Source organism: Nelusetta ayraudi, unplaced genomic scaffold, assembly GCF_046127955.1.
Source record: "Nelusetta ayraudi isolate G7.1 ecotype Tasmania unplaced genomic scaffold, CSIRO-AGI_Nayr_v1 ptg000034l, whole genome shotgun sequence".
NCBI lineage: Eukaryota > Metazoa > Chordata > Actinopteri > Tetraodontiformes > Monacanthidae > Nelusetta > Nelusetta ayraudi.
Window position 1 is genome coordinate 2101695 of NW_027466084.1, and position 102073 is coordinate 2203767.

General features: G+C 42.9%; 9 protein-coding genes across 22 annotated transcripts; 2 read left to right on the top strand and 7 right to left on the bottom strand.

The window, feature by feature from the left end:
* Positions 1 to 495: 495 nt before the first annotated feature.
* On the bottom strand, positions 496 to 22607 carry carhsp1 (calcium regulated heat stable protein 1). Its single transcript, XM_076032369.1, has 5 exons — positions 22425 to 22607; positions 6628 to 6765; positions 6035 to 6143; positions 4050 to 4172; positions 496 to 1510 (listed from the first exon to the last, which is right to left on the bottom strand). Exons 2-5 carry the CDS (start codon positions 6689 to 6691, stop codon positions 1348 to 1350), a joined length of 459 nt encoding a protein of 152 aa, XP_075888484.1. The 5' UTR covers positions 6692 to 6765; positions 22425 to 22607; the 3' UTR covers positions 496 to 1347.
* Positions 22608 to 25703: 3096 nt separating this feature from the next.
* Positions 25704 to 35383, bottom strand: naa60 (N-alpha-acetyltransferase 60, NatF catalytic subunit). 3 transcript variants are annotated; one of them, XR_012927406.1, is made up of 8 exons: positions 35175 to 35383; positions 33768 to 33883; positions 33432 to 33561; positions 32183 to 32279; positions 31281 to 31515; positions 29518 to 29688; positions 29094 to 29325; positions 25704 to 29005 (listed from the first exon to the last, which is right to left on the bottom strand). XR_012927406.1 is itself a non-coding variant. In XM_076032371.1 (7 exons), the coding sequence occupies exons 2-6, from the start codon at positions 33875 to 33877 to the stop codon at positions 29532 to 29534; spliced, it is 729 nt and encodes a 242-aa protein (XP_075888486.1). In that variant the 5' UTR covers positions 33878 to 33883; positions 35175 to 35383; the 3' UTR covers positions 25704 to 29325; positions 29518 to 29531. The 3 variants fall into 3 exon arrangements, 1 of the variants encoding a protein (XP_075888486.1); XR_012927405.1 differs by having other exon boundaries at positions 25704 to 27622; positions 27655 to 29325; XM_076032371.1 differs by having other exon boundaries at positions 25704 to 29325.
* A 2435-nt stretch (positions 35384 to 37818) lies between these two features.
* dnase1 (deoxyribonuclease I) lies at positions 37819 to 43598 on the top strand. The gene is made up of 8 exons (XM_076032370.1): positions 37819 to 38220; positions 39496 to 39584; positions 39719 to 39799; positions 40787 to 40902; positions 42291 to 42403; positions 42496 to 42650; positions 42746 to 42839; positions 43424 to 43598. The coding sequence occupies exons 1-8, from the start codon at positions 38083 to 38085 to the stop codon at positions 43472 to 43474; spliced, it is 837 nt and encodes a 278-aa protein (XP_075888485.1). The 5' UTR covers positions 37819 to 38082; the 3' UTR covers positions 43475 to 43598.
* Positions 43599 to 44134: 536 nt separating this feature from the next.
* On the bottom strand, positions 44135 to 48890 carry eci1 (enoyl-CoA delta isomerase 1). Its single transcript, XM_076032372.1, has 7 exons — positions 48782 to 48890; positions 47267 to 47395; positions 46986 to 47113; positions 46749 to 46895; positions 45403 to 45524; positions 45147 to 45325; positions 44135 to 44998 (listed from the first exon to the last, which is right to left on the bottom strand). Exons 1-7 carry the CDS (start codon positions 48825 to 48827, stop codon positions 44832 to 44834), a joined length of 918 nt encoding a protein of 305 aa, XP_075888487.1. The 5' UTR covers positions 48828 to 48890; the 3' UTR covers positions 44135 to 44831.
* Positions 48891 to 49421: 531 nt separating this feature from the next.
* On the bottom strand, positions 49422 to 53014 carry LOC142892322 (macrophage mannose receptor 1-like). 4 transcript variants are annotated; one of them, XM_076032374.1, is made up of 6 exons: positions 52522 to 53014; positions 52261 to 52400; positions 51631 to 52020; positions 51022 to 51357; positions 50845 to 50933; positions 49422 to 50258 (listed from the first exon to the last, which is right to left on the bottom strand). In XM_076032374.1, the coding sequence occupies exons 2-6, from the start codon at positions 52295 to 52297 to the stop codon at positions 50115 to 50117; spliced, it is 996 nt and encodes a 331-aa protein (XP_075888489.1). In that variant the 5' UTR covers positions 52298 to 52400; positions 52522 to 53014; the 3' UTR covers positions 49422 to 50114. The 4 variants fall into 4 exon arrangements, with proteins under 4 accessions (XP_075888489.1, XP_075888491.1, XP_075888488.1 ...); XM_076032376.1 differs by lacking the exon at positions 52522 to 53014 and having other exon boundaries at positions 51631 to 51954; positions 52261 to 52468; XM_076032373.1 differs by lacking the exon at positions 52522 to 53014 and having other exon boundaries at positions 52261 to 52468.
* Positions 53015 to 54884: 1870 nt separating this feature from the next.
* Positions 54885 to 66547, bottom strand: cog1 (component of oligomeric golgi complex 1). Of its 5 annotated transcripts, none has more exons than XM_076032387.1 (16): positions 66033 to 66545; positions 64714 to 64961; positions 64406 to 64587; positions 63782 to 63958; positions 63407 to 63563; positions 62901 to 63111; positions 61636 to 61981; positions 60406 to 60842; positions 59472 to 59618; positions 59214 to 59375; positions 58353 to 58477; positions 58154 to 58262; positions 57933 to 58042; positions 56985 to 57066; positions 56828 to 56851; positions 54976 to 55131 (listed from the first exon to the last, which is right to left on the bottom strand). In XM_076032387.1, the coding sequence occupies exons 1-15, from the start codon at positions 66336 to 66338 to the stop codon at positions 56843 to 56845; spliced, it is 2808 nt and encodes a 935-aa protein (XP_075888502.1). In that variant the 5' UTR covers positions 66339 to 66545; the 3' UTR covers positions 54976 to 55131; positions 56828 to 56842. The 5 variants fall into 5 exon arrangements, 4 of the variants coding, with proteins under 4 accessions (XP_075888499.1, XP_075888501.1, XP_075888500.1 ...); XR_012927407.1 differs by lacking the exon at positions 54976 to 55131 and adding an exon at positions 56137 to 56714 and having other exon boundaries at positions 56785 to 56851; XM_076032384.1 differs by lacking the exon at positions 56828 to 56851 and having other exon boundaries at positions 54885 to 55131; positions 56961 to 57066; positions 66033 to 66547.
* A 547-nt stretch (positions 66548 to 67094) lies between these two features.
* Positions 67095 to 69878, top strand: smim22 (small integral membrane protein 22). The gene is made up of 5 exons (XM_076032424.1): positions 67095 to 67227; positions 67334 to 67401; positions 67960 to 68102; positions 69238 to 69308; positions 69508 to 69878. The coding sequence occupies exons 3-5, from the start codon at positions 67973 to 67975 to the stop codon at positions 69553 to 69555; spliced, it is 249 nt and encodes an 82-aa protein (XP_075888539.1). The 5' UTR covers positions 67095 to 67227; positions 67334 to 67401; positions 67960 to 67972; the 3' UTR covers positions 69556 to 69878.
* A 3130-nt stretch (positions 69879 to 73008) lies between these two features.
* rogdi (rogdi atypical leucine zipper) lies at positions 73009 to 82565 on the bottom strand. Its single transcript, XM_076032425.1, has 11 exons — positions 82377 to 82565; positions 81016 to 81087; positions 79906 to 79988; positions 78683 to 78737; positions 78488 to 78568; positions 77009 to 77104; positions 76810 to 76908; positions 74723 to 74836; positions 74585 to 74634; positions 74358 to 74484; positions 73009 to 73174 (listed from the first exon to the last, which is right to left on the bottom strand). The coding sequence occupies exons 1-11, from the start codon at positions 82449 to 82451 to the stop codon at positions 73133 to 73135; spliced, it is 894 nt and encodes a 297-aa protein (XP_075888540.1). The 5' UTR covers positions 82452 to 82565; the 3' UTR covers positions 73009 to 73132.
* An 822-nt stretch (positions 82566 to 83387) lies between these two features.
* glyr1 (glyoxylate reductase 1 homolog (Arabidopsis)) lies at positions 83388 to 96665 on the bottom strand. Of its 5 annotated transcripts, none has more exons than XM_076032428.1 (16): positions 96548 to 96665; positions 95257 to 95293; positions 95072 to 95151; positions 94848 to 94986; positions 93429 to 93539; positions 92657 to 92743; positions 90923 to 90976; positions 90531 to 90581; positions 90225 to 90298; positions 89722 to 89821; positions 89486 to 89596; positions 89299 to 89400; positions 88350 to 88512; positions 87316 to 87495; positions 87053 to 87177; positions 83388 to 85839 (listed from the first exon to the last, which is right to left on the bottom strand). In XM_076032428.1, the coding sequence occupies exons 1-16, from the start codon at positions 96583 to 96585 to the stop codon at positions 85765 to 85767; spliced, it is 1527 nt and encodes a 508-aa protein (XP_075888543.1). In that variant the 5' UTR covers positions 96586 to 96665; the 3' UTR covers positions 83388 to 85764. The 5 variants fall into 5 exon arrangements, with proteins under 5 accessions (XP_075888543.1, XP_075888542.1, XP_075888544.1 ...); XM_076032427.1 differs by having other exon boundaries at positions 89486 to 89620; XM_076032429.1 differs by lacking the exon at positions 92657 to 92743 and having other exon boundaries at positions 89486 to 89620.
* Between the last annotated feature and the right edge of the window lie 5408 nt (positions 96666 to 102073).

A 102073-nucleotide genomic window follows, 5' to 3' on the forward strand; every position in this document is an offset into this window, starting at 1 on the left:
TTTGGCAACAACTGCGTAGGAAGTTCCCAAATTGTCCATAAACCTGGAGTGTTCAACGATGTGCTTTGTACACGAATGTGTTACGACAGTTAAGGGTGAGGTAAGGAAACTACCATGCATGCCCATTAAATTAATATTATTCTGGAGGGTGAGCATTTCCGTGTTCTACTGAGACGCATTATCCACCGGAAAATCTGTTTTTTTCCACCTTGACACTAGATGGCGCTGACAGCTGAACTGACCGTTGGGGTTCAACGTCCTTTGCCGACAATGGAGAACTGGAGAACGCCACTCAAATGCTTGTACATCTCTGTATTAATGTGGGGATAGGGTAGTTACGTGAGCCCGTGGATTCAATCCTGTGTACAACTGCATCGGCACACAATGATTCAACTTTTACACATCGTGTTTGAGACCCCTTTGGGCAGACTTTGTGCTGACGGGAGAGGTAAGACATAAGGAACTGCGACACAAATGAGTCCCCGCAGCTTGTGCTGAAGAATCACAATTGGTCTTTATTTTCCCGCGACAAACAAATCAGCACAGTCATCACTGCAGTTATTCGCCAAATTCACCAAAGTAATCTCTCAAATGAAAAGACAACAAACTAAAAAAAAAAAAAAAAACTAAAAAAAACCCCAGCAAAAACAGAAAACAACAGCATGTTGAAATTCCTTTAATTCAACCACACGATGGAAATGCAGGCGGTAGCTTGGTATTAATTGCGTAGGCACAAACAGAGCTGTCAGTTCTAATGAGATAAAGGTGGCACACGTTAATAATACCTGGAGAGAGGGAGAGAGAGAGAGAGAGAGAGAGAAGAAAAAAAAACAAGGTGCTGGACACAGTGACACAGAGTGCCAACGCAACACAACATCACCGGCGTCTGGCATCTTGCTCTTCATCTCTCTCAGCCAATGAGGTTTGGTTTTTTTTCCCCCATTTCATCAGAAAAATAAAACATTGCACCATTTTAATTCCAACACAGAAGGCGGTCATTGAACGTCTAAGCGAGAAACCTAAAGTCTCTCTACGATAAACCCCCCCTTTCACTGTAATCATCAAAAATACCGGGCATTTCCACCCCCCCCAAATTATATGTTTTGTGATTCCCACGCAGGGAGAGCTCAAGATGAAGTAAACTGTGAGATTGTTGAGATTTGACTCCAACTATGCGGACACCGCTCTGTTCTCCTGTGGCCCTGTATTCCAGCGGCAGGCTGACAGAGAAGAACCGAGAACATTGCCCGCTTGAATGCCCCTCATTGAGAACCCCACGCCCCGCCCCCCCACCCCCACCGACCCCGCCTCTTCCCATCCATCTCATCCCCAATGCAACTTCATCATTCAGCTGGTGATGACGTGCCCCGACCAGGTCTCATGTTTTGTGCCCGGCTTGAGGTGGGTGATGTTGACCTCCACCGCCTGGACCTTCTCGTATTTGGGAGGGATGGAGCAGACTTTGTAGCTCAGCTCGTCTCCTTCCACCGGCACGTACTCGCCCTCGATGCTGCAAGCGGGTTGGAAAAAGGCTTTAGGATGCGTCAAAAGTAATTGGAGGCGAAGTTCAGTTTCGCTTCTGCTTTGGGCCCTTCTGCCTGAAGGCGCAAAGCGGCTCGCCAGGATCAGGATGGCACACATTTAACCCAATGTTGAAGAAAGACAACCAACAGGATGTCCTACTGTCTGAAGTCAGTGTTATACAGTGAGCTTTTATCTGCTTTCCAAACACTCTGATAGGCCTTGGAAGGTTAAAAAAAACAAAAAAACTTCAAATCCAATGAAATTTTACAATGCAACTTGTTATTTAGATTTTTGCTTTAGTACTTAACTCATGTAATGTCAATCTAGTGATGGTGGAAAGTGTCTAGCATATACTTAGGATGTACTTAGGAGTTAAATTAAAATTAAGTCCAATTGAATTCTTTAATAAAAAAAACTACTTGACATTAATAACTAAGTCAAATGTATTATTATTAGTGGACCATTTATATGTAAAAAGTTATATCAACTTGTTCCTGTTTTTCCTCAGCATATCTGACAGTTCTATTGATCTCGACCAATGCCGACGTATAATCTATATATTATTTATGTTTTACACTATTGTTAACGGTAGATTTGTGTTAATATTCCTGTTTAACATACATTATGACTTGTTGTATGAGGACAGATGACCCCTCCTCCTTTCTCAGAATAAATGTGAACACTCACTCGCACAGCCTAATTTGATGTGGCAAAGAGATTCAACGCTGAACCCACAAGCTGATGTGACGGGAAGAGTCTGAACATTCTCGTTCCCTCTGCAGTTCGCTTATTTTTCTGCTCTGCTCCTCAGCCGCATTTTAAGCCCGTGGCTGATGACAATGGCACAGTGGCGAAGGTCATTAGATATTCTGCCGTCCTCCTACACAAAGCTTGAGCTCCTTTCACAGTGCGTTTGACACTCCGCTCTTATGCAGGTGGAATCTGATTACGGTTATTGTGAAAGGGGAAAAAAAAATTAAATAACTCAAAGCTGCTCGATTGCTCATCACTTCAGAAGCAACCGCGGGACCGTGTTCGTATTTATAAAGGGAAGACAAATACACATTAAAGGTTCAGTGTGTAAAATTTGGCTTGATTTATCATTTTTATACTGGCCAAAGCTAAATATACTGCCCATAGGTACATTAACAAAAGTATATACTTGCAATACAATAAAAGTAACTTTGTTTTCCTTCCCTGAGAACGGTTTCTTTTTACATAAATGAATAAATTGTACAGAGAGCAAGCTGTATCGCGACGTGGCCGACGTGTCATGGTTTGTGTGCGCAGGCCACCGTAGTTCACTGGCAAGGTCAGGAGGCGGAAGGAAAAGTGAGGGGAATGAAAAAGCGCTGAAATTTAAAATGTAACCACTTGATGTCCCCGTTTCGTCTCAAAATCTCCAACCATTACACACTTAACCTTTGAGAAGAGAGCAGACAAGATCTGTTGAATTGTAGACCATTACAGACCATACAGCTCGTTTGACGTCGTCCACATGTTGGCGCACAGATGGTGCAGTCCAAACAAACTCAACCACCATTGCTTTTAACTACTGCAGCCTCAGAGCCAAGAGAGATGTTTGTATGAGCGCAATGTGACACAGCTGCCTATGCATTTACACAGCCCCGGACAGTTGAAGGTTTAAAGGTCCAGTGTGTAAAGTTTAGCCTGATTTACAATTTTTTATATTGGTAAAAGCTTAATATACAGCCCATATATATATATATATATATATATATATATATATATATATATATATACATATATATATATATATACATATATACATATATATATATATATACATATATACATATATATGTATTATTATTATTATTTTTTTTTTTAATAAAAGTGTATACTCACAGTACAATAAAATTAATTTGATTTTCCTAGCCATAAAATGCTTGTTATATATACATACATATACACAAGAATTTACATTGATGGATTGTGTGCACAATCCAGCTGCATTTCGTATTCAAATAAACCAACTAAGAAGAAGAAAGTGGACAAGGTCGCCAAGTTTGTGTGTGAAAGCCACCGTAGTTCACTGGCAAGCTCGGGAGGGGTAGGGTAAGAGGGCGAGCACTGCAATCTAAAATGTCACCACTTGATGTCGCTGTTTGTCGACATCAAATCCCCAAATATTACACGCTTGACGTTTAAGGCTCTTTCAAAGGAGCCGCAGCATCCTTAAGGCCTCTTCCTTTTTTAAAAAAAAAAAAAAAAAAAAGCCTTGTGAAAGAGTAAATTAAACTAATTGGAAAAATTGCTCTGGATTTGGAGAACAGCACACAATGATTCCCTTTGTGTGACGCTAGGGTTCAGTTTTAAGGACGCATGCATTTTCAAAAACAAACTTTGTGCATTCGCAGCATATTTCTGAATACAAGAGATCATCAAGCGTTTCAGTCATTGTGTCTGTGGAGCTCTCAGGTGAAACATAAACGCATTTAAACAAAAAAAAAAAAGAATGCAAAGGAGAGCTTGCGCACCCACACGTGCACGCACACACTTACTCTGAGATGTGGACAAAGATGTCCTTGCCTCCGTCGGATGGCGTGATGAAGCCATGGCCTTTGGAGCGGGAAAAACATTTACACACGCCAACAAACACCGGGCCCTCGGAAGCACGAGCCGTCCTGCACACACACGCGCACACGCACACACACCAAGTTAACTGATAAACTGATATGCACGTATTTACACATTCGTCAAACATCATCGACAAACAGCATCGGGTGTGCTTCCAGCAGAGCAGTATTTGTACTTCAAACAGCAGTCGCGTGCAGCCATCTGAACAGAACAAATACACTTAACGCACGTATAGCACCAGTACTTCACCAGTCCTGTTTTTTTTTGTTGTTGTTTTTTTGCTGTAGTGGTTGGCAGGGCAGCGGGTCACAGATCTGAAGCGTAACCCCTCGGATGTGGAAACAGAATTTTGTTCTATTTTGTTTTCTTTTGAACGAACACACAGATGTTTTAATGTTTACTTAGATACTTTTATATATATATATGTATATATATATATATGTATATATATATATATATATATATATATATATATATATATATATATATATATATATATATATATATATATATATATATATATATATATATATATATATATATATATATATATATATATATATACATATGTCATGTCTTTTTTTATTTTACGTCACTCTTTGCACTATTTGTACTCTCTGCACTGTATATGTTGCTTTAACTGTGCAAATATCCACAACGTTCTTATTGTTATTCATATTCTTAACCTCAATTATTTTTTTCCCCCAGGTTCCAGAAAGTAATGACTCTCCCAAAGGGAAGCTTCCAGCAGTGGATGGAAATTCTCCTGGGTTGGGAGCACAGCGCCGCCAATGAGTACACTTCCACAATAACCTGCTGCCCGCAGCTTTTTTGTTCCTGTATGCGTGCGGCTGCGTGACAAAAAAGCGAATGAGCCTCTTGCAGAGTCCGGTCGCTGCGAGCAGAGGAACTGCCGGGACTTCAGCCGACGCAGGATTCCACGGGATTCCTGCGTCAAGTGTTTGCGCATACACAGCTCTCGAAAAGAACAGTGTTCACAGCAAACAGAGCGCCGAAAGCAAAAAATAAAAAATGGTATCGTGTGACGGGTATCCACAGGGAAAGACATTACCAGACAGCAAGTAAATGTATTGTCTTTCCTTTGACCGAGCGAACGCTCTTGTTTCACATCACATCTGTGTTTTTACAATCTCAGTGTCAGGACACGCAAGATAATCAGAGGTGGGAAGTAAAAGAGCACAAATACTTTGTTCCTGTACTGTGCTTGTACCGTATCTGTACTTTACTTGAGTATTTTGTTTCTGACTAATTTTTACTTTTACTCCGTATATTTGTACACATATATCTGTACTTTCTGCTCCTTGCATTGGAAAAACCTGCTTGTTACTTTTGTGTTTAAAAGACTGTCAAAGACGCAAATTATTATTCAAAGTAATTCACTTCCTATTTATTGTAGGTGCTGTTGCATGACGTGGACCACACTGTTGTGTACCTTGTTATAGTTGTGTTTATTAATCAAAGTATTATTTAATTCATTAAAATGTATATATATATATGTTTACTTTCTACTTAAGTACATTTCAGATCCTGTACTTTCTTACTTCCACTTGAGTAAAGGAGTTCAATCAGATCAGAGTAATTTTTTACTAAGGCATTTAGATTCAGATTCAGTTTCAGATATGTATGTTTAGAAAATATAGGAACTATCCAGCCCTCTGTTTATAGCCTCCTGTTTATATCCTGCTTCAAAGCTCTGTAGTTTGAGGTAAATTTTTGTTGCATTTTTATTTTGGGGTGAGGACAGTGAGGACAGTACTGCATTTTCTCATTTGTCAACAATACATTCGCTTTGATGGGTCGTCAGCCTGATTCATCACGTGTGATTCCCGTCTGTTTGTGTGTGTGTGTGTGTGTGTGTGTGTTTGTGTGTGTGTGTGTATCTCCTTACGCAGAGCAGGTCCTGTTCCTCCGTGTGGGCAGAGGGCTGGGAATGAGGTAGCTTCTCATGGGGGAGGGCGAGCGGTCTCTGTGTCGGCAGGCTGGGGGCTTCAGGGACTCTGGAGGGACCAACACACACACACACACACACACACACACACAAAACAAAATTCAACTAAGAATCAAAGTCTTGACTTCATGTCTACAAGTTCATTTTCTTTCAGTGCAGTCGCCACATTTAGCTCTCTTATGTTGTCAGTCAGCAACAAAATAATTTCCATTCACTTGAGTGTCTCTGATGGGGCCAAAACCTTTTAACACACAATGACTCAACATTCAACAACACAACATTCCCGGTATAGAAAGAGCAGCAGGAACCATCTAGAACAGGGGTGGGCCAAGCTTTTGACAGGTGGGCCACAATGGGTTAGAATATGATTTCTTCAAGTTCGGCATACGGCATATGGCCCCCGGGCCGTAGTTTGCCCATGACTGATCGAAAATAGCACTCACAAAGCGCTCTATTTTATTTTATTGACCTTTATTTATGCAGATAAAAAAACCTAATTGAAGAAATCTCTCTCTCGCTCTCTCTCTCCTTACCTGACTTTGAAGAACCTGTGGAGCCCTCGGGGGGAGGGGTCTCCGGTCTGGCCTGAGAGGACATCCTGACGAAGCAACGGGGTCGGAGAGAGAGGGGCTGGCGGTCAGAAGGTCAGGCAGCAGGCAGGAGTTGATCACCTAGAGAGACCAGAGGACGGGAGAAGACATTTCAGAAACTTTGATGCTACGACCACAACACACTTCACCTCGGGGAAAACAACGCAAACAGAAACGAAAAGATTATGTTTTCACGTTAAAAACGTGAATCTATCACGTTATTTCGTGAAAGTTACACATTTTCACGTGAAAATTTTCACGTTATGACCTGAAACTATCACGTTATTTCAGGATAATTTTTGCTGTTAAAACGTGAAACTATCACGTTATTTTGTGAAAGCTAGCATGTAAAAACGTTAAAGTTTCATGAAGTAAAAGAAAAAAAACTACGAGCTACTTTAATTATAATGACCATTCTGAGTGAGACTCAAAAAAAAAAAAAAAACCTAAAGCACCGGCGTTGCCACGGTGACACTGAATTGAGGACAGGAGCGGCTGACCCCACTGCAAGAAGCAAGGGATTTTGGGAACTGGGGGGCGGCGGTGGGAAGCGGGGAGGGCGGCTCCATTGATTTCAAACTTTCCATCGCCGGGTTTAGCATTCGGAAAAAGAAAGGAGGCAGAAGATGGGGACGGGGGAGGGGAGGGAGGTTTTCTCTGTCGCACAACAAAAGGGAAACAATGAGAGGCGCCAGAAGCAGGTCAGTCGGCTCACGTCACCGTTTCTGCAGCCTGTTGACACAAGTGGTGGGGGTGGGGGAATTGGGGAGGTGGAGGTGGAGGTGGGAAGGGGGAGGGCGGCAGCTTCAGGTTGCCAGAAACAGGATTAAAGTCAATAAGAGCTAACAGGCGCTGACGGAAAGATGAGTTTTGTTCTCAAAGGAAATAAACGGCCCAAAATCGTTCATTCAGCGCAGCAGAGAGTGATCGGAAAGCACAGAATTATCATTATGCACCTTTTCCCCCCCTTTTAAGAGAGATATAATTTTATCAAGGTAAAAACAAAAACTATGCTGCTTTGCCACTGTTATAAATGACTTACTCACTATGGTTCGTCCTGACGACTGTCTCTTTCCCAGAGCCTCGTCATGGCTTCATTCATTCATCACCAGCGTGTCCAAAATCACACACTTTCATACTCACTGCTGAATAATATCAGAATTTGATCAATAAAAAACAGCTTGTCACCGTCAGAAGCAGAGGAGGAGGAGGAAGAGGAGCGGCGCTCTGAAAATTCTCGCAGATTGTCAGTGATGGGCGAGCAAAACGTCTGATCGATCTAACTCAATAGACGAGGGGTTAATATGATCACAGCCTCTCGGGGGCCGGGAGCTTCCGGCCCGAGGAAAACACATTCACGTCACGTGCTTGATCCGCGAGCGACAAGCAATCCTGCCTTTCTCGCGCAAACCAAATCCCCGTTTCTCTGACGGGAAAATATAGAAAGAGAGAGAGAGGGAGCGAGAGAGAGAGGGAGCGAGAGAGAGACAGAGAGAGACAGAGACAGACAGAGACAGACAGAGAGAGAGAGAAGATGTTGTTAAAGATAATAATGGCTCAGAGTTGGCTGGAAAAAAAATAAACTGCCAGTTCAGATTTGGTGTGCGAGGTTGTGTCGTACTGCAACCACAGCCACGTCATAATGATCCACAACACTGTTGATCAATTTCCATCAATATTCAGGGGGAGGGGCGGGGGCAGGTGGGGTCGCTACTCAATACCAATCTGAATTTCCTTAAATTGCAGGAGGCCTATAAAAACCTGACAATATGTCATGGATGCAGGCCGTCGGACACCCTTGTATTTCGCACGCCGACTTTCTGGGGAATTTAAGGAGCTGTCGCTTCCGTTTTGTCTCGACAGCTCCTCCGCCTTGCCTACAATGAATGAAGAAGAGCATTTCTTTCATTTTATTTTTTTTTCTTGATCACGTTAAAAAAATGTAACCGACTCGGTCATGACCAACGCTGGAAATAAATGATCTGGAATGCTCAGAGGACGAAGAAAACCAGGGCTGTGGCTTCAGAGATTCAATGCAGATCTTGCAGCAGCTTCACGGAGGTCGAGAATAGAATTCATTACAGTGTCAAGTGTAACAAAAGGAGATCTTCAACTTAAAACAAAAAAAAAGATAAGATTGGATGTAACTACCCCAGTGGGGGAAAAAAAAAAAACACAAAAAAAAACACAAAATGAAAGTGAAATGACGACCAAAAGGATGATTATTTCTCACAGTGCAAAAATATAATAGTGGTATTAAAGCACAGGGGCAGCAAAATAGATGAATAATAACACTCATTTTGGGGGGATTCAGAGGATACTTCTTTCTTCTTTTTTTTCTCCAACGCCAACAGAAACAGCCATAAATATGCAGACTGGGAAGAGGCGAGCTGAGTCAGTGGCGGCGCGAAGCTGGAGGATAAACGTGTGAAGGCTGGCGGATGAGGGCACCGGGAGAGAAAAACCAGTCAGAAATGATCATCCGTCCACATACAGCCACATGTACGTAGCCACATAAACAACCGCGCACACACGAGACTGCATCAGGACGCATCAGCGAATCAGAACAAGCAAAGACATGAACGTTAGGTCATGTTATAAGAAAAATGTGAAAATTGTCACTTGAAAGTGCGACGCTGTGACATCACGTTGGGATCACGTTAAGTCTTTTGTGGCCTTTACAACATTTTTTGAAAGACCATGGCTGTAAAATATGCAATAGAAAGACCTCATTTCAGGTCCTCCTGTCTGCCGTCTTAGAGGCGATTCTTTTTTTTTTTATTGCGGTCTATGGGGAAAATGCCTTTTGGGCCCATGGGATTTTCTTGTTGCAGTACCTCGAATGGCCACTTAAAAAAAAAAAAAAGTCAGCCTAGCGCTCACTTTGCGACATTTCACAAAGATGAACCGAGGAGAAAATACAACGCGCATTGCCATTCACTTCATAACGGAGTCTTGATTGCACCTCCAACAGGTGATGCTAATGTGAAATCAATGAGTGGCATCCCGGGTCAGACCAGAAAAACGATGCATGATGATGTTCAGTCTCTCGAGGCAGCGGTGGCTGATTAGATCGTAAACACCGGCACGTCCCCTTGTCTTCATTATGTCTCTCAGTCACACAGCACTGAGCTCGACCTGCGGACCTATGGAATTTTCCATGGCCCCCCTCACAAGCCCCCCAGAGAGCCTGCTGATGCAGCAAATACCTTCGCACGTGCACAAATGCATGCGTTCACGACTACACGCACTTCGTCACTGACACCTATGCATACCTATACCTACACACCGAGTGGCTGAGTGAAACACTACCCACGCGATGAGGCTGCTGTTGTGCATTAGCACACGTCTGGTGGACGCAGACTCCCCCCACCTCCCAAATCCCCTGCCCCCAACGCCCCCTCGCCGCTCTGCGTTACTCAAGTATTAGTTTGCAGTTTCACTCAAGAGTCGGAATACTTGGAACACATACAGTATGATTCAATAGCTTTCCATCTGTGCAATGGAAAAGGGAGTTGGTTGCACTCCACACTGTTGTTAGCAACAAGAAGAGGTGTCAAAAGTATTTAAATTCTGTACTTAAGTAAAAGATACTCCGGTGAAAGTAATAGAATGAAACTCCTTTACTCAAGTAAAAGTAAGAAAGTACAGGATCTGAAAAGTACTTAAGTGAAAAAAAAAAGTGGTAGTAATAGTCAGTCAGCCATTATTGGATGTTTACAACAATGACCAATGTCATTTTCAACATTTTTATTTTTCTCTGTGCTGAAAACGTACTGAGCGGTGAGCCCAAAGCCGAGGTAAAAATAATCTCTTTAAAGTATGAAATATGTCTCAAACACAGAAGTAATGAGTATGTTTTCCCAATGCAAGGATAAAAAGTGCATATATATGTGTACAAATATAAAAAGTAAAAGTAAAAAGCCTTCAGAAAAAGAAACACTCAAGTAAAGTACAGATACTTGAAAAATCGACTTAAGTACAAAAACTAAAGCACTTGTACGGCGCTAATTTCCATGTCTGGGAACAAGTATGAGGAAAAAAAGTGCAAAAAACAACACCTGATAGAGGTCGACGCTGCACAATACTGTCCGCAAAACCTTTAAAGCGAGGCTAAAATTGGACCAAGTGGCTAATAAATAGCGCAATGAACTACATTCGCTCACTGGGAGAAGAGAGGAAGATTAAATTGGATCGCTCACTCCGGACTCTACCAGGTTCTTACCAACTTTACCGCCAAAAATTCTAATACAATGTTTAGCCTTGAAAAGAAAATCGCACAATTGTCATGTGACAGCCCATGTGCGCTCATGTGATTCAAACTAAAGCTTCAATAATCAGTAAACAGACTTACAAGTTCTTCAAACTAGCGGCGGAGATGATCAGCACTTGCCGACCACTTTATGAGGTTCAACGTTCAAGTGCTTGCAGACAGTTTGTCAACCAATGACATTGCAGTGAGTTAGCAGTCATCTTCCCCGCTAGCTAGCGAGCTAGCTAGCTAGCGCTAGCCTCCAGAACTCAATATGGCGGCCCATTCATTTCAATGGAGTTGCTCACTCCGCTCCCTGCGCCACAAAAAAGTTTTCGGCTTCCGGGTTCCTTCGGCATTATGTGGCCAACAGAGCCAGCGTGTAGCACAGTAGTGTCACTTCCCATCATGCCTCGGTAACACACGCGATGCACGGGGACGCATTGGCCAATCAGAAGGAGCCGAGATAAAGTACAATGCCATGACATCAGGCTGGGAATAAACTGTGGCCTTTGTCATTTTTTTTTAGAAAGATTAAAAGTCAATATAGCTAAAGATCTGCAATAGAAAAATTTTGTTAGGAACGTCAATTCAGGTCACAGTCGTCTTGTTAGCCGCTTTACAGGCGGTTCTTTTTGGATTGTGGTTGGGAATCCAAATTACTTGTACTGCAATTATACACTTTTATTGATGTATTCATGGGCTTTTATCAATGGAAAAATCATAAATCAAGCCAAATATTACACACTGGACCTTTAAATCTCGGAATGGCCATAACAGGGCCCCTTTAATATCATGAAGAATTAGCTACTTGCTTACAGTCAGTCGGGAGGCAATTTCACAACGTTACAAACCAACTAAGACGCGACGTGTCGTGGTCTTGACTCTGTGGAAGGCCTTCGCGACTCATCATCTCTCCCTCGGACCCACGTCACGCGTTAATGAGAAAGGAAAAAAGACGGGACGAATCCTAAAGGACTCATCCTGGCAGGTGCGAGCGGTACGGAAAAACAAACAAACAACCAACTGGGACGGAACAGGACGACCCTGTGAGGAAGTGAAACTGTGACACCTTCACATGTTCACACGAGGCCGGTCTCCCTGCCCCCGTACGGACTGGCGGCTCCACGGGGACGAGGTGACGCGCTGGCAATGTACGGAAAGAGAGCCGAGAGACATTGAATGTTGAAGGAGGTTTGTTTTGTTGTTTATTTTTAATGAAGCGGAAATTCCTGCATGCAAACACAGGCTGACTGATGACTACATTCTGCTTAAACTACAGAAAAGAGTTGTTGGAATAATAATTAAAGTTCCCTGTTGTGTAACTACAAGTAAATTATTCATAGAGTCAAATATCTTAAAATTCACAGCTATAATGTACTTGAAAAAAAAACATTTGAAATACTATTTCGAGTAAAGAATATAAATCTTCATCAGTACTCAGTATTTTTTAATTGTGAGAAAATAAATATATGTTTAGAGGGTCGAGGGTCTGAATTGTGTCAGGTGAGAACCAATGTTAAATATAAATGTGTTTTTTCTTTGGGAGTTCAATTTTGGAATGGGATCAATGACAAATTGAAAATGCGTTGACCTTTGTTGAGTTATTTAAAAAAATATATATATATTGATAGACAAAATATTTCATGAGTATAAGGATAAATAAATGATTGAATTGTGACTCAATTATGAAGAATGATGCAAAGCTTTTTCTCTTTTTTGGTCTTTTGGAATAAAAACAAGCGGTAAATCCACATCAAAAAAAAAACTTTTTTGAACAGAACTCTGGCCAAAACAAGCAGAAACACAAAACAGGAAGCCAAAACTAATGTTGAAAATCAGCTAAATAGCATAAAATGTAAGACACATCATACACAAATTTACCGATAAAAAACAGCCAATGAGAGACCAGCTCGCTGGGGCCTCATACGGTAGTGGCCAGTTTATTAGGTACACCCCACTAGTGCTGGGTATCTCTCTCTGCAGAATTGCATCTACTGTCCAGCCAAGTGGTTAACTGAGCCGCAGCTGCCTCTGCGGTCTCCGAGCAGTCGTCTGCCCATTCTGACCTCTGACCCCTGACGTCAACAATTTCCCACCGCACGACTGCTGCCGCTCGCTGGACGTTTCCTCTTTTTCGGGGGGGCCGTTTTCTGCGGCTGTGCCAGTGTGAAAATCCCAGGGAAGTTGTGACGATGCGCTCAGACCAGCACGCAGTCGCGTTGGGCGTCCCTCAAATCCACTTTCTTCCCCATTTTCTGCGCTCGCCTCCGAATTGAAGCGGCGGCTCGCCTTCAACCCGCCTGCCGGTCTGAGTGAGTTGCTGCCGTGCGATTGGCTGATTTTTCTCTTTGAGCCAACAAGCAAATCGAACGCTTTACCTAATAAGAGTGGCCGGGTTGAACTGCCGAGACCGTCTGCCCAACTCGCCCTTGTAAAAGCATCTCGGCTAAAGCCGCAACACAGACTGTCCATTATCTGCGACACAGCTGCCTGTCATCCATATGGAACAGCAATGTGAATTTACATGAAGGCCAAAAAGGCTTCGGCCTGTGACCATAGGCTTTTTAATCCGGCCCGCCCGACTTGAAGAAATTATATTAATAATAAGCAAGTCATAAAATAGCTGTATTTCATCCATTTTTTTCCCCAATGTTTTAAGAGTCATTTCAATAAAGAGCTAAATACTGCGGGGCTTCAAAGACACTGATTTTGTTCATTTTCAATTGACATTAAAGCACATGATTTCTACATATCCCATGATAGATATTATTTCCTCCTATGAGGAAACACTCCATCCATCTGCTCCTGCTCCTTCAGAACCCATTGTGGCCCAGCAGTCAAACAGTTTGCCCCCCCCCCCTTGTTTAAACAATCAGGGCCCCCCCCCCATCCCACGATTTGGTTTGCTGGACAAAATTATTTCCACCAATGAGTTTCCAAGCACACATTAGCAGCACTTGGACAGAGCTAAGATTTAAACAGAGCTCTGTTCGTGTCTGGGAACCGTGGTGTTTTTTGAGTCGTGCTCATTTTAAAAAAAAGTTGAAGGAGAACTTTGCTTGTCAGACGGGGGTCAGTGCTGTCTAACGGACAACCCCGGGCCAAAGTAGCGGCCATTTTGCTGAGGAGACGTCAGTAATTTGGTGAACCCCACGGTCGCGCGTGATAACGGCTCTCTGGGAATATGAGGGCCGTGGGCGTCGAACAGATGAAAGCGGGACTCGCGCGCGTATCCTCACAAAGAACGAGAGGCCGGGCATTACGCAGACATTGACGAGCGCTGAAGGCAGAAAGCATTAACCTTAAACACAGACAGACGGCCCTATTATCCCGAGCTCTGTGTGTGTCTGTGTGTGTGTGTGTGTGTGTGTGTGGCGAAAGTTGGTCCCGATCCTGCAATTTGATGACTCAACCTCTCATGTGCGTCAATGCAGCATCTCCAATATTTCGATCGCGCGCACGTTTAGCGAGGGCTGAATGGGCGCCGTGATTCATGCGGCCTGACCGTGCACTTTGGCACGGTTTGTGTTAAACAAACAAACAAAATGAATGAATAAATAAATAGCAAGCCTCCCCCCACACACACACACACACACACACACACACACACACACACACACACACACACACACACACACACACACACACACACACACACACACACACACACACACACACACGCACGCACAAAAAAAAAAGGTCCTCCTGCTTTCATTACACATCACCAAGGCACCTGAAAGCTGAGGTTTAAAAGTTCAACCGCCGGTCCAAAGGTACGGGCACAATTACAGACAACATGAGACTTGATTTGATAGCTTTTCTATGATTGGTGTTTTTTAGCCATTTGAACATTATGCACATTAATAATGAACATTGACTCATCATTACTATTATTATCATCATTATTATTATTATTATTATTATAATAATCATTATTATTTATAGAGCCCTTTACAGTGGATAAGAGCATTGAAAAATTAAAACCAGCTCATCTTAGGCCAAACTGACACTACGTTATACATACTGTATTTGTCTGACATATCATGGTAAGAACTAACGAAAATCAAGTTATTAATAATAACAATAATAATAATAATAATAATAATAATAATAATATTAATAATAATGAAGTAGTTAGGCTACATAGAGATGCACGCTCAGAACATTGTCAAAGACATTCACCATCCTGGTCAGCAGCCTGTTTGAGCTGCTGCCATGAGGCAGACGGGACGGAAACATCAAAGCTAAAACAAATAGGCTGAAAAACAGCTCCTGTCCCATTGCAGTGAATGTGCTCTACGCTGCTACCTGCATTTATTATGTGTTTTTTTTTTGTGACGAACGAACGAATTATACTGGCAAGGATAAAGAAAAAAAAACACGATAAAAAACATTCGGTTTCCGATTTTGATGCATGCAATACGTGGAGGGGGAAAAAAAACAATGTGAAATTTGCGTTATGCCAAAAATGGCGAGAGAAACACTTGCATCATCTGACCGGTCTCCCCCTGAGGAGCCGTCAGTCCATCACAAAGCCTGGGTGTTACACAAAGCATGCCGTTACGTAACGAGACGGCAGCTGAATAAATGCTACGAGAGCTAGCTAGCAAGCGCGTTATATTTACATGGAAGAAGCATATGAGAGAAAAAAAAAACACACCGGCCGGACTTTTACGGTCACTGCTGATTCATTAACACAGACACCGCGAGACGCTCATCTTCATCAAAGCGAATGATGACACACGTGTCACTTCCAAGGCCGTGAGTGGACACTCAGAGGCGGCGTGAGCCGTTAGCCGTTAGCTGAGCTATTCTTTACCTCCATTTAAACCAGATGAGTTGGTGTTTAATACCGCAAAGGAACAAGCAACCTGTAGCATGGCTACGTACTCGTGTCCGTACCCTCTTTGCTACACAACATATGCAAAGGGAAGGTCCGCAACGCAACCTCTTCACGAACTATGCGACAAACCCAAAGACAAACGCACGTGTCGGGCTCTGCTGCCGAGAGAAAGAAGAGCTGAGGCACTTTGACTTAATGGATGAGGGTGAGTCATTTTATTCATTAAAAAAATATATAAATAAATAAATAAATAAAATCAAAAGACGGCGTTCATTGAAAGAGACAATTTATTCCCAAAGACGTTCCTTTCGGGAGCCGAGGCCTCATCTTGATCAAACCGTCTTCCGTCACGAGGATATCTCAAAACCTTTTCAATTTGCTGGAACAAAAAGTGTGATAATTATTGCACTCAAGAGGAGCAGCGCCGAGAGCCTCGTTGAGCCGCCACTGTTAAAAACACTCAAATTCACGTCGTCGGTGTTCATGGGACGTGGGATGAGACTGGGAGTGCACTAAACGTTGAAAAGTTCCGAGTCACCGACTGATTTCCGCACTGAACTCCAGTTTAGCCAGTTTCATGAAATTATGATCTGGAGTGCTCTGCAACCATTAGGAATGCGCGAAAATCAGTCAAGATGTGCTGGAACATTTTAGTTTTGAACCAAAACCCATTTCCAAAGTCCGATTAAAAGTGATTGACGGACTTCCGAGCGTGGCAAATTCTGTGTGAACACACCAACAGTCGGCTGTCTTAAAGAGTCTAAAATATAAACCATGAAGCTTTGTTGACTCTTTTATGGTTTAACACAAACAACTGTGTGTGCTTTTAATACAAAGCTGTGTTTTAGAAAGTTTTAGTTTGCTTTTTTGTAGCAATTTTGAGGAATTCAACTCAATGATGGTCTCATATTGCACACTTGGTATTCATTCTCTAAAATCACAGTCAATTAGACATTCAATGCAACGAGTGCAGTGTCAAAACCATCCCATAATGTGTTCAGCACATCCTGACTGATTTCCCTGCGCTAATGTTCTTCCAGTAGATTATTCCGTGAAGCTGCTTATAATGGAGTTCGAGGCAGTAATGAGTCAGTGAGCCCAAACTTTTGAACGGTAGCGTGAGTAAAACCTGAAAGTCTCAATGGCCTCAGTTTTGATTCAGTTTGTCGGGTCACTGGCTCTGAAGGCAAAGATTAACTCCCCCCCCCCCTCCTTTTCCTCAGTCTGACAGCTCCGCCCAAACATCGTGTTCATCTCTTGGTGGTGCAACAGGAAAAAGGAAGCAGACGACTTCCCTCTCGTGCAGGGCCGAGGGCGTCGCTTCCCTTGGGAGGACTCTCTAGAACTGAGCCATCAGGAGGCTCCGTTCCATCCTTGGCTTTCGTGGCCCATCAGACGATCCGGACTTTCCGCTTCGCAGCGACGCTGCTGAACCGTCGCTGATTGATGCTAGTTTCACTATGTGCATCCCCCAACGACTGCGAGTTTGCCCAGAAACTGAGCCACTCTGAGCTTTATTACTTACACTGGTGGAAAGACACCCGCCTGAACGCAAAGTCACTCTCCAAAGACAGTTTTGTTCATGTCATGTTATATCCACTTTGTTGCGCTGCTTCCGTCATTGTGTATTACTATAGGGTTTTTCTGTCCAATCATATTTCAGCTAGTGTGCTAGCTTGTGTTGTCAGCTTCAGTAAAATCTGCCTGAGAAACGGCATTCCAGGCTCCTGTTCGCGGCAAGTTCGCTGCAAGTCAACGGACCACAGTCAGTTGCGATAGCCAATCAGATCTTGAGTCTGTAATACCTTACTCCTTACACTAAACTGTGATTGGATAAACACTTGCGAGAGCCGGACAAACTAAGCTAACCCAACTTATAATGTAAATAACTTGGCGCGTTATTGTTCAGTTATTTTGCCGTTGTATTTTCTCAAAAACAAATGCAAATAAACTTTATTTTCAATTTTAAATAGTTTCGTTGTAGTCTCACTGGTGTCTTATGTGAAACAGCAACTTATTCATCAGAGTATTATTGAAGTTTATTGGACAAGGTTGTTTTCGTGGGGTACTTTTGCTGGACTCGGTTGACTCATGCTTTAAAAATCACCATTTATTTTTGAGTTTTGACAGTAAAACTGTATTGATGTATTGATGGTCTGGTGAGGTGTATTCATTAATGTAGGACTCAGTACAGCGTCGCCGAAGGCCTAGACGTGAAACACATGGTCTGCCGCTGGGACCGCGAACGCCACGTCGTAAACGCACCTGCTCCGAAGCTCGAGGTCTGACTGGACCTCAGACTTCAAGCTCTTTGCTGGACCAACTTTGTGATCGCCTCTCGGACAACGAACAAAAAGAACTCGCGATGCTGCCGATCCCTTCAGCCGTCACTCGCCGGTGCCGTCCGTTTCACCGACGGCAGAGTTCCCCCAGCAGGCAGTGGGTTCAGCCGACCTCACGAGGGTCACAACAATGGGCCCTCTCTTCTCTTCTCTTCTCTCCTCTCAGTTCCCCTAATTGGACTGGAACAAGCAGCTTTCACAGCCTTTTGTCCTCTTTGAGGGGGGTCTAGGTGGTCTGGGTCGGAATGACCCAATACATTTGTCAGGGCCCCTGCCCCCTTGATCACGTAGAGCCGTCAGTGACGTTCAGCCACATTTTGTGTCAGTGCAGCCATAGGCAGGAACTCGGGTTGCTAGTAATCAAGTCCAACCGCAGGTTTTTGGATTTCACTTGGAAATCTCATTGGCAACATTTAGCAGATCACTTCTGCCTTGTTTCATTAGTTACTCACTTTGTGTAGCTGTACTAGCATACTTGTAATTTCACGTATTGTGAGAGGTCCGAAACTGTTGTTTTTCACATTGAAACAAACCCTCAAACAAAACAATCCCTGAAGGGAAAACGATTAAAAAAAAAAAAAAAAAAAATAGGTAGAAAAAAAACAAATGCCCACTTCAAATTCAAACGACACAACAAACTAAAAACGCAGACATACAGAAACTGCTGGCGTGTGCTCTGTGCACTGTGTACCTGGCTCTGAGCCACAAACAGGCTTTTTTTTTTTTTTTTTTTAACAGAAGAAGGCAACACTTTAAATGTGACACCTTGAAATGCCATAAAGGTTTGGTCGCTACGTGTGAGACAACAAAGCGGCAGCAGACAGGGCTAAGACCGTCTGTCTGTTTTATTCGACTCGTAACCGCAACGCGAGTCTTGGAGGCGAGGAGTCGAAAAAAGAAGTCTGTAGTTCAGGAGTGGGCAAACCTTTTGGACTGGTGGGGCCACAATGGCTTCTAAAGACCAGAGGGGGGCCGGAGCAGGACAAGATGGACGGAGTGTTTTTGTGACCCACCTCATAGGAGGAAAACGATATATTATGGGATGTGTCGAAAACTTTGTGCTTTAATGTCAATTAAAAATGAACAAACGGCAAAGTTGACACAAAATTTTACTTACTTATATATATTGTTATAATTTCTTCAAGTTCGGCAGGCCGGATTAAAAAAGCTTAACGAGCCGCACATGGCCCCCGGGCCATAGTTTGCCCGTGCCTTGCTTTTTGGCATCATTGCGGAAGGATTTAAAAAAAAAAAAAAAACTTTACTAAAATAAACCAACTTTCCTTTCTCCAATCTGTCAAAGACACTTTTCTGGTTCCCTTTAGCCGAGTGGTTCTCAACCGGGAGAATCTCAGGACCCACATTTTTTTTTTTCCCTTATCACAAAGTCACAAACCATATTCATTCCACAGCACTGAAAATGCTCGTCCACTTTCTATCACGTCGAGTAAATAAATCAATGAAATTATTGAATTGAGAGTTGTGTCCTAATCCTCTCTAAATACATGTTGAAATCCCCTTTTTAAAAAAAACACCAGTTGAGAAACGCCTGCTTTAGCCTCCAGCAGATCTACCTGCACACAAACACGACGCGCCCTGATTGCCTTATTGCCTTCAGCCGGCGATCACAGGAGGGCTGTTACTGGAGATCATGTTGCACAACAGCGTGCGAGACGTTCACAACAAGCCCGCCCCCATCTACTTATAGCCGTAGGGCCATAAAACACCTGAAGCGTTTTACGGCAACACGTCGGCATAGCGAGCGTTCCTTGCACAGGCATTAATCATGGATGAGGCCTCGCATCGATCTCAAACCTCTCCCGATTTTATTGCTGAGTCACGCATTGCCACCGAGGAAATCTGCAGCCCAAAATCAATCCGGTGCCAATTCCTTGTCTTACTCTTCACAGAAGAATGTACCAGAGCAATTGGTAACAACAGGCTACACAACAGGGGGAAAAGACTGAAAGAAAAAACAACAACAACAACAACAACAACAACAAAAATGGCGGACCTGAGAAGGTGCGAGAATGTTGCAGAGGGCCGACACAGGAACACCTGGTCGGCTCGTGCAGCTGGAATTCTTTGGAATGATGTTTTAAAAGGAGGAGGGGGCGGGGGGGTGGGGGTCCAATCCTCAACGAGCGAATGAAATCAGATCCCTTTGGAGAGTGTTGGCCATCCCTTCTAGCAAAAAAACAAAATAAGCAGACGCCTCGGCCTGTGTGCTTGTGCCTCCCTGGCACAGGCATTAAAGGGAAGTAAGCTTTTAAACCAGGCATGGGCAAACTATGGCCCGAGGGCCATTTGCAGCCCCATTAAGCTTTTTTTAATCCGACCTGTCGAACTAGAAGAAATGATAATAATAGTAAGCAAGTCGAAAAATAGTCTTTTAATCACCATTTCAATAAAGAGCTACATACCGTGGGGGTTCAAAGACACTGGTTTGTTGTAACTTTTGTAACCGCATGTTTTCTACTTATGCCACAATATATTTTTATTCACCTATTAGGTGGCTCACCAAAACACTCCCTCCATCTGCTCCCGCTCCGGCGCCCTCTTGTCAAATTTTTAGAAGCCACTGTGGCCCCACCGGTCAAACAGTTTGGCCGCCCCCCTGATTTAAACGCTACCTTGACCAAGGTCCCCTGCACGGATTCTGATGCTCTCAAACCCAAAACTCAAAAAAGCAGTGTTGATTCTCTGACCTAACTCACGCCTTCGTCAACAACACCGAGGCCTCTTGCTTCCTGATTCCATACATTCTGAGAGTCCTCGCAGGCAGGATTAGACAGGCGGATGGCGAATGTGTCGTTTATGCTGCGGTGCATCCAACCGCGGAATAGAAACTGTCTAAGTGCAAGTTTATGAGTTTTCACACTTGGGAACACTTTGCAGATGGGAACGTGCACTCGATGCACAAGGTATTATTCAAAACACCGGGGATTGGCGTGAAAGCTTCGTTCCTCCGAGTGGATTGTGTCTGAGTCTCACCGTCTTCCAACGGCGGTAAACTTTTGCCATTATATTCCACTACCATTACAACAACAATTTGTGCGACTGAGCCGTCAACAACAACAACAACAACAAGTTGGCCGAACACCCGAGGAGGTGCCATCTTCACTGGGGGGGGAGACGCACACCGTCGGCGGACCCCTCTTCCTGGCCTGCGCAGACACGCGGTGATGCGCATGCGGGTGGTGCCCCCGCTGCAGCCGGCAGCTTTCTAAAGAGTCTGTCAGAACAGGAGGCCTCCGGTCTTGTGGACAAAACAGAGCTGTAAATGCGGGGCCGAGTCCAACCTGCGGGCAGAGGTGGGGCGCTGGAGACGGCCACATCCTGACTACTGCACTCCAGCGGCATGATGCACGCCACTTCACTCGACCACACACACACACACACACACACACACACACACACACACACACACACACGTTGTGAATGGGGTGGGGGCTTTGTTTCAACCCACAGCAGGTCTGAAGCAGGAAAAAACAGACAGACATGGGCTTCTACTGTAAATGCTGCTACCCGTGTAAATATGCGGATGAACTCGTCGAAAAAGTGCTGTGTTTAAAAACGGTGCTGGTGTTTTTGGGGAAAACCCAAGACACGATTCTCTTTGGGTAAACGCCATGATTCAGTTTTAAGAGTGCATGCATTTCCAAAAGCTCCAAAAAAACAAACAAACAAAAAAAACGGTTTATCTCTTCACACCATGTTACTGAATACAACAGATCGCCCAGTTGTAAAGTCCATTAAAACCCGTAGAGCTCTCGCGTGAATCATTAAACGCATTAATTTAACAAAAAAAAAAAAAAAAAGTTTTGTGAAGTCTGTGAACTCGCACGCACGTCAAAAATCAACGTGAAACCAGTGAAAATCACAACTTGAGCACTATAAGTTAGCTTCCTTTATAGCTTCCCTGGAGTGAAGTGACGTTCTGTTAAGTCTGTGAACGACACACACACACACACACACACACACACACACACACACACACACACACACACACACACACACACACACACACACACACACACACACACACACACGTCAATAACCGTAAAACCGGCTAATCATCACAACTTTAGCAGTATTATATTTAACTTCCTGTGTCGCTTCCCTCCTTTCCGAGAGCTCAACAAACAACTCCGGGGCTTCTTTCTTTCTTTCCTTCCTTCCTTGCACCGACTAATTTTGGCGTTTGGAAACGCGGGCGCTCAAAGCCAAAACCAGTCAGACAATGAAGGTGACAGTCAGTTAGTTTGTCCGCGTACACACGTTCGAGCGCGACACTCACCTTTGGTTTTGTTCGCGCCGTCCAAGTGAAGCAAACCGCCTGTGCGCCCGCGGCGAGATAACGAGGGTCACTTTAGGAAGTGCGTTCAAGTGCAGTCGGAGCTGTCAGTTCCTGGCGGAGGTGAGGTGAGGTTTGGACAGCATCAGCGCAGCGTCGCCGTGGACTCTTCTCTGTCTACGCTCCTTACGGGTTTTATTTTCCGAGTGGGCGTGGTCGCTTTCCCCAGGCGACGTCCCCTCCCTCCTGTGATGCGCTTTACCGTAATGGACGAATACACACGACCTTCAAATATTATGTTTTCGGCGCACCGTAAAATTCCCTCCCCCGCCAAAGAGCGGCCCTCTCCTGTCGAGATGATTTTTAAGTCCTGTATTTTATTTTCCCTTTTTCGATCTGTTTTTTTTTTTTTTTTTTTTTTCATCCAGGACTGCCATGGGGCAGCTGACTTTGTTTTTCTAGATTTTTACTATCTGTATTTCACTTTTGAATTTCATTTTCTGGCGACTTTTATTTGTATACAAATATCTGTACTTTCACCTTCTTACATTGAAAAAACATCTTTGTTACTTTTGTGTTTGAAAGAGTTACAAATTCTGTTAAAAGTAATTAACTTATGATGATAGTTGTCGTTTGAAATGAAGCTCTGATGAACCCTGCTGTTGTGTATTTCAATATAAAATCACCAAATTCTCAAGGGAGATTATTTTTAGAGTACCTCGGTTTTGAGGTCACTCTTCAGTGCATGTTCAGTACAGAGAAACATAAAAAAAAATGTAGAGAACAACACTGATTATTGGTTTCAAAAGTTTAAATATCCAATCATGGCTCATCGGTCATAACTATTGTTGATTATGGTTTGGTAGTTCTTGAGAAAAAGAATATATTGCATCAAGACCATGCCAAAAATCTCAAAATTGATCCAGACATCTGGTCAGTTTACTCCAGGATATTTTCACACAAGTATCCGTACTCTTACTTAAGTCCAGAATGTGAACACTTCTGCCACCTCGGCTGGTGGCCTCTGGTGGAAACGTCTTATCTGTGGTCCCTTTGGTTGGGCCTCCCCTGGCAGGCTGCATTCTTCTCTGGGTTCCTCCTTGATTATTTCTGTGCTATGAGCTCTCTGGTTCTTTGTGTTCTTGGAGCTTATGGCAGCTCTTCTAACTTGGGGCCTGCACCTGCTGGACGGGAGGATGTTGCTGCCCCAGAAAAAAAAAAATTACATTTAATCGCACAACAGCATTTTGGATTTAGTTTTTGTTGAATGCTAATTGTTAATGTTTCAACTCACTCTTCCAATCCACACTGTCCAGTGGCCTTGCTAAGGATATGTCAATAAAGAATGCACCAAAGACACAAACACCTCTTTGTGAAGCTTAGACACTGTGTCGCTAATGTTACCATGCCATGCCTTCAGTATTTAAAAAAAGATGTGCAAAACAGAGAAGCTCCTTATAAAATTAAATTAATATTTTAAACTAATGCGCAGGCCAGAAACCTAACTATGTGATTTGCAACTCTCGAGACCTGCTAAATGTCAGACGTTTACATTCGAAAGTAATTGTGCAATATAAATATTTCAAACGATGTTCCAGCCACAAAAACAGCATCCGAACAGAGAGCAGTGATGTTGAGGGGCGGAGGAGGACGAGGAAAAGTCTAATTTCCAGGAAACCAGTTTTGAATGATAATAAAAAAAAAAATACCCCCGCTTGTTTGCTTTCCCAGCATATTATTAAAAGCATGTGATGTGCTTAAGGTTAATAAACAGAGATTGATGTCTTTGTGTTTTCTGAGAGCTTTGGGAGTTATGGGGAAGCTTTTCTCTTGGCAGGATCTTAACGTTGATATTATGCCTGAGAGGCATCACATTGCTAAGATTTAAACAAACAATCCGAGTTCTTTTTTTTTTAATTTATTTTTTTTGCCACGTAATCTCAGAGGCACTCTTACTGTTACTCACTTTTACAGAGACCAGTCTACTCAGCGAGCGGGGCGCAGCCCTTTTCTGTCACCCTGAAGTGAGGTCATTAGCGTGACGACGCCGTCTGAAAGTTATTCTTCCATGTCCTGCCGTTGAAGCATGTCAGTAAATGGTTGCAAAAAAAAAAGATGCAGTCAAATCAGTCAGATTCCATCAGGCTTACACAGGAAGTCAGAGCTTCACCGCCGTCCTGCTGGGTTTGATTCACTACATTATGATTATTTTACTGATGCTATTATGATTATTATTATTTTATTGTATATAGTGTCATATTTTTGCATTCCATTGTTTGCAACTTTTTATATATTACATTAAGGCTGCAGGGCCAGAATTGAGCTCACAACCTTTTCGCTGAGGGGAGGCAGCATTATCCACCCATATAATATTATATTATATTGTATAGTATTGCATAACACTTCAAACACCCTTACCGGTACTTGACACTTTGTAAATATTTGTAATTTGCTTCTTTTTTTTGTAAAACTTATATTAAGTGCCACTTGCCACTTTTTAAATTCTCTTTTTTTTACTCTTTATTCTTCATAAAGCACAATCACGTCAGGTTTTGCCACACCAACATCTCACTGCCGTGCAACGTGACGTGACAAATAAAAAAATCTACATTGTCATCGGTTCATTAGGATCTGTTTTAAATGAGTCTCCACGTGTTTTGAAATAAGTTGGTAAATTCTAGAGACCATCTAGTTTTGTCATATAGGACCCAAGTTCATAAACACACTCACTTCATTGACAGAGATTAAAGAGATTAACCTATGGAAAAGAAAACAGTCCCCAATGTCAGAGATAAGGGTTAGAATGATTGCAGGGTCATAAGAATTTATTATATTGTGACCCTCCACTCTAGAACTGCAGGAAGTCAGAATACAGAAATGGAATTGGTCCATCACGTCTTCTTACTTTTTCAAAGGATGCAATGTCATCACGGCACAACTTGTCTAGCAAAAGTTTTCACAAAAAGACTACGTTAGGGTATAGAGAACTACATCTCAATGCTTTTATTGTCTAATTAAATTGCTGTCATGAACAAAACAATTCCGTAAAACAAGGAAATGGGGAGTTTAAATCTCACTAACCTGTTGGCTTCCAACAACGCTCCAGTCCAGCCGCGCATATGCAGAGTGCGTGTGCCTACTTGGGTACTGTGGAGTTCCAATGCAATTTGTTTTTCTGTATTTCTCTTCCATGCAGTCCCCTCCCATTACCAAGCAACTTTAATCACCACATATTTCATTGCTGCTTGACTTTCCTAAACATGAAACTTTGACTCCATGACATAAGACAGTCAACCAATATGAATTTATTGAGTCTCTTTGACTGCTTCAACATCAGCCACACAATATGTATAGTGTTGACGGAACAGAAGTAAGGTTTAAAAAAAAAAAAATCAAAATCTTCCAAATCAACAAAACTGACAACCTTAAATAAAATAAAAATATTTTAAGCACCAACTAAGCTGAGGTTAGACAAAAAAAATAAATAAATACATTGCAGCAGTCCATGGTGATCAACTATCTGCAGGCCTTCCGGGAGTGGTTCAATCAGGGATGGTTCAACCTAATCAGCTCATGAGATCTTCAATTACAATTTAAGACTTTTACTGTATAATCCCCCCCCCCCCATACACCACCGATAATAGCAATAATGAGAGAATGCTAGAACTCAGAAACATTAGAATCCCAATCAGCTTTTAAGACTAGTGAACCATGAACTCAACTTGACCCGATAAGACTTCACATATTAGAACCTAAAGCTTCAGAAAGGTCAAATTTAGAACAAGCTTTTTCTAAGATAAATACACAAAACATCGCATATGCGTCATCTTTGTGCCCCTTTTCAATCAAATACGTTAATTTGTATAGATTGACCCCCTCTTTTTTTTTTTTTTCTTTTTAAATACAGATAAACTATTTTAGGTACAAAAAGCGGTGATGAAACAAAGGCTGTGGTCCGTGTTGACACTGAAGAACGGCTTAAAACCGCTGACAAAGTAAGACAGCAGTGGGCGACTCTTTACAAAAAGTCAAAAGAAAGAAAGAAAAAAATCTAATAGTTTATTGCATCCACAATATTTGAATTTTTTTTAACTTCCGGGTTGCTCTCCCATGACAAAAGTTCACCTCACAACAATGAACGCTCCCTTTTCTCACAGCTAACCCACAACCCCCTCTGTTTCAGTGCTTGGTACATGTAAAAAAAAAACAACAACAATATGCATTTAAAAAATAAAAGAATCTAGGAAATATTAACAACACACTGGCAAAGTTTTACCTGCCAAAAATGATGGATTTTGACTGGATTTTAACAGGCGCTGACAAGCCGCATCAACAGCCTTCTAATGTTTGACCCTGTGTGCACGCAATTGCATCGCAACACAGGCACGCAGCTGTGTGTCTGTGTGTGTGTGTAACACCTAGTCTGTGGAGTTTCGTATTTCCGCGACAAGCTGACGGATTTATCTCGTCGGGGACGTGTGTTTAATTTAAAAAAAAGAAAAGAAAAAAAAGAGACTAAATCTGGGTGATCAAATTGTTTCTACAATTAGCAGCAATTATACAGCCATGGAGCAGACGGACATTTAAAAACATCTAAAATAAGACCCAGATCACCCCTTCCCTCAACCCCCTCTGCTAAAGTGTGAATAAATTATACTCGGGCAACATTAGGAGACAAAGCAAATTGGCCAATTTGTGTATGAATTTGTCTTTTAGCCTCATTTACCGCACAAAGAAAACAGACTAATAACACTGGTCAACAAAAAAATTTATTGTTTCCGTTTTTTTTTTGTTTTGTTTTTTTAGCTGATTTCAGATAAATTTCATGTGCTGATCCCAAAAATCACATTGGTTTTGCTCAGTCAGGTCAACTTTCTGAACTAAGCTACGTATTTGTTTTTTTGACATTTTTATATACCTGTACGGGTATTTTCCCATCATATGATGCAAAATTCTTTGATATTTCTTACAATCAACGAAATCTGAAGATTTTGCTTGCGTCAACTTATAACAATTTTTTTTTAAAATATTACAAATGAATGAAATGGCTTCGACTATAACATCTCCAAGAAATTAAGCCTGACATATCCTGCTACACCTGCAGTGAATACACCATTGTTCCTCACAGGAATCTAGTCACAAGTTTCAAAAAGCATTAAATAAGTTTCCTAAAGCTTACCGTGCTTATTTTGGTATTAAATCTGGTGACCGAGATAAAGCTTGGGCGCCACACGCAGTATGCAAGCCATGAAGTCTGTCTGAAGTTTGGAATTCCCATGGTTTGGAGGGAGCTGACAAACCATGTCACTGACTGCTACTACTGCACTATTGATGTGACTGGGATCCCCAGAGAGAAGCAAAGCAGCCTCAAGTATCCTGATCTTGAATCAGCTAGTCGTCCTGTTGCTCACTGTGATGTCTTTGGAGAACTTCCTAACATCAGTGACAACGATTCCTCCACTGTTCCAGAAGAAATGGTAAACGGACTGCACGTATATGGCGCTTTTTTCCAGCACCGTCACGGTAGCCCTGCTCTACCAACTGAGCCACAGCTGCCCCAAAAAAATGAATTTGCACAATGACGATGTAACATTCAATTTGCATGTACTTACCTTAATCAACGTTATCGATTATTTAATTTACAGAAATTGAATGTTGTAACATTTAATTAAGACATTCTGTTAGAAAACGATTTTTTTTTAATCTCCTGAAACCTTTTTCGGATGAGAAATATTAATGAAAATCTACTGCTAATGTCACAGAAATGTCATCAATTTAACCAGAAAATCTGATTTTTCAAAATCAAATTAGCATAAAAACCTGACCTGATTGAGAAAAATGGATGTCATTTTTGGATTCAGCAGTGCGAAATGGTCCTAATTCAGCTGAAAAAACAAACAATTTGCAAAAAAGTTTTTTTTGTAACCCAGTGTAATCATTTTCTATTTTGGTTTTCTAAAGGAAGGATTATTTTTTTCCCCGTCCATTTGCCTTCTACATTGTGCTTCAGAGTTACCTTTGTATAAGTGACTTTTGTTTATTTTATTTGATTTTTTTTACTATAGGCCTGTTTACGTGACGATGTTCACAGCTCCGATAAATGTGACTTTTCTTCTTTCCCACCAGTTTAACAAAGTGAAACAGTCCCGGGACTCAAACATGAGAACAGGAAGCCTACTATCATAGAATAGACATACACATAGGAGGAGAAAATGTATATATTAGCTTAGCATTTATATATATAGATATATATAATATAAAAACAGTTTACAGTCTCTGTGACAGTGACAGAGGACAGACTGAAGAAAAATAAAATAAAATAGAATCAAATAAAACGGTAGGCAGGAGTAAACCTTCAGTCTGTGGGTTGGCCACCGCGTCATTGTCCTTCTCTACTTGGGTGTTTGCTTTGCGTTCTGTGTTTTTTTTCTTTTGTTTTTTTTAGTACCAGCTTGGCTCTGCTTTGCTCTGCTGCTTGCTCCACCGGGTGACTTTACACTACGGGACGGTGAAACGTGAACCGGATGGGATCAGGAAGAGGCTGTAAAATCCCACGGTTTTCCCCATCGCGCTGCGGGGCTGGACTGAAAATTGGAAAAAAATAAAATAAAATAAAATATGTTTTTGTCTTTTTGTTTTGTTTTGTTCTTTAAAACGCTAAACCCTGTTTACCATCTGGAACAGGAGATGCGGCTCCGGATCCCCCGTCTCGTTGTTCGAATGAGGCTGCAACTTGCATGGACACCCGAGGGGAGAAGGAAAAAGCCACAAGAGCAGCTCGAACCTGAGTCCTGGAGTCAAACGCAGGGGCGGTGAGGAAGGAAAGCCATGCCAGATGTTGAGGAGGTCAGTGTGCGTGTACATCTGAGAGTGCATGGGTGGGGGGGAAGACTGGTGAAGACTCCTGGGGGAAAAAAAATGGAAAAAAAATGAAGTGGTCTTCTTCTTCTATATATCAAGTTAGGTTTTTTTTTCTTCTTTTTTTTCAGTTGATTCCATACCACTTCAAAACAAACCATTCGTTCATATTCGAGGCACCAGATAGAAGAGGTTCAAATGGGAGGAACCTGTCGTGGCTGCAGCGCCCCCTTCTTACCCAGCGGTGTGGTGTCACATTGTCCGGCTGTACTGGATGCCAGTCTTGGAGGCGATGTTGGACCAGGGCAGCAGCGAGCGCAGCAGGGACTGGGCGTGTCGGTACAGCCTCTGGGGGATGGAGCAGGGGCTGAGGCTGGCCAGGGTGGAGCCAATGTGCTGGATATAGTCAGTGGAGCAGGGGCAGTTAAGGAGAATCAATCTGGGAGGGGAAAACTGAACTCGTTCATGGGTCCCACAAGGCTTCAGTTTCCACTGAACATTTTCAAAAGGGATAAATTAGGCTGTTCTGATGAAGTCGCTTAAATGCAGTCCAAGAACTTTATAAGTGAATCGTAGCCAGTAATCACTTGGCATACACGTTGTGTCAAGATCTGAAGTCGCTGCAACTATAAACAAGTGGAGCAAATGCAACGTTTGTGCCAAGGACGCAGCGGCAAAGAGTGAAAAGTACAGCAAAGCTGATTTGGAGGAAATTGAGATTTGAATGAACCAGTAAAATTGCAAATTAACGTTTTGTGCTGTAAAGGCAATGCATTTTTGTTGTTGTTCAAATTGGTTTCAACACATCTGGCATCGAAAATAAATAGAATTCTGGAACTGGAATTGAAACCAGGGCTGCAACGATTAGTCGACGTAATCGATTACGTCGCCGACATAAATTCGCGCCGACGTGTCGTGTTATTGCTATTGTAAATTGCCGAATGATAAAATCACACTCCGGCCGCTACGGGCTCATTTGTACCTGCAGTGAAGTTCTGAGCGCTGAGGGTGGCAGTTTCGCTCAATGTTTACATCCTGCAAAAACAGAGAAGAAGAGCGGCCTCTTCTCTGCAAGGGCCCGAAAACACCGAGCCAAAGTTTCTAAAGTTTAGGAATATTCCACAGAACAGGAAGCCACGAACACGTTAGGTGCAAATACTGAAGCTCACCTAGCATTCCAGCATAGCACAACGGCGATGCGCGAACACCTTAAACGCCGAGTCGCTCCATCGTCACGCACCGCAGAGAGGAGTTAACAAATAACGTCGAGGATAGACATTTTGTAGTTATGTTTTGAATTACACGCTTATTTGTTAATTAATCGTCAGCCTATCACGCAAGTACTTAATACGTTTTATCGCATGTCGGAAAATCACGGAACAAGCTAGCTTAGCGAACGATAGTACTCTGAGGTAAATGCGTACTTTCCGGCAGTTATAAGTGAACTACAGGCCCTGTCAATACTAGTGTTTATACTGAATTGTCACACTCTTTCACTTATCAACTGTGTTATTTAGGGCATATTAATTCAATATTAAAGTTGTAAGAAATCAGTTTAAGGTATTTAACTGCGATAAACATTGCATATAACCTTTAGATCGTGAATTAATATACCTATGATATTTTACGTTGAAACACATAACAAGTATGTCACAGATGAATGCTTTGTGTGTCATTATTATTTTTGATATCATCGTTTTGAAAACGTATGCTGTCAGAGCACAACAGTAACACAGGTGTGAATATTTAAGCAAGGTAGGTTAAACAGAAGTCCAAAACAGGTGGTGAAAATAAAGAAGATAATCGTAAAAAATTATCAATAGATTAGTTGACAACAAAAATAATGTGTAGTTGCAGACCTAACTGAAACCAGGTTATCAAAATTGGCATCTTGTGAAAAATCTCTGAATGGTACCCAGGCCGAAGCGTGCCAACCCCACGAAGGTGGGCTTGCCAAAATGAACCACCATCTTCCCGCTGCTTCCTTGAGAGAAAGGATATAATATTGTCCAGGGCGGGTGACCCCCGTTGATGTAGAGAACGTACGTGAATCCGTCCTTGAGAACGCCTCTTATGGAGTAGTAGTAGGGCAGGTAGTGGTGCTGCCTGAAGTCCCTGTTCTCGTAAAAGTGGATGGCAGTGTTGTTGGTGGTGAGGACGTGCAGGTAGATGGCCTTACAGTGGTCCTGGGCGGTGGTCGAGATGTGCTCCTTCAAACTGTCCAGCAGTAGGGAGCCTGGCGGTGGCGGCGGCGAGAGGGAGAGGGACAGGGAGGGGGAGAGGGGGAGGGAGAGGGAGAGAGCCCGCGGACAGTGAGGAGGGTTGGGGTCGTCAGACAGGTCAATCGCATATGATTACTGCTGCTGAACTGTGTTGACGGTTCTAGAGGGTGCTGGAGTCAGTGAGGTGCTATGTTTGAGCTGACTATTAAACTTACTGGTATATTAGAGAAGACAGCTGGGATTTGGTTATTAATCAATAAAAATACTAAACCAATGATTGCTGATTCAATGAAACCCACTGTTGTGAGTTCCACTAAAGAATCCCGACTGGGATACCAGCAGACTGCAACTGTTAAGGGTATTTGATTTTGTCTCTTAAAGAATAATGCAATGGTAAGACACAGTTTAGAGTCCGTGTGCACTCAAGCAATACAAATGATGCACACAGTGCTATTTAAAATATGATTTACCTGCAGGATATATCCGTTATCCAGTGGTGGGCAGAATATATAGAAGCCTACTGATCAACATCTCATTGAAAATCTTGACCCAAGGAATGAAACTGAATGGAATTGTGAGGTTCTTGATAATAACCGACCTTTTGACCACAAGCCGTTTTTTTTGAAGCGAAGAGAAAAACCATGTTTATACATATACATGTGGATGACAGGGTGGAGGTACCTATTCCATGCTTCCTGAATTCTTTGACCACGCCCAGGCTGAGAATGTAGGCTACCTGTGTGTCCACAGGGAAACTGGAGGCCAGGATGTCTCCATCCTAACACAGAAAGACATTTTAAAAAGAAAAATCGTAAAGAAATCATCATCCACCAGAGATTCTGACTGTTGCTTGTGGCGGAAGTAGCTGTGCTAAGCCAGGAGCTGCGGCTATGCATTTGCTTTGAAAACCACTTATAATGAACTCAAAGTGTTACATTAATATTTCATAGTGTGGTGAGTGTGCAGGTCACAACTTGTCCACAAGTGTTTTTGGAGTTGCTGGATTGATTGTGTGTGTGTGTGTGTGTGTGTGTGTGTGTGTGTGTGTGTGTGTGGGAAGGAGGCCAGTGCCATTCTAATTTGTTGAGCAGCTTGTGTGTGTCAGACTCTGATAATTGGAGGAAATGGACACACATATGACTACAGGGATTATGGCAAAAGGCAAATTTGCCAAAATGGGAAACAAACACAGATGTCTAGCTAGGCAAATTGTCTTTATGCAAGAGGGAAAAAAAAATGCAAATTTGCCTGCAGGCTCTCTGCTCTCAGATAAAGATGCCTATAAGCAACCGACAACCACAGGTTTAAAAAAAATAATAAAATAAAATAAAAAATTAACTATGTGCCAGTGCAACAAACTCAGTTAAAAGTGTTTTGCTGAACACAATGAAAGAAAAAAAATGGCTTTCCAAAGCTGCTAAATGTCTGTAGCAAGCTTCAGTTTTAGCTCCAAGTAAATGATGAGCATGCGGTTTTCTGGAGTTTTATGAATCACTAAATATGTGAGGCTCTAAAAAATTATCTAAAATATCCACTGTCAATTGTGTCACATAGGAACCTTTGTGCATGCTGTGTATTACTGCTAGTTTGTTTTTCTGTGATTTCCCCGCCAGTAAGTTTTCTTAATTGTTCATGTTTTGGATTGAATAGCAGATTGCATTTCAATATTCAATATATTCCACTCCCTCTGTAGACAGTAAACCCATCCATCAATTCCTTTCCTTTTCCCTTTTTAATTCTCATGCCTAAACTGTGGAACCTGGGAGAGCCTGAGTGACCTTTTGGCGGGATAAAGCTCTGCAACGTTTTGCAGAAAAGCCAGCGAGGAGTGGCCAAAGCCTAAAAACAACAAAAAACCTCCCATAACAAAAACATCAGTCTCGTAATTTAACGCCTGCTATTGTGCAAGCAGGCCGAGTGGTCATCATACCTCTTTGTGCACTTTGGTCCGGCCTTTGATCTCGGCCACGATCATTCCCACAATGCTGCCTCGGAAGGTCGCGGCCAGGGAGAAGAACTTTTTGTTGGAGGTGATGTCCTGATACCATGAGTCTGGGTACCTGGAGACGAATAACAGTGGAATAAAGCTGCATTCCACGCATGGGTTTGAATTTTTTTTGTTTTTATTTGAAATTTTGGAAGAGAAAACATGATTTCCCCATGAAATGTACATGCACAAAAAAATTGGTTTTGTGACTGCAACAAACATCTTCAAGCCCCACGATGGGGGCATCTCATCAGCACAGTGACATGGCAGGATTCTTACTCGATGGGGAACCAATCGCCACAGAGCAGCTTGACATTCTCTATGTCATTGTGGCAGAGGAAGCGGAGTTGGACTTCACTTAGCGCTGTCGGGGGCACCACGTCACTCATTCACACCTGCGTGGAGGAGCAGACAGAGAGAGAGAGAGAGAGAGAGAGAGAGAGAGAGAGAGAGAGAGAGAGAGAGAGCGAGAGAGAGAGCAGGCAGCTTGGGTGAGTCACTACAGAGTGAAAAGATCAGGTTCGACTGGAGTGCAGGGGTTAGAAACACAGTGACAGGCCGACAAGAGTTGGTCATTGTGTTAGCACTCGCCTTCAAGAAGAGCAGTTTTTAAAAAAAATATCACATATAGATTGAACTTTCAGTGTATTGCGCACTGTATTAGATGCACAATAAGACAATAGGGGAGTTGAGGCACCTTTTAAAAGCCAATATAATTGAACTCGAACTTATATTCAGGTTTAGTAGAGAATCCCGCATGAAGCTTTGCAGGGACGTGTTTGTTCAGATGACCCTTTGACCTCCTGTTTACAGTAGGTCAAAGGGTCATCTTTGACCTACTGTAAACACTTGATATGATAGAAGTGTTTTACACTTCTATCATATCAACTCTTGTTTTTGCATTTGCTGACAGCTTTGAGCGAAATATACTTGTCAGTGTCACTTTCATGGAACTGAAATGAATGAATTACTAATTGCTACAATTAATATACTCCGTTCATTTGGTTTGCAGATACACTACTAGTCACGAAGCATTAACAAAAATAAAAAAAAACTACATCAAGTATCAATCTTAAGCTTATAAATCTAGGATAATGAAAAATGACTTCCCCCGTTGTCTCGAAGTTATTAACACACATATTTCATTCCCAATTAATTGCTTAAGTTATTCCTTAACTTAATGAATGCCAAAAAATTGAAAAACATATCTGTATAGAGCAGAATATCACTTGTGAGTAAGTATGAAAACGAAGACCAGAGACAGATTGACGACAGATGAAGACGGGCTAAAACACCACACAGAAAAGCCAGAAGCGCAAAGAGACACGTGCAAACGACATACCATACATAGTAATATACAGACAACTCATAAATACGAGGACAATTTGAAACACGCCCAATGACCATTGCTGACATAATCATCATCGACAAGGGGAAATAACACATGGTTACATAGTTATTCTCGTGGGTGGACATCCCCTGCTACTTATTAGCCCAACACCAAACCTCTCTTGGGCTGGCAATAAAATAAAAGTAAAAATAACACAAAATAAAAACAATGAAACAAAACAGAAGGTCTACTTGTTGTTACCCGTTGAAATATACAAACCTGTGGGAAACCAAGGGCTAGCATTCAGGCTAACGCTATCGCTCACTAAGCCGAGGAGCTGTTGCTATGCTACATACCTTGTTTCGACAGCCAGATCGGAGGAAAGTCGGCGGAAAAAAGTCTATATCCGTTTGTATCAGTCACTGCCGTCACAGCGCCGGACACAGCATGACAAAACACCAGCTCTGAACTTGGCGAGCGCTTTCATCACTGTGGCAATGCTACACGACGTGCTAAGTTCGCAGGGGCTCTCACTGCTGCTTAGCTAACCGCAAGTGTGTTTACTTCCTGTTTGTGGCGCCGCACTGATCACGTCACGCAGAAGCAGCGAGGGGTGGATCGAGGCCTCGATCGCCGCCTAGTGGTATTGGCGCCAACTTGTTTTTGGACCCCGTACCGTCAAGTTTGGTTTGGAGTGGTGTGTTGTTAGGTCTTTGTGTGTTGTTGTCAAGCTTTATTAATAATATTGTCCTATTAATTGTTATTATTCTAGATTGGTATGTCACTAAATTGCTGCAGAGTTGACATTTGTGCTGCCAGCCCAGTCTTCATGATTGTCTGAACTCATTGACGTGTATTGCAGTGGTAAAAAGTGATGGTCAAATGAGGTTAAAATGTTCCACTGGCGACCTCAGATCAACTCACTTTATCAGAGGGTTGAAACCACCTGCTGGCTTCCCACAGCATGACAGCAAATGTTGCAATTCACATCATTCAGCTTTGAATGAATAAACAAACAAATAAACAAATGGTGTTAATCGATGTGCATCCATAATGTGGTTATGCTGGAAAATTGGTTTAAAATATTTGTTTAAGCACTAATAGTCAAGGGCTATTTGAAAAATAAAGGGTTCTACATCGCATTTAACGTGGAGGAACAAATATCAAGTTTTAGTGAAGTTGCGCTGAACAAACAAAATGACTAAATCCATAAGCACAGAATTGGACTTGTCTATGTATGATGTCATGTTCAACGCTGGTTTGTAAGAGCATTATAATCACAACAACGTGTACAGAATTCTCTTCCTGCCTGATGAAATAAAGGGAGTAGGAAAGAGAATCCTATCATCCTGGTGAGCTGCATTCTATCACCTTTTCCCGCCAGCCTCGTCAGTCACATGTTCTGCATTAATAGAAACCCCGACGAGAGACATTTTGAGTGACCTTGATAAATGTAGCTCGGCCCTTGAGGATTCAGACCAGCAAGCCACTGTCGCCCCACTGACAACAGGCTTCCTCCTCCACTTCCAGCTCCTTCTCTTCCTTCTCACACAGGTAATGGACATTAACGCTATATATGTATATATATATATATACATATGTATATATATATATATATATATATATATATATATATATATATATATATATATATATATATATATGTATATGTATATATATATATATATATATATATATATATGTATATGTATATATATATATATATATATATATATATATATATATATATATTTATTATGTTTTTATGTTGTTATATATGATTATGTGTGGTGGTAGCTGAGGTTTAGGTTTTTTAAGGCTTGTTTCTTAAAAAAAAGAAAAAAAAAAGAAAAGAAATGTTGCTTTAACTTACCAATACATGACTGGACAGGACTAAGAAGAGCACGAATAGTGTTGCACCCCTGTAGCAGAGGGCGTGGGTCCAGATATTTAAAAGAACACCTCATCTAATAAACAGAAGACAACAATTTCAAAGATGAGGCGGAGAACACGTGTAACACTTTTTATGGCGTAGCATGAGCTCTCTTTATTTCACATATATTGCTTACTCAGCAATGAATTGAAATTGGAATTATTAAACATTGAAATTATTACACAAAAAATGAAAATTACAGATATACTGAATATATATACAAATGGCTGTGTGTGTGTGTGTGTGTGTGTGTGCGTACGTATGTATGTGGATGTGCGCGCGAGTGAATGCGGGTGTACGTGTGGATGCGAGTGCGCGTGCATGTGTGGATGCGCGCGCGAGTGAGTGCGCGTGTATGTGTGGATATGTACTCGAGTGTAGGTGCCGATGTGCGTGCGAGTGAATGCGCGAGTGAGTGCGCGTGTATGTGCGCGCGAGTGAGTGCGCGTGTATGTGCGCGCGAGTGAGTTCGGGTGTACGTGTGCGCAAATGAGTGCGTGTGTGCGCGAGCGAGTTCGCGTGTATGTGCGCGCGAGTGAGTTCGGGTGTACGTGTGCGCAAATGAGTGCGCGTGTGCGCGAGTGAGTGCGCGTGTATGTGTGCGCGAGTGAGTTCGCGTGTATGTGTGCGCAAATGAGTGCGCGTGTGCAACCAAAAATGTTTTACAAAGCCGAAATGCATACAACACATTCCACCTTTCACAGTACACATACGTTCATCGCTTACCCAGACACACAGTCTAACATTTATCAGTGTTTTGATAACATTCACTCACCTAATAAACAGAAGACAACAATTTCAAAGATGAGGCGGACAACACGTGTAACACTTTTTATGGCGTGAGCTCTGAGGAACAGGTGGTACCCCAGCGCTTCCTGTCTCCCCGAAGCGGCACACCGTGTTCGCTGCCACCCACCGGTGAGGAATGGCATAACATCACAAATTGTGAAGCCACTTCAGTGGGCATCACAATAGTCCAACAGAAGTGGGTTTTTTTGGTTTTTTTCTCCGTCATTTGAATAGTTTAGTTTAAAAGAAACACGTAAGAAGAGCAGCGCGCGCAAAACTTGAAGTTGCTGACTTGCAACAAGATAAAAACCTGACACACAGGGAAGGCGACAGCTCATGTGTTCCACGCTCCAGGTGTTGCATCGGTCTTTCAGTCCCACGCCAGGGTCAAGGGGAGACGAGGCGTTCAGGGTCCCAGGACGGAATTAGTTGACGGAATCTGCAGCCCGCTATGCATTGTATTTGAAATAGAAATTAGGTTTTTACTCTTCAGAAAAGACAGTATTCTGTGTCTTTGAGCAGTGTAACCTGTCTGGCTCAGGATGCGCTCAGTGTGTGCCGTCGGCCTGCTCCTGGCCCTGCTGCGTCTCTCCGACTCGCTGCTGCTGGGAGCGTTCAACATCAAGTCGTTTGGAGACACCAAAGCCTCCAACGCTACCCTGATGAACATCATCACCACGGTTTGCGCATCTTTCCTTTATTTCCCTTTAAATGGACTCGACAAAATGGCCACAGGCAAATGATATTCTACAGCAAAAATTTAATTAGATTAAATCAATTATAAATTATTTGTAAAATTATGTCAATTGTCCTCCTGCACAAGGCTATGAGAAAAAGACACCAATATACAAACACATAAAAATGCCCCTTTGGTTTATATTGAGATGCATTGAGCAACAAATGCTTAGAAAGCTTTAAACGTCCTCTTCCCAATTTTTCAAAAATATTTTGTGTTATTATTTCACAATCAGCTGTTAATAGTCTAAAATGATCTCCTTAAAACATTTAAAGCCGTTTGTTGTGTGCAGCGTATTTACAATGACACAGCTCTTCTAACTATACCTTACATAAGTACAATCTTTTGAAGTATGAGTTCTTGATTTAATCTACGGCTGTTTCCGGTGTTGGTATTTACTGTTGAAGGGATCTCTTACACTTCAGCTGCTCCTCTTCTTCAGCAGGTTGCTCTGGTCAGGCATGACCAGTTCATATTTGTTGCTTTGTTTTCATGTTTAATTCTACCTTTGACCTTTGAAACCTCTTGTGTTACTATCAGAAGAAGTAGTAGTAGGAGGAGATGTTGTATGAAATAAGAACAAAATTCACTGCTTATAGGAATAATTATTATTAGTACATAATGATATAAAGAGTAAATAATGATAATGATAATGATGATCTAGCACAGGGCTGGGCAAACTTTATGACTGCTGGGCCACAATGGCTTCTAAAACAGAGGAGGCCGGAGCAGGAGCAGATGGATGGAGTGTTTTGATGACCCACCTCATAGGAGGAAAAATATACCATGGGATATGTAGAAAACGTGTCAACTGAAAATGAATAGTGTTACAACTAAATATGTGTCTTTGAAGCTCCACGGTATTTTGCCGTAGTTTGCCCATGCCTGATGGAGCATCGTAACCAAAGAATGCTGGTGTCGGTCTGTGTTTCAAGGTCACTGACTTTGAAATGGAAAAACTACTCATGAAATGAAAAATAAAATGAACGAATAAACATAAATATTACCCTTATAATACCTTCTTAGTCTTATTGTGAAGGGCCTCCAACTGCAGCCCCTGATGATATAAGAATAATGATAATATTAGCAGTTGAACTCTTCAGTTTTTAAGACTATCAGATGTCCATTAGAAGTGGCAGAAACTATCACTTCACTTGTCTCAACACTCGACTCAGTCTGGGGATCGTCGAGCTGAGGCGTTTTCTTGCTGTTTTTCCAGATCGTCCACCGCTACGACATCATCCTCATCCAGGAGGTCAGAGACAGCGACCTGTCGGCGACCAAAAAACTCATGGAGCAAGTCAACAAGTCAGACCCAATACAAACACACACACACACACACACACACACACACACACACACACACGGCACTGTCACACAAAATGAAGTAAAAACCATGAAAACGATGCCACGATGACGCGTGTGTGTTTTTTTCTCCCCAGAGGTTCCTTGAGGTACGGTCACATTATCAGCGAGCCTCTGGGTCGCAGCACCTACACAGAGAGATACCTCTTCATTTACAGGTAAGGGGGAAAAACAATTGAGCCTGAGCAGTCTTCACGCTATCATGTTGCTGTTTTTAGGATTGGAAAGGCAGACAGATGCAGACCAACAGTTGTGTGTTTCAAATCTGTTGCTGATGGACCAGCGGTCCCGTGTCTACTCACCTTCTTATCCCCAACTCCTGTGGAACTGCCTTGTACAATTAGTTTAAAATATGAAAAAAATTTAAATCAAATAAAAAAAGTTAAAAAAGAGAGAAAAAGCCAACTTTGCTGCAACTTCCAAATGTCTGGAAAGGGACGAAAACAAAAGAGCCACAATATAGTCTGAGCACTGAATGAGGCCTTTGGTGCTGTTGTGTTCAGTTGCATTTAACAGATAACTGTCAAGATAGATAATACTCAGATAACTAAAAATCTTGCTGTTTGCAGAAATGTGTCATTTTCAGAGTCGGGGGGGAAAAACCAGTGGGAAAGCTACTGTAAAATCATTAAAACTTTTTGAAATGAAAATTTTAAATGACTGGCCATGCAAATACAGGTGCATTTTTTGCAGCCAGGTGAAGCAGGCGGCCAGAAAACGTGCAATAATGTGGCTATGTTCTTGAATATGCCAACAGTTTAACAATTATTTAATCAATCCATTAATTAATTAAACAAACAAGGTTTACTCTTGGCATCTAATTTATCATCGGCGGCATTCGTTGCAATGCATTCACATACCGTAGAAATACATGTATGATGGTCACATGACAGGGTTTACAAGGTTTAGGGTTAGTTTTGGAATCTGTATTTTTGTTTTGTTCTTTGCTGATCACATATTTGCAATTTTAATTTTATTTCGTCTTCAATATAATCCAATATTATTTAAAAAAAAATAATTATTTGGTATAAAACATAAGCGGACGATGAAGGACTTGTTGACTTACATGGCCGACACGCACAAACTAAACTATCAATCCGCCGAACAGGCACCGTGCTTATTTTAATCAAATTGTGAGTCCACAGGGAGGACACGGTGTCCGTGGCCAAGAGCTACACCTACGACGACGGCTGTGAGCCCTGCGGGACGGACACGTTCATGAGGGAGCCCTTCGTCGTCATGTTCTCGCCCACTCATGCAGGTGAGGTCAACGGGGAAAAGAAGGATCCAGCCCTCTCACTGGGGAAGTGAAGTTCTTATTGTCTTTGAAGGTTCTCACTCAGTCATCCTGGTCATCTTCAAGTGGGACGGTTAAGTTGGAGTAACTGGACTTGTACTTGTGCGATCGTGATTCAAGAACAAGCCCAAGTTGCCCCAACTTAACCCTTCTGCCTGCAGTTCTCATTCACCGCAGGATCAAGAGGGATCCTGAGGTTGCCGAGTAATCGAGCCCCCTTTGAAATAAATAAATAAATAAATACGTTTCACATTCTACGCGACTGCAGAGGCTTCTGCATTACCGGTATTCACACAAAACCCTGCGCGTGAGATGGGGCAAAACAACATCGACTAGATTCCCTGTTACCAATGTGGTCAAGGTGGACTCTGTTCTTTTTGACCTGTATATGAACCGTCTGTCTCGGGAGTTAAAACAAGTGTAAAAATCGAAGGTTTGCTAGGGAATCAGCATTTGAACCATCGAATGTATGCTGATGACTTCATCATTATTTCACAAACACAGTGCTGGTTTGCAGCAACTGCTCAGAGTTTGTTTGTACACAGTATGGTGTGACCTCAAGTTTAATCCCAAAGAGAGTCATTATGACAGCCAGAACTAAGGAGGCTAAAGCTTCAGTCCTATTATTTGTCTGAGCAAAAGCTAGAGATAAAAAAGTAAAATAAAAAATGATCTGTGACGATGGTGATGATGATGATGATGATGATGATGATCAGCGCCAGTGCTACAAATTGTGTGCTGAGGGCGAGTATGCTTGCACGTACTGTAAGTTTCTTATGTGCAGTGATGAAGGTAAAACAGCTGTCTTTAGAGCTGCACTGCACTGCACTGGACACAGCACACTTATGGTGAAACCACAGTAAAGCCAAGATGAACAAGATTAAGGTAGCTCGTAATGATGCTCTTAGAATTTTGTTAAAGTACCGAAGGTGGGAGAGCGCTGGCAAGCTGTTTGTGGACTGTAATGTTCCTACTTTCCAAGCACTACTATGGGAAATTGATGTATAAATTTAGGTGTCGGCTGATTGATTCAAGGAATGGGATTATTATGTATTTTGACTACCAAAATCCAGACATTAGAATTCTCAATGCCTTTGGAAATTTTGGAACTATCATTTGTATGTACTTTAATCACTGAGTGCACATGTGTGATATTTTATGGTTGTCTGTATTCTATGTGTGTCTTACACACTTGGACCTTGAGTCTGTCAATTAATTTCACCTTTCATGAGGTCGTCCAGACTCCGTCTGAATGTCAAAAGGCAGTGTGTCCAAATTTTTCTCCGATGTGAAAACAAACGCCTGCTTCCTCCTCCTCCTCCTCCTCCTCCTCCTCCTCCTGTGTGTTCCAGCCGGGAGGAGCTTTGCTCTGATCCCCCAGCACACCAGTCCAGACTCGGCGGTGAAGGAGGTGGACGCCCTCTACGACGTCGTGGCCGATGTCAGGAAACGCTGGGGCACCAACGTAAATCCCTTCATCCACACACTCAGAGAGTCACATTTCAAAATTGGTTCCCGTCAAACGTGAGTTGTCCGACGGTTTCGACTGGGCAACAGGACATCGTGCTGCTGGGCGACTTTAACGCCGGCTGCAGCTACGTGTCGGGCAACGAGTGGCAGCAGATCCGCCTCTTCACCGACAAGAGCTTCAAGTGGCTGATCCCAGACGATGCCGACACCACCGTCTCAAGCACCTACTGCCCTTACGACCGGTAGACACCACCATTTCCCCATTGTGGGAGAATAAGCATTCTTCTTCCCATTTCTAATCTGTCTGGTTATTCCATCACTCTTCCTGTGTGTGCAGGATCGTGGTCACCACCGACATGACCAGCCAAGTCGCGCAAGGCAGCGCTGAGGTCTATCACTTCAACCTGGAGCTAAACCTCAGCCCAAGTCTGGTAAAAACAAACAAACAAACAAACAAACAAAAAAAAAAGTCTTCAAAAAAAGTCGGGTGAAAGTAACCTAGACTATATTGAGATCGTATGTGCATATTTTTGCATGTAGTCATCAGGATTTTGCTCCACTTGTGAAACAAGAATAATTTTTTTTAAAAATCATATATCATTATTATTATTAGACTAAAACAAGTGTTTTCGTCTATTAAGGTCTGACATGAACCAAATTATTGACTCACACTATGTAGAGCATGTAGGTGATTGCTCTACCCAAATGATTATTACAGTTACCATGGTGACAAGATGTCCCTGTATTGTGATTCTGTTGGGGCTCGTCACTCACGTCAAGGTCTCTGGAAACTCTTCTGTCTCCCTGCCTTCTTTGGATGAATCGTTTAGGTTTTCAGCAAATATACGGAGGGAAAAGTAGGTACGTAAATATGTCGGACTCACAACTTGAAGACTTTTGGGGATAAAAGCACGGTCATACAAAAAACTTCCATGAGTGCAGAGGGAGTAGGCAGAAGTTCAACAACAGACTTTGCCACAGGTCAAAATTCTCTTGTTCATTCTGTCCCTGGCAGACACTGGCTGTCAGCGACCATTACCCCGTGGAGGTGAGGCTGCTTGGCTGAGGTCCTGCCGTCTGACTCCCCAACACCTCCTCCAGCCCGGCGGACCGTTCTTCCGTTTGGATGCAGTGAAGGCAGCCGAGAACTTAACAGTGGAAATAAATGACGGCTGGAGCAAACAACACAACACTGATGCTTTGACAATTTGCCTCTTGGAAATGAAACGAAAGTCCAGCCACACACACACACACACACACACACACACACACACACATATGTAGAAAGACGTATCTATGCGCACACACACACACACACACACACGTAGAAAGACAAATCTATGCGCGCACACACACACATATAGGAATATATATACACATATACATACACATATGTACAGTATATATGTGTATTTGTATATGTATACATATCAACACATAGATATATATATATATATAAGTATATGTGTGCAAATACACGTGTATATATATATATATATATATATATATATATGTATATATATATATATATATATATATATATACATACATACACACACACATACAGTATATATGTATGTATGTATATATATATACATATATATATATATAATGAATATACATAATGTACATACATTAAACCACACTTAGAGACTTTTAACTTTTTCAAAATAAACATTCTAATAATGCACTTATGACAGAGAGGGACACAAAATAAGCCCGAGCCTTTGATTCATCATTTATTCAAACAGATTATTTTGCTGGCCAAAAAGGAATGAGTCCACTTCTTGAGAATCCAGTTTGTTCTAAACAAGGTAAGAAAGATGCCGCACGGACGAACCTGAAAGACAAGTCAGGAGATCCATGCGACGCACCGAAGCCAAGTTTTGTTTTGGTTTTTTTTTTAAGAGCGCTTGGAAAAACAGCAATGCAAGGCAACATCAGTGTGATAATGGCTGACCGGACACGAGGCGCCTCCTCAGAAAGGCAAACATTAACATTAAGCTGCATTGTTTAGTTATCCTGACTCGGGTCCAGTTGGGTTCAGACCGGTCATTGCAGTGAAGCACTGGACTGAACGTTTCTAACAAACACACAAACTTAAAAAAAACAAACGACTCACACCAGCCCTTGGCAAAAAACACACAGAAACGTGTTTATCTAGGTCTATTTAACATTCTTCAAACTATTAATCAGTACAAAACCCAATACCTTCTACACAATTATAGACTGTGCTAGTCAGGGTGCATTACACAGTTGTTTTTAATTAATTGAGCATTTGTTTTTTAATTCATCAAACCACCTTAGCTGGAATCACGAACCGAAGTAGCCAACAACCAAACGCCGGGTGAATTTTCTACTCGTGTCCCAAAGTTCCTGTTCCTGTTCCTGTTCCCGTGCGCGCTGCGTGTTCCGCCTCTCCTTCAGGCCTTCCTCTTCTTCAGCATCTCCAGGTACATGCCGAGCGACTTCTGGATGGACTCCTTGGTGATGAAGTTGACAAAGTGCTGGATGTCGGCCTCCCTGCTGGCCAGCAGCCGGTCGATGGCGGGCTTCCTCATCATGGACTTGGAGATCTGCCTGGCGTGGTCTGGTGGCGGAGCAAACGGATCGAGAGTCAGTTCGCAGAGTCACAGCAGGAACAAAAAACAAAACAAAAACACACATACATAAAACTCCAAAAGGTGGCGCTCGGTCTGTGCTGTCAGAACCTGGCCTTGCGGCGGCGGCGAACAAACCTGGAATGGCCAACCACTTGGTCATGGTCTGCAGGGACGTAGCCAGGACCTGGTCTTCAGGCACCAGCTGGTCCACCAGCCCGACCTTCAGGGCCTCGGCGGGGCTGTAGAGGAGCCCCAGCTGCAGGGCCAGCTCTGTCGTCCTGTGGCCCACCGTGTTGCTCATGGTTTCCTTGAACCTGCGGGCGGCGACAACAACCACAGTCACCTCGGGTTATTAGGGAGGAAACTGTCAAATGCTGAGCAAACTCCGGACCAGAAGGGGGCGACGATGCCGAGCTGGGTCTCGTTCAGGCCGATGCTGTATCGCGGGTTGTCCGCCATTATTCTGTAGTCGCAGGTCATTGACATCAGGCATCCGCCAGCGGGGCTGGAACCCTGCGGAACGACAAAACACATCCACGCCGGGTCAGTCAGGAAGAGCGACCTCAGCCGTTGAGTAGACCAGCGTTTCTCAACTGGTGGGTCGCGGCCAAAAAGTAGGTCGCAGAGCTTCGTGGGCAGTTTGGGAGTTGGGATTTTGAAATATATCTACATCGAGAAAATGTTGGGCATTTATTTTGCAGGGCACAATTCAATTCAATAATTTCAATATTGTGCTATAATGTATAGATTATATTTTATATTTATTTCCTAGACATGATAGAAAATTGGGACAAAACTGTGCAGTTTTAGGCTGCTACCACAGGAGTGGAAATATTCAACGATGGAAACAAACAAACAAACAAAAAAACAGAATGTCAAATAAACAAGTATTTCCCTCATAAGCATTGTTGGTTTTACACAGACTTCCTGGGCAACATTATTCTTAGTACTGTCGCATTTAGCAAAAATAAACCGTTGACTGTGATGTGGCGTTATTATGATCAAATTGCGCGTCATTTGGTCTCAGTGTGGCAACATAATGACCATCACCAACATCACAGGATGATCTGTTTTCAGCTCATCACAGGTCAGGCGCTGATGATCAAATGTCCTCGAATACCAATTTTAAAAAAAAATCCTGAACTTAACGAGAAAGATTGTACAACATTACGACTGCCATCCATTCATGCAACACCTGTCTCACGTCAATACAACCAAACGTGCTCTCAGTCCTGGGCTGCCGTCTTTGGTTGTTTTCACTACTGAACGGGCAAGTCAACTTTGACAACAAAACAGCGTGTCAGAGTTGGCAGGTGCGGCCTTCCAGCTACGCCACTAGATGGCAGCGCTTTGCGGATTGATCTGAATTTTAAGTCCCTGCGTGAAAATAAGGAAGGCATGAGAGCAGCGGTGGGGCCACAATGGGTTCTGAAATTTGACCGAGGGGCCGGAGCAGGAGCAGATGGATGGAGTGTTTAGGTGAGTCACCTCATAGGAGGAAAAAAATATATCATGGGATATGCAACAAAGATATGTGTTTCGAAGCCCCACAATATTTAGCTCTTTATTGAAATGACTCTTAAAACACTAAAAAAGTGGATGAAATACAGATATTGTCTGACTAACCTACTATTAATATAATTTCTTCAAGTTCGGCGGGCCGGATTGAAAAGGCCGCATACGGCCCCCGGGCCATAGTTTGCCCAGGAGTTGTTTGTTCTGAAATAGAAAACCTACGTTGATGGCAGCGACGGTGACCATGTTGGAGCCGTAGAGCTTCAGCCACATCTCCTGAACGGCTCTCCAGAACTCGCCGCAGCGCTCTGGGCTCTTCCTGTACATCTCCATGATGTCCAGGCCAGCGGAGAAGACCCTGGGCTGACTCTGGGGGGAGGGACGCGACGCAACACTGAGCAGGCGCGCGCACACAACGGGGAAATAATCGATTGTAAAAAGAGCGGAACGTCACAGCACCGAGGTGATGACGAGCCCCCGGCAGCTTTTGTCCATCTCCAGCTTCTCGATGGAGATGCAGAGCTCGGTGAGGAAGTCCAAGCTGAGGCTGTTCACGGGCGGACTCTGCATGTGCATCACGGCCACGCCTACAGAGAGTCACGGGAAACATACAGACAGAGAGGTCGAACACGGTCATGCTCCCTGAAACTGAAGGTGGGAGACGCTTCTCTGAGGCCGCTCGTGTCAGAAGTGGGCCAAACGAGCCGGACGGACGGACGGACGGACGGAGGGTCGGTCACCTGTGCTCTGGTCAAACTGCACTTTGATCTTGGGAGAGCTGGAGTTGTTCCTCCGCTGTGAGACCAGCGCAGGAGCCGCACACGCCGCTCCGCCATGCCTGCTGCAGGACGACCACTGGGGGAGAAGACCTTCACACGGAACACACAGCAGATATTACTAGAAGGTACCAGGGTGGGTGGGGGGGTGGGGGGGCCTTTGGTTTACATTTTAGTCATTGTATAAACGTAGCATTCGAATGGTTTAGCCCCGCCTCCACTACAGGACTTCATAAAGAAACAATCGTCTCCAGTAAACAGAACACCAGAGCACTGAGTAGAGGACACCGTCAAGCACAACGGCAGAACTAAATTTGGCCACACGGTGGCATCAGAGGAACACAGTCCTGGAAGGCACTGCCAGCTCGCGACAGAAGCTGTCCCAACTACACCACCTTTAAAAAGACCCTTAATCACCTGCTGTCGTGAGTAATCTTCTTATCTTTTCTATGTGAATTGGAACTAATTCTGTTTGTAAGATCTTTGCATGTTTTATCTATTTGTCATCGTGTAATGTGTACACATATTGTATTGTTTCTAATGAGCATTTATGCTAGCGCCGGCACATTTACATTGATGCTGCTGCTGACATATCAGTTAATGTGCATTGTCCTAATCAAATAAATAATTATAATTTAAAAAAAAATAAATAAAAAAAAATAAAAAGAAATGCTTGAAACTTTTACCCAACTGTTACAGCTCCTCTTTTTGAACTTTTGAATTTTGAGTTTTGAATACTGACTTGCTGCATTATGTAATAGAATAGAAGAAGTCTTTATTAATCCCACATTGGAGGAAAATTATATGAATAAAAAAAAAAGACAAAATAAACACAACAAAAATATGTATAGACTAAGAAAGGGGAAAAAAACACGATGTTTAGATTTAAATTGACAGTTAGATAATTTTACAAGTTATGTACATAAAGTTGACAAATAAATAATGGTTTTATTGCACGTTTATGAAATTTAAGTGTTTGCGAAGAAGATTTGGTTGAGGGCAGTTGTGAAGCCTGATGGCTGCTTGCAAATCTCCATTTGATACGATAAACTACCGTGATAAACCTTCTGGGTGACTGGATTCAAATGTTTTGCAGGACGAAAAACGGTAGTTTGTTTGCTTCTGGTGTGTACATTGTCTCTGATGTCAATAAAACCATTATTACAAAATACAGCCTAAAAATAAATACATGGAGTTTGAGTCTAGCACCCCCCGCTGTTAATGTGTATATTATTATAAGGACACTAGGCGGTGACTTATTATCCCAAACAGTCTATTAAAACCAGTATTTCCCCAATAGCAACACAAGGGTAGCCTTCCTTGCAGTACCCAGCATGACCTTTGCTCCAGTTTACTTCCCGAGAGCGCAGCTGACAACCGACAGGGGAAAAAAAAAGAAAAACCTTCCTTGCATTAACTGCACGCATACACTTTTTAAAATTCCTCGTATTATTATCCAGTTTGAACATGTTGTCGTACCTGACAAGCCGCCGCATTTATTCCTCAATGCCGCTCTGAGGGCCATTTCGTACTGCTCCTCGGGAGAAGAAGAAGAAGTGCAGGACCTTTCTTACTTCCTCTTATTTAATACGACTGAAGCGCACTACCGCCACCAAGCGTTACGGAGTCATATATGTTACATACGGTATATGAAAACAAGAAAATCTCATTAACGGCACAATTTTATGTACATTGTGATTGCTTGATTGATTGATTGATTGATTGATTGATTGATTGATTGATTGAATTATATATGCTGCTTTAACGATGAAAGTGTCCCGATGTGGGATAAATAATAAAGGCATTGTTCTGTATAGACATATAGACAGATAGATAGACAGACAGATAGATAGATAGATAGATAGATAGATAGATAGATAGATAGATAGATAGATTAATTAATTCATTAATTCATTCATTGTCAAACAATGACATGTTATTATAACACTATATATATAACACTATGTCACTATGGTAATGAAAAGACAAGCTTTTAGGACAGCCCCTGGATAGTTGTAAATATTTAACTTTGGCAGACGAGTTCAGTCTTTTTCACAGGTGCAATATCGAGAAAAAGCAAAAAGTGTTGGCCACACCGGCGGAATTCTGTCAATCTTCCTCAGTTCGCTCATTTTGCCTACTTAATTACTTGGAGTATGACAATATTTGCAGGAGACGGTTGATGGTTTGCTTAAAGCCGTTTGTTCTCCTGAGGAGGTGTGCTGGAACTACATCAAGAGCATGGCCGCAGGGACAGCAACAGGAAAAAGAAATCTGTCAAATTCAAATACCATCCTCAGGTATTTAACAGCCTTGTCCACAGTGTTTATTTACAAATGTGCCGTCGATTACGTCCGATGCGACGATGAAAGAATCACATATGTTGTTGGTCTGAAGTGAAGCGGCAGATGATAACATAAAGTAGTCGAAACCTCAACCAAGCATAAATTAAAGACAAAACTTTCCTGGCTTCAGTCATGATCACGGCAGTAAATGTGATCATGTAGGTATTATTTGGGACAGTTTGACATGCGATTTTGTGTTAACTGTTTACAGCACCACCATAGTTGCATGCATCTCTAAAGTCAGTGACTTTGGAATTTTACGTTGTCTAACCGAATGATAATAACACCAAAGCAGCAGCAGCAGCAGCAGCAAAAAAAAAAAAAATCCGATCAAAATAATGATAGAATAAAATCAGTTGTGACAAATTGCACCGATATTAGCAGCTGTGTCTACGACTAAATGTGTAAATGATTTCCGGTGGTGGAAGAGTTGAGAAACAGGATGTCTGGACGCTCGCTGTCAAATATTATGGTATTAAGTCGCAATCTTCCTTTTTGTCATGGCGATGCTTCTCCTTTTCCTCTTTCTTGTGAAAGATCTTCCCATCAGGCAGCTTCCTCCATTTCAGCTTGACATCGGTCAGTCCGTGGCTCACGAGGGTCTGGTTCACCTGGCAAAAACAACAACAACAACAACAAGAGGGATTCATTTAATTCCCTGATTCAAATGTTACATTTTAAAGCATGTGGGATATTTACAACATTTACAAGGACTAATAGCAAGCTGTTCCTGGAACCTTTGAGCCCAACCTTAGAGTTTGTTCTTTTGTCTTCCGCTTAGAGCGACTTTTCTGGTAAAATGTCATTTTATTTCCGTTTCCTAACTACTAGTTGGATATAATGGGACATAACCAGGCAATGTTATACCCTTGGCTGCTTATCTTTCCAGGCTCCAGTGTAAACGTTTTTGTAAAATGCGAATGTTTATGTGATTGACGGCCACATCACTTTTTGAAATCAGAAAATGCCACATTAGAGTGAGTCAGATTAGGCCTCTAAAGCTGGTAGTGTCGTTCCACCCTGTTGCGCTCTGATGTAATTATTTCTTTATAAATTGCATCAACAAGCAAAATGTTGCAGATTGTGTTTAAGTCAGAAAGGAAATTATCAGGGGGAAAAAATGCCAGAAATTGTCATTTCTTTCCACCAGTTTAGCTATTTGTGTTTTGATTCTCATGCAGATCTTCATTTCATCACCTGCTGCAGGATGTTCAGCTCCTCCAGATCCACAGGCGAGTCGGTTTTCTTCAGAACCACCTTCACCACACTGACTTTCTTCCCAGGTTCTGATCCAAACAGCACAGAGTCAGACGGTGGTGATGAGATCACGCTTGGGGAGCCGATTGAACAGGAGCAGGAGAAAAGGGAACTCACTTTTGTGACACACGTACGGCAGACCTCCCCCACACTTCTGGTTGAGCCACACTCCGTTCACTGTGGCAGCAGCACAGGCATCTGCGTACTGAGTGTTCGGTGCGTTCTGGCCCCAGTTTTCAAATGTCAGCGGACTGCCGTCCACCCATTTCCAGGAGTCTCTGTAGAGGCCGATCCAAAAAGGTTCCGACGGGATCATTGAAGCGATCTCGGCATTTTCAGCGGAGTCCCTCACGATGGCCAAGTCCTTGTAGTTCCACCTGCAGTAGGTCTGAGCGTCCATCCAGTTGAACTTGTTCAGGTTGGGGACAAACCTGGAGGAATTTTGCGCGTTGTCTGTGAGAAACAGTGAACGCATTGGTGTCAGAGTCGCTGTGATCGTGTCGGGTGTTCTTGGATGATGGCTAGAAAAAAAATTAAGAAGACAAATTTATCGCAGTATTTATACTCTTCTTGGACTCTGGATGTGTTACAAGGGACGTCTTGTTGCTGAAAGACCCAGATGTGAGCTGGCTGCACTGAAATTAACTGCACTTGGAGACATAAGGCTGCTCCTAAACAGCTTTTTCCATAGAGTTTTGTCTTATTTATTTATTTATTTATTTTTACCTCGGTAGCAGATGAAGCTGTACATCTCTTGGCAGTTTTCATCCATCCACTTGCCTCTACTGTTAACTGCTGCGCAGCTTTGATGCAGTGCGTCACCGGGTTTCCCACTCTCCCAGTTGGTGAACTGCACCCCTGCTGATTCTGACAAACGGGGCTGGGGCCGAACGACCACGTTTGCCTCGGACCACCTCCAGGACGCGGTGTCAGCTCGCAGTCCAATCCAGGCTATGGGCCGCCGCATAGTGCTGTTTAACTCGGACAGGTCCTCGGCGTTCCGCACCACGGCCAGGTCCGTATGATCCTTCTGGCAGCGTTCCCGAGCCGCTGCAAAGGTGATGTTCTCGAAATGAAAGGTGAAAAGTCGAGCACACAACGCTGCAAGAAACAGCCCTGTGGGAAGCGTGGGGTCGAGTCGAGTCATCTGCTTTTTGACATCAGCCTCATCATACGAGGCACATAATGCTTCCCCCCCCACCCCCCGTCATTTATTTCTTCACTACATGCTGATTGTAGATGCAACTTTGAAAATTCAGATGATCTTCTTGCTGCGAGGCGCCACTGTGTCGCCCACAAATTTCATTTAAATGAAAAATTTTTAAAAAAATCAAACGTCAACAGGCTCATACTGACCTGAAAAGGCAAGCGCACTAAAGGCCCCCGCATTCATGATGTGCAGAAAAAGAGAAAGAAAAAGAAGAGCGTGCACTTGGTTGGAGTAAACTGTCTGCCGTGTTGATGAAGGATTCGCTCCAGGAACAGCTGCAGAGTGCCTGGCAGTGTTTTCAGAAATCAAGACAATTAGCACAAAATCAAGATGATCTAAGTGAAATCCATGAACCCCGATAAACAAAACAAATTGGAAGAGAGGACTTCATTCCTCGGCCTTCCTACCTTGAAAGATGTTTGATACCTCGACGTAAACCTAAAGAGCTGGAACAGTCAGCTGCCTCTCGAGTTCCTCTGTGGACAAGCGGAACTGACACGGCTCAAGGCGACGCACTGTTCGGCTTTTGTTCTGAGAGCAGGGACCACTTATTTGAATGTGAGACACTGGGAGCTGCTGTGTGCGATGATGCGATGCCACGTTGCGATAATGCTGACAGGAACAAAAGAACCCACATGAAGGCAAACAGGAAGTGCTCCCGACTCAACAAAATGGATGTAAATCATCTATCAAGAGGTTGTTTTTGAATATGTTCAAAATGTATCAATTGACCTAAAAGAATTTCGTGGCTGAATTATTCATTCCTTCATCATTCATCTTCCATATACCCGCTTCTTCCCGAGCTCAGGGTCACGGGGGTCTGCTGGAGCCTATCCCAGCTGTCATGGGGCGATGGCAGGGTGACACCCTGGACAAGTCTGGCTGAATTATTCATACATCAAATGATTTCCAGGATTGACTTTTTTTAGTGACGGATTCATCGCTTCAAAGTCTGACAACACGTAGGTGTCAAGCATACAAGCTCGTAGCTAAATGCAAGCAGCCTCTCGGTAACAGTTGTGCGTTATTATCAGAAATCGGCACTTGGGAATCAGATCATTCCCAATAGGGCAATAACTGTCATGCTATCTATTGATACAGGTTTGATGATATCACTCTTCTAGACGTCTTACCTGTTCTCCCACAGGATCAGACTAAGGGCCCGCGAAAAAAGGGACATTTGAGAAATCAATAAGAAATGTCTCCACCAGTGTAGTATATAGCCAGTGTTTCTCAACCGCTGTGCCGCGGCACACAAGTGCACCGTGAGATGATGTCAGGTGTGCTGTGAAAAATGACCCAATTTCACTTGATTAGCCTAAAGAAATAATGACATTCCATTGTGTAGTGACTGTGCTTTAAAAAGGAATGTGAGCCTACTTTCTTCCCAGGGAATCAGCTTTGTGTGCAACGAAAAAAGGCCCAGCTGTCAACTGAGTGAGTATAAATCACTTAAGACATTACGTCAATATTAGGCTGAAATGCGTCATTTTGTCATGTTTTTTTGGTTGGTGGTGTGCCATGGGATTTTGTTTTCAATGTAAAAAAAAAAAAAAGTGCCAAGGTTGGCAAACTCTTACAGTTACTGGATGCAAATCTTTTAATAAATGAGCTATTTCCCTGTTTTTAAAGAAACAAAATCTTGTATTTTATTTTTGAAGAATTTTTTCCACACTTCACGCTGCGGCAGACTTCACTGCAGCTGCAAATGCTTGTTGATGTTGGTGTTTTATGTTCCGCTCAACCTGCCAGGGACAACAGACGGAAACCCAGGCCCCGCCCTGTAATCTCATGTGTGCACATGCAAATGTTATTTACCTGCACGGTCACTTCGTCTCAAAGAAACTCAATAAACTTGTTGAAACTAAATCCAATACAGATGGAAAACAAAAAAAATCTTTTAAACACGCTTGACCTACTTTTAGTGGCACCGATGTCTTGGACAAACACTCGCAAGCTTAGTTTGTATGAATGAATGCCAGACAGTGTTACAGTGAGGTATATAAACAGTAAAATCTTTCCACACGCGTTGAAAGATGAGCAGTTATTGCGCCACACCGTGGAGGGGAGCAGCCCCTGCAGCTCCAGACTGCTGCAGCCTCAGTGCAAGAAAATGCTGGTACAGCAGGTCATTCCCCCCCTGCACTCATGAGGCTGCACTCAGTAAAAACATCTTGTTCACCACTTTGCGTTTTATAAAAGGTGCAATAAAACACTTACCCATATGTCAACATTATGTAGATAACTGTGAATAATTCAACGGTTCATCACGTGAATATCTTGTTTTCTTTCTTACTCTATAAATATTTTTTCTTAATATAAATTTACCTTCTCTTTGCACTACTGTGTGTTGTGAAAAGTAGTGCAAAGACTTTTTATTCTATGTCAACTGTTGTAAAATGGTTAACCAAAGAAGTGCAACTGAAATGAGTACTGGATTACCTGACTACAGATGTCTATTATTCATTCATTCATCATTCTTCTTGTTTTAGTTCAGTACCGTTCAGAGCTGGCCGGTTCTGCCCTCTGGATTTCATCACAACAGGCAATGACTATTAAAGGGAAGGTAGCCATAGTCATATGACTATTATGGCAATAAGCAAATTAGCCAGATTGTTGAATTATCCCCTTGAGTGTTTACCTCTGGACTTTTCATATTTCATTGAAATAAATAAAATAATAAAAAGTCAAGCCTACTGAAGACACAACCCCTTTTTCAGCTAAGCTCCACGCGAGTTGCAGGAAATTGAATTAAATCACAAAGCCCGGCTCTTCAAAAGACAGATATATTTACTATACAACGTAACATTTTTTTTTGTTTTGCTTTTTACAAAGTCCCTGCGAAAGGCAGATTAAAAAAATTCAAACCAAGGTTATTTTTATTTGGCCATTCCGGACAGCCAGCTGAGCTTGAACAACGAGGGGGCGGCCGTGTCTTCTTCCTGGTCCGCCAGCTGCCGGAACAAGCTGCCGGGTCTGAAGCTGTCCGCGGTGTCAACCTTGGAGGACGGCGACACCTACAGAAGAAGAAAAAAAAAAAAAAAAAATCAAGCTGTAGTCGCGATGTAGTGCCGTCACTACGAATCAGGTTCCCCTAGCGGCTGAGGAGGGAACTTTCCAAAGATAGTTGGGAAGGTTTAAAAAAAAAAAAAATCGCCCTTTCAGCTCGACCTGAACCAGTGAACCAGGAGTTAGTCACCACCACAGCAACAGATCAGACACCGAGCACCATCCTACACAATGGAATTTCATCTTCAACGCAAAGGTTTGTTCCTTCTGACTGAAGATTTAAGAAAAGAGATGAAAAGATGAAATAAAACATGTTGCCATTATTTACAATGAAATTTACAATTGAATTTTTATATTTTTGCAAAATTAAGTCAACCGATGTATTGTTTCAATGCTGGCAAAATAAAAATATTTTTTACTTTTTACTTGAGTAGTGAAGTAGTATTTTGGAACCTGTTCTTTCTTGCTGTTACTTAAGTAAAGGAGATGAATCAGTACTGTGGAGTATTTTTTACACCAGTATCCATACTTTTACTTAAGTATAGAAAGTGAGTACCACCTCTGGAGTAAAGTCAGTGATGTGGCTGGTGGGGCAAAGGGCTTTTCTCCTCAATTGTCAAAAATCTTTTCGTGCCACACAGTGGCAAAGTGGTGATGGAAACCGAAGGACGTGAATGACTGACGACTCCATTTGTCGCTTCCAACTTCTCTTCCCAACTTCCTGTTTGCCCCCTAAGGGCTCGACACCAACACTTCTCGTTTTAAGATTTGGCCTTTAATGAGGCACAAACAGGGGGCAGCAGGGACAGGACCTCATGTGTCATTCAAAGGCTTTGAAGTCATCAGAATTTCAAAAAAAAAACACTATTTAGACCAGCGTTTCTCAACTGGGGAGTCGCGACCCAAGAGTGGGCCACGGAGCTGTTTTGATTGGGTCGCGGCTTTGTGGACAGGTTCCCTTTTTTTTAAATATATAAATATATATATATATATACATACACAGTATATATGTATAGAGAGAAAATGTTTGGCACTTATTTTACAGTACAAACAATTCAATAATTTCAGTCATTTATTTACTAGACATGATAGAAAGTGGGCTTGAGTTTTTACTTTTGTGGAATAAATTTGGGTCCAACTTCATGATAAGGGGAAAAAAAACATGGGTCCTGAAACTCCACCAGTTGAGAACCACTGATTTAAACTAAGGACAAAGGACATCTGGGCTTTAATTCCTAAACCTACTACCAACTAATAAACAAATCAGTTGCATTAACAGTCAAGCAGGCAAAAATCCAAAAAATATTTTGGATTGAGGCGAGTGAAACATGACTCATGGACAAATCCCAATATGGGCTGCCCGGTGACGTCTGCTTTTCTTATTTCCCATAAGTTGAGCGCCAACAAGGATTGGTCCAGTCATGAACTGAAAGCGGTGAACTGATCCAGTGAATAGCCTGAGCCGCAGCTACACTCTTAGCCCGAGCAGAGAATGGCTGATTAGTGAAAACACAGCAGAGTGGCATCCTGCATAGGATTCCTATGCAGCGTGACACAGCAACACACCAAAGGAAAAACAAGCATCTAGGGGCTACACACACACACACACACACACACACACACACACACACACGCACACACACACGCACGCACGCACGCACGCACGCACGCACACACACACACACACACCACTTATCAACTTGCCTGATGTTCTTGTACTCAATAGAGCTGAATGGAGAGTAGAGGAGGGTGTGACAGACAATATTAAGCCAGGAGGTAATACAACAGTGACTGTGAGGGCGTGCTGTGGCTGCAGGGCGGCGACCACAACCACCACCACAAACCCAGTTCTGGGACTCACCAGCTGATGAGCAGCGTCAGCAGCTCTGGAGGCCGACTTGGATTTCCGCACGTTGGACATGCTGAGAGGAAGCAGGCCGAACCTGCAGAGGACAAGAGCGAATAGGTGGATTGCTTTGACAGTGTCTAAATAATAATGACAAATAATGACAAAAAGGAAAAAGTCCTTTTGTTTTCTTTTTGGTCCCTAATTACATTACTAGTGTTTTTTTGTTTTTTTATTATTAATTTGTACGTTTTAACGCAACAAATATACACACGTGTATATGCGTGCATGTATGTATATATATGTGTATATGTATATATGTATATGCGTATATTAGTGGTGTAAAGATAAGCGATTTGAATCGGTTATCGGTCTGTGACGTCTGAGATCCGAGTGCATCGGTTGAGGGAGCCCTGGATCGGTAAAGATTGGTAAAGTAAAAATAAGCACTTGGGGTTAAATTGTCCATTTGTATTGAATCGCACTGCACTGAACCGAATCATACCAAATTATTAACTATTTTTTATGAATCGTCCCTGAATCGGATCGCAGCTTGTGAATGGAGATTTGAATTGGATCGTTTTGTGAGTGAAAGATTCACACCCCTAGCGTATATGTATATATATATATACACACACATAGAGACGTACGTACGTATGCATGTATGCATGCATGTATGCATGCATGTATCAATCAATCAACTTTTATTTGTACAGCGCTACATCACAACAAATGGCCTCTCAAAGTGTTTTGTCCAATCAGAGGCCCGCAGAGCAGCAAGGTGAGTCAGTGGCCAGGAAAAATTCCCTTGTGGGAAGAAACCTGGAGCAGATCCAGACTCTAGACAGCGGTCACCTGCTTTGACCAGTTGGGGTGTATGCATGTATTTGTCATCAATCAGTTTCATCTTGATTGTTTCGAGGGTCGTCTTCTCCTGCGCTGCCACAGCAGATCCTCACTGACCTGATCTGGCTGCTGGCCAAGGGCAGGATGTTGTACGGCTCCTGGGAGTTCACAGTGTTGCTCCGTGAGGAAAACTGCTTCTCTGAGCCCGTCAGCAGCCCCAACAGCACCTGAGCGAGAAGAGGCAGTGCACCTCCACGTGAGAATTGTGAGCTCCTACAAATGTTCCCAGTGCAGTTTCAGGTTTGGAGGCGAATCTACGGCAGCAGGGCCGAACTCACCGAGGTCCTCTGGGACAGACGGTTGAGGTTGGCGTTCAGCGGCACGGTGAACACATCCAGGTCGAACGGGTCGATGAAACCCTCCAGCCAATCACAGGCCTCGTGGAATCTGAAAGGCACAAAAAAAAAAAAAAACACATGCATGGCTCTTCCGCTGTCTGTCTTTAAAACAAAAATAGGTCAATTTCCAGGAAGTTACCTGGGGTCTTGGTGGGATCTGGAGCTTTTTCCCTCCTCCACTTTACTGCCCAGTGTGGCATTCAGGTAACGCAGGTCAAACAGGAGCTGCAAGGCTCTGTTCTGAGTCATAGGGAACACGCCCTCCTGGGGAAAAAGAGAAGGCGTTTTCACGATACACGCAACTTTTTTTTTTTTTTTTTAACCACAACTAGCTTAACATACACATTCTTGCATTGAGTTGTTGACAGCTGACAATTTTGCTTGAAGAATTCCAGCATCTCTAAATGAAATGCAGTGCGATTGATTGACAAAAGCACCCAGGGGCCAAAGTAAAGGCTTCAGTTTCTGCAAAGATAACATCAACAACTGCTGAATATGAGTTTGCAAAACTACGAAATCCTGCGGAATCCTTTTTTGTTTGTTTTTTTTTTTTTTTACAAAAAAAAGCTTTTGTGTTAGATTGAATTAAAGGTTAAGTGTGTGATATTAAATGAGGCTTTACCAATATAAAAATTATATATCAAGCCAAATTATACACACTGGACCTTTAAATGGCCCACATGATGCAAACATGTACTTTCCATTTCCCAACAATATCATGTGTCTCTTGCCTGCACAAAAACGCAGTCCTTTACTTCTGTTGCTCACACTTATTTTTTCTTTATGTGTTTAAAACAGTTTTTGTGATTTGCTGTATGCTTTCTGCTTCTTTCTGAACTTTTAGCAAGAAAATCTCAAACTGCTCATGCTAAATATTCGTTATTCAGGAGATCTAAAAAGGATAATGAGAATTTTTGTTGTGGAAAATACTCCCAAGAACGCTGCAGTGGACTGGAAAGGTACTGCTCGACCAACACTGGCACGTGTGTGCGCGCCTTACCGTGCCACGAGGCTGCTCCGCGAGGCTGTGGTAGTGCTGCAGGGCCTGAGTGAGGCAGCCCTGGAGCAGCTCCTGCAGGGTGGGCCGCGGCAGAGCGTGAGCGCCCACCCTGTTCACCTCCACGCACAGCTGGAAGAGCAGCGACTGCACGAACCACGACGACTGCAGGAGACACAAGAGTTGAATGCCCGGGGTCGAAATGGTGGTCTTCCTGTGCGGCGGGGAGGGAAGGGGAGGGGAGGGGAGAGGTGCACGGACCTGAACTGGAAGACGGATTTTGGACGTGACGCTGCTGCCAGTTTCGGCCTCTTCCTGGATCTCCAGGTCCTCCCAGTGCGTGGCCGTGGTCAGGACAGCACCGGCAGACTCGGCCCGCAGCGCCGCACCAAACTTGTCCAGCAGCACCTGCATTGATAGGAGAAGGAAAAAGAAATAATAAATCACCCCAAATTAATTGAGATATGCTCCATCAAGCCTGCGCTACTGCTATTTGTCCACCAGGGGGCTTGTTTTGATTTGGTCAGTTTTCCAGAAATCAAGACAGAATTTCTGGTGAATTCTACTCTTCATTCTACTTGAGGAGACGTGCGTCCACTTGGGAATCGGAAGGTGGTCGCGGTGGAGTGACAGTGCAGTTAGGTTGAAATGAAGAAGCAGCACTGAAGCAGCTCGTGATACAGATTGATTGATGCGTGGGTTGATTTCTGGGGTAAGACAGCAAAGGCCAGCTTCTTCGGGGGCTTTCTCAGCACCACCAACAAACACCACTTGTATATACTGGAATATACATAGATCAAGGGTCTTGCTCCCAGTTAGCCACCATCTTGCACCACCACATTTCTAAGGAAGCCTGGTGCGGACAATCCAGCAGCCTGACAGCGTGTTTTGTATCTAGCATGAACGCTCGCCTCTTCAAATAAACCGACGAAGAAGAAGGTAAACGAGGTATCCAGGTTTGGATGCGCAGGCCACCGTAGTTCACTGGCAAGATTAGGAGAGGGAGGGAGAGCAAAAAAGGTTGCAATCTAAAATCTAACCACTTGATGTCACCGTTTCTTCTTCAAAATCTCCAAATATTACACACTTGACCTTCAAGTCCACTCTCACTGACACCTTGCACGTTACTCCAACAGTGCTGTCATGCATTTTTATTATGTGAACTACTTGCACCATTGTCTCTCAGAGTTCTCACCTTGGAGAGGGCGGAGCTCCAGATGCGATAGGCCTCCATGCTGCAGCCGAGCAGCTCCTCCTTCAGGCCGCTCCACTTGGCCTGGGCGGGACTGACCTCCTCCACCGCGGCCGCCCCCCTGGCCTTCCCCAGCTTCTTGCCTTGTCTGGGGGTTCCCCTGGCCAGGCTCTCCGAAGCGCCCTGTTTGCCCAAGATGCAATGCCTCAGGCTCGGGCAGAGTTCGCTCATGGACTGGCACAGCCTGGCCACGAACAGCACCGAGCTGAGCCGGGCCGGGCCGGGCTCCGGGGAGACGGCGGCTAGCTTGGAGCGGATGGAGGCCAGGATGCTGCGGACGCAGGCCAGGCAGCCCTCGCGCAAGGCGTCCTCCACGGCGGGCGTGTCGGTGAAGCGGTTGAAGGAAGACGAGTTGTCGGGGGAACCTGAGGAGCTGGCTACTGACAGAGAGACAGAGAAAACAGCTTAGGAAGAGAAACAGCAGCGATTACGGTGCTAAAAGCTAGATGTTGATGTTGGTTACTATAAAGATTTGTTTCGCTAAGAATGTTGGCATTCTTAGCATAGTAATGATATCTGAATCTGGATGAATGTGGACATTCATTCATTCATTCATTGCAAGACTTAACAAAACCTAAGAGGGTGATTAGCAGTGTTTGGAGGATCACTTTGCAAATGTAATTTGATGATTAGATTGCACATAATTGCATCCTTCAGATCTGGTAGGGCTAGCTAGTATGGTCAAGTTGCAATTGCTTGAGGTTCTACTGTCCTTTGAGGGTTTTCTTTCTACTGTCAAAGCAAAGTCAAATTCAATTCAAATGAAACTGCCACCACAGCAAAATCAAGGCAAATCTGGATTATTTTTGCCGTATCTCAACTGAGTCTCTTTCCCTTTATTTTATTTTTTCTTGGTTTATGAACTGCTGATAGTGGCAGTGACTTCCTTGTTTCTTCAAAACTAGGAGTGACTGATTAAGGGATCGGAATTCCATAATAGTAAAGATTCAACACCCTCTGTCTGCCGAAGCGTGAACGGTGACCAGAGAATGACGATGAGTCCTTATTCAATTTGACAGCAATGCCTTTGTTGTGGCCAGTGCACCAGCAAAGCAGATGAGACTGTGTTGGTTTATGCTTTTTTCACTGCCCGCTTTCAAGTTACAATGGACTTCTGGTGAAACTAAATCTAACTGTGTCATTAAGTTTTGAGCAACAGTGTACGCCCGTCACCTGTGTCCTGGGCGGGGAGGTAGTGCTGCAGGTCGTCCAGTCTGGCCTTCAGCTTGGCGTCCAAGGAGGAGCAGAAGTTCTGCACGCAGGGCGTCAGGGCCTGGGTCTTCATGGCCAGGCTGCTCCTCTGGTGCTGCTGCCCCCGCTGGCTCACGCTGACCCACCCCGCGTCGCTCGACAGGTCTCCGGGCGACTCGGACCACAGGTAGGAGGCCACGTCGATCTCGTACTGGGCGCCGCGGCCGGCCGAGGCGTGGCCCGTCTGGCCCTCCAGCTCCCTCAGAGCGGAGGAGAGGAGGTGGACGGAGCTGGTGGAAATGGCTTCGGTTTCTTCTTTGGTGATGGCCTAAAAGAGGGAGCAGCTGGGGTCAAACACCTGCAGTCTGGAAAGTCAAAGCTCGACTGAGCTTCCTGGAGCGAAATAAGGCCTCTGTCACCCGTTCAGCCAAACATGTACTTGTAAAATTGATGATCAGCTCATGAATTTCTCCTGGAGATCAATAAAGTATCTATCTATCTATCTATCTATGGATGGAGTGTTTTGGTGACCCACCTCATAGGAGGAAAAAATATACATGGGATGTGTAGAAAATTGTGCTGTAATGTCAATTGAAAATTAACAAAAGCGTCACAATAACGTGTCTTTGAAGCGCCATGGTATTTAGCTCTTTATTGAAATGACTCTGAAAACACAGAAAAAAATGAATGAAATTCAGCTTTTTATGACTCACTTAATATTAAAATTATTTCTTCAAGTTCGGCAGGCCGGGTTAAAAAGCTTAACTGGCCGCAGTTTAATGAATGAATGAATTAATAGAATGTTCCTTCTTTCTCGCCATATTGTTGCTGTAATTACGCAAAATCTCCCCAACGTGGGATTAATAAACCATTCTATTTTATGCTAAAGCACATGTTTTCTACATATCCCATGGTATATTTTTTCCTCCTATGAGGTGACACTCCATCTGTTCCTGCTCCAGCACCTCTGTCAAATTTTAGAACCCGCCAGTCAAAAAGTTTGCCCACTTCTGACTTATGTATTAACTGTTTAGTGAAATGTTGTTAACCTTGTTTTTACTTTTAGCCCCCCACATCCTCTCCACCCCTCAAAGAGCCTTTCTTGTTTGTTCAGGCTGCACTTGTAAATAAGAATCTGTTCTTAATTGCTTGCCTGGGTAAATAAAGGTTAAACAAACAAACAAACAAATAAATAAATAAATGTATTAATAAACAAACAAAGATTCTCAGAGCTGTTTAACGCCGACCTGCAGGCGCTGCAGAAACAGTTGCTGCAGGAAGTCGTCCCACACAGCCAGGGGGCGCTCCAGCAATCGCTGGCACACGGTGCTCCAGTGTTGGCTGATGGACTCAGTGGACAGGAGGTCCCACACGGCGTCCCTGATGGCCGCCAGCCCCTTCAGGCTCTTCACGTAGACCAGGAGGCTCCCGACGCCGCGGCACACGTCCTCCTTGCAGCTGAGGGGGCAGACACGAATGTTGAACCTCAGAGAGATGCTGAAGTGCTATATTTTTTGATGTGACTGTATGCATTCCTTGCATGTGTTGCTTTTCTTTGTCTTTCTATTGTAAGATTGTCCTACGATGTTGTATGGTGGATGTTACTTTAAAGTAGTTTGCCGAAAAAACCTTCAGGACTTTGTCAATTGAGTATTATGAATATAATAAGTAATAAACAAGATAATATGATGTGATATTGGAAATTCAGATTAATAACAATTATTGTTGTCCTTATTTAGGCCACGGGGCTTACGTGTTGATCCACTGCTGCAGGGTGTCCCGGAGCTGCTCGGCCTGGATTGGATGAGCCAGGGTGCGGAGCGCGGGCTGGAACTCGGTGATGGAGGACGGCAGGTGGTTGAACCAACTGCCAGTGCTCGGCCCCTCCTGCAACAACCTTCTGCCTTTGGCTGCAGAGTGAGTGAGAGAGTGAGTGAGTGAGAGAGCGAGAGAGTGAGGCAGAGAAAGAGAGAGATGAGATTTATTATCTGCTTTTTTTTTTTACGTCCATCTCCTCTTTTACAAAAGCAACCTAACCCTCCTCCTTCTGTAGCTTCTGTGATGGATCAGACCCATCTATTCTAAATGGTCTCTATCTGTAGACCTCCAGTCCGTCAAAGTAGTTTACCTCCAGGTGTGGCAGACGTGACATTTTCCAGGGTGGAGAAAAGCATGCCACAGCTTAGGGCGCCCTCTCCTGGCCTGGGGCCTCCGTCTGCGGGCATGTAGAACACGGCGTAGGCCTGGAAGAGAGTCGTGACGAGCAGCTCCACCACGCTGCACACCTGCGCCTTGATTCCTGCACCTGGACCACATAGACACGTTTTAAAATAAGAGTTACAATCAAGCTCTGACTGCTCTGGCTTTACTTTAAGGTCCAGTGTGAAATATATGGAGATTTTGAGAACAAACGGCGAAATCAAGTGGTTACATTTGACCCTTTCGCTCACCCTCCCTCTCCCGAGCTTGCCAGTGATCTACAGTGGCCTTCGCACACAAACCTGGATACCTTGTCCCCCTAACTTCTTCATGCGAAATGTGAAACAGGCTGTATACATATATACATATATATACATATATATATACATGTATATATACACACACACATGCGCGCTCTCTCTCTCTCACACACACACACACACACACACACACACGTATGTGTATGTGTACATACATACATACACCCTACATGGACCTTAAGAACGTCACAAAATAACAACACCGGTCATGAACATTGGGAGGTTTGACGTACCGTGCTGCGGTTGGTTGAGGAGCTGATGGATGGAAGCCTTTCGGGCCAGCAAAAAGTCAGCCAGGGCCTGGCGTGGCGAGCTGTCCTCCAGTAGCATGGTGGAAACCAAGGCCTCGGCAATGGCCTGGTCCGACACAGCTCTGCCCCGGAGAAGAGAGCGGCTGTCCAACAGAATCGTAGACCTGCGAGAGAACAGACCTCAGTGACCCCACACCAGTTCTCTTACTCTTTTGCGATCTGAAGATCGAGAGATACCCCATAAGAGGACTTCATACACAAAGACAGCTTGGGCAACTAGCTGGTAGTACCTGAAGTGTCCCGTGGTGGCGACCTGGCGGACTAGGATTGGGAAGCGGGCCAGAACTGGGCTGTACAGCCCGCCCGTGGTGGCCTCCAGCTGCAGGAGACTGTGCAGGTGGCAACACAGCAGGTAGAGCTGAGTGGCCTGGAGGTAGTGGGACGCCTCCATGGCGCTCCAGATGCGCTCTGGGATCTCCAGGAGCAGCTTGATCTGGGAGGCCATGGTGTAGAACTTGTCCTGCCACTGCCTCTGACTCTACACACGAGGGGACGAGATTTAATGTCTATTTCAAGCAGACTGATGTTGCAAAGTTAGCTGTTGTCTGTGAAGGTTCTCAGTCATCTGGGTCATTTTAAAGTCGAGGGGTTAAGTTAAGTCTTGAAGATGTTTTCGCCCATCCAAAAGGCCTCTTCAGTTCAAAATGTTTAGTTGCCCTAATTTAACCCTTCTACTTTAAGATGACCTGGAGAACCTTCACAGACATATTGCCATACACTTTGGGAAGAACACCCAGAACTAAACAAGCCTTTCCGCTGAGAGGCGAAACATCCTCAAGATCGCAAAAATGAGTCCGGTTGCCCTAACTTAACCCTTCTACTTAAAGTTAGTTGTTGTCAAAGAAAAGTGTATTATTTCATGCACACACAGAAATGATATATGGGCTCTCCATGATGCATAATCAAATGGGTGTGAGACATTTAATAGAATATTCGATGGTGATTGGGCTGCACTTATATATGGGTTTTCTGAAACTGTTCTAGCTCTATTATTATTATTATTATTATTATTATTATTATTATTATTATTATTAGTAGTAGTAGTAGTAGTAGTAGTAGTAGTAGTAGTAGTCGTCGTCGTAGTACTAGTCGTAAATAATAATAATAATAATAATAATAATAATAATAATAATAATAATAATAATAATAACAATAATAATAATAGGTCGATTTCCCTTACAAATGACTTATTTGCGAAATTTAACTATGGGGGGGGGGCGACTTTGATATTTCTGGTTTGCGGCTCCATGCAGTGTATTGTGGCTGGCCGGGAGGCATCAAAACACATTCCTGAAAAGTTGTTGTGCCTCTGACAGATTATTTCAACATGAATCTTTTACCGCCGAATTGCCATAGGAGCACCGTGAGTCACAGTAATAGCAACACAATGCCACTCCACGGCGTGCACGTCGGTATATTTTGAATCGAAAGATGAACTGCAGGAGTTCAGATGGAGCTTTTGGCGTTCCGACTAAGACGACACACCTCCTAAAATGGTATTTTTTTATTTTTTTTTTTACCCTTGAATAGCTGCAATTAAAGTACTCACCTCCTGTTTGCTGGCGCCCGCACTGTTCTTGCCCTGCTTCAGTCTGAGGCAGTACTGGTGCATGTCCTGGATCGACTGGACCACACTCTCCGAACACTGCCTCATCTCGCCGATGGTGTCGGCGGCGTCGATCAGGTCCCTGTATCGCTCCCCGACCATCTGCCGCAGCTCCTCCTTCTTCTGCTCGATCTCCCCGCGGACTTTGCGTTCGATCCGGCGGATCTGTTCGGTGTTGTAGCTCTCGAACAGCACCGCAGGGTCTTTAATATCCGAGACCCTGAACGGCAGCCCATGATCCTCGGCCATGGCACCTCCAAAACAACTGAATGAGCAGCAGCAGCAGCAGCAGCAGCAGGATCTCCAACCCGGAAGATGGACCTAATGACACCGACTGACACTTCCTACCTCCACGTAAGCAAACGCGTGACGACACCGAAAATCTACGCGTTCATTGGCTACTAAAACTGTCAGCCCGGAAATGTTTTCCTGTCGGGGGTGCGCTTCATTCATACCCTAGCATCCGCGTTAATTAGCAATGTCATAAATAAATAAATAAATAAATAAATAAATAAATAAATAAAATTCTCTTCTTTCTTTTAAACAACAAAAAATGTGCATGTAATAAAAAATGAATTGATATCCAATTAATTAAATCCACGTAATTTAATCACACTGACATATAACTTAATTATATTATTCTCTCTCTCTCACGCGCGCACACACGCACACACACACACACACACACACACACACACACACACACAGAAAACCACTTGACATTGTTGGAACGTCTGAATAACTTGTATACGTGTTATTTACTCTTTCTGTTTTCTTTATTGTTTCTTCAGGTCACCCGTTCTTGCCCCTATTGCTATGATAACACTTTGCCTTGCCAATTCCTTGAGCACAGACAAGCAAAATGAAAATATCTAGCCTGTGTCCCGTGATAGACATGAGCTCAAAAACTAAGGGGAACAAAATGCGAACGATTTCTTTATCTGTCTGCTGTTAACAGGAGTCGGGAGCTGCTCGTTGTCATCTCACATCCGCTTGTGTTTAAACGTGTCTCGGTTGTGAGACAGCTGAAGGTGAGAGCAGCGACCAATCAGTGCGTCACCGACAACAGGTGCGCCATCTGCCAAGAACTTCGTACCCGGAAGAAAAGCAACCAAACCAGAGTTCCGTTCGTTCACAGGTAAGCAGCTGCCTCCGGATCGCACCGTGTTTTAAGCTTAAAATATTAATCACTCGCTCGCAGTGTTTTACAGTAACGAACATTTTCCCCTTGTAATTTCATCTAGGTGGTGGGTGCCGTGTTACCTTTGAGACTACCTGGAATTCGCAGATTAATTTTGCGGGGAAACAAACAGTGAGTGCATTTGAGTCTATAAAAACTAAAATTAAAAGTCTTTTCACTCCACCCTGTTTGTTTAAGCTGGTCTGTTTACGATAGTCGCAGTTTTTTCGTGATTTGTTTTCGGAGCTAGCAGGTCGTCAAAAAACAAAACAAAACAAAACAAAAAAAAACACTTGAGAAACGTTTGAGCAAATGAGCGCACCAGCCGGAACGGATTCGCTCACATTTCACTTCCTTCATCTCTGTGCATCACAGTCAAGCATAAACCATTAACAGATTGAATGCAAGTAGTCGCGCTCAGCGAAGGAGTTTCCTTCTTTTTTTTCTTCAATAATTACTTTCTGATGTTGATTCAAAAAGTGTTTTTTTTTTATTTCAGTGTTTGCCATCAACGCACTTCTTAATTTTTTTATGTATTTAATTATAAAATATTTAACACCTGAGGTCATTCAAGAAGGACCCCCCCCCCCCCCCCCAAATAATGTTCCCAACCTGTGTAACAGACCTCTGTCTACAAGACCTCTTTCTTCCTCTGTCTGTCTCTCTGTCGGCCTGTCTGTGTTCATTCAGCCAGACAAGAGCGATGGCAGACCGAGACCTGGCTCAGCTGTTTGAGGATCAAGTCCAAGATGTGCTGTCCAGGCTGCAGTCCAAGGAGCTTTTCCGGTCAGACTGGGACATCGCCTCGTTTGCGATGTTCTTCATCTTCATCGGTGAGTGAACGCGGTGGATTGGATTTCCAGGCCCATTCAAAGAAGTGGCTGAGCCGCCGTGCAGCTCAAAGCGAACACTTGAGGACAGTTGAATGAGGTTTGACTCGAGAATCTTGTCCCCCGACTTGCCCCTGACGGAGAGCTCCACCGACGGAGTGAAACACACGGCGGTCACGTCTCGGAATAGAGTCCAATTGCAACACTTCCTCGTGTGACATTTTGATTTCAGATACGGATTGACAACGACAATCTTTAATCTACGAGTGCGGCCATTGACGTAAAAGGTTCTCAGATCTCGAGATGCCTCCTCGTTATTGACGCAGTTAGATTTATAAACCATTTTTAACCCCTTTTTAAACTCTGCACGTCTGATCTTCCAGAGCAGGGGTACCCCCAGGTCGCCCCCAAAGGACCACATGAGTCGCCCCCCCGCAGGCCTGTTCGAAGAATAGTACAACTCGTTCAGCTGCGTCTAAATTTCAATGTTATCCGACCTTGTCAAGCCATTGTTGATAATTATTTAGAACTCATTGATGTGATAAGCGTCTCTACATAGATCAGTGTCATAATTCATAATAATATATTACTGAGAAAGTTTTATTTCAGTAGAGCGTAGCAAACTGGTTGCCCTTTATATGACTCAGGTCCGAAAAGATTTGACGGCTGCACCTCAGGGAAATCTTAGAACAGACGCCCAGACGTTAATTGATTGCGTCAAGTCTCTAAGTTTTAAAAGTCCAAGCGTGTTTGTGACCAAAGGTTAACAACCACCTCACAATTCCGTGCAACCTTCCCAGCGGACTCACTCATGACGGCGTTCCATTGCAAAATGTCTTATCGTGCTGAAGGGGAGCACTTGGGTTCATCCAGAAATTCATTCATTGGCAACTTGTCTAAAGTTGGTGTTGACACCAAGGACACGTTGCTTATAGTTGTTTATTACAGGGCCTCATTGAAAGACAAGCAGCCATTCACACTGACACCTACGGCCAATCCAGAGTTCCCAGTTTGCTGATGATGATGATGACGACGACGATGATGCACTCTCATAAGAAAGCTGTTTTGGTCTCCGATAGAGAAACAAACTCTGAAATCCCATTTTTTTTCTGTTGCTTTTTCCCCTTCATGTGCTCAGGTATGGTGCTGCTGCTGGTCATACTGGTCCTCATCCGCTGCTGCTGCTGCTGCTGCTGCGATGACGAGAAGGTGCGTGCGTGCACCTGTTCTAATCTGATTTAGAAATGCGTTTTGGTTTTATTTTAACAGGGCCTCACTCACGTTGTGACAAAGCCTCAGTGAATTGTGATGTTTTTAATCTCGTCCGAGTAGAAGAAGGAGCTTAAAGAAGAAACTTTGGATGATTCCCCCCCCCCTTTCCCCCCCCCCTCTTTATGCTCCTCAACAGCCTCAAAGAAGGAAGGTGGGCATCGTCAACATGGCCATGGAACCCTGACTGCTCAACCAAGTATTGAAGGCGCACGAGGCCTCGGCCGACAACCTGGAAGCTGACGTGAAATTTAGGTCCTCTGCACATGGAATGAATGATTGTTCACACGCCCTCTGTTTGCTCTTGCTTCTGAAAATCAAATGCGACGTTGTTAACGGTCACTCCGGAGGAGGGATTTTCAACAGAAGCACTCGAAACTCTCAACCTTTTTGTTTCAATTTTCTTTTATAACGCCTTTGTAGATATCAATGTCACTTTTTTATTGACAAAGAATAATTTCAAAGCTTTATTTAGCGCATTTTAAGACAATAAAAGTTTTAATCATCTTACTCTGTCTTGTGTATTTCATTTTGCTTCCTTCTCATCCAAGAAACAAGCGACTATTATTAAATAATGTGTGAATAATTGTAAGTTAACAATACTACAGTAATGTTATACTAATACTAAACAAATAGACAGTTTTCAGTTCAGTTTTTTTTTATCACCCCTCCCCACAGACAACAGTCTTTGTTGGTGGAGGAGGTACACACACAAATATATACATAATACACAATAGTAAATTGTACATCAAGCAGCTGCTTTACTTCAAGAGCAGGCAAGTGCAGTGCAGTGGTTCTGACACTACAGGAGGAAAGGTGTGTGTGTGTGTCGAAGAGTGAGGGCACTGGTCATCAGTATTTGCATAGGGAAACTCACCGGGGGATGAACAGAACGCTCCCATAGCCTCAAGAGTCATCACTGCAATGGACCGTATTAGTGTGCTTGGTTGAACCGGGGGCCCATTTCACTTGGAAGGAGGCTGAAGTGTGTCAAGTGTGCACCAAGACCATGAAAGGAGCCCCAATACTATGACGAATGTTATTTGTTAAATAATCAATTAGGTGTACTCTTCAGTGAAAACGACTGGAATTGTATTGAGCACAAACCTTTTTTAAAAAAGTTAAGTATGTGTTGAAACACCCGCAAACGCATGGGTGGCAAACTGTGGCCCGCGGGCCAAATTTGGCCCGCAGTGTAATCATATTTGGCCCGCGAGGCAACAGAAAATCACTACTCAAGCTCTTATACAGCACATGTAACCACTAATACCACAAATCCCAGAAAGATCTGCTGGTATTTTGATGCGTCAATCAGGACAGGACATTATATTGAAGTATATTAATGAGTTAATTGGTTTATTTTTTGATATTTTGTTTTAAATATATAATTAGCCCGTGGAAAAAGGTTACTGTTGAAATTTAGGTTGAATTAAAACCTGGGGATCCACATACAAAGGTTCACTGATTTTGGCCCTGCTGTGTATTTGAGTCCAACACCCCTGCGCTAACATGTCGATTCAGAATTGACAATCTTCAAGTATGTGACTGGGAATTGAAAACAATGTTTTTGCCAAGACCACACAGAAAGAGTTAAGACAGTCCTCTGGTTCAGAATACTTTTTTATTATTGCACAGACAACAGATAAATATTTTCTTTTACGATAGACAGCGTTTCAAAAAAATAAGGTTAACACTTAATGGAATGAAGATATTTGTTCTTGTTTGTACTATAGTGTTCCGTTCACAGGGAATGGGCATTGAATGTGCAAAACATGTAAAAAATAAATATATATATTTATATATACACACACACACGCAAAACGAGACAAACACGTAGGAATCCACATTAACATCAATGCATAATATAAGTAGCTTATTATTCTCGGCTGTGTAGTGACCGACACGCAACGCGAGTCGTTGTCATTTCCGTTAAAATGGAGCAAAAGAAAAACAAAATAAAAAACACATTGACGAGCAAAAGCTTGCAGCCCAGCTCCGCTGTCTGCACTAATGCCTTGTCACTGTATCATGGCAGCGTTACAATGCTCTAGGTCAACGTTCACTGGAATTAAAGCCAAGCTAAATACGCATTTAGTTAATATTTTGAATCAAAGATTCCATTTTTTTTTTTTTTTTTTTACTTAATCCTTCATCCAGGAATCCACTGGAGCAACTTTGCAACAATCAAAAACTTCATAAACAGACTATTTTATATCGCTTCCCTAATTTGTTGCCAAAAGTGAAGTCTTTGTTGTGCCTTCCACGTGTTTGGAGACACGTCAGTGTTAGCACACTTTCTGAAAAATGCAACAGATGAAAGACGATAATGATTGACATCTGCTTTTTTCAAAATGCCAGAGAAATGTTACGATTGAATAAAACATTATTAAAGCGATGTTATGCACAATATGCCGGGTCTAAAGCTGTCAATGCACACTGCTGTTATTTCTAGCATGACCACCTATTCAACTATATAATGCACTCGGTGGGAAACTTGGAATGCTGTTGTATTCTTCTATTACCATGCAAACAGTTTCGGTGTCAGATGTTCACGTTGGAATAGAAACGCGACTCCGGGTGGAGCTTTATACAGCTCAAGAGATGCCATGGACAGCTTATGACATACTACTGGCGTCCACTAGGGGGAGGTAGGTAGCCTGAAAATGGAATTGGATTAAAGATACATAAGAGTACGATTTCTAAATCCGCATAGATTATTTTACAGAATGATCATTTATCTTAAATTAAATCACGGGTTCTGTTCATATTTACATACAACAGCTGAATAGTTGATAATCCTTTGCTGTACAGAATTCTTTACGCTCACAGTTCGACGCAAGAAAGTCATACATTTCATGTTCAAAGTGCTTGTCTTTCTCTGCTTTTTTTTTTTTTTTTTTTTTTTTAAACAGACACAAATGTTTTGTTGTTATGATGGGAGGCAGAATATTGAGGGTGGATGCGAGTTAAGACTCATCATTTCGGGGTGGGTTCCCTTAGCGAAGGGAAGGCTACTACAAACAGGCAGAGGGCTACAAACACAGGAGACAGACTGGAACCAGCTGATTAAATGCCCCCTTTAGGGTGACAAGTGGAAAATGTTTTCTCTGTGCTTTTGCATTCCTTCATCCCCGGTGGTATTTAACCTCTACCTATCTGGCCTTCTCTCTTTCAAACTGCTTTGGCCCTAATATAAAAGTCTACTGGGAGTGTCATGAGGAAAAGCAAATCCCCTCCAACAGCGTGGGCGAAAGGTTTTCCCGACGCAGCCACGGACATGAAATCAGTCCAACTGTGACCTCAGAGTGACGCTCAACTTCGTCATCAGCCCTGAGTGCATTAACTAGTGTCCACATGTCGAGGCAGTTCAGCAAAACTCTGGGATAAGAACCAAACACCTGTCAACTACAATTTCTTGAACGTAACAAAAAAACAACAAAGAGTAAAATAAGATAAAATAGAACAGAACTGAAACAACAGGTCAGCAACAATCACATTAGTGGAGAAGTTCAAGTCAGTGCCGGGAGATCCGATAGACGGACACAGAGTCAGTCAGCTGGGTAACACAACTGGCTATGGCAAACGTGGATATATGGTCAAAAGTCTGATTGGCTGTTTCAGCTAATCATGCAACACTTGAAACTGGATCACGGGATTGAGTATACAAAAAAAAAACCTTCCAAGGATGTCCCTTACACTTGAGTGGTTGGTTGGTTGGTGTGGGTCTGACTGTTGTCTACGGGATGAAGGCAGGGCCGGGGGAACTAGAAGGGCCTGTAGTTCCAGAAACTGGAGAAGACGGAGATCTGCAGCGGGAGGAGTGAGAGCACAAGACGGTGACGGTAACGTTTTGACCGGAACACAAACTGATTGAATGAACATCGTGCAAAGGTGATTGGAAGTCGTCTACGGGTGGCTCCGACATTTTCGGCCCGACCTTCTCGAGTTGTCGCTGCTCTTGATTATGAGCCCAGCTGATGCCCAAAGCAATCAGTTTGTTCCATATGTGACCTGAATCTGATCTTTTACAGACAGTTTGAACAGAACAATTCCAATTTTGCAAAATGCGACGCAGGCCCCTTTTACATGTGGGCTTAATTGTAATACGCGTCTGATATTTTGCAATGCGACTGCTGTCTGAACAGCAAGGTCGCATTTATCCGACTTTTTACGTTAAGAACATGTAGAAAATAACATTGATTATTGTTATTAAAAGTGTCCACATACAACAATGGCTGACTGATAATTGTTATTAGTGATTACAGTTTGGTGCTGCAATAGAAAAATAAAAAAACTATAGCGCTGGGAGGTGCATAGCTGTTCAAAATGATCCAGATGCTCATGCAAGTCAAATCATTCCAGATTAATCTATCACAACAATTTTTTGCAAAATTATCAACCAATGTGCCGCTTCATTAATGGCAAAAAAAAGGATTTTTACTTTTTACTAGGGCTGTCAGTGTTGAAGCATTAATCGCGATTAGTTTTAATACGATCCATAACGCGTTCATTTTTCTTTAAATCGCATACGTGGCGTAAGCCTTTTTGTCCCTTCTACTGAGCCGTAGTCGGCCCTCTGGCTGATTTCTGGTAAGAAATACTTTACATTATGGGGTTAAAACTGAACTTTTAACAGAATTTTACACATGCAATTCAAACCGCGATTAATCGCAGTTAACTATGAAGATTCTGCGATTAATCACGATTTAAAAAAATCAATCGTTTGACAGCCCTACTTTATAATTAAGTACAATTCAGAACTTGTACTTTCTTTACTTTTACTTAAGTAAAGGAGCTGAATCGTTACTTTTACGATCAGATTTTTTTTTTTTTTTACACATGAATCCATACTTTTACTGGAGTACAGACTGTAAATACTTTGGTCACCCGTTAGTCACCACCCTGCCGCCACAGGGCAGCCTGGTCTCTCAAACATAAGTACAATATTAACAGTGTATTTCCCCAGCGTGGCCCAGCTGAGGCACCCACCTTGTCTTTGAGCTGCTGGCAGAGCTGCAGGGAGATGGTGAAGAACACCAGGGTGTCGTTGAGCCAGGGCACCACGCACTCCACCTTGTGCACGTGGCTCACCTCGAAGCGGTTGTTGTTCAGCTCGCTGCCGAGGAGAGATTCAAATAAGCAGGGGGGCCCCTGTCCTCACCTCAACTTCCTTGCGTACGGCACGCAAACGGGAAGGAAACAAAGGCTTTACTCACAACATGGCTCCGGGGTTGTGCAAGACGGAGCTCCCGGCAGGCTTGAAGTTCTAAAGACCAGCGACAAAACGCACAGCGCCGGGTCACACGGGCGGCTCACTGGCTCTTTATGAAGGGTCGCACAGGCGGATGACTAACCTTGGTGGTGTTGGTGGGGAGCACGTGCAGCTGGTACACCGTCAGGCACAGTTTGCTCAAGTTGATGTAGAAGTTCACCATCACGTCGCCGGGCATGGGAGGAGAGAACATTTTCTACAGGGCGGAAAGGTGTGGAGAAATGTTCTTCCCTTGCGGTGCCAAGCTCTTTATTTCACATTCAGCTTCTCAATGTGGGATATTAGTCACTGAAACCCTGCGGTATAGCTTTAAACTCTTTGCCCTTCGTTTAAACAGAACGCTCTTTAAAGTTAATGTTTGACCTGAACATGAATGTGTGGCGTAAGGCAAGCATTGATTTTAAAGTCAAGCAAAAGTAACTGAAAGGTGACAAAAACATGTGTATACAATATTGCGTTGACATTCGATTTTGAAATAAATATTGTCATTGACATTTCATCATATTAATGTCAAGCAGGTGTTTTTTTTTTCTCTGCACCGATCCATTAGTTGCACGAAGCACTGGAAATCAAAAACGAAAGCAGGATGTTTGCAGAAAATACAAACATTAAAAACGTGCAAATAATCTGCAGCATTAAAGGGTTGGTTGAGAATTTTGGACATAGGGCCTCATTTCCAAGTTAGTCAGTGCGCGATTTATGAGAGAACAACTCGCATTTAACTTGGAGGGACTCATTTGTCAGCAGTGGCTGAATTCCACTTTAGTGCACTGAACTGTACAATGTAGTTTTATTTCTAACAATATTCTACCAACACAGACATTTACAGACAGTGTGGCATTATAATGTATTTGCCTCGGGTGTACTGTGGAGTGGGTAAGACTGTTCGTATTGGCAGGCTAGCAGAAAGCATCGACTTGCGCTAGCCGCACACTCTGCTAAACATGTTGAAACGGTCTCCGCCGATAAGTAGCACACTGGCTCACTTGGCAATGAGCTCCCGTGTCCGTGCCCTTTAACGGGTCACGGCATTCGATGACCTAAACCAGGCGTGCACACACTTTTTCAACACTTAAGTCAAAATGATCCACCTACTACAAAATTGGAAAACATTAATTCATAAACATATTTGTAGTCCAGCGATACATAAAGAAATCAATTGAATAAAATGGGTCAACATGTTCCCATGTGCATGTATGCTTATCATTGCAAAGCAAACTCATGGTTCAAAAGTGTTAAGGTTATAACTATGTTGTAACTATGTTATAACTATGTTTTTTATTTGATTAGTAAAAGTATGTTTATGTTAGGATGTTTTTTCTGTATCTTTTTGAGCAAGTAGGTTAGGGATAATTGTTGTGTGTGTGTGTCTGTGTGTGTGAAACGCATAAGAGGGGAGAGGAAGAAGCTGTTGGACACACAGGTGCGCTAATGAGGAATGAGGGAGCGTGGCACCATCCGGAGCTGCACAGGAACAGCCGACCGGTAGATCGCAATCGACCCCCTGACCTATACCATGTGAGTGAAAACCACACACTGCACTCGACACGTACGTTTGCATCCTGTCCTGTTTTGCCTCGTCATGTGCTGTGAAGTAAGTTTTAGGTCGTGGCCCACAAAAACGGAACATTAAAGGTCCAGTGCGTAAAATGTGGCCTGATTTATGATTTTTATATTGGAAAAAGCTTAATACACTGCCCATAAATACATTAACAAAAGTGTATAGCTGCAGTACAATAAAAGTAAATTGGTTTATCTCCCCTTAGAACGGTTCTCATATATATAGGAGTATACAGAGAGCAGTAAGGGACTTTCTCCTAGTTAGCTGCCATCTTGCATTGCCTTACAGTGGCCTCAATACAAAATGTGCCGACAGGCAGGATTCCTTAAAAATTTCACACGCTGGACCTGGACTAAGTGAAAATGCTGTAAATTTTCCAGCATGGGCATAATGTCAAAACAACAGCACAGCTTAAAATCACAACTTCAGATGGCAACCAGGTCAAATAAAGAAGCTCTCTCTATACTACAAGAGTTGCTGGAGATTTTTTTGTTATTGACATTTTCAGAGTGCTCAAAAACTAAAAGATTTCTCTTCTGACTTGACAGCACTCTGCTTAGTGCAGCGTGTGTAGACAGTGTGTAGTTTACAGCTTTTTTGCCGCGTACCATCAGCCCGCTGGTGGCCAGTTCGGGCAGCGTCATGGAGGCCGGCGTGGTGAGGCGGTTCCTCGCTCTGGTCAGCTGGAGCATCACCGCGTCCATGAGCTGCATCGGGAAGAGGGACACGGGAGACGAGTTGAGTCGCAAAGGGGTGGAGGAGTGAGGTCTCAACCCCCCCCTGCCCCTGTACCCTCAACCCACAGACCTTGTTGACCTCGGCTCCTGTCTTGAAGCGATAGCTCTCGTCGTGGCTGCCGAGCAGCAGCAGCGCCTGGTTCACGTGGTTCCTGGCGTCCTGGATCTGACGGAGGGACGGAGACGAGTCAGTGGACTGTGGATTGCAAGGGAGGAGGACCCTCACCAGAACTTGGTCTACTAGTGTATTCCAACAGGCTCTGGTCTCAAAGATGGAGGTGGATGCCCTATCACGATGAATAAAGACTAAAAACCACATTCAAATTCTCCCTATGAAACAAAAATCTTTACAAATTTATTCACTGGTCTTTTCATAAGTAGTTCATGAGGGAACTACAATCTTCACCACCTGGCATATAGCGAACCTGAGAATCTAAACTCCAAAGGAGGTTATTTAAAGGTTAACTGTGTGATATTTGGAGATTATGCGAAGAAACAGCAAAATCAAGTGGTTACATTTTAGATTGCAAGCACTCAAGCCTTTCACGCTCCCCCCCTCAGTCCTCAGCTTGCCAGTGAACTACAGTGGCCTGCACACCCAAACCCGGATACCTCGTCCACCTTCTTCTTCGTTGAATTATTTTAGGACGCTAGCGTTCACCCTGAATACGAAACTTGTCCACACCAGGCTTTCTTAGAAATATGGCGGAGCAAGATGGCAGTTAACTGGGATCATGACCATTGATCTATAGAAATTATTTTGCAGGAAATAAATTAGAACCACACACAGGTGCAAAAAGTGACGCAACGGTACCAGCTTAACGACAGGCCCAAACAAAGACTTCAAGAAAATCAGCCTGGACAAAAGATACCCGTTGCTTTCTGTTGCGTTCGCGGGGCCCGGCTGCCTTTTATTGGCGGATCGAATGTTTAACTGACTCGGTAACAAAGAGTGACCTTGACTCCGAAGAGGGAAATAGTTTTTTTTCTTTGTGTGCAACTAAGCTAAACATAAACACACATCTTCTGCAGCTACACAAGAGTCTTTGAAAGCTGAGGCCGTATTTTAAGCACGCAGCCTTTTATCTTTTAAACTCCCTCAAGCCTGCGTGTGCGTTCCACTCACGCGATGTGTGCGGTTTTCTTTTTAGCGTCACAAATGTTGATGGTCATTTTGTAGTCTTTGTCAGAGCTTGTTGATTCTTGAGTTAATGAAGAACTCTTAAACTGAGCGCTGGGACGTGTGGGAAGAAAAATATATATATTTTTTTTTTACGCAACAGAGGCAACGAGTGAGGCAATAAGTTGCAAGGAAATTTGTAACACTGGAGGACAAGCCAAGATCAAGCAAATATGTGAATTGCTTTATATGAGCTTAATAAACTAAAATAATTAAACTGAGGCGCCAGTGTGTGCAAAGCACTAGCTGTGAGAGGGGCGGTTTATATGTACTGCTGTAATAAACACACATGTGAGAAACACTTGAATCACACTCCAGTCCACCGCTTCCGTCCTCGTTTCGGCTTTTCTCACACGGCGCTACGGTTACCTGCTGCAGTTTCCACTGCTTGTCCTCTCGGAACTGGAAGTGCAGCGCCTGGCTGTTCTTTGCGATTTTCAGGTTTATGTCCTGGTAAGAGGAGCCACACATTTTAAACAAGCAGCGGTTAAAAAGTAAGATCAATGATTAATTTCCAAATGAGGAGGAGGAGGAGGAGAAGAGAGAGAGCAATGAGAAACTCACGGCCTGAGTCAGAGCTTCCCCCTGCAGCGTCAGCACCCCCTTCACCTGATCCATGCTGCAAAGCAACACATGTTTTGTGAGCCGAGCGCTTTGCAGCAGTGCAATGTCTGGCAGGGAGGACTCATCTCCTACGCAGGATCTGACCAACGGAATCGAGTGACTCGGCACTTTTTCAAACGTTTATCACTGAGTGTGTGACAGACAGGATGCCTGCTGTTATACACACACACACACACACACACACACACACACACACACACACACACACACACACACACACACACACACACACACACACACACACACACTTTCTTTCATATAAGACACAACAGCTCCCATGTTATAAAGTGATACACAGAGTCAAAATAAAGTTGTGATTGGACAGATTTGTTGAGTGGGACTAGATAATGGTATTAATAGTTGGTAAAGTAAATTGTATTACGTTCAGTGTATTACAGTAGTATGTACAGGGTCAGCACACACGCACATTAGGAAAAGGTGGCGTTACCCTCATGAATGTAGCATCAACAAGTGTCACCCAAGCAGTAGTTTGCTGTACACATGAATGTCTGAGAGCCAATCGCCACGGCCACTTTGAGCACCTCATTTAATCGTAGAGGCCAAAGGTCACTAGTTTTAATCTTTGATTAATTGTTTTATTGCACAAAATAATTTAAACAACAATTAATCAATTACCGATTAATTGTCGACTAAGAATTTAATCGATTAAATTAAATTAGTCGCGATTAATTGAACATTTTTTACACGGGTGGTTGATATCCTTATAACAGTGTAGTGGCAGGAAAGAGCAATTCACCTGTAGATACTGTGATGGTCATAACATACCCAGAACAAGTTACTTTTAAGTTGAGTTGAAATGTGACCCATTGAAAGTCAACTTAAAGTCAGAAGATAAATGTTCAGGGTGTTTAACTGTTCTCTAATGTAAAAATGGGTCACATTGGATCCTCAACATTATTTTATGGTTGAATAATGTCTTCCTCACACACTTTTCATTGAGAAATTTTAGGTTTTCTATCAATTAATCGTTAATCGATCGATAAGGTCAATCAACTAACGATTAACAAATTAATCGATAATTCGCATCTCTAATTAATCTTGTGACGTCTGGACAAATTATTCAAGTTTTTCTTCCCCTGATGCGTGTATACAGTATTTTGCCCGACTCTTTACTTCGAAATGACACCAGGCTGAGTGCTTACGTTGAGCTGCCGAGGATGAAGTTCTCCTGCTTGAGCTGACTCTCCAGGCCCGGGGTGGGCGTGGAGAAACGCCTCGACGCCTCCTGTTGGTGGCAGTGGAAATTCGGACTCACACGTCACATCTCGTACAGAACAGTGACCCCAAAGCCGAGGTGCTCTCTAAAATGATCGCCCTCTAAAATATCACCCACTTTTTTACAGAATTTGTATATTTTAAAGACTTTAAAACACAAAAGTAATGTAACATAACATGTTTTTCCAAATTATAAGGAGTTAAAAGTACAGATATTTGTTCACAAATGTAGGTGCTAAATGTAAAAAGTCAGAAATAAAATACTCAAGTACAGATACTTGAAATAATCTTAATCTGAAGTGCAGTAACAGAGTGTGTGTACTGCGTTAATTCCCACCTCTGGCTGTTACAGCGAGCATCTTGACGTTAAGAGTCACATTAATACGGGTTCTAAAGAGAAGTTCCTGTCTCGCAAATCAGTGTTTCGTCTGGTTAGCGGCTGTACGTGCAAAGTCTGAAGCCGAAACACAGTTTGACTTTCATCCTGTCAGAGTTTTTTTCCCTTCCGTCGGCGCATTGCAACAGTTTCTTCAAGGTCGCCGCCGCATTAGAAACATCGAAATCAACTTTGACACTGTAGATAAAGAATGACGCGGCAGATGCTTTGCGTTACTTATAAATAACTGGGAGACACAGCGCGGTTTTGTGTGTCCCTGGACAGCGTGTAGCAGAGTGTCAGTCACGGCAATGGTCAATTTGACTGATCGGTAAATAAGACGGAGAAAACCAGAACGCAAAGATGGGATTATTTGTGCGTGCCGCAGCTAAAAATAACACAAAAGTCAAATTTTGTAGTAGTAATTCTGCATTGGAAGTGATTCAATAATTACATTATTTTCAAAAAAGACAACTTTTTTTTTTGACATGGTTGATGCCACACTGGTGACGTCATTTGTTGTCGTGCGGCACAAAGTCAAATTCTCGGCGCGTCACATGACCTTGATCAAACTGATTTGACTGGGTGGTTACTACCAAGCAGGTCAAACCGATTCACTCTTCAGGTCCAATCGCTGCAAGTGTCGGACCTCGGGCTTTACCTTGAGAACATCCTGGAGTTGTTTCAGGACGGCGTGAACTTCCTCCTTCAGCAGCCAGTTGAACTCCTCTTCCTGCCGTACAAAAAACAAACAAACAAACAAACAAAACATTAACACGAAGCTCCTGCAAGGTTTTTGGGAATGTTGTTAATAGAGGAATTCCCTTTTTTCTTTTCCCCACTGCACCTCAAAGTTGCCCTTTGAATGACCCAAACACAGACAGCATCTGGTGATGACAGTTTTTTATTTATTTATTTATTTATTTATTTTTTAAACATTTACAATCAGTCAATGTTTTCCTCAAAACGATGATACCTGCCACCTTATCTCGTTTCTTGCTTTTTTTTCTTATCCATTCCTTACCAGTGCCCCCCCCCCCCACACACACACCTGCTGTTACGAACACGCAGATTCAAGCGAGCGAGCTCGTTATAGCGAGACATACTCATGTTGGTGTGTGATGTGCTGCCATAAAGCGTGTTGTGTTTTCTACGAGAAGAAGGTGCCGGGCAGGCAACCATTACATATAGCCCGACACTATCTAGCTAGGCTACCGCATAGTTTTCATTTAATATTATTAACAGCTGTGTTTAAAGTGGGTCGTTAGACTTTATGCAGATGATAAAACAAAACCTAAAAACTTGTTTGGTGGTGTTTTTGAATATGTTCTGTTAAAAAAAAAAAAAAAAAGGGGGGAGGGGGGGGCTGGATTAACGCATGAACCAGTTGGTTTAATATTGCTATAAACTTCTTCCCCCCCCCCCCCCCCCTTTACATCCTATTTCTTGAGTATTTTCGAGCTGTTGCGGAACCCTTGCAGAGTATTTTAACTTGATGTTCGATTAAAACAAAAATATATTTTAAAAGTTAAAATCACTCAACGACGTTTTGATGGTTTTCCTTAATTTCCTAACAGAACGTTGCATATTTTTTAGATTTTTTTTTTTTTTTTTTTTTTTTTTTAGCGTTCAGGTATTCTCTCTTTTGCCGCTGACAGCGAAAAGCAGAATGTTTGGCTTCAGCGAACAGAATATTAAAAAACAACTGCCGTTCCCAGTTTATTCGCCGCTTGTCACGCTCATCCCGGCCGTGCCTGCGTGTCTTGTGGACCGCTGCCATCCACAGTCACACAGGACGGGAGGCCCGTTGTTAAGAAGCCGTGGCAGCCGCCGGCGGGCGGCGACAAGCACCTGCACCGCGAGGGATGCTAAAACCTACGTCACTAGCTAGGGTCCAGGTGACAAACAACCATTTTGTCACTGCCAATTAACGCTTGATATGACCGCTGAAAGCTCCGTCCGTGAAGCCAGCTAGCCAGCCAAACGACTGGACTGGCTCTGTTTTGCCAACACAGTACTTACCAACACGGCTCTCTCTACTTGACTGGCTGCCGTCATCTTGGGCAGCTCCGACAGGGACCTCTGCGAGTTGAGCATTTTGTGCAATAAAGCGAAGCGAAGCGAAGAGAAGAGGAGAGGAGAGGAGCCGATGGTCCCTTTCCAGCGCTACCCGTTGCCTTCCAGCAGTGAATGAAGTGCCTTACTATTTCTACTAGCTTAGCTGCAGATTTGTTGCGTTCAAGTACCGGGCAGAAGAAAATGTCATTTTTACCTTTGCGTGTTTCACGTAACGGCACTCCTAGTTTTGTGTGCTCAATTTCTAATTCCTCTTCCATTTACCAGTGGGTGAATATGCAGATTATTGTTGCTATCTCATATTTGCTAACGAATATAGAAATCTATGAATTTGCGAATGAGTTTTCCAAGACACAATTGAGACATTGGTCGCAACAAGAGCAGATTGAGTCTTACCGGGAAGTCTTGAACGCGGCCTTAAAGTGGTCACACGCTTATTATTACGTGGTCACGCCCACCATCTCCTACGTGGGGAAACACGCGACTAGTAGTTTACCATGCAGCCTTCAGGTAACATTTTTAAAAAGCGAGAGGACGCTGCTTTCCACCGACAGCATGTCATCATTCGTCAAAGCTGAACGTTCGATGAAATAAATCACATGTACAGTAAATACTTCAAAAATAAAAAAAACACTTAAAATGGAATGTAACTGCATTGTTTCATAAATACAATTTGTATCCTATATTTCATCATCCACACACTTTACAGTAGCTAACAAGGCTGTCTAAAATGCTAAACAATTTAATGACATTAAAAATAACCCTAAACTTAACACTTCAAACGAATGGTATCTAAACTAAATTCTAAAGTTGAGAAAGTTAAAAGTTAAAAAGAAAAAACCCTGTAAACAAGCGTAAACAATAATTTATTCTTTTACCTGCTAAACTCTGATGGCTAACTTTTCATTTTGGTCATCGTCATTCTCTCACACACACACAGACAACACTTACACGGCATTAACCAGGAGAGTATTTATTAAACAGCACAAAAGTCTCATGTACACAAAATCATAAATATCCCCCGAAAACCAGTTAACAGCCTCCTTTTTCACTGACAGGCTCCAAAACATTGTCATCTCAGTGCCAGATTACATTAGCCACATATGATTGAACCATTTACACTTGAACAACTGAACGGTCTATGGTTATTAGGAGACAAAGATGTTAGAGAGAGTCGCTCTGTAGAGTCAAAAACAAAAGTAATTATTTCATTAACCCCAGTTACTATAGGTATAAAATAAACCTCACTGAACCTCATGCTATTTACATCTGTCTTCTAAAAATGTTTCTTTTTCTTTTTTTTTTTACACTAGTGCGTTCATGAGGGAGGGAGAAAACAAATGAAAAACCTTAAGGTGTGTTTGGCAAAAAAAAAAGGGAAATAATTGTTGAGTATATAATGAAACAGTGAAAATGTGGACCTTAAAACATAAACACTATGAGCGCTGCATGAATTTAAGAGCCCATGTTCCATACCTGGTGCTGTGTTAGCATCATACTGAACAGGGAGCAGTTTCGTTTGTTTTTTTTGAACAGCTGTTCGCTTGTCATGTGTTCCTTCTTTTGAACGTTTTTTTAAAAAATGCTGTATTTCTTTACTTACATCTTGACCCAACTTTAGAAAAAAAAAAAAAAACTCTAGAAGCCAAAATAAAATACACACATGACAGCATTGAGCACTTGGGTCAAATCCTTCCATCCAGTCTTCTCCCGATCAACACTGCCGTGTCAGATTCATCCTTCATCCCACTCATGTTTTACTGCAAAGCCAATTCAACAAAATCCACATTGACCTTAAAATAAAATTCGCCAACATGCAGTTTTATGCCACAATGGAGGAGAGCCCAGCACAAAATGCAAATCCATTGAATTTTTATTTTTATTTTTATTTTTTAACAATTAACCAGTATGACGTCATCATGAGAAGTGCTCGGCCTCCATTTGTCAAACAGATGTGATAACGGCAGAAACAGTGGACGATGCAAGATGACGACGGAACAGATGGATTGTTCTGGATGGTGAATTCATATATTCATATAGATATTTTCAGGCCAACTTGTTTGTTCGGGCTGACGTCTAAATAATTTAGAAGGAACCAGGGACTTTGAAGATTTTGAATATAATAGTTCTGAATGCATGTTAACATATAGTTTAGGGCCCAAGCGGTCAAACTTTAATACATTTCTGCTCCCGTTTTATTTTTTTATTTTTTTAGTTACAAATCTTTGCAACAACTGCAACCATTACAGACACAACTAAACTTCAAATAAAATTTGATTGGAGAAGCAACTATTGACCTCGGGGCTTTTAACGCCACCAGTTAAAAAGAAATGCAACACACAAAAACACGGACTTTCTGAAAGAGAATCTTTAAAAGAAAGAAGAAAATAAAATTAAAGCAGGAAATGGCGAGTGTTCCAAACACTAAAGGGTTGAAATCATGACAACCTAGATAAGAAATACTAGTACTGCATGTTGGAGGTCTTAACTCATCCGCGACTCCTCGACCTGTCAAAAACAAAGATCATGAAACAACAACATAAAAGCATCGATCATCTCGTCAAATAGAGAAGCGAGCCACGGCCCAACGGCACTCTGGCAACCTCGAGAGAAACATAAATAAATACATCTATCAATGACTTCTTCAGGGGAGGGGCTTATAATATTAAGGCAATGCAGTGGCATGTTTGTGGTTTATTCTCACGGAATCCTGGACGTTGAAAAAAGAAAAGCAAAAAAAAAAAAGGGAAAAAAAATCACACTTAATTAAATAAACTCATTTGCGCAAGAACGAAGAAAAACAAAACAAGTTTTGGGGTTTATGCGTCTGCAAGACACGACAGCGAACGGCCCAGTTTAAACTGGACGCGTTGTCTTCCCAGTGGCGCCAAACACCCAACATCACCTCTAGATTTGAATAGAAGAGAGAAAAAAAAAATAATAATATTAAGAAAAAAACAAAACAAAAAACCACCAGTCAAGAGACCAAGACACACCGTCCACGGCGCACTGCAGCAGAGCAGCAGGTCAGGCCTTCCTTCTGGGAGCACTTCCAGCTCGCTCTCCTCCAGTACAGTCAGTGCAATGCTCCAGGTTGATTCAGGGTAAGGTGGGGGTGGGGGAGGTGGGTTGGGGGAAGCTAAACGTGCGGGCGGGTGGCATAGCTGACGCTTGGGGCAAAAGTGAAACGAAAGTAGCTAGAATTTAAAAGAATTAAAAAGAATTCGTACAAGGTGAGGGGAGGTGGGAGGGTGGGGAGTTGTCGTGAGGGGATTTTAGACGGTGTGGTCCGGACGACGGGGTGGCGAGGGGGAGGGGGGTGTCACATCTCGCTCTAATGAATGTAGGCTCTGTAGACGGCAGAAATGTCATTGTCTGACTGGTCCAGTGCTTTAGCCCTCTTGTAAACCTGCACAGGAGAAAAATAAAAAATAAAAAAATAAAAAAATAAATTGCAATTCATTCATTAATTTTTTTTTCACACTGTCACCTTCAACTAGAGGTGTCAAACTCAAATACACAGTGGGGCCGAAATGCAAAAGTTGGGTAAAGTCGCAAGGCCAACGTTGATATTTATTGAAAACAAATCTTCCTTCTTATACGGACCCAAGTGTGTTTAACTTCAACCTGAATATGGAACAAGCAAAGCTTAAAACTAGACAACTACTAACTTCATATTGCACACATGCAATCGAATTTCAATAATAAAAAAAAAAAAGACAAACTGAAATCAATAAAATGAAAATAATAATTGTATGCAACTTTTTCATTTGCAGCCTTCTGATTTTCAATTTCAACAGTAACCTTAATCCCACGGGCTGCTAATGCATTTAGAAATAACAGCAGTAATAATATCCTTCGATGAACGCGCTAACATTTAAGCCAATGCCTTGCAGCAGCAAGACAAAGTGCATCAAGGAAACGTTTATTATAGTCTGTTACAGTAAGTAGTTTGCCAACATGAGGTCAGCATGATGTCACGGGTTGAGGTAACCTTGTTTGAATTCACGGTAAAACAACGTCTATTCCGTTGGACACTTTTTCGTTCTGAGGGTTGAGCATGACATTCACACCAAATGAATCCCCCAAAATGTCCCCAGGATTTAGCTCGGAATTACAGAAAATGGCGCAAAAACGAAAAACTACGCGTATCGTGCGAGTGCTAGTACCATTGCATCAAACAGTCTAAACCAGGCGAGGGCAAACTTTCTGACTGGTGGGGCCACAGTGGGTTATAAAATGTGACCGAGGCCGGGCCGCATATGGTCCCCGGGCCGTAGTTTGCCCGTGCCTGGTGTAAACGGTTAAAAGTGTAAAGCAGAGTTTAAAAAGCAGCAGCAACGCGACAACATGGCTTCATGGCCAAGGGGGATAAGCGCTCCTCTGATTGGTCAAAATCTCTGCCAAACGCTTGACTGCACAAAAACATGCATTTACAACATGTATTTACAGCAACCACACCAAAAGGTCGGGTCAGACGGTGACCTGGATGATAAACATAGCTAGCGGTCGAGACAGAGTTCCAATTAGGGGCTTTGAGGAGCCGCGCGAGCACCAGAAACTAGAATATTTCTAGAGAGAGTTATTAAATTGAATTAAAAACTGCAAACTTCTTGTCGTACCTCGTTGGCGGCGGCAGCCATCGGGGTCGGATGATTTGCCATGTCGCCCATGGAGATGGCTAGCCTCAAGTCCTTCTGAATATGTTTCAAATAGTAGTCTGGCTTAAAGTTGCCCTGTAGAATGTCTGAAAGAGACCAACACAGTCGTTCAAATAAAGAATGGTGCTTTCCTAGATTCATTCAAAGACGCCAGCTCGTCTTTACGACGGCTCAATAAACAGCGATTAACAGTAAAACTGCACATATGTTCGAAAAAGACTTACTTTGGCATTTCTGGTCCACGAAGGTGCTGGCCATCTGGCCCTGGCACAGGATGTCCAGGAAGGTCTGCTGGGACTGACCGGTGGCCTGGGCCAGGGTCAGGCCCTCGGCGATGGTGGCCATGAAGCTGCCCTGAACCATGTTGAGGATCAGCATCATCCGCGCGGCATTGCCTGCTTCACCTGAATGGACAAAAAAACAAAGTAGAAGACGTGTCAGATTCACATGTTTTTTATTGTTATTACAGTGCTATTACAGTGTTATTACAGTGTTATTACAGTGATTTTTTTTATATAAAAATGAAAGCTAAATTTAACAACGCAATCATTTCACCAAGTGAAATCTGTGGACATTATCTTTTTCAAAACTAGTCATCGAATCAGACCTCACAATAGTTTTCATTTCCCTCATTTTAAAATTACAGTGCATCGGCTGTAATTCCTCAACTCATAAGAGATGAAGATCGAAGATTTGAAATCATTTTGTGCAATAGCTCAATTTATGATGCTTTACAGCTTCAGGAAAAATGACATACTAATGCACAGTATCTCTCATTGCGAGAAAGAAATAGCTGATACTTAATTTAAGACACACATCCCGACATCAACAGTGAACATTCGGACAAAGACCACCATATATTCTGGTCTGCACACTGAAAGACTAAGAGACCAAAGAAGGAAATTGATTAAAAACAGGTTAGTTTAGTCTTTCATAGACAAAACAGAACACAAACACCGCCGTCATTTAATGCTTCCGTGCAGCCAACGCTAATGTTTTGACCTGCAACACCGCCGTGATGGGACAAGCTGACCTCAACATTTGTCAGAACAAAACTTTGCGTCATGTTGTGTTAGACAAGACATTTGATTTGTTTCTTTCAAAATCCCAGCTTTGTTCAATTGCGTCTGCACTTTGCAAATAAACAAAGGACTTCTTTTCGCTTCTCACAACCTGGAATGGCTTCAACGTCCCTGCGGTTGCCACCGTGACCTCGCACCTGACCTGCGAGTGCCAGACCCGGGTTCAAACTACATACCAAGGAAGAAGGAGGTCTTGCCCATGGCCTGGAAGCAGCTGCTGCAGTCCTCGTATACCGTTCTGTCGCCGGCTGCCAGGATGACCAACATCCCGTCGTTGGAGATCTGCTGGCTTCCTGCCACCGGAGCTTCCAGGAAACGTCCACCCCGGGATTTGATTTCCTGACGACGAAAGACTCCATGAGCATCTTTTCGGCGGACAGGCAGGACGCGAGCCATTTTGGCTTGGCGACGTCCAGCAGGGCTGGGCAAGTAAACCGATTTTAAATTGAAATTGTTTTTTTTAGCCAAGCCAGAGTGGGAACAGTGTGTGGCTTTGCGGACTGTACGTGAGGACAAAATATCGGTGTTTGGGATCAACTCGCTACTACGCTAACTAGCTACCTTTGTTTACTTGTATCTGTAGTTGTCCTAGCTACAGCAGATGTTAAAACCAGGAAGTGATTCCGTATGCTGCCCTGGCCACGACCTGTTCGAGAAACGTCACGTAACTCGGTCGCGCTTTGAATGATGTGTCATAGTCTAATGTCGCACGTGCTCACTGAGTATCGAAGAGGAAAAAAATATATATATCACGCCCCCTTTCCACATTTGTCCTCAATAATTACAGTAATAATTAAAAACATATATAAGAAAATCAGTATAAGTCTTCCATTTACTGGAAATTTGATTGCTAAATAAATTATGAATGCACTTCACGGTAGGTTGACTTTTAAGCAGGATTACGAATAGCTGTGTGCAGACGCTCAGGCTAACCGAGAGATCCTATCTTTCCTTTTGAAAAGACTTAAAACCAGCAATAGACTTCTTCTGGTACCAAGAAAATTGAAATCGAAAATCGAGTTTCCAGAGAAAAAAAATAAAAAAATAAAAAAACTGGGATTTTATTTTTGTCCAAAATCACCCCCAGCCCCAACGTCCGCATGTGCAGAGTTCGTCGGCGCCAACCTGTGAGAGTTCTGTGATGGTTTCTGGGTCGACGGTCGACATCTCCACGTAGCATTTGCCGGGCCGGATGCCCTGGAGCACGCCGCTGGGTCCCAGCACCAGCTGCACAAGAGGAAATATTTCAATTCCCTCCGACATCTTGTGTAATTATCACCCTCAAGGGATTGAGGCTAGTTGGTATACTCACATCTCTGGCAGCCTTGGGGTCCGACACGCATGAGAACGTTATATCGCACATTGACACCACCTCGGCGGGGGTCCGGCCTAATCTGGCGCCCTCCTGGATGAACAGGTCACACTGGCGAGCAGAGGGAGGTTGTGACTGTTTAGTCAATCGATCAATCAATCAAGTCACTAGGGGCAATTTAACATTGATCTCAATGCGAATGAGAGGGTTTGGCGGTGACGCGTGGAACTTCGTACCTTTTCTGCCGTGCGGTTCCACACTGTGACAACATGGCCCATTTTCAATAGGTTGGAGACTATCCCGCTACCCATCAGCCCAAGACCAAGGAACCCTATCCTGGATGGAAATTAAAGAGATGAGCAGTTAAAATAACAGCAAGCCAATGCAGAGAACACAAAAGAGACCCGTTTGTTGTTTCCGTCTGGTCCAAACTAAAAATTGAGGAAACACCGAATTATCGGCTCTAAAGCGCACGTGTGAAGCGGTTACAGTGGAAGTTGAGACATAGGCTGCGTTCAGACTGCAGGCAAATCAGATTCAAATCAGATTCCTTCTCAAATCCGATTTCTAGGGCTGACTGTCCACACTGTTTTTTTAGCAAGTGTCCAAACGGGATGTGGCTCTGTTCAGACTGGGCCACATTACTGACCCATCTGACAGGTTGGCGCATGTTCAGACTGCCAGGATTTGGCTGGCAGTCTGAACATGCCTATATCGTCCCCATAGCATGTGCAATAACCTTTTATCTGTGGGTGTGATGCTGCCGTTGATGGCTGTGCTGTCTGCTGCCTGGATAGATGTCGATCCTGAGTCCTGCATAAACAAATGGAAGAGTCAATGTATGATTCTGTGCTTGACTTGGTTACTTTAGCCATCTGTCGTCTTATAAGCAATTTATGAATCTAAGCTTTTTTTTTTTTTTTTAATTATTATTATTATTATTATCAAAAATCTATCCATACACACACAACGCACTTAGAGAAACTCACATGAGGGTCAGTAATGTTTCCCCCCCCACTTTGAATCTTAATTTGGGTAAACGTACCTCTTCCACAATCTTCAGCCGCTTGCTAATTGGTTCCATTGATGAAGCTGGCTGTAAGCGGGTAAAAAAAACCAAGACGGAAACAGTAAAAACCAAGAAACTAACACTGGTGAGTAAGCGTCAACAACTTATCTGTAACAACTATGTAGTAAGTATGTAGTAACAAGTATCAATTCTAAAATCTACCCAGTTTATATATAGCTGGAGGATTCACACGCACGCACGCACATCAATGTCTCTGTGCTACAGGCACTTGCACTTCTAGAAAATCGTGAGTGATGTGTGAGAACGCCGTTTGCGTTTCCTCCCGAGCCCCGGACACAGGCTAGGCATGCTATTGAAACATGGACGTGTAGCTGTCGCAGACACGCAGCAGCATTCTTCCTCTTTACCTTCTCAGACTGGCTGAGCAGGAAGTGATGGAACTGTGGGTCATCCTTCACAGGCTGTGACAGAGAGACAGTATACGACACCGTTAACATTTGCTGCAACCAGACCGGCAGGGACAGTGCGTGCAGGGGTGGGGGGTGGGGGTGGTGGGCGGGAAAACAATGCAGCTGACACAGCGAGGCTCCCATCGCAAAGGCGAAAAGTTTCAGGGCAGCTCCACCCGTCACGTTAGAATTGGAAACCAATCTGGCAGTTGCAATCCAAAGTCCTCATTTTCACAGCGATGGTTTGCGTTGAGTCGTTTTAGTCGCACTATTAACAGTGAGAGCCAGTATGTGTTCAACTGCTTGGTGAACAATTTAGGTGGGAACACACATCCAAGCACAGCAAGAAGAGGTACACAGAGGGCAAAGATTGAACCCGGTGACTGAGCAGCGAGGCTTCTCTACACGTGTTCTACGCTCGTCCTGCAGCATCCTCCTGCCATACATTGAAAAAAATGAATGTCGTATTGAGGCAAACGTGCGTATTGTCTTCTACGCCAAGACAGACTCGACGCCCAAGTTTCGGGGCCAACACAACTCCAGTCATCGTTGGTGAAAACTGGTGATTCGGTGCTCCGTTTGCAGCTCACAGCTGACAGCTTTTTGCTGTTTTTGAAGAAACGGACGCTTTTGCCGCCACTTCCAAATCTGGGGAAGCAAGTCAAGAACCAGTGTCCTCTGTGACCCCCCCCCCCCTCCCCCCGACCCCGCCCAATCATCTCCGGGTAGTAGGAAGGAGCGAAATCACTGAGTTTACCGAACCTAAGCGGGTTGAACTCACAGTACCCGGCTCCGGAACGGCTGAACGACTTCAACCGCCAACTCCGAGTGTGCTCGCCTTAAGTTGAGCGCGTGCACCGCGAGGGCACAAAGCCCACATTAACAGAGCCCCCCCGATAGTACCAGTCACCGAGAGGAAGACGCATGCTTTTCATACACTGCACGCAGTGAGCTGGAACATACCGTCATGAATTCTTTGTTTGTTGAGAAACTCACAAGCCCGTTAGATTTTCACTCGACAGCCAATTTGCAGTTGGAAAACATTAATGCTTGATGAGCGCATTGGTTCATAGTTGCTGAATAGTCTGTTGTCACGACGCATAAGTTTCATGTCATTACAGCGGGACGAGCGGAGAGTAAAATAAAATAAATCAAGCGTAAGCACCAAACTGTCGCTTGCTTCCATTGGCATTTCGCCGAACGCATGCCACCGACCGAGGATACATTGCATTGGGACGGAGATATACTGCAATGTTACGGGGGATCTGAGGCAGAATCCTTCATTTTGGCGGGCAAAAATACGTGTACATTTCACAACTTTGCTTTATGTACGCAAGCGATTCCAAAAGGCATGCACGGCAAACAGTGGTCATCAAGCCCGGCCTTGAGGAAGCGGCTGGCTCGAGCCACTTCTGAGGTGCTGGTGAGAAGGCAGGAGGTGCGAGGATCGACCTCTTCCAAACCAAACTGCGAAGCCTCTACAAGTGTTGTGACCGCATCAACCGAAAGAGACAACGAGGTGCAGTAAAACCCAGAGTGCGCACCAGAACAGGTCAGAAGGGGGAAAGGTCTGCAGTTGCTGGTGATTGAAGCCAGAAGGTTAAGGTAAGACAGGGAAATTAAACAGCAAAAGCAAGGCAGGGCAGGGCAGGGCAGGGCAGGCTTGGTGGGAGGGGAGGCAGGTTCACCTACACTGCTTTCCCATTTGAAGGCATCCGAGCCAGGTCCAGACCCGAGCCTCTCAATAGTGGACGGCTCGGGGTCGGAGTCAGTTAAGTCCTTGAGGAGGAGAGAGACACATGTTGACCTAAATTGAGTCGTTGGGGTCCTTTCGACGCTTTGGCCTGGGAGGAGTTCCATGGGACACACGGTTCTGTGGACTTTCAATGTGCTGGCACAGTGAGTACTGCATGTTCTGACACGCACGCACCTAGTGTTTGTACTGATTGACTGGTTGCCGTCGTGTTAGTTCACGAGTTGGGACATTTTAGTTGGGACATTTTTTTTTATTTATCAGTTTTAGTTTTGATTTGTGGAGAGCAGTTTGATAGAATAAACTCTCTTTAGTCGTAAGTGCAAATTATGAATGAATGCGAATTATTTAACTAAAATAAAATGTATAAAAAAAATTGTTTTATTCATTGTATTTATTTTTTTCAAGTAATGTTTAAGTATTGTCCGCACTTTATGTATTGTTGCAACTGGTAAAGGAAACGTATCGTCACACTGTTTTTTTTTTTTTTTAACTTTCCTAAAAATAAAACCTTAGTTCATTGCTGCCAGGGTCAGCGGGAGATTGTAGAGTCCAAGTATGAACTTTTTTTTGTTCTTCCACGTTTCGTTCACACCTTTCCACGTAGAACAAAAACGGGAGTGAGAAATTCACTGCACTACGGAGAGGATGACAAGGTGGCCCTTCCATCGAGTCAAGCCACGTTCGAGCAACGCCTACCATACTACTGACCTTCTCAGAGGGGTCCTTCAGGGCACTGAGATCTTCATCATCTTCCTCTAGAATCTTCAACGGCTTGCTGGGGCCTTTCTTTCCTTTCGAGTCACTTTTGCTGTCCGAGTTCTGTCAGGAGAAACGAAAATTATGATTATTTAGTGTGGTTCCCAGCTGTCCGACACCTGGTAGAAAAAAAAAGGACGAATGGTTCCTGGAAGAAGCAGGTCCTGCACGTTACAGAAGGGACAACTGACCGCTCAAATGTTGACTGTGCTTTTTCCGGTGGACAGATGGCCTCCCAAGAGACCACATGCTCCCTGGGAAAACATTTCTTGTGACTCGACACATCGAGCCTTTCTTGCTGGAGAGAACAGGGCCCCACTGAATTATCTTTGTTTTGATGTGATCAGACTAAGCCCTGGAGAAAACCCCAAATATTGTTTTGGCTTTGGAGGTCTTAGAGGGGCACAAAAACAGGTCTGCGACATAACTCAACCCATCACCGTACAAAGTCAGTCGAACTTGGAGCGTATGACTGAATGCCGTTTCCAAAGCCTTTTTTTGTCGGTTAATAACCTGTTTTGATGGCACTAGCTCATCCACTGGCAGGAGTACGACTGTCATTTTTCAGTTCATTTCCCCACCAGGGGTCATCAAATTCATTCATTCACATTTCAGACGTTTTCATTGAGGATTTGTTTGGTTTTTTTTGGACAGTTTCACATGCCACAAACTGCGGCTTTTACCGTTTATTTCACCGATATGTAGTTTCAACTTTTGGTCAACCTCAACCTCATTATTAAAATGAGCTCATTTGTGATTGGTAGGTTACTTCTTTGTTTTAAGGACGCTTCTTGGAAATAAATAACGTTGCAAAGACTGTTTCATTCTCTTTTAAATTACACTAGTAATTCAAATAAACAGGCCATACGTTGTCGAGAGAGAGAAAGACAGAGGGGGAGAGAGAGAGAGAGAGAGAGAGAGAGAGAGAGAGAGAGAGAGAGAGAGAGAGAGAGAGAGAGAGAAGGGTTGTTATCCTGGAAAACTTCACAACTGCCGGTGGCAGCCGAATCTTTTCTCTGACAACTAGCACGCCATCCTCTCCACACTTTGAGCCCACGATCCAGCGGTCCAGGTGCCGATTGTCAGCACTTGGGGTTCTAAAAGCTCAACGTTAAAGTCACCAGCAACTGCAAAATAAGCAGCCTGCTATTGGCAAGGAAGAGATGGCACACAAACGTGCCACCATCTACAAAGGGAGAATAAACTAGCTTTCCAACTGTATAAGATTCCTTGCTGAGAAATAGTAGCACAACAAACACTATGTTCTGAATACATTTTTTTCTTCACTTTTATGCCGAGTTTCTAAATTTGAGTCGATCAAAAAATATATTGTGTGCTGAAGTATTGAGTGCTCCTCCCTCCCTACCTCACCTGCTCTTTTCCCTTGGCTTTCTTTAAGTAGTCTTCAACAGAATCAACTGCCTGCTGGAAGCGTTTTCCTTTATTTATCTTGATCATCTCCTCCTTGTGGGCATGGTAGGGCTTCAGCTGTTCTACTTTGATCCAGGCACTAGACAGCAAACACAGAAACTCAGTCATTATGAATTTTGTAACTGTGAAAATGCAACAACAGGTTCCTTACTATTTGCACTTACTGGTCTTCAGTTCCAAAGAATTTCACAAAATGGCATTTTTTGCCCCTGGGCTTTTTCAGGTCCTTGGGAGGACTTACTACCTGGAAGAAAACACACGCAAAAATGCCCAATATTAACGCAAGAGTTGCAATGTAAATGGTCACAGTCAACTTTCAATGAGGAGGACATTGGCACCATTTACTCACCTTCCCCGGCCATGGTGGGTAGCGACCAAGCTTCCCCCTGAAAGACACGCATTGCATGTGACACCGCAGATGGGACACACAACACAAATATTCTTCAGTCTCAAGTCAAGAACCACGTTCAGACTTTCATTGAAGTTGTAAAAAAAAACAACAACAAACAAAATGAAAGTGCTTATGCTATAGAAATTATTCAGAGTGCACACTGTGCATCGCGTAAAAACAAAACAAGCAGCAACACAATGTAGCAATAGCACTGTGGTAGGTCATGTGGCGAGCCAATCATTTTATTTATTGCCAAGCAGGAGAAATAATATGGACTCTGTCAACTGATATAAAAAGACGAACAAAATGATAAAAGAAGCATTTTTTACCCCACACTTTTTTTTTTTAGATTAATGCTCATTAAATCGTTATTCAGAAACGATTCCGGTTCGGGCAACTTTTGAGAGCCGTTAAGACAATTAAGATGACTGCATTGTATGAGCAGCCATATTTTGAAACAGATTGTGACAACGACGCCATATATATATAGAGAGAGGACAAGTTTCAATTCTGCTTAGACGTTTCAAATGCCTGAGTTTCAAATAAAGGTTCTGTTTGTGCACGACACGAATTCAGAACGTAAGTTCACCGTTTAAACAAACGGATACAACTAGGCGACATGTGGCGACTGTTGTGTCGATATACTGGAAACAGATTATTTTTGGAGCCTTGCCATAACGTCAGATTAATGTTTTAGGTAAACTCTGTGAAAATACCGCAAATATAGCGGTTTAGTCTGTTTACATATACATATATAGCAGTAAAATCAGTGAACACGGAAGCCGAGAGTATGCGACGCTTACGAGGAACGTTAGGCTACTCAAACATACGCTAATCAACGGTGCAACACAACTCCATACAGACGACAGCAATTCTTAAACGTTGGGGGATTAAACGAGTGGCGTTCGTCTTGGTGGGCAGGCAAATTTAATTTGGAGTTCAACAAAACGTGTTTTGATGAGGAGAAAACTCCACTCGTTACAGTCGAGATCCAATTGACGTAGTTAGCTTGTCAGTTAGCTATCGGCTAACCCAACGACGAACTGCTGCCTGAGTCAGCTCGGCTAGCAATTTGTTTGGGTTGAGCATTAACTAGCTTCAGGACTTCGGCGGCTTTACGCAATGCGTGTCTGACACCAGCACTAAAAGTTAACGTGAAACTAACCCAACTAACGAGATCGTTTTTCGGGAAACACGGCGACGTAAAGCACAAGTTAGGTCATTTGGCGACACTTAAATGTTTTCTCACCACACTAGGTCCCCGATTCGCAGATGCACCGTCGCCATCTTACAACTTTAATAAAACGTCGCACTGAATCACTAGGAAAGACAACACACACCCACAAATCACGAGAAGAAGCCCGTCCCCTCCCTATGTAACATCCGCTACTATGTATGTCACATTTAAACTGATTAATAGAAATTTAGTTTGAACGGTACACTCCCATTTAATGCTGAAAATCACTTAGCTTCTGTTATATTCAAGTTTTTTTTTTTTTTTTTTTTTTTTTTAAGTGTAAGTAATTTAAGTGTATGTGTGATATTGCTAAGTTAAATTAAAAATGGATAAGTAAAATGTTAATATTCATATGAATACTAATGTATTATATTCATATGAATATATAATATTAAAAATATTTTCGTTAAACCTGACAATTATATGAAATAATAAAATATACCTTTCATGTCATTTTAAGCAGTGATACGTAATTCTTCGTAACACAACGTAACACACACACACACACACACACACACACACACACACACACACACACACACACACACACACACACACACACATTTGAATAATTTGAATTTATCAACTGCAACCATTTCACATATTTACCACTTCTGTACTTTGAAAGTACAATACAAATTTGTCTTCTTTCTGTACTGCCATTTATAGGGTACGTGTCACTTAACTGTCTAGGCCTGGTACTAATTCAATGCACCATCTATTTACATAAGATGAACAAATACTGGGCCCGGACCTGAGACTGTGTGGAGTTTGCATGTTCTCCCCGTGTCTGCGTGGATTCTCTCCGGGTTCTCCGGCTTCCTCCCACACTCCAAAAACATGCATGTGAGGTCAATTGAACACTCTAAATTGTCCGTAGGTGTGCATGTGAGTGTGAATGGTTGTGTTTCTATGTGGCCCTGCGATGAACTGGCGACTTGTCCAGGGTGTCACCCTGCCTTCGCCCTAACACAGCTGGGATAGGCTCCAGCAGACCCCTGTGACCCTGAATAGGAAGGAAGCGGGTATAGAAGATGAATGAATGAATGAATGAATGTACAGCTACTGTATAATGTATATTTGAACACACAATAATCTTGCCCCAAATGCCTGGTCTCTACCACTAGGGGACGCTAAAGGCCAGTTTTACTGAGGGGGCCGGGCTGAGGCCAGGGTTTTTGTCAGACCGAAAAAAGGCAAAAAAGACAAAAAATTTGAAATCTTTTTTGATTTATTTTTATTTTCATGAAACTAGTGTTTAACCATTGTAACCAAAGTGAATGGTTCAAAATGTCATATTTAAGACACAAATATAATAACACTATCTACAAATATTGGCTGCCCTAATATTGCAGCCACTACATTCTGCGGTTTTGATGATTTCTGGCAAAACGATCAACAAATTACTCAAGACTCAATGTCTTTTCCCTACTAGAATCAATGCTCAGTGGACCCAGATTGTTTAATCTCTCGTCATTCATGGTATGTCTGAGGTATGTTTTCGCAAGCTTTAACGTAGAAAAACTCAATTCACAAGAAGCAGTAGTCACTGGGTTTCGCAACTGCTATTTTTACAGAGTCTGTAGAGCTCAAAAACACTTCTACTCTGCTTGTTTCTCAGTCTCAGCTTCTTCACTCTCAGGATCTTCACCCAGGCGCTCTCAACACCATCATCTCATTTATTTTCACCACAATTATATGTTCTCAATTGTTTTTAAATCTATGTTTTTTTTTATGTGTCAATAAACAAGTTGAGAAAGTTGTCTCTGGTACATGAGACTTTTAATCCCTTTTAAATGTAATATATGGTTTTTATACAGTTTTCTGTGATTTTTTTTTCTTCTTACTTGTTGCAGATTCGTGAGCGACGCGTTGCGAAACAAAATCGAGACTGTGCGAAAAACAAAGCAAGAGTCGCGCGTATGTCGCGACCTGGAGGAGGGATATTGAATTACATAGATGTATGAGTGTGACGTCAGTATTTAATACACAAAGTGCAGACTGGTGTCACAGACTAAATAACCAGCTGCTGATGTGTCTCATTAATGGCAAAGGCACTTTAAGAAACACAACACTAAAAATACATCAGTCCAAAAACTTGTAGGCTTTTTTGAGGAAAACAAAGCATCTCTGTTTATTATTTCATTGGCAGAATGTGTTTCTTACATGTTTTTCACTATGTTGACGCACACGCTGGGAGATCTTGTGGAATTGGCATCATGTGCGCGCACGCGTTTGTCTGCGTGTGTGTGTGTGTGTGTGTGTGTGTGTGCTTGTGCTGGAGGCGTTCACGAACCGGATACCAATGATGTGGCAATATTAACCTCTCTACATGTCTCTGTGGCTACATTAGCACTGAGTGCTTTCTCAGTCAGTGATCACATTAGAAATCACCTTTACATTGCTTTGCCCAAGTAATATTTCCAAGTGCAGAGGTCACACATAAAACCTTTATAGAACAAACAAGCCAGGAGCATCTCAGTATCAAATAAAGTACTCACTGCATTACAACGTCACATCATATACTCTGCTTTTGAACTGCAATATGTATGCTATTATGTAGAAGTCTGGTGCAACAGCTGCAAATTTATTGCATTCATTGAGTAGTTTTTTTTGTTTGTTTTTTTTTTTCAAAAAGAGCACAAATAATAATTCACATGGTTATCACGATCACAAAAACAATAGGACACAAATCATTTTTAAATTATTAGACACAAGACGAACCGAGGCAAGAATAATGTACAGCCAAAAAATAAGAGTTTCCATCAGATCTGTTACATGATAAGGGTAAAGCTGATGCAATATATAACCTATGTATGTATGTATGTATGTATGTATGTATGTGTGACCTCTTCTATTATGTCCTGCTTGCTGTTTTACAAAGACTCACACAAGTCAGGTGTGGAGGAGCAGAGTGTGGGTTTATTCTGTTTCATAGAATTCCTCTGCACTGAGGTAGTGATCGTATAGTGGTTTTCTTTTTACAATACAAACAATGCTAAAAAAATAAAATACATTTCCCTTTGAAACAAAATATAAAATATATATATATAAAAATACAAAAAAATACATTCAGCACTTTAAATAATAGCTGTATAACATTTACTCTCTAAAGCTCCATTTTTATGCACTGCAAAACCATGAATTAATATTCTTCAAGTCACACACAACTTACCTGTAACAGAATGGGACACAAACCATATCTCGCTCAGTCAAACTCCGTGCTCTGTATGAGAGCTTTGCGCACAGCACGTGTGCTGCTAACTAACATGCTAATCGTTTTTAATAATAAAAAAATAAAAACGAACTTTGCTAAAAATTTTAATGAACGACACCAGCGCACATTTAGCCACTCAAACATGGTTACATGAGGCATAGTTCGACGTATTTTATTAATTTGTGTCTCAGCAGGGAGTAGACCGTCTCACCTGTTTCATAGGCTTCCTCTGTACTGAGGATCGCCCAGAATGAAAAACGCTAACTTCAAAATAAAATACATCAAGTACAAAACGAAATAAAAATAAAATATAAAGAGTCATGGCTGTGCCCCAACCAAGTTTAACATAATTGAACTAAAACAATTAAATAACATACATACATTCATACATACATACGTACGTACGTGTGTGTGTATGTATGTATTATGATGTGTGTGTGTGTGTGTGTCCCGTTTTTTGGGATTATTATTTGAACATCCCCAAACTGCATCATGCCACTGTTTTCCTGCAACACACTTGAATTAGTTTATTTCTTCGTCTTGTCATGGGCCAACAATGACTTTTGGAGCCCAAAACTCTGAAGAGTGATCTTGCAAAATGCAGTGACAAAACCAAAGATGGTTCTAAACAAATGGCTCTTCTCTTGCATTTAAGTGACAATGCCTATAAGCGAGGCATTAATGATGTGGACGACAAAAGTGATGATTCCAGCCTAATTTAGCTCTTAGTAAGGTTTGGTCAATCTGGTCCTAGGTTTAAAATGTGATATCCTGAGATGGTGCTTTGCCATACATAGTCATTAGTATTTTGGTGACGCAGGTATGATCTATTTTTTACTTTTGCAAGAAAAACATATTTCCAACGTTACTGTTGAAAAAAATATATATTCGCACAAAGAAGAGGAATTTTGCATTTATAAAAATCAAACATTTGTTCACGCTGTACTCATCTTTAAATGAGAACATTTTGAGGTTAAGAGGCTTTTTGAAATAGAGGGAAAATATCTTTAAGGATCTTTTACAGAGCCGGCTACTTCAGCATTGAGAGATATGACATGACATGACTCGGCTGACCTACATAGATAAATCTTCGACACCCCAGTTTTAAGTAAGACTTCTTTTTCTGGATACCAGATTCATTGAATCAGATTAAAACATTATTTACATCCAAGACATTGTCACAGTCACTCCTCTGTATTTGTGAAGAGTGTGACTGAGGGAACTGAGGGAACCCGAAAGCTGTGAGAAGAAGAGGAAAATGTGGTCGCTAACCCACGGACGACGACTGCAGGTCCTGGTCACTGTTGACCTCTGACTGGTAACGAGTAATCTCGTCTTGTTCACCATTGAGCGCAGTGTCTTCCACCGAGCCCTGCAGACAAACAGAGGAGAAGGGCCACTAAATACACACAATCCAAATGTTCTCACTGTGTCTGCGTGGGTTCTCTCCGGGTTCTCCGGCTTCCTCCCACACTCCAAAAACATGCATGTGAGGTCAACTGAACACTCTAAATTGTCCGTAGGTGTGCATGCGAGTGTGAATGGTTGTTTGTTTCTATGTGGCCCTGCGATGAACTGGCGACTTGTCCAGGGTGTCCCCTGCCTTCGACCTATGATAGCTGGGATAGGCTCCAGCACACCCCCGTGACCCTGAATAGGAATAAGTGGGTATGGATGAATGAATATATATATATGTATATATATATGTGTATGTATATATATATATATATATATATATATATATATATATATATATATATATATATATATATATGTATGTATGTGTGTGTGTGTGTATAATATAATATGACGTATACATACATAAAGGTTCATGTAATTTGTGAGGTTTCTTAGGTTATGGATAACGGACGACGACTGCAGGTCCTGGTCACTGTTGACCTCTGTCTTGTTCACCATTGAGCGCAGTGTCTTCCACCGAGCCCTGCAGACAAACAGAGGAGAAGGGCCACTAAATGCACACCATCCTCGCAGCTTGTCACATAACACAAAGCTGTTAAGATGGCGCAGACAAGGAGAGCCAAGGCCTTACGGGACAAGTTCAGACGCTCAACAGCAGTGTGTTCGGCTGTCAAAAGTTACCAACAGTCAAAAGTTTAGTCAGTGAATCATAAAAATGAATTACAATTTTAATGCAGAAACACTTCATAGTCATGCTGAGGTAAATGGGAGTGAAATTAAAAAGGTGTGTATATATGTACACACACACACACACACACACACACACACATATACACACACACACACACACATACACACACACACACACACACACACACACACACACACATATATATATACAC

Bases quoted from the DNA above. Each gene is read 5' to 3' on its own strand.
- carhsp1 (XM_076032369.1), bottom strand. From the start codon at position 6,691: ATGTCCTCTCAGGCCAGACCGGAGACCCCTCCCCCCGAGGGCTCCACA. The intron at 6,144-6,627 runs GTAAGGAGAGAG...TGGTCCCTCCAG, and splicing joins CACAGGTTCTTCAAAGTCAG to AGTCCCTGAAGCCCCCAGCC. The intron at 4,173-6,034 runs GTAAGGAGATAC...GTGTGTGTGCAG, and splicing joins AGGAACAGGACCTGCTCTGC to GACGGCTCGTGCTTCCGAGG.
- naa60 (XM_076032371.1), bottom strand. From the start codon at position 33,877: ATGAGTGACGTGGTGCCCCCGACAGCGCTAAGTGAAGTCCAACTCCGC. The intron at 32,280-33,431 runs GTATGATGACCA...TTTCTGTGTTAG, and splicing joins GGACCAAAGTGCACAAAGAG to GATGGAGACATCCTGGCCTC. The intron at 29,689-31,280 runs ATATCCTTTCTC...CCCCTGCTCCAC, and splicing joins CACCCGCCCTGGACAATATT to TGACTATATCCAGCACATTG.
- dnase1 (XM_076032370.1), top strand. From the start codon at position 38,083: ATGCGCTCAGTGTGTGCCGTCGGCCTGCTCCTGGCCCTGCTGCGTCTC. The intron at 38,221-39,495 runs GTTTGCGCATCT...CTGTTTTTCCAG, and splicing joins TGATGAACATCATCACCACG to ATCGTCCACCGCTACGACAT. The intron at 40,903-42,290 runs GTGAGGTCAACG...TGTGTGTTCCAG, and splicing joins GTTCTCGCCCACTCATGCAG to CCGGGAGGAGCTTTGCTCTG.
- eci1 (XM_076032372.1), bottom strand. From the start codon at position 48,827: ATGGCCCTCAGAGCGGCATTGAGGAATAAATGCGGCGGCTTGTCAG. The intron at 47,114-47,266 runs GTGACCGACCCT...GACTCTCTGTAG, and splicing joins GCAGTTTGACCAGAGCACAG to GCGTGGCCGTGATGCACATG. The intron at 44,999-45,146 runs GTTTGTTCGCCG...CTCCGCCACCAG, and splicing joins CAAGTGGTTGGCCATTCCAG to ACCACGCCAGGCAGATCTCC.
- LOC142892322 (XM_076032374.1), bottom strand. From the start codon at position 52,297: ATGAATGCGGGGGCCTTTAGTGCGCTTGCCTTTTCAG. The intron at 50,934-51,021 runs GTGAGTTCCCTT...TGTTTGGATCAG, and splicing joins GCCGTACGTGTGTCACAAAA to AACCTGGGAAGAAAGTCAGT. The intron at 50,259-50,844 runs GTGATGAAATGA...TGTTTTTGCCAG, and splicing joins AGCTGAACATCCTGCAGCAG to GTGAACCAGACCCTCGTGAG.
- cog1 (XM_076032384.1), bottom strand. From the start codon at position 66,338: ATGGCCGAGGATCATGGGCTGCCGTTCAGGGTCTCGGATATTAAAGAC. The intron at 64,588-64,713 runs GTACTACCAGCT...GTTCTCTCGCAG, and splicing joins GCCACCACGGGACACTTCAG to GTCTACGATTCTGTTGGACA. The intron at 59,376-59,471 runs GTCCGTGCACCT...TGTCTCCTGCAG, and splicing joins AAATCCGTCTTCCAGTTCAG to TCGTCGTGGTTCGTGCAGTC.
- smim22 (XM_076032424.1), top strand. From the start codon at position 67,973: ATGGCAGACCGAGACCTGGCTCAGCTGTTTGAGGATCAAGTCCAAGAT. The intron at 68,103-69,237 runs GTGAGTGAACGC...TCATGTGCTCAG, and splicing joins GATGTTCTTCATCTTCATCG to GTATGGTGCTGCTGCTGGTC. The intron at 69,309-69,507 runs GTGCGTGCGTGC...GCTCCTCAACAG, and splicing joins GCTGCTGCGATGACGAGAAG to CCTCAAAGAAGGAAGGTGGG.
- rogdi (XM_076032425.1), bottom strand. From the start codon at position 82,451: ATGCTCAACTCGCAGAGGTCCCTGTCGGAGCTGCCCAAGATGACGGCA. The intron at 81,088-82,376 runs GTAAGTACTGTG...TTTGTACGGCAG, and splicing joins AAGTAGAGAGAGCCGTGTTG to GAAGAGGAGTTCAACTGGCT. The intron at 78,569-78,682 runs GTGAGTTTCTCA...TCCTCTTACCAG, and splicing joins GGGAAGCTCTGACTCAGGCC to GACATAAACCTGAAAATCGC.
- glyr1 (XM_076032427.1), bottom strand. From the start codon at position 96,585: ATGGCGACGGTGCATCTGCGAATCGGGGACCTAGTGTG. The intron at 94,987-95,071 runs GTAAGTGCAAAT...TTTGCTGTCTAG, and splicing joins TTCTTTGGAACTGAAGACCA to TGCCTGGATCAAAGTAGAAC. The intron at 85,840-87,052 runs GTACGACAAGAA...TCTCCTGTGCAG, and splicing joins TGGCTGCCGCCGCCAACGAG to GTTTACAAGAGGGCTAAAGC.